This window comes from Kogia breviceps, chromosome 1 (assembly GCF_026419965.1).
Source record: "Kogia breviceps isolate mKogBre1 chromosome 1, mKogBre1 haplotype 1, whole genome shotgun sequence".
In the NCBI taxonomy this organism is placed as follows: domain Eukaryota; kingdom Metazoa; phylum Chordata; class Mammalia; order Artiodactyla; family Physeteridae; genus Kogia; species Kogia breviceps.
The window spans coordinates 83,456,754-83,572,113 of NC_081310.1; the positions used below are offsets into that span (position 1 = coordinate 83,456,754).

At 44.9% G+C, this 115,360-nt stretch overlaps 2 protein-coding genes, 1 long non-coding RNA gene and 1 pseudogene across 11 annotated transcripts; 3 read left to right on the forward strand and 1 right to left on the reverse strand.

Annotated features, from left to right (window-relative positions):
- Positions 1 to 1,280: 1,280 nt before the first annotated feature.
- On the reverse strand, positions 1,281 to 27,922 carry LOC136794047 (uncharacterized). Of its 2 annotated transcripts, none has more exons than XR_010840254.1 (3): positions 27,480 to 27,857; positions 25,319 to 25,424; positions 1,281 to 1,555 (listed from the first exon to the last, which is right to left on the reverse strand). It is a non-coding gene; the product is annotated as an uncharacterized lncRNA (long non-coding RNA). The 2 variants fall into 2 exon arrangements; XR_010840252.1 differs by lacking the exon at positions 1,281 to 1,555 and adding an exon at positions 22,638 to 23,443 and having other exon boundaries at positions 27,480 to 27,922.
- A 183-nt stretch (positions 27,923 to 28,105) lies between these two features.
- Positions 28,106 to 51,165, forward strand: CGN (cingulin). The gene is made up of 21 exons (XM_067031847.1): positions 28,106 to 28,191; positions 33,444 to 34,318; positions 35,047 to 35,147; positions 35,301 to 35,370; positions 35,472 to 35,561; positions 37,030 to 37,157; positions 37,799 to 37,931; positions 38,629 to 38,841; positions 39,280 to 39,428; positions 39,682 to 39,814; positions 42,774 to 42,974; positions 43,323 to 43,529; positions 43,903 to 44,160; positions 45,166 to 45,336; positions 45,846 to 46,007; positions 47,253 to 47,342; positions 47,809 to 47,892; positions 48,003 to 48,121; positions 48,443 to 48,551; positions 48,945 to 49,108; positions 49,423 to 51,165. The coding sequence occupies exons 2-21, from the start codon at positions 33,458 to 33,460 to the stop codon at positions 49,562 to 49,564; spliced, it is 3,585 nt and encodes a 1,194-aa protein (XP_066887948.1). The 5' UTR covers positions 28,106 to 28,191; positions 33,444 to 33,457; the 3' UTR covers positions 49,565 to 51,165.
- A 1,200-nt stretch (positions 51,166 to 52,365) lies between these two features.
- TUFT1 (tuftelin 1) lies at positions 52,366 to 97,650 on the forward strand. 8 transcript variants are annotated; one of them, XM_067036092.1, is made up of 14 exons: positions 52,391 to 52,553; positions 75,133 to 75,207; positions 75,622 to 75,723; positions 78,404 to 78,443; positions 79,242 to 79,328; positions 80,266 to 80,355; positions 82,306 to 82,371; positions 85,698 to 85,811; positions 89,561 to 89,689; positions 90,266 to 90,360; positions 93,262 to 93,367; positions 94,245 to 94,328; positions 95,194 to 95,294; positions 96,075 to 97,650. In XM_067036092.1, the coding sequence occupies exons 3-14, from the start codon at positions 75,638 to 75,640 to the stop codon at positions 96,136 to 96,138; spliced, it is 1,062 nt and encodes a 353-aa protein (XP_066892193.1). In that variant the 5' UTR covers positions 52,391 to 52,553; positions 75,133 to 75,207; positions 75,622 to 75,637; the 3' UTR covers positions 96,139 to 97,650. The 8 variants fall into 8 exon arrangements, with proteins under 8 accessions (XP_066892192.1, XP_066892183.1, XP_066892188.1 ...); XM_067036082.1 differs by lacking the exon at positions 75,133 to 75,207 and having other exon boundaries at positions 52,368 to 52,553; XM_067036098.1 differs by lacking the exon at positions 82,306 to 82,371 and having other exon boundaries at positions 52,382 to 52,553.
- Positions 54,845 to 54,967, forward strand: LOC131747263 (small nucleolar RNA SNORA11; annotated as a pseudogene).
- Positions 97,651 to 115,360: the final 17,710 nt, after the last annotated feature.

A 115,360-nucleotide genomic window follows, 5' to 3' on the forward strand; every position in this document is an offset into this window, starting at 1 on the left:
AATAATCCCATTGTCTAGTGCAGTGGTTTTCAAACATTTTTTGACCATAACACACAGTAAGAAATATATTCTACATCTAGACTTGGTACATGCAAACAGACAGTATTCTCTCATAATACTGGTTTCACGAAAGAATATATATATATTTTAAAATAAATTTATTTATTTTACTTTTGGCTGTGTTGGGTCTTCATTGCTACGCACAGGCTTTCTCTAGTTGCGGTGAGCCGGGCCTACTCTTCCTTGAGGTGCGCGGGCTTCTCACTGTGGTGGCTTCTCTTGTTGTGGAGCTCAGGCTCTAGGCATGTGGGCTTCAGTAGTTGTAGCACGCAGGCTCAGTAGTTGTGGCTCACAGGCTCTAGGCACGCAGGCTCCACCGCATGTGGGATCTTCCTGGACCAGGGCTCAAACTCACGTCCCCTGCATTGGCAGGCAGAGTCTTAACCAGTGTGCCACCAGGGAAGCTCCCATGAAAGAATATTGATCCTTAGTTATGTAATATTTTTCTATTCTTTTATGCCAGCTCCTTCCTTTCTTTTCCTTACTTTCTTCCCTTGTCCCTTCTTCCCCCCTTACTCCCTCCCTAATACTCCTTGCCAAACTGATTTTGCCACTCATAATCTGAAAAATACAGGCCTATTGGGTTTTCCTAATCATTAAACATTTCTGCAGGTGAGTTTACCCTTCCAGAATATGGACAGAATTCAGCCAACTTCCCAGAAGAGCAGTTTCTAGGTTTGACTTTTGTCTCTAGGATTTAAGAAGTCATTCCCAGGGGACCTTGTTTTGTCTATAGCTGAACATAAGGATTTGGGAGGGGGTGGGGAGGAAGGGGACAGATGAGAATCAATAGAAAGAACTGCAAGGTCCGAAGACAAGAACCATTTGTCTAGTGCAATCTATTTTACTATATATTAATTTTTAAAAAACACTCCATCTTAAATATTTAGCATCATCGTGCACCTTTTACAATTAACCCAACAAACCAAGCTCTGGCTTGGAGGCGCATTCATTTTCACGGGAGTGACCTCTTTTTTAAAATCCAGGACGCCCCCCCCTCCCAGCGCCCCAGCCCTTCTCAGGCCTCCAACTTTTCCCTCCAGTTTGGTGGAAGGTTACATTAGAAGAAAATAGTCCCTATAGTGTAGAAACTTTTCAGGGGAAAAGAGGGCGTTTGACGTGTGGGTGGGTGGGCAGCGCCGGCCGGTGCAGCTGGTGCGGCGAACGCCCGGGGCTGGGCGGCACGCGGACGCGGAGGCGCCAGCGGCGGGGGCGGGACGGGGCAGGAGGAACCCGGGGGCGGGGGTGGGAAAAAAGCCCTGAAGTCCAGCAAAGGACAGAGGCGGCCTGCGCTCCTTTGCTGCGCACCCGCCGCCCGGGAGGGGGCGCCGGCTGCCGGGGAGTTGAGGATGGGGCCTTGGTCTCCCGAACCCTAGAGTCGGCTTGGGTTGTCAAGAACCGTCTTTTTTATTCATCATTTCTTTTTGTCATGATGCTCTCTTGGCCTCAGACTGCGTGAAGGGAGCCATATTAAGAGTGCAGAAGAAGAGGTGACCTGGAGGAAAAATTAAAATGCGATATAAAAAAAGTTTTTCTTCCTTTCTCTCTCAAATTAATTTAGATGTAAATTACATTTTGAAAGGTCCCAAGATCAGTCTCCAAGGCTGTGTCCTCTGCCCTCACCAGATACATAGAATAAGATTTTGATGTGATAGTAATTTTGCCAGTGGAGGCCGACTCCCCAAACCATCACCCTGGTAAGTAATGAACAATTTCCATGGGTTATGACTTTGAGGTTTTGTTTTACTTCATTCTAATAGATGTCCCGTCTAAAAGTGGGTAAGATTATACCTAACTCAGCCCAGGTTTAATTCGGATTATTTTTGAAAACTCTTGATGGGTAGGTAATTTACCTAGTTTCTCCTTATTCAGATTTAGGAAATTTTGCTTTATTGCTACATGCATTTTAAGTGTCTTTTGCCATGCTGTTCTTAGTGTGGGTAGAAGTCTCTCTCTTTCCCGGTTGGTACTGTCAACAAACATTCGAGGAGTGCTTAGCTCAGAATACTGTTGGGTATTACAGATTAAACAGTCTGACATACCTGTCAATTTCATCAGAAGCAGCATTTATGTATACATATAGTCTGTACCATGCTATATACTAGAAATCTTTGTGAAATGTAAACTCCTCATATGTAGAGACCCTGTTTTATTCTGCAGTGAAATCGAGTTGATCTCCTTGCAGTGTTGTGTATTTTAAAGGATCTAGGTAGGATTTAGTAGGGACTATTAAATGATAGCCATTAGTATTATTTACCTTGATATCCTCCAAAGTGCTTTGCTCATGGCAAACACTCAATAAATATTGGTTGAATGAATGAACATGGCATGTTCCTTACTATGCACATAGGGAAAATACCAGGATGGGGACTCTGTAGCACAATGACTTCATTTCACCGATGAAGCTTAGTATGGAGGTGTCTATCCTACAGCCCTTTTACCAGATGCAGGCTCTCTTGACCTTGGAATGTGGGTCACTTAAAATTTTCGGGGGAAAAAAAGTGTACTTACTTAACTAGTAGGCCCTAACCTCTTGTCAATATGGAGCTTGAGAAGTTTGCTTAAATATGGAAAAGCTAAGCTTACTTGACACAAATCAGGGGGAAAAAAAGGTTTCTACATGTTATTCAAGTTATTCATGTCAAAAGTGATTAGTGGGCCCCAGCTTCCATTACATCATACATTAGGAGAGTGTGGGCTGGGAGCTCTGCAAGTCACATGATTCGATGGAGGAATTAAGACTGAATTTTCTTTTGTGTTTCTGCCCTTAGCCATATTCAGTGGTAAGCATGTTTGGAAAAGGTTAAAGCAGAACATGGAGATCTAGTTTATTTTAATGCTGTCAGACTGCTAAGCAGTGGAAACTTGTTGAAGAGATTTACCAAGCTGTTTCCTTAGATTAAAGACTTTAGTGAATTAATTAAAAGGGTTCTGAGAGATACAACATGCCAGACCCCTACTGGCTCATAAAATTGTTCTTTCTGATTGATGTGACGTGACAGCTGAGCAGAGTGCATGTAAAGCTGCAGGAGAATAAAACAAGAGTAGTGCTGATGTGTTCAAAGACATGTAAGAGTTCCACTTGAACTGTCTGTGACCACGGAGTCAGCTGGAAACCGTGCTTATTTCCTTTGGCTCAAGCACCTGAGCTCAATAGCAGCACAGATTTGGCAAGGTGCTGAACTATTGGGTGAAAATGAAGTCACAGCTTCAGAAGAGCTTCACAGATTGTGATGTGAAGGTATTATGTTTCATGTTTTAGTCATTGCTTTTAGAATGCATGCTTGAAGATGGTCCTCAATTATGGAGCCATGTCTGCGTCACTTGGTTTCCCGAGCGACTGACTGAGCTGAAAGTGAACTACGTTTTTAAGGAGACAGATATCCAAGACAAGTAGATGAATTGCAGAAGTATTCTAAAATTTTTAGCCAAATTCTAGGCAATGTTGTGTCTAACTGGTTTAGAAAATACATTCTTTTTTAGCCAACAGTGTCAACAATATCAACCAACACTGAAGCTGAGAGCCGTCACCGTTAATACATACCTGCAGTCAGAATTTGAATGTGCCTTGGCCAAATACATTTATTCATTCAACGCATATTTATTAAGTGCTAGGCCTTGGAGATACCTCAGTTCTTATATTGTCTAATAATGTTGTTCAATAGGAATATAATGTGAGCCACATATGTAATTTAAAATTTTCTAGTAGCCATATTAAGACATTTAAGAGAAACCAATGAAATTAATTTTAATAAGAAATTTTGTTTCCACCAAATATAGCTAAACTATAATTTTAATATGTAATTAATATAGGAGTTATTGGGCTTCCCTGGTGGCGCAGTGGTTGAGAGCCTGCCTGCCGATGCAGGGGACACGGGTTCGTGCCCCGGTCCGGGAAGATCCCACGTGCCGCGGAGCGGCTGGGCCCGTGAGCCATGGCTGCTGAGCCTGCGTGTCCGGAGCCTGTGCTTCGCAACGGGAGAGGCCACAACAGTGAGAGGCCCGCATATCACACACACAAAAAAATATAGGAGTTATTAATACAATATTTTACATTCTTTATTTTGAATTGTTGTTCTAATTCAGTGTGTATTTTATGCTTAGAGCACATCTCACATTGCACTAGACACATTTCAGCTGCTCAAATGCCACTAGTGATTACCATATTGGGCAGCGCAGGTCTAGAGGGAAATACAGATGAGTAAAAACGTAATTTCAATAAGATGTAATAAAGGCAATGATGAGAGAAGTATAAGGTACAACGAGAACATATAAAAGGGCTTAGTTCCCTGCTTCCCTGGTGGCGCAGTCGTTGAGAGTCCGCCTGCCGATGCAGGGGACACGGGTTCGTGCCCCGGTCTGGGAAGATCCCACATGCCGCGGAGCGGTTGGGCCCGTGAGCCGTGGCCGCTGACCTGCGCGTCCGGAGCCTGTGCTCCGCAATGGGAGAGGCCACAACAGTGAGAGGCCCGCGTACCGGGGGGGAAAGGGGCTTAGTTCCTTCAGTTCTTCTGCCTAAAAATCCCATACTTCTCTCTACTTCTCTGCGTTCTTCCTGCCACCACTCTAATCAAAGCCAGCATCATCTCTCTCCTGGACTTTCATTAACAGCATCCAAAATTGTCTACCTGCATCCATCCACCCATGGCCCTCTCTGCAGCTAGAGTGATCTTTTAAAAATGCACATCTGATCATATCACTCCCCTGATTCAAACCTTAACTAGATGATGAATTGAGCAAATGTGAAATGATGGACGTAAAGCACCTGGCACAAGATTTCTGCTCACTAAGTTTACTTCTCTCCACATCTCCCTTCACTTTCTTGTTTCTGCCTTCCTCTTCCTTCTCTGGCTCTGGAAAAAGCATCTGCCTCTCACCCCCTCCTTCCTCTTATCACCCCTTATCAGTCTCTTATCATCTGAATTTTTTTTTTCTTGCTTGCTTTCCCCTTTCTTCTTTCTTGTCTCTCCTTCATGCTTTAGTTTATTATAATATAGAATTTAAATAGGTTTAAAATTTTGTGCTATAGGGAGTTCCCTGGTGACCTAGTGGTTAGGATTCTGGGCTTTCACTGTCATGGCCTGTGTTCAATCCCTGGTGTTGGAACTGAGATCCCATTCCATAAGCTGCACAGAGCAGCCGACAAAAATAAACAAAAAGTTATGTACTTCTGTGGTTCAAGTTCTTCATTTTAAAAGTCAGAAAAGCTTGACCTTGTATCAGGATTTAAATTAAAATGCTTTTTACTTCAGCATGGTCTTCAGTTAACTCTTCTTATAGAGAGCTTCTATAGAAAAATACATAGTATCTTCTTTTGGGAGGAAAACAATCCCCTTTCATGTTTTGTAGAGGAGAAAATGGTGCAGCTGTTTACACAGCATCCTCCTCTAGTGATGTGAAACAAGTCAGAAGAACCCGGGTACCTGCCTGTAGCTGTGCCTGCCTTAGGTGAATCGCTGCTGCCGCTTGGCAGTAGGGCAGTGAGGCAAGTTAATTATTCAGTGTCAGTGGAAGGAAATAAATAAATGAATTACCTAATTAAATAAACCTTCAGGGTGCTGAAAGCTGGCAGTTTCCTGAACTGAACACTTTCTTTGGAGGATCAGTTCTCCTGTTTGAAGGAACAGCCAACCCAGGCATATGGGCTCTTCCCTTGTACTTCTGAGAAAGTGGATTTACGACCGTCTGTGTACTCATCTTTCTGTTTATGTCTCTGACATAGACAATTCTGTCAGTTGCCAACACTCTTTCTACCTCCACTGAGAACAAGGAGAGATCCTGCAACTGCAGAAGGAAGAAAGGAAGTTATCATTCAAGAAGGACTTCCTGCTGTCAAGGCATAATCAAAACCAACACAAAACAAGTGAGGGAGTATCTTAGCCTATAAAAGATGTTTCTGTTATAGAAAAGACCGACCCCCTCCCCCACCCCCACCCCCCCCGCGGCATCCAAGGCCTGGCCTGAGGGAGTCCCTGCTCCCGGAAAGGCTTGGGCATTCAGGTCAGAATCAGCAAGCATTTGTTGCATAGATAGATACTACATAATACAAGGCAGCTCCATGTACATCTTTCTCCTACACCATTTTAATATTTTAATCTAAGAGAAGCCCTTCAGCTTTTTCCCAAATGGAATTTTATCCTGAAATGAGATCCTGCAGCATGAGGACCAACTACAGAAATACTTTAGTATTAAGGGACCTCCACAACCTGAAACGTTTTTCCTAACTTTGACCACTGTTCCATGTGCTTCCAGAGGCTGTACCACATTCTATCCTAACAGCTTGTTCTTAACCTCCCACTACAAAGATTTACTGAGAATTTCTTTCTGAACAGAATTACTCTCATGAAAGAAATAGTAGAAGCATGTTGTACTTGTTAGGGTAAGTGCTATAACAGATCCAAGTAAGGAAAATGGCTCACATACAGTAGTTTATTTTTTGCTTCTAGGCTGGCAGAGCAGCCCTCCTCCATGCAGCCGTTTAGGAACCCAGGTTAATGAGGGCCTGCAGAAGGCATGGAGGAGACACATGGGAGGTTTTATGGGCCTTGAAGGAGGGTTCATCCCCCTAAATGGGCTCCACTGATGGGTGTCAGTTTGCAAACAGTTTGTTACTGATGCCTGACAAGATAAGTATGGAAATGGAGAGTAAGCCTTTAGAAAATTTTATAGCAATTTTGATAGAGTAATTTTATGTCTGCTGAATTTAATAAAAAATTGGGGCTTAATTTATATCTTCATTTTTTAATTTCATTTTTCCATTAACTTATTGCTAGTATATTTTGTCAAAAGTTCTGGTCCACAATGGATTAGAAAGAAAAAAAAATCTTGTCTTTTTTGCCACATATGTTATGAGAAGCACTAGTGTACATTCCTTCCCTCCATGTACCTTCTGCTAGAACTTAGTGTCATGGTCATGTCTAACCGTAGTGGAGGTTGGGAACGTGGTCTGTCTGTATGCAAAGGGAAAAGGGGAGAAGGCAGATGTTGGTGAGCACTAGAAGACTCTGGCACATGCAGCTCACACACCTGGAAACACAACTTTAAGTTTGAAATGGAGAGAGAGGACTGAGCCCCCAGGATGAGGGTGAGCTATGGGGAATGTATCCATCCTACTTTCGTCCAGGCTGGAGACCACTGACGGCTATTGGCATAAGTTACAATTTAGAAGGGTTTGGCTGCTAAGGTCAGAAGGAAAAATGTTGTCTTTATTTGCTATGCTCATTTCTCTCACACTTGAACTTTTCTTTCCATTCTCCTTGCCATGCCTTACTTAGTTCGTTATTTCTTAAACTATCGAAATAGCCTCCTAACAGAGGCCCCTATATCTATCTTTACCCACCTCAGCCCCATCTAACATGTGAGTGTCACTGTGTTATGCTTCAGTAGTTTCCCTGTCACTCACAAGCCTGAGTTAACTTTTGTCATAAAAATCCCATGAGGGCATTCACATTCCAGTCCCTTCCTACCTCTTAGGCCTCATCTCCTGGCACTGTGCTCTGGGCATTCTGTGCCCAGCCTTACAGACTTCCTGTATTCCTGGCACACTCCATGCACTAACATGCCTCCTTGCCTTGGACGTGCAGCCTCCCTGGGCCCACTCCCACCTGTCCTTCAGCTCTCAGTTTAATGTTACTTCATCTGTGAAACCTTCCTTGATTCTAATTAATCATGGTGATGCACCCCTTCCTTCAGGAAAATCATAATTGTTTGGTAAAGAATAGTTATCGCTCTAAAAAATGTATTTCTCCCCGCCTTAGACTATAAGCTAAATGAGGCCCAAGAACATGTGTTCTCATTTATGTATCTCAAGTGCCTCCTATGGTTTCTGATAGAGTTGGTACTCAGTGAAGATTGTCAAGTGAATGAATGAATGGTTTTCGACCAATTCAAGGATGAACCTTTGGACCATATAATCTCTTTCTTGTCTGCCCTCTGTCTAAGAATAAAGGGTTTGAGGAAGATAGGACTAGAAGTTGACACAAAAACAGAAGAAACGAAAGTTAGAAAGACTGTCAAATGAGAGGACTCTGAAATGTCGGTATCTTGGACTGGATGTGACATCTCAATGCCTAGAGAGAGGAGACTGCTAGTTGCCTACTCAGTACCCAATATTTCATCCTTCCTTACTAACAGAGCCCTTATGTTATTGAAAGTGGCAATGGGCCTAGCTGAGAAATGACATCTCTTAGACCGCTGTCGCTAGGAGGAGCCGTGAGATGTGATGGAATTTCTTGGAAAAGACCTTTAAAGGTGGCTGACTTCACTGAGAGGTCTCCCTTTCTACCTTTGCCTCAGCCTCATTTCTGCTGCTTAGAATATGGATGTGGTATCTGCAGCTGCAAATCTTGCTACCAGGAGGCAACCTTGAGGATGGAAGCCGTGAGCTAAGGAGAGCAGAACAGAAATGTAGAAGCAGCCTGAGTCCCTAATAGGATGGAGCCACCCTACCTGGCCTGTCTTGCCTATTTTGTATAAATTTATTTATTTATGTATTTTTGGCCGCGTTGGGTCTTTGTTGCTGTGCACAGGCTTTCTCCAGTTGCAGTGAGCGGGGGCTACTCTTCCTTGCAGTGCGTGGGCTTCTCATTGCGGTGGCTCCTCTTGTTGCAGAGCACAGGCTCTAGGTATGTGGTCTTCAGTAGTTGTGGCTTGCGGGCTCTAGAGTGCAGGCTCAGTAGCTGTGGCGCATGGGCTTAGTTGCTCCACGGCATGTGGGATACTCTCGGACCAGGGCTCGAACCCGTGTCCCCTGCATTGGCAGGCGGACTCTTAACCACTGCGCCACCAGGGAAGCCCCAGGGCCCACTCTTAGCCATTACCATATTAACAATAACATAATCGCATTCAGAGACCTGACTGTTGTTCAGAAAGCTTCGGTAACTTGTTTAAGGTGACACAGTAAGTGGTAGAGCCAAGATTAAGACCTGGGCCCGCGTGAATCTTAAAACTTTGTATTTCTGGGAATTCCCTGGCAGTTCAGTGGTTAGGACTCCACGCTTTCACTGCCGGGGTTCGATCCCTGGTCGGAGAATTAAGATCCCGCAAGTCGCACGGTGAGGCCGGAAAAACAAACAGACAAACAAAAACAAAACAAAAACCCAAACTGTACATTTCCCCATGCATTTTGGAAGGACCCAGTGTGGGTAGACTACAGGGTGAAGGGGCGAGATACCAGATGGATAAATGAAATCCTGCCTTTTACTCTCCTGTAACCCTGAGTCTTACCCATGGAGCCGACATCCATCTCGCCCTCTTGTGGCCACATGACCCACTGCTCTTGGCAAGCAGTGAATAGGACGTCCCACCGGGAGGTCTCAAGTCAGCAAAGGGCTTAGCTCAGCCGACCCATGGGAGAAAGATGGGGTATTCAAGGAGGAGGAAGGCAGCTACCAGGTTCAAGGGAACCATGAACTTCCCAGTACCAAGTCCATCTCCAGAGGTAGGAGTGTCAGCCTCCCATAAAAATGAGGCCCAGAAAACTCTAGGCAGTTGATAAGACTTTCTTAAGCATGATATGGGGCTCTCAAGAGAAGAAATGGAAGATATAGTCCCCTCCCTCAAGGAACTCATCATATAATTTATCCATTTGCGCAATCAGCAGACAGAATTTTATATGGTTAAGAGCAAGACTCTAGAGTCTGACTGTCTGGGTGTTGAATTCTGCCTCTGCTACTTACTGTGTGACCTTGAGCAACTTACTTAACTTCTCTGTGCTCTGGTTTCCACACTTAAAACAAGGGTGATAATACCACCTACTTCATAAGATCATCATGAAGATTAAATGAAGTAATACTTGTAAAGTAATTAGAATAGTGTCTGGCATATAGTAAATGCTTAAGAGACTTATAGATAACCTATAAATGAAACACTCCTTTTGTGGTTTAACTCCATAAAAATTCAGAAATGGGAAAAGTCATAGGAGAAAAGAAATTAAGAAGGGTTTCACTAAAATAGTGAAACCAAATAATGGACAGGATTTGGGAAGATGCAGAAGTGTGGCCCGGATCCAGGCAAAAATATGGAGGCAGAAACTGGCATGGTCAGGGTTACACATGAGGTGGGGAGTGAGAAGGCATGCCAGACAGTAGACAGGGTAGGTGCTTGCAAGCCTCTGATCAGAGCATTTTCAACTGATAAATTCATAACCTTGTGTGCGTTTCTGTTTAAAGACAACTTATTTAACATCTATTGTTGATTCATTAACATTGAACTCATGACAAACAGCACTCTAAATCATGCCTGAAAGAAGCTTATCTAACACCTCTGTAGGGCACATCCCAGCCTTCTTGCATGTGGGAAGCACTTCAGCACTGCAGTTGGGGGCCATTGTAAACAGCGAAATCACCAAAAAGCATACACACAAAAGCAAAAAACATGACACTAAACAGACCATGAATAGGACACTTGTTTACAGGATGAGAGCTGAAACGAGGTAGAGCGTTGCCCTGTTGGACCTCAGTTGGTAATGTCACTATCACATGACTCAAATTTTGTGCTGCTCTGAACACATCTGTGAATGACCATGAAAGCCTTATGATTACTGATTGGGGGGTTACAGATAAATTTTAGCAAATAGGCAAAATTGACAAATATGGAAACTGTAAATCATGAGGATGAACCATACATAGAGGACCAGCTTCTTGGTCATGTGACCTGTCCAGTCACACAGAGACTACGTTCAGAAGGGCCCCAGGCTTGGTTTAATGCTTTGCTGTTGTTACTGTCCTGAAATTCCTAACTTTTTTAAAAATTGAAGTACAGTTGATTTACAATATTGTGTTAGTTTCAGATGTACAGTGAAGTGATTCAGTTATATATATATATATTTTAAGATTATTTTCCATTACAGGTTATTACAAGATATCAAATATAGTTCCCTGTGCTATACAGTAAACCCTTGTTGCTTGTTGCTTATCTATTTCATATATAGTAGTATGTATCTGTTAATGCCATACCTTCCCCCCAATCCCTCGAAATTCTTAACTTTTGAACAAGGGACTGCACGTCATTTTCATTTTGCACTAGGCTACAAATTATGTATCTGGTCCTGTATATATGTTTGTGTATGCATATTTTATTTCATAAATGAGATATTATAAATACTCTTTTTCTTTCTTATATTTTCCTTTTTTAAAAACTCAGTGTTATATCTTTGGAGATATTTTCATATTGACATATAGAAGTCTAGTTTTCCTCCTTTTAACATCCATAGTATAGGTATATCATGATTTATTTTCCAAGTCTCCTACTGCTGGACATTACTTTGTTTATGAATTTTTAGAAATTATACTGAAAAGACCATCCTCGTTATACATACACAAACGCTTTGGCATATCTTTAAATTATATTCATATACTATACTAGCAGTAGAATTGCTGCTACATCAAAGGATATTTGTATTTCAAATAATGATCATTATTGCCTTGTTGCTCTCTAAAAAGTTTGTACTGATTTTCACTCATACCAAGAAAGTTTGAGAATGCTTATTCTCAAATACAGCTTGACGACTCCATAAGTTTCCAAACTTAAAAAAACTTTGCCAGATCAGCAAAAAAGGTATTTTGTAGTTGTTTTAATTTGCGTGTATTTAATCATGTGTGAAGTTGAACATTTTTTCTGTATGTTTATTTATTAATCATTTTTTCTCTGTTTTTGAATTTTCTGTTGCTATCCTTTGTTCATTTTCCTATTAGGCTGTCTTTAGTACTTCTTCATATAAAATGAAAGAAATTAACCCTTTGCTTATTATGTGAATTATAAATATTATCCCTGACTTATGAGTCTTTTGATTTTATTTGCAGCATTGTTTATTCCCAATACAGGAACAAAGCTTTTCATGTTATACACTGAAACTACTAGATGAGAGATACTTTAAATTTCAATCAGGGAATTCCCTGGTGGTCCAGTGGTTAGGACTCGGCGCTTTCATTGCAGGGACCTGGTTCAATCCCTGGAATGGGAACTAAGATCATGCAAGCTGTGCAGTGTGGCCAAAAAAAAAAAAATTAAATCAGTATTACTTCATGATAGCTTAGCTATAAAGGGCCTGGGAGAGGAAGACATCAAAGATAACACCAGTGTTTCTAGGTTTGGGGAATAATAATAGTGTCCATACCAGGCTCCTCCAGCAGGAATCCTCCCAGTGATAGGTCTTCCCGGTGAGCTTAGGGAGCCAAAGTTTCAAAATCAAAAATTCATTAGAGTTTACTACTTTTATTTTATTTTATTTTTGCAGTACGCGGGCCTCTCATTGTTGTGGCCCCTCCTGTTGCGGAGCACAGGCTCCGGATGCGCAGGCTCAGCGGCCATGGCTCACGGGCCTAGCCGCTCCACAGCATGTGGGATCTTCCTGGACCGGGGCACGTACCCGTGTTCCCTGCATCGGCAGGCGGACTCCCAACCACTGCGCCACCAGAGAAGCCCAATGCTTTTATTTATTTTTATTTATTTATTTATTTATTTATTGCTTTTATTTTTTAATAAATGATTTAGGAATAATTTTAGATTCACAGAATAGTTGCAAAGATAGTAAACAGAGAGGGTTCTCAGATACCCTACACCCAGTTTTCCCTACTATATATTAAAATATTACATTAACACGGTATATTTATCACAATTAATAAGCCAATATTGCCACATTATTATTAACTAAAGTCCATACTTCCTTCAGATTTCCTTAGTTTTTAGTCTCATAACCTTTTTCTATTCCAGCATACCATATAATATTTATTAGTAATGTCTTTTTAGCCTCCTCTTGACTGTGACAATTGAGTTTCCTGCTTTTTGTCATTATCATTCCACGTCAGTTCACTAATGGGAGCAAAACCCTGTCTGAACTAGCCATGCCCAGGATACAGAATCAGCAAATAGCTGACTCTAGATCCCTATCCCCACTCTCCTCCTGCTTCCAATCCCCCTTTTCTGAGTCTCTCAGGCACCCTCCACTTCCCCTACATTCACTCCAGTGCCCTGCACATTCCTTCTGTGCCCTCTGACTTAACCTCTGACAACCTAGCAATGGTTAAGTCTTCCTTTGAAATCAAAGGCTGTTTTCTACCTTCTTTGCCAAAGGTAGGGATTAACCCCCACATAGTCCCATAAATTTGCCTTATTTGTTTAGTTATATAATTATTTGTTTGTTTGTTTATCCCCTCAATCAGAGTAGCTGGCTGGTTTTCTTAGTAGCTAGTCTCTGGTACAATTCTAAGAAAGGAGGTGCTCCTGATATTGGAGAGAATGAGGACTACGATTAGTAGAGGCAGGGAAGTTGGGAAGGAGAGCTGGGGTACTGGGGAACTTAGTGCACCTGGTTTGTATGTGTCCTAAGTAAAGGTGAGTTGCACAAGTGCAGAAGTCCTGGAAAAATTTAGAAATACAGATTTCATACACTAATGAGAGGTCAGTGTTTAAAATGAAGCTTGGAGAGATGTCTGCTTTTGGAGGTGGCAGTAGAAAGCATGAGAGTGAGGGAGAAGAGTAGGGGGCAGAGGAAAGAACCTTGTCCATAGTTAGGAAACAGGGGAAGAAGTTCCCATGAAGGAGGCAGGGGAGGGGCTGGAGCTATGGAAGACCATGGACAGAGCAGTGGTGTAGGAACCCAAGGAGAAAAGAGTGTGGAAAACCAGAAAGCAGAGGAAGAAGAGCGACTCAGTATAGGGAGGACTGAGAAAAGGTCTTCAGTTTCTCAGCTCACGTGCAGAGGAGGGACGAGAGGACTCGGAACCCTCGTATGATAAACTGCTTGACTCAGATGTAGTAAATAGAAAGGAAAGAAATAGGAGAACAGCTTCAAGTTGCAAAAGGATGAGGATAAGTTTCTCTTATACATTTTCAGGGCGTAAGGAAAGTAACTCAGGGGGGGAATTATTGAAGATGATAAAGAGGAAAGGGAGATTGGTGGAAGTAAGATTCTAGCTTTTCGTTTCCCTGCTTCATTTAGGATGAAGCTCATGAAGCCAGGGATTTCTGTCTGTTTTGACTTCTGTTATATTCCAGGAGCCTAGAACAGTGTCTGGTACCTGGTAGGTAGTCAATAAATATTGCTGAATAGTGGAGAGGAACAGGAATTATTAAGTCTAGACACTAAGAGGAGAGGCTGGTTTTAGAATGAAGGATAAATAAATATCTCTTCCTCTGAGATCATAGGGAAAACTGAGGAGCCAGAGGGGGAGAAGGAACTCATGCCTGAAGCCCTAGGCTGAATAATAAGGTACCTAGTGAAGGTGGACTGCAGGAAGGCGCGTCTGGCAGGGAACTGAGGGCAAAAATCCCCTCCTGCTCCCATGCAGGGCAGCCAAGAGCTGGCCTGGGACACCAGCTGGGCACTTTTCCCAGCCCTTGCATTCCAGCTGAGTCCCATACACAATGAAGAAATGGAGCTGACAGTGCAGTGACATGATTTAGGTTAATGAACTACTGATCATCTGCCAAGTGGGTGGGAAGTTGTTTTTCTGTCTGCCCACTTTTATAGAAAACATTTTTTTATGAATGATTCATGTCTCATTACTCAGAGGACAAATTTGTGAGCTGGTAACAAGAGGTTAAAACCCAGAGAGAACATAGCTACCCCACCCCATCCCATTCCCCCCAATTTCTGGTGGATGGGTATACTCACCCTCTTGATTTGGGTGATGATTTCACAGATGTATACATATATATATATATATATATATATATATATATACACACATATATATACATATATGTGTGTGTGTGTCAAAACTATCAAATTATATATTTACGTGTGTGCAGTTCACTCTATGTCAATTATACCTCAATCAAGCTGTTTAGAAAAAGGAAAAAAGAATCTTAAATGTAAATTTTTTTTGATCACAGAGTTTGGAATATATATATATGTACACACACACACACACACACATATATATACATATATGATTATATATATATTTTTATATATATTTATATTTTTTAAATTGCACATATAAATTTATCTAATTTATCTTTACAATCAAAGAAAAAGTCATTTTGAAATAAAATAATTATTTGGGGGGAAAACAAAGGTCAACCCAGGGAGACGAGATACAAAGAGGGTCACTGTTAAGATTTCCAGCCACATCCCAGGATAAACTAGCCACTCCCTCTCCTCGGGTGAAAACTGAAGAGGAAAAAGTCTTTGGTTAGCTGGGGTGAGAATGTTGTGTTCCTTTTATAAACTTTTTATAATTCTTTATTTAGCTCTCCTTGAGGCCATGCTTTCCTTGTAACCTTCCATCTATAGAAAACCCTCCCTTTCACAGCCTGGAGAGAAAGATGGCTTTTTCCTAGGGAAGCCAGTTGCTCTGCCATTCTGCTGGTGCCAAGGGTCCCATTTCTTCGTCCTCCTGATACACTACAGAACTTGAGAGGCACCAGTACAACTTACCAAATAGATAGATCTGGGACCTGGTTTCCCTGCCCCAGGACTCAGTGGTGAACCAAATCCTAGCTGAGGCCAGTTTACTTTAAACTTTTCTGAAGAGGTTTTGAAAATCATCTCCAAAGGAATTAAATTTAACTGGGTAAGGACTGAAATTACTCCCACTTTGGGCTCTGCCATCACATTGCAGCCTTAGGGCTTTTATGCCGGACAATATGCATGAAACAGTGCTGGGTGCTGTTCTTAATCCTAAAGAGACAGGGTTGGTTCTTGATCTTGACTTGAAATTCAGAAAGCCTAGAGAATAAAATCCCTGGGGTGGGGGGTCACAAATCCATATTTACTTTGTGAGTTGGAACTGGTCTGCTTAATAAAGCTTATTCATAAGTGAGGATGGTAAAAGTCAACATACTTCCTGAACTAACAGGCCCCAAATTCACCAAAAATATCCAAAGGACTCCAAGGGGAACAGAGCCAAGTGTGCTAGTAATTGCCTTATAATCCTTCAGGCTTTAGCTCCAAAGCCAGTTCCTCAGAGGGAGTTCTCTTGGTCGACCACTCTCCAAACCTTGTCACCATCATGATGCCCTTTTAAAATTGACTTCAGGGGACTTCCCTGGTGGTGCAGTGGTTAAGAATCTGCCTGCCAATGCAGGGGACACAGGTTCGATCTCTGGTCTGGGAAGATCCCACATGCCATGGAGCAACTAAGCCCATGTGCCACAACTACTGAGCCTGTGCTCTCGAGCCTGTGCCACAACTACTGAGCCTGTGTGCCATAACTACTGAAGCCCACGTACTCTAGGGCCCGTGTGCCACGACTACTGAGCCCGCATGCTGCAACTACTGAAGCCCGTGCACCTAAAGCCTGTGCTCTGCAACAAGAGAAGCCCCTGCTCGCCGCAACTAGAGAAAGCCCGCACACAGCAACGAAGACCCAACACAGCCAAATATAAATAAATAAAATAAATAAATTTGACTTCATAGCACTTATTAGCATTTTATCAATTAACTTACCTGTTTATTTTCTGTGTCTCTTACACTGGAAGAGAATCTCCATGGGAGCAGGGATCTCACCCCCTGTGTTCATCACTGTATTACCACATAATGCAGAATAATGGCTTCTCCAAAACGGCCACCTCCTAATTCTAGGAACTCCTGAATATGTTACCTCATGTCATAAAAGGGACTTTGCAGATTTGATTAAGTTAAGGATGGGGACTTAAAAGTGGGGAGAGTAGCCTGGATTATCCAGGTGGGCCCAATGTAATCACGAGGGTCTTTATAAGAGGGAAGGAGGATCAGTGTCAGAGAAGGAGACATGACAACCGCAACAGCAGTCAGAAAGTGGGAGAGAGATTGGAAGATGCTGTGCTGCTGGCTTTGAAGATGGAGGAAGGGGCCATGAGCCAAGGAATGTAGACAGCTTCTAGAAGCTGGAAAAGACAGGGGAATAGAGTCTCTCCTAGCCTCTAGAAGGAACGCAGCCCTGTGACAACTTGATTTTAGGATTTCTGATCTCCAGAACTGTAAGGTGATAAATTTGTGCTGTTTTAAGCCACTAAATTTGTGCTAATTTGTTACAGCAGCGTTGAAAACTAATACAAATGGTACCTGATGCATAGCAGATGCTCAACAAACATTTATTGATTGACCAACTTCCTTATATCTGAGACCCCAGCCTACAATAAAAACAATACTTTGCAACTTCATAGTGTTGTACAATAGCAAAATGAGATCATAATCCTAATCTCATTTTGTTTTCACAATTATTATCCTTATATTACAGACAAGGAAATTAAACCTCAGTTGTCAATTTCCCATAGAGGCAGAAAGTAGATTCAGAACCAATATCCTTATTTTCTCCTTATTTTTGTGTAATGTATAAACAATGTTAACAGTAAAGGACAGGTAAAAAATAATTTCATTCACAATCCTTTTACTCTAATAGATCAACTAGTTTTATTTTTCTGTGTCTTCTTCCAGGTCTCATCTATGTAAACGTAAAAAATCTTTGTAATTATAGTATGTGTTACATATATATCTAGTTTTCATTTTTATGGTTAATATTATTTTACTGCCTGGGTGTGTTGGTTTGGGTCTTTTGGGAAACAGCTGCTGAGACAAAGTTAACAATATAAGAAGTTTATTGGGGGTAACACCTGTAAAAGATAGAGAGGAAGCAGGATTGGGCGTGGAGAGCCCCAAGTCATGATGCAGCTCTGACAGTCTCAGCCAGCCCAACACGGAGATCTGGGATAAAGATCGCCAGTTAGAGGAGTCTCATGGAGCAGAAATGGCCAGTCCTGGTACCCACATCAGGCTCAGTCATTGGCTGGGGGCTGTCTGGGGAGAGTATGGTCTCAACTGGAATATAATAGTGAATCCTGAAGGTGTTGCAACTAGAAGCTGTGAGATCACTGCATTCTGGTAGGTGAACAGAAATACTTTTCTGAAGGGGATCCAAGTGGGGCACCTCCACAGCTGCTACAGTCCATACCTTGTGTCACGTGGATTCACTTCTCCATACATATTGAGTAAGTGTTCCCTGAACCTCTTGTCAGGAGAAACTCAGTTGAGGGAGGTTAGTGGAATAATGTACAGCTCCATTGCTGCAGTTGGTCTCAGGGCTGCAACTGGTGCTCATTGTTTCCTTCCTCCATTCTAAATCCCCTTTGCCCTCAGCCTTCACTTCTACTGGCCTCAGTGGCTTATCCAGTGGTGCAGCCCAAACACTAATTCCTGAGCGGTCTGAGGTAACTTCTCAGGTCAGGTTGCTACACTTGTCCATTCATGGTCACAACTAGGCAAGGGAGTACCAAGAGGTGCCCAGGTGGGTCACCACACACATTCCTCCCTGCCCCAGTTGGGTAACTGAAGGAAGTCTACCTCTTCCCTGATCAGAGCCAATGACCCCTGACAACATGGTAATTTCTTGCCTGCTGCTCTCTGTATACAAGGAGTCCAAAGTGCCCAGGTGGCAGCCACTGCATGAAAATCAATGTTAACCCTTGTGGAAAGAATATATCCCTTTGGGGATTAGAACTTCAAACCCTGCAGAGCCCAGAGTTGCAGGAACAGGAAGCACAAAGTCCCCAGTGGGTCACTGAGAATGATGGTAAGTGTGTACTATTGTCTGAATGCTTGTGTCCCTCCAAAATTCATATGTTGAAATCCTAATGCCCAATATGATGGTGTTAGGAGGTGGAGCCTTTGTGAGGTGATTAGGTCCTCAGAGAGAGCCCTCATGAATGGTATTAGTGTCCTTATTAAAGAGGTCCAAGAGAGACCCCCTTCCTGCTTCTGCCATGTGAGGACACATTGAAAAGACATCTAAGAACCAGGAAGCCCTTACCAAATACCAAGATGCTGTACTTCCCAGCCTCCAGAACCATGAGAAATAAATGTTTGTTGTTTATTAGCTACCTGATATGTGGCATTTTGTTGTAACAGCACAAGCTAAGACTGCGGGGCTACTCCTTTCTTCCTCCAGGCCCCACTCAGAGCTGGTACTTTTTTTCTGTCACCTAGTATGTGGGCCAGAGCAGTATTCCTAGTGTGGAAAGTATTGCCTTCACAAGCTGAAGAGGCCTCCCAGGTCTGTGATCCTTTCTTTGTGATAAGGGATGGAAGATGAAGTAGTTTGTCTTTTACTTTGGAAGGGATGTCCTGGCATGTCTCTTAAACACTGGACTCTTAAGAATTTTACTGATGTAACAAAGACTTTACTGATGTAAGACTTTACTGATGTAAGAATTTCTGGGTGCCCAGGTCTGCAGCAGGGAGAGGGAGAAGGAGGGGCAGGGGGCAGGCACTGGAAGGTGCTTCCCACAAAAGTGTTTGTTGAAGCCTTTTGCTAAATCATGCATCCTGTTCAAAATGGAGAAAAATTGTTTTAAAAACTCGACCTTGGGACTTCCCTCGTGGTCCAGTGTTTAAGAATCCGCCTTCCAATGCAGGGGACGCGTGTTCAATCCCAGGTTGGGGAACTAAGATGCCACGTGCCACAGCACAACTAAGCCCGTGCACCGCAACTACTGAGCCCATGCACACTGGAGCCTGCACGCCATAACTAAAGAGAAGCCCACGTGCCAATGAAGACTCTGCACTGTAATGAAAGATCCTGTATGCTGAAACTACGACCCAAAGCAGGTAAAAACAAAACAAATAAATAAAAATTTAAAAAAAACAACAACTCCACCTTAAGGGGCTTCCTTAAAAGAGAAGATTCCAGGACTTCCCTGGTGGTGCAGTGGTTAAGAATCCGCCTGCCAATGCAGGGGACACGGGGTTTAATCCCTGGTCTGGGAAGATCCCACATGCCATGGAGCATCTAAGCCCGTGCGCCACAACTACAGAGCCTGCACTCTAGAGCCCGCAAGCCACAACTACTGTGCCACAACTACTCAAGCCCATGTGCCTAGAGCCCATGCTCCGCAACAAGAGAAGCCACTGCAATGAGAAGCCCATGCACCGCAACGAAGACTAGCCCCTGCTCGATGCAACTAAAGAAAGCCCGCGCACAGCAATGAAGACCCAATGCGGCCAAAAATAAATTAAATAAATAAATAAATAAATAAAAAGAGAGAGAAGATTCCAATCCTTTTTGTAGACAATGTAATACACTCTTGGTTGATATGCAGACAGAAGTTTCTAAAAGACAAATTGACTTCGGTAATTGCTCTAAAAAAATCTTTACAGCAAGCAAACAGATTTTGGATCTAACTATTCTTTTGAGTTCACATCTGAGACCTGCCTAAATTTAAAATAAATGATATGTTTTCTGTGTGAAAAAAAAAAAAAAAAGAATTTCTGTAGGGATTATCTTCCACACTCTGGAGTCTGTGTGTCTAACCTAGGCTTTTAGTGTGCTAGCTCCTCTTGCTCATCCTGACTGATCAGCATGATGTCATCAATGTAACGGACCAGAGGGATGTTGTGCAGGATGTCCACATAGTCCAGGTTGCTTCTGACTAGGTAGGGTGGATCCACTGGAAGCTGGACTTTAGTCAGGACTCTACTTATCACCTGACTCTCACAGGCTCCCACTCCAACAGAGGGGTGAGAATGACACTTTGGGTCTCCAGGTGTCAATGTCAACTTAGATTCTATGTCCAACAGTCCTCAAAATGCCTGGGTGTTCTCTCCGATATCTACAGTTACTTGAGGAAATAGTCCTAAGTCCCTTTTTGGAAAGACTGGGGAATCACTACAGTATACACTTACTGTGGTGTTGCCAGTCTTGGAGGCATGGCCACGTCTTAATCAATGAATTCTTGGTCTGGAAACTGACTGAGGTTGTGGAACTAGACAAGGGACAATGATTTTTTACTGGGACCTCCATCCTGAGGTTTCTGCTCATCTATTTTTGCTTTCTTTTGATATATTCAGCAATACCCTTGTTTTGACTGCCCATCTATTTTGCCCCTAGGGATGCCATGTTCTATTACTCATCTACACAACTCTTTGTGTCAAGCTCCTGGGCTGTCGTTCTGACCTTGTCAGTCATTAGGATCATTAATAACCCCCAGGCTTCTGGCAGTTAAATGCTGCCACTTGGCCTCTATCGCTGTTGCTATAGAAGAGCCAAACTGTGACAGCATCTCCTCTTGTTAGCTCTGGCTTGCAGAAGAAAGCCAACACTGAGCTTCTTAGTAATGCTGGTGCTCCTCTTACCAGCACATTCCTGATGGCACTGGTAAATGGGGTTGTTCTAGACCTTCCATGGAACATCCTTTCGTAGGGTTTCTGGCCTCTTATAATTGACTCTAGCATGGCCACTTCACTGAGCTACTTAATCCTTTCTCCCTCCCAACTGCTGTGGCAATTCAGGCAATTGAACTTCACTCAGCAAAAGTTATCACATCCTCCAGGTTTCTAGGAGCCACACAGGCAGGTCCTCACAAGGAAGTTAAATTCTATTCCAGGGGAGGGGGTCCCAGTCAATAAACTCTTCCTTATCCACTCTTGTATTTCAGCCCCTTGATTAATCATCACCAAAAACCCAATCCCAGGGGCTTCCCTGGTGGCGCAGTGGTTAAGAATCCGCCTACCAATGCAGGGGACACGGGATCGAGCCCTGGTCCGGGAAAATCCCACATGCCGCAGAGCAACTAAGCCTGTGCGCCACAATTACTGAGCCTGTGCTCTAGAGCCCACATACCACAACTACTGAAGCCCACGCACCTAGAGCCCGTGCTCTGCAACAAGAGAAGCCACTGCAATGAGAAGCCTGCGCGCTGCAACAGAGTAGCCCCCGCTCGCCGCAACTAGAGAAAGCCCAAGCGCAGCAAGGAGGACCCAACGAGGCAAAAAAAAAAAAAAACTCAATCCCATAGATACTCTCCAACTCTTACCAGTTCATATTGGTCAGTTCTTGCAGCTACTCTGGGGTATGTCCTTTTCTTCCCTATCAAGACCAGCATGTTCTTACTGGACTATGCTGTCATTTAACCCTAATTAAGATCCTGGCAGTCAGGAGAGGAGGTGGAGGCAAATTCTGAGGGGGAGAGCCCTCTGCAGTGTCTTCACACATGGAGGGAGTGCTAGCTCCTAACAGGAACGGGTGGGCCCCCTTTTACGGCTCTGAGGTGCTCAGAAGAGTGTAGGGAGCCAAAATCTTTGGGAGCACCACCTAGATACCTCCATTCCATGTGTCAGGGTCCTGGGTTTTCCTAACTAGGATCCTGACCTTGATTACAGATCTGCCTCCTGGAACTCTCAAGTCTTGAGTTTGGTCTTCAGCTTTTTTTCCCCTCTCCCATTGCTATAGATAAGGGCCTCTTTGTAACCCTTCAAAGAGGGTCTCTGGCCTTCACAGTCAATTTTCAATGTTTGGTAACTGCTGTTAGCTTTTCATTATTGAGTCCTCTTGGCAGGACTCAATGCAACTTAATAACAGTCAGCCAATTCCATTGTCCTTGTATTCGCTGCTATTCCTCCACCTACCACATATGTCCGAATTGTTGCACCATAGGAATATTTTCCCACTTCACCATCAGTGAAAGTTTTAGCAAATGCGCCACCATCTTGTCCCAGTGACTATCTGTACCCCACATACTATCCAGGAGGGGTTCTTATTGCCAGCCAGGCGGTGAGTAATGCAGTTCCCAAACCCCATCTTACTGCCAGCTTTCTCAGACCACTCCTGGAACCAACTGAGTCAGTTCAGGTGGTCTGGCAAGCAGATGCTGAGACAAAATTAGGAGTGCAAGAGATTTATTGGGTAGTAATGCCTATGAAAGATCAAGGGGAAGGAAGCAGGAATGGGTAAGTAAAGCGTTTGGATAGTTATACAAAATTGAGCAAGGAGAATCTCAAGTCATGATGCAGACAGATCCTCCCAAGTTGCAGTTGACCCAGTGAAAAGTTCCAGAGCAAACAGCGTCCTCTAGAGGAGTCCAACAGTGGGCAGAAATGGCCAAGCCCTAATGTCCACATGGTGCCTAGTCATAGGCTGATAGCTGCTCAGTGAGAGTGGGGCCTCAGCTTTAACACTGTAACAAATCCCAAAGGTGATGTAGCTGGAGGCTGACAGCTAACAGCACTCTGGCAGTTGAATGGTAGTGTCTTTTTTTTTTAAAAATTAATTTATTTATTTTTTGCTGTGTTGGGTCTTTGCAGCTGCCCACGGGCTTTCCCTAGTTGCAGTGAGCGGGGGCTACTCTTTGTTGCGGTGTTCAGGCTTCTCATTGCAGTGGCTTCTCTTGTTGTGGAGCACGGGCTCTAGGCTCGTGGGCTTCTAGTTGTGGCACGCGGGCTCAGTAGTTGTGGTGCACAGGCTTAGTTTCTCCGTGGCGTGTGGGATCTTCCTGGACCAGGGCTCGAACCCGTGTCCCCTGCACTGGCAGGCAGATTCTCAACCACTGAGCCACCAGGGAAGTCCCCAGAGTTCTTCTTAAAGGGAGAGCTGAGCTACATATCTCTGTGGCTGCCAAATCAGGTATTTTGTCTTCGAGTCCAGTGCTGTGTCCATATATCATCTTGCCTCTATATTTGAGACATGAACTTTGAGAAACAGTCAGATAAAGAACCTAAGTAAATCAGAGTGGGACTCTGCTGAAATTCTTTGCCACAATGGACTGTGAGAGAATGTGGGGCTTCGGGAATGTGTGCATAGGTTTAAGCTGCCTAGCTTCTGCTTCCTTCACCGATGAGGAAAGGAAAGCGGGGTGTGAGGTACAATCACCTCTTGTTTGGCTGTGTGGAGGAAAGCTGGCTGTTTCCTCAGAATGGCAATTTACCAACTCGGAAAAAGAAATTATGCAGAAGGAAACTGTTCCTTTTAATTACCATTGGAATTGGAAGTATGTAGCCTTCTTGCTCTTTTTACCTTTTAAATAATACTCATATTTTGAATATATGCTGGAGACTGAACATGATGGAATTTAGTTGCTCAGAGCATTAGAGGTGGGGCAGCTGGGACCTATCAAAGGGTTAAATGCGGGTATGGGGTCACCTGAGGAGCTGGGAGAGGACTCTTTCCTTTGTCAGGAGTGACTCTGATTAGGCTGAAAATGTTGCTTGGAATTCTTTGTCCCAGTTATCTTGTGTCAGATATGGTTACACTTACTCATGTTTCTAACTGATAATAAAGAGGAGCTGGAAGACAGAACATGACTTCCGTCCCTAAAGAAGCCAAAGGAAACAATATAATTATGGAATCTGCAATCATCTTTTTTTAAAAAAAAATTTTAGTTTTGGCCACCTTGCGCGGCTTGTGGGATCTTCGTTCCCTGACCAGGAATCGAACTCAGGCCCTCGGCAGTGAAAATGCAGAGTCCTAACCACTAGACTGTCAGGGAATTCCCATATCTCCTTAATTTCTCAGAAGAAACTGAGTTCCAGAGATTTTAGGAAACTTGGCTAGGATTACAGCTTTCTCAGAAGTAAAATTAGAATATAGGTCTCTTGACTCCTGACTCAGTGCTCTACCTCAGTGATGTTCACTCATAAAGTCTCTTGTGGAAAGAGTGGAGGACGTGGGTCAGAAAAAACAAAAGATCATTTGGGGACTTGGAGATCCTGAACCCAAAGAGTGGAAGAGTGTATCAAGCAAGTATATAACGTGACCATTTCTTATAATCTTCCCTAACAACACCCATAATAGAAATTTTACTCAACCGGGAAAAGCCCCAAGCATTAGTATAATTACAGGTTGTTACTGCTGTTAAAGAGCAGAGTATTTGTAATGGAATTTTTAAAGAAATGGTGAGTAATGTGCTAAAAGGACATCAGGGTGACTGGTCCCTTTCTTTTCCCTCCCCTGGTCACTACTCTAGTGTAGGGTTTGCCACCTCAATCAAGCCCTGCCATTGCATTTATCATCCCAACCTAAATTAACCTTCTGAAGTACTGCCACTTTCTTGTTCAAAAACCTTCAATAGCTCTCTATGACCTACCAATAAAGTCCACATTCCTTATCCTGATATTCAAGGCCTTGTAAAATTTATCCCAGAATCTACCTTTCCAGTCTATTTCTCAATACTCACCTGTCCCTGTGCTCAGCCTGTAGGATCTCCTTCCAGTTCCAAAATAAACATTGTGCTTTCCTGCCCCAAGGGCCTTCCCCCCACCTCTCCCCTTCACCTACCTGTTTTTTCAAGGTCCACATTAGATACCACCCCATTCTAGTTGGAAGGAAGACTTTTCAGTACTATTTCATTTGTGCCATTCATTTGGCACTTTTCATATCTTTCTTTAGGCTCATAGGTAATTCCAACAGCTTCAAAACTTGTTTACACAGTCTCCGGCCATCAGAATCACTCTTCTTTTTGGCAGGTCCATCTATCTGGTGAACTAAAGTTACCTGACTCAACTTCCTCAACTCCCCACTCCTTCATACCTGGTCTTCCAATTTAAGTTCTAGAACAAAAAATTTACCTTTTCTTCTATGTCCAGGCTTTGAGTGATCTCTCTCTCTCTTTTACTTCTCGAATCTTGCTCACTCTTCTTGCTTATCCTCAAAATACAACCAAGTCTCTCTTTCCTGAAAACAAAACAAAACCAACATAAAACTTCCCCTTTCTTTAACCCTGTTTTTCTTTAAGTCAAGGTACCTTTTCTCCTCTTTTCTTGATATACTTCTGTTACTGCGGTTTGACCTAAGGATCTGCCACTGCTGAAACTGACATCTGGAAGATCAACCATAACTTCTAAATGCCAAATTCCAGTCTCTTCTACTTGAACACGTCCCTCCTATGGACTTTTTCATCTACCTCTCTGACTACTCCATCACTGTTTTTTGTTTTTCTCCCTCTGTCCCATACTTCTCAAGGTTTGTTCTTTGGTCCTCTTTAGAAACTTTCACTTCTGTGGGGATGATTCTTAGATCTGTCTCTAGCCCTAGCTTCTCTTCTACGCCTCATTTCCAGTTGTTTGCTAGACTTGTGTGTGTGTGTGTCCGTGTCCCACCTACTTCTCCAAGATGGCAAGTTCCAAAGTTAATTTATTTTATTCTTCCTCTTCCAGGTTATCCCCAGATCTCTTCTGTCTCCTGTCGTTTCAATCTCAGCCAGTGGCATCACCCCCTTTCAGTTATTTGTTTATCTTTAATTACTCTTCCTGTGTAGCTTCCTGCTGCTCCATTTAGGAACTGGCCACAGAATAATAGGTGATCTCTGAGACGATTTCAGTAGAGTTTTTAGTAGTAGTGGTGATAGTCTTGGAGAACTCAGGAAAGAACTGAGGAAAGAATTGCAGAATAAGAATTTGGCTCCAAATTCACTGATTTCATGAAGCCGTCTCCAATTTACTTAGAACATTCTCTCCTATACCATTTCACAAAAGTAAAATTACTCTCTTGAGTACGTATCAATGTAATTCATTTCTTCTTTCTGGATACTATATTTCACTCTAATTTTCTACCTTTGCTATATTTATAAACTGGTCAATTTTGCTAAATTGTAACATTTCTTAAGGAGACAGACCACAAACTCTGGAAAAGGCATTAGTGTCATCTTTGCTATCTGTGCCTGATGATAGTGTGTCTCTCAGATTGAGTACTTCCTTGAGGAACAGATGATGATGACTGCGACATGATGACATGATGACAGAACCCTCCTGTTTTTTTCTTGTAATCTGTTTGCCACTCTTTGTATTTACTACAAATACACGAAATATCCTAATTATTGAGGTGTTAACTTAGGAGAGTTTAGTTGTTTCCACTTTTCCAATATTTGGGTCAATTAAACAATCTCACATTTCAAAAAAAAAAAAAAATCTCTTAAAAAACCACCCCAGTGGTCTGGAGATAACGTAGTCCTGGAGAGACATTACCTTTTCTGATCCCCTCCCCCCACAACCGCACTCCACCGCCCACTGTTCCTCCCTGAGGCATGGGCCGGTTTGATGGCTCAGATCCCTACAGAAAGCTTCCCTAGGAATGCAGAGACTTTGTGTCCCAGCCTAGGAACTGGGAGGTGGACTTTAATCTCCAGGACCTACATCTAGCCTTCGAAGTTTGGGGGGAGGGGAAGGAAATGAGCTCCCGAGAAAGCACTAGACTGTCAGCAGCATGTAAGAGTCCTCTTCAACCCCAAATAGGTACATAATAAATATTTGTTGAATAAATGTGAATATCAGAACCCAACAACGTAAACTAAGTCAATCTCTTTTTTACATACCTCAACAATTAAAATCTAGGAAGTCAGCTTTACCGCTGTTTACACCTAGTAGATTAGAGGAGTGCCTGCAGTTTGCTTAACACCCCTGACTTTACTCTTCAGGACACTGGGATCAATTTCCCCACTTCTTGAAAGGCTAAACCCTAAAATGGATTTACAATCTGGGGTTGAGACCTCCTTCTGTTTAGAGTGAGAGTCATTCCCGTTCCCTGTAAACTCACCCCACCCCTTCCCATTCATTCACTGAACAAATATTTATTAAGCGCCTAACATATGCCGATCCTTTTGCAGGCGTTTGGGATATAAACCAGAGAAAAAAACAATAGATCTTTGCCCTGGTAGAACTTAGCGTAGGGCGAGAGACAAACGACGACTATGAATTTTAGATTAAATTATATGATTTGGAAAGTGATACATACTACCGAGAAAAAGGTGGCAGGCTGAATGATTTGTGGAGGCCAGGAGCCAGGGGAGGAGAATCCAAGATTGGGATCCAGCTCAGGCTGGGGAAAAGGGAGACGGAGCTGAAGTGGAGGAGGTGCTGACGTCGGGGGACCGGGAAGATATTTTCCGCAGAATGCGACGCAAGAGTATTCTGGCTTATGCGGAGGTAGGTGAAGAGCAGAAAGGAGTCTGGACAGAGATTCCCGTCGAGAACCCGGCAGGCGGGAGACTTCTGCAGCTGAAGAGAGAAGATGCTCTGGCTGGAGGATCCTGGTCCAGGGGACGGGCGGGGGCCGCTCAAAGTCGACCAACCACTACGTCCCCAAAATGGCCTCCCGATGCCCCTCGCAGCCCCACCCCCGCCCCCGCACTCCACCGCTCGCCGGCCCACGTGACCCGGCCGGCCTCTCCCGCCCACCCCGGCTGGCGACCCCAGGTCCGGGTCCCTGCAGCGGTGGCCCCGCCCCTCTCGGGAAACGGACCAACCGAGGAAGGGTAAGGCGGGGCGGGTGGTGACGGCCAATGGAGGTGGAGCTCCGGAGGGGAGTAACAGGTTGGTGGGAGGGGGAGAAAGAAGGAGGGAGCGCCGAGAGACAGAGGGGGAGGGCCCGGGAGCCGCGCGTGCATCTCTCCCCGAGCCCGAGCCCGAGCCCGAGCCCGAGCCCGGGAGCGCCGAGCCCGGCTGGGGTGAGTGAACCGGGCGGGCGCAAGGGCACCTGAGAGGCAGGCGAGCCCTCAGGTGTACCCCTGAGGGGCGGGAGTCCAGGCGATCAGAGATACCCAGGGCACAGGTGCTGAGTTGGCGAGAGGAGGAGGGGAGGTCAAGTTAGGGTGGGAGTACTGATTAAGAGCTGGCTCCTCCTCGAAAATGCCACACCCAGGTGCCTGGGAAGGTGCCAGGTGAGGGGCAACCTGAGGCTAAGGCTATTCCCAGGGCATGGAAGCGTTTCAGGGCCAATATATCTCTGGAGGTCAGACTCCAGTCCCCAGGGCAGAGTTTCTCTTGGAGACCGGAATGGTGGGGGGGAAGGAGTCAGTCTCAGTTGGGCAAAGGGAACTGCTGCCTGAGGTTCAGACACGGAAGGGAGAGAGCGTGGAAAGGTGCTGTTTCCCTGAGGTCCTTTACCCGACTGCCATTCTGAGCCAGTGCTGATACCTCCCTCTGGCTTTGAGGTGGCTCTGAAGTGTGGAATCTTTCTCTAACCATTCATCTATAGGGCAAGACAGGTGCAATTAATAGACACTGAGAGGTAGAGCGAGAGGGCACCCCCATCTCTTTGCTAGGTGTGAAACTAAGTCTTTCAGTTTTTGTCCTCCTTTGCTTTCTTGCCAGGGAGAATGTTTCCTTCTTCCTCTTGAGAGAGTGCTCTACAAGAGAGGGATTTGAGTAAGCCTAGATCCCTAGGCCTACAAAATGTGTAGAAATACTTCTTTCTAATGAGGCCTCTTTCTGGGGGCTAATGTCAAGCCCTCCTCCCAGGCATACATACTTCTGTGGTTCTAGATGGGGCCATTGGGTGAGGTTTGGGAGCCTAACCAATTTCTCTGATGCCTCTCAGAAATTCCCCATTATTCCCTGAAACCCTACCAGGCATCCCTGACAGCTGGACCATGGTGGCTGTCAGACTAGCCATAGGCACTGGTGCAGGAAATAAGCAGGACTCCTAAGGAGACCACAGGACTAGGAGATTCAGCACCTCTAATCTCCAAGCTGGATGAGAGGTGCACATCAGGGCTGAGTCAAAATTTCTGAGGCAGATTTCCTTGCCTTAGGCAGGTGAGGGAACCAGAGCCAACCTTAGCTTGGCCCCTTTGATGCCCTGCCTGAGGAGAGTTGTTGTAATTGGGAAATAATTAGCAACTGCTATGTTGTTGGCACATGCCTCTCTACCTCTTTTTTCATCCTGGATATTCGGAAATGGGGGGCTGGCTCTAGGGGACTGCTAATCCAGAGATTTGCCTGACCCTAAGAGGATTCTGGCTTCCTAGAACCCTTCCTGCTTTCCCCAGGCTGACCTGCATGCCATCACCCATGTGGGAGGTGAGGAGGGGGTAGGGCTGCTGCTTCTCTTCACGCCAGGGAAGGGGAGAACTGAGGGCCAGGGAGGTGGCCCAGGTTAAGTGTGGGATCTGGAATGCAACCTTGGGAACTTTAGGGGGAGGGGTAGAGGGAGACAAGGTCTTCTGTTACACACTGGCCTGTCAGTCACCAGGCACACTGTGTATCTGTTCCTGTCTGTTCCCTCCCCACCTTTTGCCTCTTCCTTCAGAGCCTTGGCCTTGGCATCTAAGCTGGACGGAGTCCCTGCCCATGGTTTTGCCCCTCTGCCTCCTCTGTGGTGTGGAATTTCTCTGGTCTGCTTCACAAGCTGCCAGTGGAGTCTCCCCGGCCCTCCCCTTTCCCTTGCCTCTCAAACCAGTCCAGCCAGTTTGCAGGGGCCCAGTTCCTCATTGTGTTTTTTTCCCCACTGGCCAAGCAGCTCTGGTCTGGTGCTCAGGTTTGACTTTTCCAGTGGACTGAGCCAGGAGTATACATGGGGTGTTCTTTTTGGATCCTCGGGCAACCTTATCTTGCTAACTTTTTATGAGAAAATAGGAGCCAAAAGGGCAAGGTCATTGAACTGTCCTTTTCTGTTTTCACCATTTGCTTTCCTTGTTTCCTCCGAGGGGAGTATAATCTCTGTACCTCTAGTTCACCCATTTTCTGCATCTGCCAATTATATAGCATCTAGCATATTGCCAGGCCCTATGTATACCAGTTCTTCCTGGGCACACCTGGAGCCACCCCACCCCCACTTCCTGCCAGGAGTCCAGAGACCCTGTCACTCCTAGTTGGAAGCCAGACGCTTATGGTTGGGCCAGAGGTTATGGAATTGGGGCAGGGCAGGCTAATGATTAACTCAGGGAGAAGTGGCTGCCTGATACAAGTGCCATGTTCTCTCTCTCCTTACAGGCAGGAACGACAGAGGCAGAAAGATGAAGCTGAATTAACTTGTGGCCTAGTCTCTTCCCAGAGTACAGTTGGTGGGAAAAGCAGGGTCAGACATCTGGTGAGAGGAAAGGCTCTGGGCTCCCTGTTGCCTGGCACTAGATCACTATTTACCTGCCTCTGGGGCTTACGAAAGGCCTTGGAGCTGCCTTGCTCCCCTGGCCCCGCCCCGCTGTCCTCTGTAACTGAAGGCGGATAGGTTTCGGGTTTTCCATGTTGAATCATTTAGAGCCCTGCTTTCTGACCCACCCCAAAGATCCCTTTAGCCTTCCTGGCCCTTGACCCACATGTCCTGGGACTGAATGGGGTTGAGGTTAGGGAGTCACTGGGACCTAGGGGTACACTTGGTGCCGCCTCTGAGCAGCTTGGTGCTCTTGGGCAGGCAAGGGCTATGCACTCTCTGGAACTAGGCTGGGAACTCCTTGACCTGGATCTGAAAGATCAATAGATGTACTGTCAGGGTAGAGCTGCATCATGAATATATCATGTGACTTCTAGGCACATCTGGTTCCAAAATTATGACTGAATAGGACAGGGAGTCCAGGCCAGGAAGAGGTCCTGTTACTAGGACAAACAAGAAATGGCTGTGCGGGATCCTTGGGAAATCTCCCCACTGCTGTGTTGAGTCTGCCTTGGTTTGGGATACAAATTTTAATAGATATGTATTGACATCTACCATCTGCCAGGCCCTGGGGACACAGGAGTCAGCTGAGAGCAATGTTTTTTTTCCCTCCAGGAGCTTATAATCTAGTGGAGGAGACAGATAGGAAACAAATCATCAGTCTGATAAATATATAAATAAACTGAGGCACACTCACTGAAGGCCAACTATAGAGTGTATAATGTGAATCTGATCTAGTTTGTGGGAAGGAATGGTCAAGGAAGGCTTCTCTAGGAAGTGACATCCTTCTGTAAACCAGGTGAAGCCAGGGAGGTCCTGTTGGAAGGAGCAGCATGTGTGCAGGATAACATTTGTTGTCAGCTTTGTGACAGGCTTATGCTGCTAGGTGTGCCATGTTTAATATCTTGACATTTTCCCTCTTTTTATTGAAGTAGAACCTAAGTAAATAAAGTGCAAAAATCTTAAGTGTATAACGATACATTTTTACAGTTGTGTATACCCACATAATTGTTACTATCTAATTTTCACAGGTAATTATCTCATGAGGTATTATTATACCCATTTTACAGATGAGGAAACAGGCTGGGAAAAGTTGTGATTTGCCCAAGGTTATATACATCAAGTGAAGGTCAGAAGCTGGGATTCCAAGCCAGATCCTGACTGTAGTCCAGTGCCTTTTCTGTTGGATGAGTGGCTTGGAGAACTTACCCCTTTGCCTTGTAGCTTCTTTTCTGATCCCATTTCTTACTCGAATTCCAACATAGGGCCCTGCCAACTAAAAATATTGCTTTCTGGGGTATCTGAGTCAGTGGTTGGTTAAAGTCCTCCCCAGTGTCTGCATAGTGGAAGGATCGGGTCCTTGGGTTCATGGGTGGGCCTTAAGGACCTCTTGAGATTCTGTGGTAAAAGTTTGGGTGGGCTGTCTCCTGGGGGAAGGGTGCATTGCTTTCATTATTTTCTCAGACACCAAAAAAGGTGAAGAACCATTGCTGATAAGGAGTTCCTCCCCCCTGTATCTTCCTCTGTAAGGGAGGGGTTGGGAATGCTACTAGGAATGCTCTTCCTCCAATTCCTTTCTCACCTGGAGCTCTGCCCCTCCCTTCCCCACCCCTCCTGGGTTCCTGAGCTTCCTGGTACTTCTACAATCCCTGAAAGGGGCCTTGCCAAGTTTCCTTGGCCCAGAGCTCCACTGGGAGGTTGAGCAGGGTATGTTTGTGTCTCTGGCACATCAGAGGCTCCTCCTCCAGTTTGGTGCTAGGCCCTGGTGGAGGTTAGCAGAAGGGGTGGGAAAGCTGGATTTTTATTTGCTTAGAGGAGAACCTCTCCCCCCAAGTTCCTGGAGCCAGAGCAATAAGCAATACCTGAAACACATTCCATTTGCTGACTCTGAGCTTAGGCAATGTAGACCCAGGGAGCTGGCCTGTAGGTGGTCTTGGCTCTGGCCCTCAGATGGGACAAGTCTGCCTGTCCTGGGGCCTGATAATCTTTTTTTTTTTTTTTGGCTGCACCATGCAGCTTGTGGGATCTCAGTTCCCTGACCAGGGATGGAATCCAGGCCTCAGCAGTGAGAGCACCAAGTTCCAACCACTGGACAGCCAGGGGACTAACTCCTGGACTGGTACTCTTAAATGTTACTTAAATGTTTTCTTGAATAGGTAGTACATGGTTCCAGATTCAAAAGGGACAAAAAGGTATATAATAGAAAGCCAGTCATTCTCCCATCCCTGTCCCCAGCCCTCAGTTCCCCCAACCCTGATGCATCACTGCTATTAGTTTCTTTGAGTATCCTCCCAGAAATGAGATGACATATCTTGGGGTCTTCTGTATTTGAAATGAGCTCTGGGATTGGAGGCCCCTATTCTCCATTGGGTTGGAGGTGTCTGCAGGTGGAGCTTGGGTTCTGCCTTCCCTGGGGGTGGGAGAAGCACATGGTAGTGCTATATGTGTACGTGTGAAGATCAAGGAAAATCTTTAAACTCTTGACAAAACCAAGCTCCCCAGGACTGTATTAGAGGAAATGGATTCTTCTGGGTCAGTGGGTCTCAGAATGTGGAATCTGGACCAGCGGCATCAGCATCAGCTGGGAACTTGTTAGAACTGTAGATCCTCAGTTTGGGGCTACCTACTGAATCTGATACTCTGGGGGCAGAGGGTCCAGCGGTCTGTTTTAACTGGTCCTTCAGGTGATTCTGCTGCTCAGATAAAGTATGAGAACCACTATTTTGTGTAGAAGGGATTGGCAGGGCAGTCAGCCTCACAAAAGCTGGGCAAGTGGAGGTTTCTGGGTTTCTGCTTCTAGTCTCTCAGCTTAAACTCTTCATCTTCTAGGACCCCTCCTACCCATGGAGCAGGTGTCCACCATGGCCGAGCCCCGGGGCCCTGTAGACCATGGAGTCCAGATTCGCTTCATCACGGAGCCAGTGTGTGATGCAGAGATGGGCACCCTACGTCGTGGTGGACGACGCCCAGCTAAGGATGCAAGAGCCAATACCTACGGGGTTGCCGTGCGTGTGCAGGGCATCGCTGGGCAGCCCTTTGTGGTGCTCAACAGTGGAGAGAAAGGCAGCGACTCCTTTGGAGTCCAGATCAAGGGGGCCAACAACCGAGGGGCCCCAGGAGCTCTGAGCTCTGACTCGGAACTTCCCGAGAGCCCCTACTCTCAGGCCAAGGAGTTTCCTGCCCCCTCGCAGGGAAGCACATCTGATGAGGAGCCCGGGGCCCACTGGAATGGAAGGCTACTGCGCTCCCAGTCCCAGGCCTCACTGGCAGGCCCTGCCCCTATGGGTCCAAGCAACAGGAGCACCAGCCTGCTGGAGCTAACCCCCCAGGGAGCTTACCCGGGCAGCACCATTGACACTGCCCCCCTGTCTTCGGTGGACTCCCTCATCAACAAGTTTGACAGTCACCATGGGGGCCAGGCCCGGGGCCGGACTGGCCGCCGCACGCGGATGCTGCCCCCTGAACAGCGCAAGCGGAGCCAGAGCCTGGACAACCGGCTCCCACGGGACACCGTTGAGGAACGGGAGCGCTGGTCCCCCAACCACTGGACCCCTAGCACAAAGCATGACCAGCACACGGGCAGCTTGAAACAGTCAGCCCAGAGCTGTCTTGGTGGTTTTAGCCGTTCCCGTCAGACCCAGGACTGGGTCCTTCAGGGTTTTGAGGAGCTACGGGGGAGAGCACAGGACCCTCCCATGCTACAGGTCAGACCTCACCCCTCTGTGGCTTCCAAGCCCTGGCCCCTTCTCATCAGCCCCGACCTACTTGGGTCTCCATGTTGATTCCTATGATTTTTGTCCTCTACTTTATCCATCTACTTAATAGATGGTATTCACATGTACAAGACACTTCCATGGGCAAAATTCTAAAGGAAGTGGAAGTAACTATGAAATCACCATTCACAAGCATGGAGAGTTACTTGTCATTGCCCAACCATTAACTGTGCCTCAGTCACCAGCATTTGCTAGGTCTGCAGTGAATGTGAGGCAGGCTTGGAGGATATGAGTGGCTCCCTGGTGCTCTTGCCAAAACTCCCCACTTTGTCTCCCACTCAGGAATGCGAGTGAGTGGGGGAGTGACTTTACTCTGAGACAAAGTTAAGCCCATTCTAAAAGTAAATCATTCACAAATTCTAGTACATTAACTGCCGTCAGTGACAAATAACCTGTGACACAGCTCACGCTGGTCGAGATCTGTTTGTCGAGCAAACTCTGGTTTGCAGCAATAGTGAGAGGTGTGCCCTGCTTGGACCCCTTCCTAGCCTGTTGCTCCGGCCTCAGAGGTGTTGCCTCTTTACCCCACTTCAGGCTTGTTCATCGCGCTTGAAGGGCCTCGTCTCCCAGCTGCCACTTCTCTTCCATCTGAACCCCACACACGCTTCTGGCGTAATCTTTGTAGTCTTCTTAGTGCTCTGGGTTTACTTTCTTTGTAGTTCAAATCAACCCCAGACCTTCTCCGAGACCAGCAGGAGGCAGTCCCACCAGGCAGTGTGGACCACGTGAAGGCCACCATCTACGGCGTCCTGAGAGAGGGGTGAGTGGGGACCCTCCCAAAAGCAGCGTCACACACCTCCCTTCTTTTCCTTCTAGCTTTGTTCCCCATCTTCCCTGCTCTTAACCCTTCCTTCCCTCCTCTCTGCTACCCCTTTCCTCCCCTAACCTTTGCATCTGTCCTTTTATCCTCCAGAAGCTCAGAAAGTGAAACCTCTGTGAGGAGGAAGGTCAGTTTGGTGCTGGAGCAGATGCAGCCTCTGGTGGTGAGTGGCCTTCTCAAGGTGGGGCAGGGGGCAGGGTTAGGGCCTTGTGGGCCTTGGGATCTGGATGTGGTCTCGCTTCCTTCCCCCCGTGTCTCTGGCAGATGGCTTCTTCTGGTTCCACGAAGGCAGGGCAGGGTGAACTCACCCAAAAAGTGGAGGAGCTACAGAAAAAGCTGGATGAAGAAGTGAAGGTGAGGAGAGGTTAGAGGTGCAGGAGGGATGAAGGGCCACAGGGGGAAAGAACCTTGACCTGGGCTGGCCCTTCCAAGCAATGGAATGAGCGTGTGTCCTGTGAGACAAGAGTATGTGCTAGTCCCAGGAAGGACTACTGGGGTTCTCTGGAGCTTAGAGAGGAGGAGCACATTCATCAGGGGTCTAACTACTTTTCATTCCATTTCCTTTGGAAGTTCCTGTCCTAGTTCTAACACTCACTGTGGCTGTATAAATCTTGAGTAAATTATTTACCTCAGTTCTTGGCATCATCATGGTAATGATGGCAGTAATAGTAGCTGTCATTTATTGAGTTTAATTTTTATAGTAGGTACTATCCCGAGTAATATGTAATAATTCCAGTGACCCTGTAAAATAGGCATCCTTGACCCTTGTATGATGAGAAAGTTGAAGATCAGAAAGATTAAGTGAATTGCACAAGGTGGTAAGTTGTAGAGGAGGACTGTTAAAATTCAGGTGAGTCTCACGCTGAAGCCTACGTACTCCTCTTTTTTTATACTGCTTCCACCTGTCACAGTATTGCCTTGTATATAGGTGGTGCTCAGTAAGTGTTAGATTGTAACTCCCCTTGTTTCCTGAAAAGCAGTGTCATGTACTGGTTGAGCGGTGGGCTGTGGAGTCAAACTGAATTCAAATCCTGGTACTCTTACTTGTTGGCTATGTAACTGACCTTGGGCAAATTCTTTAACTGTTCTAAGCCTATGTTTCCTTAACTGTAATGTGAGGATAATAATTGTGCTGTGTTAGTTATCTCTTGCTATGTAACAAATTACCTCGAAACAAACATCACCCAGTATCTGAGTGCCCAGGATCTGGGAGCCACTTAACTGGGTAGTTGTGGCTCAGGGTCTGTGATGAGCTTCCAGTCAAGGTATTGGCTGGGGCTGTAGTCATTAGAAGACTTGACAGGTGTTGGAGGATTTACTTCTAAAATGGCTTACTCAATGGTTGTTAGTTGGAGGTCTCAGTTCCTTGCTATGTGGACCTCTTCATAGTGCTGCTTGAGTGTCCTCACAATATGGTAGCTACCTTCCCCCAGAGTGAGTGATCCAAGAGAGGAGGTAAGGAGGAAGCTGCAATGCCTTTTTATGACCTAGTCTCAGAAGCTACACATCACTTCCCCTTTTTTCTATTTGTTAGAAGAGACAGCCTGTATTCAAGGGGAGCCTATATTAAGTCCAGCCTATACCCAAGGAGAGAGGCTTCACCTTTTGAAAGAAATGTCAAATAATTTGTGGACATATTTTAAACCATTACAAGTACCAAGGCTTGTTATGAGGATTAAATGCAGATAATATACATAAGGTCCCTAGTACAGTGCCTGTCACATAGTGAGTGTCAATAGATGTTAGGTATTCCCATTATTTTTGGTCCATCTGAGAGGCTTTCCCTACTCTCCACCTGTTTTACTCTCTTTTCCCCTGCCAGAAACGGCAGAAACTAGAGCCATCCCGTGTTGTGCTGGAGCGGCAGCTGGTGGAGAAGGCAGAAGAGTGCAGCCAACTGCAGGAGCTGCTGGAGAGGAGGAATGGGGAAGCCCAGCAGAACACCAAGGAGTGAGCGTAGCTGATGGCGCTCACAGGGCTTCATGAGGGCCTCAGCCAGAGTTAGAGGCTCCCCCAGGGCTGGGGGAGACAGGGATATCTCCAGAAGCTGAAAGGGGCAGACAGAGAAGGTTAAAGACAGGACCTTTCTCTTTACCTTCTCTATTAGTAATGCTAATAGCACATGACTTAGGTTCCCTGGATTTGCCGCTGTGCATCAGGTTCTTTATCTGTAAAATGGGATTAATAATGGTACCTACCTCACAGGATTGTTGTGAGGATTTAATCATTCATGTAGCAGAAGTTTTTGCAATGAGTACTGTGTAGTAGGCACTGATCTAGATTCCTGGGGTTCATCAGTGAACCATAAAGATGAAGTATAGCTTCTAATGAGGGGGCACAGACAGTAAACAATTAACATATTCTATAAGTAAACGTATTACATATGAGAAGGTGGTAAGTAGAATAGGTTAAAGCAGATCAGGAGGGCTGGGTTGTAGGGGGGCAGGTTGCAATATTAAACAAAGTAGTCAGGGGAGGCCTTGTTAAGATTTGAACAAAGACTTGAAGGAGGTTTATAGGAACTAATATAAGTGTTTAGAAAACGGCCTTACACATAGTGCTCAATAATGTTGTCTATAATTAATTATTAGGCTCCAGAACATGAAGCTCCTCCTGGACCAGGGTGAAAGGGTACGGCATGGGCTGGAGACGCAGGTGATGGAGCTGCAGGACAAGCTGAAACAGGCCCAGTGTCCTGAGCCTGCTAAAGAGGTGCTAATAAAGGTAGGGAGTAGGATTGGGGTACCTTAGCCTCTGCTTCCTTTCAGCTAGAGCATCCTCAAGTCTGCTCATCTGCAGTTTCCCTAAAGTATGGGGAGTAGGTAGCTGATTACAGGTATCCCTTAGGGTGCTTTCAGGCCGACTCAATGGCGGCGTGGCACTAGAGCCCAGAATGGTAGATTTCCTTTTTTTAAATAAATTTATTTATTATTTTTGGCTGTGTTGGGTCTTTGTTGCTGCACGCGGGCTTTCTCTAGTTGTGGTGAGCAGGGGCTACTCTTCGTTGCAGAGGGCGGGCTTCTCATTGCAGTGGTTTCTCTTGTTGCAGAGCACGGGCTCTAGGCGCGCGGGCTTCAGTAGTTGTGGCACGTGGGCTTAGTAGTTGTGGCTCGCAGGCTCTAGAGCGCAGGCCCAATAGTTGTGGCGCACAGGCTTAGTTGCTCTGTAGCATGTGGGATCTTCCCAGACCAGGGCTCAAACCCGTGTCCCCTGCACTGGCAGGCAGATTCTTAACCACTGTGCCACCAGGAAAGTCCGATTTTCTTTATCCTAACGGGGCATCTTAGAGAGCAGAGAGCACCTGGTACCATCCCTAACAGATAGGAGGTGCTCAGTAAATATTTTTGATTGACTGGATGAATGAATGGACAGGTGGATCCTAATGTGGTCACCTCTGTACTTCCACCTTCACTTTCCCCAGGACCTGGTAGAGACCCGGGAGCTTCTGGAAGAGGTCTTAGAGGGGAAGCAGCGGGTAGAGGAGCATCTGAGGCTGCGGGAGCGGGAGCTGACAGCACTGAAGGGTGCCCTGAAGGAGGAGGTGGCCTCCCGTGACCAGGAGGTAGAGCATGTGCGGCAGCAGTACCAGCGGGACGCAGAGCAGCTTCGCCGGAGCATGCAGGATGCAGCCCAGGCACGCGACAAGAGCAGGGCTGGGAAAAGAGAGCACCCCCAGGGAAGGGGGCTGCCTTGAGGTCTTGGTATTTGGGGATTTTTTCATGGTCATAACCGGAACTCCCCCTGAAAGACACATGTGAGATGTAATGAAAACCTTGCTCAGGAAACCTACAAGGGCAGAGGGAAGGAGTGCAGGCCAGAAGTCCCATGAGGATGTGTGACGGAAGTCCCATGGGGAAATAACCGGGGGAGGCTTCCTGTAGATGACAAATGGGCAGACTGTGTCTTGGGACGGGGGCCTTCTGCTAGCATTGCACCAGGTACCCCGGGTGTCAGGGTGTGCAGTGGGCATGATGCCTCTGGACTTGAGCCTCCCCTTCCACACACTCACACTTTGGTTTGGAGTGAGCTCTTCCCTCCGAGCCTCCTGGCCCCTTACTCTCCCCTTCCCTAGGATTATGCAGCATTGGAGGCCGAGAGGCAGAAGATGTCAGCCCTCGTGCGGGAGCTGCAGAGGGAATTGGAGGAGACCTCAGAGGAGACAGGGCATTGGCAGAGCATGTTTCAGAAGAACAAGGAGGAGCTTAGAGCCACCAAGCAAGAGTAAGGACACTGCCCCACAGGATGCTTATCCGTGATGCTTATATCCCCCCTCTTTTCTGCCAGTGCTGTGTTCCTTCCTTTCCCATTTCTCAAACTGCCCTTCTCCATCCCCACCTCCCGCCCTCCTGAGGGTGGGTGCCCAGTGTACTGCCTCCAGGGAGGTGGTTTTCATTGTCATCGTCCTGCTCACCTCTCCCAGGCAGGTGGCTTCACCCTGTTCCCATTCCCTTTTATTTCACCTTTCTGGGCTCAGACTCCTGCAGCTGCGGATGGAGAAGGAAGAGATGGAAGAGGAACTTGGGGAGAAGATAGAGGTCTTGCAGAGGGAATTAGGGCAGGCCCAGGCTGGTGCTGGAGATATTCGCCAGGTGGAGGAGCTCAAGAAGGTACTTGGGAGTTGGGGGGCAATAGGGCAGGTCGGGGTGATGGGCATCTGCCTCAGCTGTCCACGAGGGCCTCCACACTTGTGTGGCTGTCTCCCGTGTGCTTGGTTTTCAGGCTTCATCCTGCCTGCTCAGCCTTATCTCTTCCCAGCACACACTCTAGCAGGACTGGTCTCCTCATTCAGTATAGAAGTTTATAATGGAAAGGGCTCTCGGTGGCCAGGTTGGGTTATAGCCAGAGGCTGCTGGCTGCCTCCCAAGAGACCTCATGGGTCGCAGCATTGAGGTGGATTTGTGAAACTCCAGGGTCACTTTTGCAAGCTTGGAAACCTAATTTGGTCAGCATAGCAAGAGTTGCTCTGTCTCTCAGAGGGGACTCATTAACTACACTTATGAAACAAACATTTACAGTTAGAATGCCAGTTTATTAACTTACAATGAGTAGTGTTGTCACATGGACTGGAACACTTGCAGTGGCATGGCCAGCTGACCTACCTGGGAAGCCAAATTGTAATTTGAAGGCTCCTTAGAGAGTACAGAATCTAGACAGGTAGCTAAATGTTTTATCATGCATGGATATTTTATGAATAATAAGGTCATAAAATTGAACACATAAATATTTCTTCATATTCCTGGTATCAGTTTATGAAGGACAAGAAAGCAATGAATTATTTCAGATGATTTGAAAATTAGAAAGTATTTTCATTAATTATAGAGAACTGGCATTTGTGGCCTCCTGAGAATCCTTCTGGGTTTATGTTCTTTCATTTGCTATGCTGGATATGTAGTAGGTGCTCAGTTAACAAGTATTAATTAATCAGTTCCTGTTTATCATGCTTTTACTACAAGACTACCTAATTGTAATCAAGGTAATCATATATATATATATATATATATTTTAAATTTATTTATTTATTTTTGGCTGTGTTGGGTCTTTGTTCTGTGCGTGGGCTTTCTCCAGTTGCGGCGAGTAGGGGGCAACTCTTCATCACGGTGCGCGGGCCTCTCACTGTCGCAGCCTCTCCCGTTGCGGAGCACAGGCTCCAGACGCACAGGCTCAGTAGTTGTGGCTCACGGGCCTAGCTGCTCCGCGGCATGTGGGATCTTCCCGGACTGGGGCACGAACCTGTGTGCCCTGCACTGGCAAGCGGATTCTTAACCACTGCACCACCAGGGAAGCCCAAATCATATTTTTAAATGAGTAAAGAAATATAGCTCTGAATGATGATTTTTCCAAATAAATAAAAGCCTGAGCTTATGCAAAATATTTGGTGGAGAAAAAGATAATAAATGTTAACCAAACATACTTTGGTGGTTGTGAAAACAAAAGTACTCCTAATTTTTACTATACTGTTTTTAAGTTAACAAATATCAAGGATAGTCTGAAGTCTGTTAACTGTATTAGCTGACATAGTGAACTTGGACATTCCTCTGGACAATCTCAGTTGACTTATTATGCTGGGTAAAGCAAAAAAGCAAAAAAGTAATAACTGGTGTTTCATTTATTTCATATATTAAGCTAATTTTATTAAGTATTTAATCAATCAATAAGATATACATTAGGAAAATAGACTAACCCAGTCCACTGTAGACCATACACTGTGCTATTTTTCTTTTCCTTTTTATTATTTAAAAAATTTTTTAAAATTTTATTTATTTTTGGCTGCATCACACCTCATGTGGGATCCTAGTTTCCCGACCAGGGATTGAACCCTCACCCCCTGTGGTGGAAGCATGGAGTCCCAACTGCTGGACCGCCAGGGAAGTCCCCGCTTTTTCTTTGTAATTAGTATGTTAGTGTCTTACACTGAAGACTCACTATATACATATAACCTTTCAGCCTAATTATACTTTCTGAATTTCAGAAGTAGCTAATAGATAAAGAATTAGAATGAGAAATCTTTTTTTTTTGTGTGTGTGTGGTACGCAGGCCTCTCACTGTTGTGGTCTCTCCCGTTGCGGAGCACAGGCTCTGGACATGCAGGCTCAGCGGCCATGGCTCATGGGCCCAGCCACTCCACGGCATGTGGGAATCTTCCCGGACCAGGGCACGAACCCGTGTCCCCTGCATTGGCAGGCGGACTCTCAACCACTGCGCCACCAGGGAAGCCCGAGAAATCATATTTTGATTTTTTAAAAAAGAAATCAGAGCAGCACCAATGTTTATTGTGTCACATATTTTGGTTTTCAACATTAAAAAAAAATAGCCAATCCTGTTTTATGCATACCCTCATCTGTTCTCACTCCATGTAATTTTTTTTTAATGGAGATTTAGTTCACATACCATAAAATTCACCCTTTTAAAGTATACAATTTAGTGGGGTTTTGTATACTCACAGAGTTGTACAACCAACACCATCACCACTATCTAATTATAGAACATTTTCATCACCCCAAAAAAGAACCCCGTATCCATTAGCAGTCACCCCGCTCCTGGCAGCCACTAATCTACTTTCTCTCTCTATGGATTTGCCTATTCTGGACATTTCATATAATTGGACTCCTATAATATGTGACCTTTCATGTCTGGCTTCTTTCACCTAGCATAATGTTTTTCAAGGTTTATCCATGTTGTAGCAAGTATTAGTACTTCATTACTTTTTATGGTTGAATAATATTCCACTACATGGATATACCACATTTTTTATCTGTTTATCAATTGATGGACATTTGGGTCATTTCTGTATTTAGCTGTAATGAATAATGTTGCTATGAACATTCACTTACAAGTTTTTTGTGAACATATATTTATACAGTTCTCTTGGGTATATGCCCAGGAGTGGAATTGCTGGGTCATATGGTAACTTTATGGTTAACTTTTTGAGACATTGCCAAATTGTTTTCCAAAGTGGCCATACCATTTCACATTCTTACCAGCAATGTATGAGAGTTTCAGTTTCTCCACTTTTTATTATCCCAGGCTGGCTCTCTCTGCCCTGTCACCATTTCCCTTCCCTTCTAGGAGCTGCGCCAGACACAGGACGAACTTAAGGAGGTGCAAGCAGAGCAGCAGAGGCAGGAGGTGACTAGGCGACACCGGGAGCGGGAGTTGGAGAAGCAGCTGAGGGTAGAGGCTGAACGAGGCCGGGGGCTGGAACAGCAGAACCTCCAGCTACAAAAGACCCTCCAGCAACTGAGACAAGACTGTGAAGAGGCTTCCAAGGCAAGGGGAGTGGGCACAGGGCTTAGGAGGTGGAGGCTGAGGGGTCTGGAGGGCTGAGGAGCCAGAGGGCGTGGAAAATTACCTATCATGGGTATGTATAGACCAAATACCTTGGTCCTAGGTGTGTGGTTAAAAGTAGCCAGGATGTGGCAGGGGGAGGTTGGGCTGTACCTGGTGACACCCATTGCATCTCTGTAGGGGTGGGATTCTAAGGGAAGCCTCTGGCTGGTGGCACTACCCCTCTACACACCTGGGTTCGTGTGAGCTCTCTTTGGGGTGGCTTTCCTGGGAGTCGCCAATGACCTTGAGCCCTGGGGTCTGAGCCACCTCTCCCTGAACCGGCCTCAGGCTCAGATGGCAGCAGAGGCAGAAGTGGCAGTGCTGGGGCAGCGTCGGACAGCAGTGGAAACGACGCTTCGGGAGACCCAGGAGGAAAATGATGAATTCCGACGGCGCATCCTGGGTCTGGAGCAGCAGCTGAAGGAGGCACGAGGCTTGGCGGAGGGTGGGGAAGTGGCGGAGGCTCAGCTTCGGGACAAAGTGCAGCGGTTAGAGGTCAGTGCTTTTGCTGACATTGTTGGCTTCCTCCTGGCCCTGTCTCCTCTCATCCCTGGCCAAATACTCAGCCATCACTTTGATTCTGCCTGTAGCGTGCTTCTGTTTGCCTCCCTAGTCCTCTGTTAACCTCGGATTTATTTCCTGGAGTGTGCTTGAGTGTGAATGTCTCAGCCTTTGCACTGGTATTTTTGTCCATTTCCCACTCTTTGCATGTTCTCTGATCTTTGCTGGTTCCTCTGAGCCTGTTTTCATCGCCCACCTTTTTCGTAAACACCTCTCCCTTCTCCCTCCCACCTACTCACCTCCAAATGGCTTGAGCCCAAGCTTTGCATCTTCTCAGTCCAACGTCCGTCACCTTCCCCACTCCCAGGCAGAGAAACAGCGGCTAGAGGAGGCCCTGAACACAGCTCAGGAAGAGGAGGGGAGCCTGGCAGCAGCCAAGCGGGCACTGGAGGCACGGCTGGAAGAGGCCCAGCGGGGGCTGGCCCGCCTGGGACAGGAGCAGCAGGCTCTGAACCGGGCCCTGGAGGAGGAGGGGAAGCAGCGGGAGGCGCTCCGGCGCAGCAAGGCTGAGCTGCAGGAGCAGAAGCGCTTGCTGGACAGAACTGTGGACCGGCTGAACAAGGAGGTGGGGCACGGGCTGGCCTGGCCTCACCAAGAGGCTCAACTTATACAGATGCTTGCCTGGGGGCAGACAGGGGAGGGAGTGGGGTCACAGCATGTGGTGTTTGCTTCCCTCAAGTTCATTGTTGGGGAGGCCAAGTCTACATCTGCAGAGTGGCATCCTTCCTATTTCCCCTCAGTGTTCTTGACCTCCCCCTACATCCCATTCCTTTATGATCTTGATTCTTGGAGAATGTCTCCTGGAGTTCCTCTTAGAAGTCTGTAAGACCTAAACATAAGAATCTTTGTTGGTAGAGTTTTATATTTAGGGGAAGGAAAAAGGCCTATAATCCCTCCTTAGACGTCTATAAGGCCTAAAAACAGGAATTTTCATTGGTAGAATTTTATATTTGGGGGAGGGAAGGAGAAGAAAAGGAGATAAATTGCTTTTTTTCAGGTAAGGTTCTCCTCCTAATCGCTTATTTATAAAACCGGAGCAAGCACCTTATATATTTCATCAATTCTAAAATGTACTTTTTATCGTCTCTGAAATTGATTTGTGTCTTATAATTGACAGTATGTTATAGTTCAACTGGCAAATTTTTCTTTTTCTTGGTAATAATCATTGGTATCTTGGGTTTGCTGAAATATGGTCATTTAAGGTTTACTTTGTATCAGGCACTACTGTAAGTACTTTACATAATTAATTAACATAATTCTCACAACAACCTTGTGATGTAGGTGCACTGTTATTATCCCATTTTACAGATGGGGAACTGAGACCCAGAGAGGGTAAATGACTTGCCTGTGGTCACACAGCTAATAAGTGGTAGAGCCAGGATTTGAACCCCGGAAGTCTATATATTACTCCCAGCCATACTAGGGACCTAGGTCCAGGAAAGAGCAAGAGAGGGCTACTTTGGCAGGAAGGAGGCTCTGGGAGAGTCTTGGGAGTCTGGGCCCAGAGAAGGGAGAGACGCATCCGTTAAAGAGATGCGGTGCTGAAAAATCTCTTTTCTCTGTGTCTCAGCTGGAGCAGATTGGGCATGACTCTAAGCAAGCCCTGCAGCAGCTCCAGGCCCAGCTGGAGGATTACAAGGAAAAGGCCCGACGGGAGGTGGCAGATGCCCAGCGCCAGGCCAAGGAGTGGGCCAGTGAGGCTGAGAAGACCGCTGGAGGGCTAAGCCGGCTTCAGGATGAGGTAGGAGCCTAAATGGCAGGAGTCCCAACGTCCTTGGTTTGAAGGTCATTACCTCTTAACCTGTGACCAAGGGATCCTGGGACCTGGGTTTAGGTCTAATCACTTCGGTGGGGGAGGGTGGGGGGAGTTGTCCACTGTAGGCAGAGACAGTAGAGGATGCGCTGTCTCCACAGCAGTGATTTTCAAACTCTGCTGCACATTAGGGTCACCAGGGGAGATTTTAAAGATCTCAACACCCAAGATGCCTCCTGTACACTTAAATCATAAACCCTGGGGCTTGGATCCAGGATCAGTAGTCTAAAAACTCCTCAGGTGATTTAAACTTGTCTAGAGAATTTTAAGACGATAAGGAATATGGGCTAAAAATCAAGTCTTTTTATCATCACCATGCTCTGGCAATTCTAAAGAATGTCAGAGTTGAAGAATTTTCCCCCGCGGGGTGGACTGCTCCCACCCTTCAACCCCCATCTTACTTTATCTGAGCTGCTGCATTTTTCTCTTCTGACCAGACTCAGAGGCTGCGGCAGGGCCTGCAGGCATCCCAGGCTGAGCGGGACTCTGCCCGGCTGGACAAAGAGCTGCTGGTCCAGCGACTGCAGGGGCTGGAGCAAGAGGCAGAGAACAAAAAACGCTCCCAGGATGACAGGAGCCGTCAGCTCAAGGGCCTTGAGGTGAGGACAGTGAGGGGGTGATGGGTGGTGGGTAGGATGGGGAAGATGAGGGTGTCTGGATCCTGGCACAGGTGGGACTTCTGTGGGGAAAAGAGCCAGGACACTCCAGCCTCTGGGACAGGAAACTGGCAGCCGACAGCTGATGGGTTTTGTTTGACTGCAGTGTTGTAAACAACTTTGAATTAATTGCCACTGTTTAGAAATTTATAGATGTCACATAAAATTTTGGATTTCTGGCTTTTTTTATACATTTGGAAAATATAATAACACTGGGCTTTGAGACCTGAGTTGTCCGCATGGCAACAGTTGGCTGGAGCTGAGCAGTGGCTTCTCCCCTTTAGAGTCAACAGTGGTCTTCAGTTTGCTATATTTGGCAATAACGACAACAACAGTAATAAGAGCAGCAGCAGCAAACACATATTGTGCTGTGTGCCAGGTACTTAAGAATTATTTAATCCTGAGAATAACCATATGGCATGAGTAGGCTTGTTTTCCCCATTTTATAGATGAGGAAAACTGAGACACAGAGAGGCTAAGCAACTTGTCCGTGGCCCCTTTGCTAGGAAGCTGTCAATCTGATTTTTTTTTTTTTTTTTTTTTTTTTTTTTTGCGGTACGTGGGCCTCTCACTGCCGTGGCCTCTCCCGCTGCGGAGCGCAGGCTCCGGACACGCAGGCTCAGTGGCCACGGCTCACAGGCCCAGCCGCTCCGCGGCATGTGGGATCTTCCCGGACCGGGGCACGAACCCGTGTCCCCTGCATCGGCAGGCGGACTCCCAACCACTGCGCCACCAGGGAAGCCCCTGTCAATCTGATTTTTAAATGCAGGCAGTCTTGTCTTAGCCTCTACATGGTACTGCCTGACTCGAATTTGCTTCCCCAATCTGTACCCTGATGCTTCAGTTTCTGACTGTCTTTATCTCAGCCTTGGCCTGGGCACTTGGGTTTCTCTCTATTTTCCCATTTGGGAAATAGGGCTGCACCAGTGAGAAATAGATTCTGGGGTTTGTCATCCTGCCAAGGCGCCAAGGTCAGAGAGGGCCACCCCTTCCCCTTGATGCCTCACTTGGGCAGCAGAGGGCGCTAGCTCCGTGGTGGCTCTGGGCAGGGGCAGGGACCAATGGGTTCTGGGATGTGGGAGAGAGAAGAACCTGTAGAGGCTGGTGTCTGAGAGGCTCCTGATCAGAGTTTGGCATTCTCGTGTCCAGCATTTGGGGCAGAATTAACCTGTTGGCCCTCTGCCACAGGAAAAAGTCTCACGGCTGGAGGTGGAGTTAGATGAGGAGAGGAGCACTGTGGAGCTGCTGACGGATAGAATGAATCGTGGTCGGGACCAGGTAACCCCTCCTTATGCCTTATCCGTGTCTACCCCAACGACAGAACCTCTTGGCCCTTTCAAAAACAACTCTACCTTCCCATCTTTCATATATGGAGTTCTGGCTGCACAATCGGTGCGTGGCCGGCTCTACTGCAGGGTCTCATCTGCTTTCGGGAGGGGTTGGCGGGTTTCCTCAGGTGGAAAGAAGCCAGAGTTTGAATGGAGGAAGGAATCCTGGTGGCCTGGGCTGTGGATCTGAGTCTGGGCTGCTTCCATTCAGAAGGGACGTTAGTTCCTGGTGAGACTGAGGAGGCCCTGTTTAAATTCTGTGGCCGCTCCCATCTGAGTAGACTGTGATTTCTTAGTTGCCTGGGAATTTGGGGGATTCAGAGAGCACCCTCCAGCTACTCTGCCCCACTTGGTTCAACTTGCTGGTTCATCGTTAGTCCTCCCTAAGTCTGGTTCCTCTGGCCCATCCCCACTAGGTGGACCAGCTGAGGACAGAGCTCATGCAGGAGAGGTCTGCTCGGCAGGACCTGGAGTGTGACAAAATCTCCTTGGAGAGACAGGTGAGGGGGAGGGGAGGAGTCTTAGGGATAGGCCTCAGGAGGTGGGTAAAATGACTGTGGAAGCAATTGCAGGTTGAGTGCTAACCAAGGAGGCTTCTTGTCCCTCTCAGAACAAGGACTTGAAGAGCCGGCTGGCCAGCTCAGAAGGCTTCCAGAAGCCCAGCGCTAGCCTCTCTCAGCTTGAGTCCCAGAATCGGGAGTTGCAGGAGCGGCTGCAGGCTGAAGAGAGGTGACATGAGCCCATCCTCTCTCTCTCCCTCTGGGCTTTTCTGCTCTGGTGTCCCTCCATCTTCTGCTTCAGACATGGCCAACCTGGCTTGATCTTTTGGGAGACCTCTTCTCTTGATAGGGAGAAGAGAGAGTTGCAGAAAATCTGAAATGTGAATGGCCTCCACCTACCTCGTTCTTTGGATCTGCCCTGGATCCTCCCCAGTCTAATGGTTGGGCTCATGGCTGAGCCCTTGGAGTTCTTGGAGGCAGTATGGGGCCAAGTAGGAGTTTCTTTAGAAATGACAACAGCCATAGACATCCCCCTACCCCACCCTTTTAGGGAGAAGACAGTTCTGCAGTCCACCAACCGAAAACTGGAGCGGAGAGTTAAAGAGCTGTCCATCCAGATTGATGATGAACGACAGCATGTGAATGACCAGAAAGACCAGGTAAGGATGACAGCTAGGGCCAGGCAACCATATGGCAAGTATATACTATGCATTTGCTTGAAGGCCAAGAGAGGTCCCATCTCATAGGTCTTCTAAACTTAGACTTTCTTTCTATAAGGTCAGAGAGACTATAGAGTTGAAAGGACTAGATTAGAGCAGTCATAGTAAGCATGGGTATCGAGTACTTATGATGTGCTAGGCTCTGTTTCTAAGTGATGTATTAACTTATTTAATCCCCAAGACAAACCCTAAGAGGTTAGGGTACTTGCCCATGGTCTCAACATTTTCCTAGGGGCAACTGTATATACCTTGTCAAGATTGCTGCAGGGGAGGATCCCAGGCCATGGTAGCAGCAGCTCCTTTTCTAATGTGGGGACTTGGTATCCTGCCTAGTTAAGCCTGAGGGTGAAGGCTTTGAAGCGGCAGGTGGATGAAGCCGAAGAGGAAATTGAGCGACTGGATGGCCTGAGGAAGAAGGCCCAGCGTGAGCTGGAGGAACAGCATGAGGTCAATGAACAGCTCCAGGCCCGGATCAAAGTCCTGGAGAAGGACTCCTGGTACAGGCTCCTCTTCTGCCCCGTTCCATCGGGATAGCCGAGCAATAAGGGAATGGGCTCTCCTGAACTGGATGGGGAGGAGGATCTCTAAGAAGGGACTTCACAGGCACTCATTCCTGGATGAAAGCCAGTATGATTGTCTTTTAGTACCTCAGCCCCCATCCTGTACCCCATCTCCCCATATCTCTAATTAGTGGGGGAATCTTGTGAGTAGCTTTAGGCGTTAGGAGAACTGGGAGTTTCCTTAGCATGAAAAGGGAGGCTGTTTAAATCTTTCTGTCTCCTTCCCTGACCAGTATTCCTCTTTGACTCAGGCGCAAAGCTTCCCGCTCAGCTGCTGAGTCAACTCTCCAACACGAAGGGCTAAGCTCAGATGAGGAATTTGACAGTGTCTACGATCCTTCCTCCATCGCCTCACTGCTTACGGAGAGCAACCTGCAGACTAGCTCCTGTTAGCTCGTGGTCCACAAGGACCCATGAACCACACCTGAGGCCTATCCTGGCCAGTCCTGCTCTGCTCTGCCCAGCCTCAGATTCCTCATCCCTGTGGGGGACCCAGTCATTCAGACCTAAGACAGGGAGGGGTGTGAGTGAAGGCGATAAAAAAGGCATCAGCACTAAGCCGGTAGACACATTTTCCCTTTCCTGTGGAGGAGTGGGCATTTTAGGCCAACTGAGCCCCCTCCTTAAGTGCCGACCCCCTCCTCTGCTCCCTCACAGCAGTAGGTTGGTCAGCATATAGGCTGAGGGGGATTGAGCAGGATAGGAAGGGATAGAAATTGCCATGTATAATAAGCTTTATTTCTTTAGCCCTTAACCCCAGGCTCAGGGAAATACCCTATGTGATTCTGCCCCCTTGACTCTTGCAACTCATTCATTTCCTTCCCATTCTGGCGCAGGGTAAGGGGAACATTATGGGTAATGGACATGCTGGCGTGGCTCTACCCACTTCTCAGAGGCTCTTCTTTGCACAGTCATGGGGCCCATGTGGTAGTCCCCACCTGTCTCCATTCCTGTTTTTTTTTTTTTTTTTTTGCGGTACGTGGGCCTCTCACTGCTGCGGCCTCTCCCGTTGCGGAGCACAGGCTCCGGACGCGCAGGCTCAGCGGCCATGGCTCACGGGCCCAGCCGCTCCGCGGCACGTGGGATCTTCCCGGACCGGGGCACGAACCCGTGTCCCCTGCATCGGTAGGCGGACCCCCAACCACTGCGCCACCAGGGAAGCCCTCCATTCCTGTATTTTTTGTCTTCCCCAGGCCAGGATCCAAGGGATCCTTTCTCCTCCTCTTCCCATCTTTACCGTTTCTATGTTCCTTCTTTCTTCTCAGTGCCTTAGCTGGGGTGAGGAGATAAGGATGCTCTTCTTGCCTTTTATTACCTGCACATTCATACCTCTCCAAGGACCACCCTTTCCCCAACCGGGCCCTTCTGCCTTCCCTGCTGCCCCAATGACTGGTCGAGAGACCTACCGGCTTCCTTGCCTATGAGGCCCTGTGAGAGGGACTTTGGGAGGGCCGTGATAAGGTGGCGGGGCTGCTTCTGCTCAGGGGTTCCATCTTTCCTCCTCTCCCTCTGGGACTATGGATGTGCTTATAAGATGGTTGCACCTGGAACCCTGACAACTATCTACACAAGTTTGAAAAGCAAAGGTTTTGGTCTCCGGGGCCTTAACTTGTGGTTTCTCTGATCAGATGTGCCCAAACTCAGTAGGGAACCGAGGGACCCTCATTATCTCAGGAGCTTGGACCTGATACAGAGGGGCTAGAGGCTGACTCTTGGTAGAAATGGGAAGAGGCAATGGTGGACTTATTCCTCCTTTGGGATTTGGGGAGAGCCACGTTCTGGTGGGAGGAGGTAAGGGAGATGATTCACCTCTCTTATTTTCTAAGCAGACTCTGTAAGAAGCCTAGAGGAGGGAGAAGCCTGTTCTCACCAATGACTTGTAATTTCATGATTTTAAAAAATTTCCTTTATTCTGCAAATCATATATTATCTCCCAATCCAATCCAGCATTGAATTTATTTTAAATTAAATATTAAAATTATATATCTATACTGAAATCCTTGACTTGTCTTCTCATTCTTTTTCCTGACTTATTTGGAGGTCTAAATTTTACAAAGAAACCATTTTACTGTACTGCTTAGAGGGTGAAGCTGGGGTTTTCTTCACCTCACTTTTAGAGGCCTTTTACAACAGATCAGATGGAACTTAAGGAGCTGAGATGTGTTTATAGCAGCTCCATTCTTTTCCTGAGGAAACTTTTGGGAATAGCAAGGCCAGGAAATGCCTTCTTTGAGAGTTAAAGGAGACAGACCAGAAATGGGTTTTATTCCTTTGGGGCATAGGGATAGCCCAAGCATGCACCTCCCAGGCACAAAGATACCCATCCATTCTTACCAGGCATGGGACCCAGTCCCTACATGGGAGGTGGGGAAGTTTCTGTCATCTCTGCCCTTGTGTTGCCTTGAAGAGGGAGCTAGCTGTTCACCAGAGCCTATTGCCATATTTAGGGGTTCTGCCCACTCAAGAGTGGGTCAGACCTCTTCTTGTCTGGTATCCATGTGGACCATAGCCCAGTGGAGACGCCACCTGCTGAGGGCAGTTGGGCTGGAAGAGGCTCCAAGGTCCTGCTTGGCCATCCTCTATTCTTGGCCCTTAAGATGCTAACCAGGGCTTAGAGAGCAAATGCCACTGGAGAAGTTGAGGTTCATCCCTTCTCAAGAATGCAAATTCCTTTTAAGGCAGTGTGTCCCACCTCTCCCATCCATATTAGGGCAGCTTTGGTATAATAGCTTCTGCAAAACAAGCCCCACCCAGAGCCAAGCTAGCTTTGCCTTTGGCCTGGGCTTCCTGCCAGGGAAGGGCACCTGCCAAACTGGCTTAGGCCAGTCTATGTGAGTTGGTCTTGGGAGCCTGTACAGTGGAGGAAATGTTTGCTCAGCTCCACAAAGCCTACAGGCTGGCCTATGTGTAGGGAGAGGAGAATGTATGGAAGCTTTTTCTGAACTCCTCATCCTCTAGGGGCAGGCAGGGTGATTCTGTCTTACCAATACTGGTCTTGGAGTTGAAAGGAGAGGGCAAGACTAATGTTTGAGGTACAACCATACATAACGCTAGGCAAAACTTCAGTTAAGCAGATAAGCAGCTCCCAAGCCCCACCTTTAGGTAAATCTGAGAGAGCGCAGACGGGCGTGCCCTGAAACGTCTAGGCCACGCCCACTTCATCCCTTTGCTCGCTCGTTGGCGAACGGCGTCCTGGGGGCGTGTCCTATCGTGCCTCCGCCCGTGACGCGCCTCTACAAGGGAAGGTTCGGCGCGCGCCAGTCTAGGAGAATCCGGAGCGCAGGGCCCAGGGTTGGGGTCCCAGGTGCGACCCCAGCGGAAGATGAACGGGACGCGTAGCTGGTGTACATTGGTGGATGTGCACCCGGAGGGGCAGACCGCGGTAAGAAAAAGTGTCCGCACCGCCTCCCTCGCTCGGTATTCTCGGTTTCTAATTTCGCCCTTCCAATGCCCAGCTAGGAGTTCGCTGACATCACCTGGTGCAGCTCTCGGTGCGGTCAGCTCCTCGCGGCACTTCTCTTTTTCTGCCGCTTCGCGGCGGGCGGTGGAATCCTGGGGAGTTGCGGGATGAAGACTGTTTTGAGGCTCGAGGACAAGGGGCGTCCCTGTCCTTTGGGAGGACACTGCGGCTCCTGCCCGGAACTGAGCGCGGGTCTCCGGGTGCGCGCTGCTCAGGCGTCCTGTGCGCTGCTAGATTGCGTCGTAGGAGAATGAGCTCCAGGGACGGGATCCCTGTGCGCTTTTGGACTTTGGTTCCCAACGAGGGGGATTAGGCTTTTCTGTGGGTCCTGGTGACCTCAGGGGCCCTTTAAAGAACTTCCTGGGGCTTTGGGTGAGCAGTAGCAAGACAAAGGGTAGAGATTGAAATCCTGGGGCTTCGACTGGAGGGTGGGGGCGGTAGAACTCCCGGTACGCTGAGATTGGCCAGGGACTCTTACCTTTCGCTAGGGGGGGATAGGGCTGTCTGCTTGAGGGTCACCTCTCTGCTGAAAGAGGATTTCTCTTCTTTCCCCCATGGAGGGTCTCCTGCTCCCCTCCCCCCATCGGCCAACCGATAGCTTCCTGAGACGTGTTGTTGGTTTTGCCTTCAAGCCCGGGGCAAGTGGATGGAGGGGATGCCAGAACCTGGGCTGAGAAGGGGAGGGAAGTGACTTACACGAGAGCTTCTGGACGGAGTGAGAGTGGGAGAGGAGTGAGTGCTCACCCGTCTGCTCCAGTGCTAACCGATCTGCCGAGCTCCCCTCACTTCCTTGGCTCCCAGTACCTAGTCTCCTCCCCACCCCAGCAGACCGTATGATTCTTCCTCTCCAGAGGCAGAGGAGGGTAACTTGTGGCTGAGTGTTTCTAGGTCTGCTGGGGAACTTAACCCAGAATGGGTGTGTATTATTTCATCAATTTCCAAGCTATTGTGTGTGGGGGGAGAGTGAAATGAGAGACAAGGTGATGGGGCGTTTGTATGCCTCCCTTTCCCCCACTCCACTCCGATTCTGATTCCCTTCCCCTCTTCCTCTCTCAGCATGCCCTTGAGATAGAGTTAACCCATGTGCACCTGAATTATGGCTCTTCAAAGAATATTTGTTGAATAGTTTATCATTTCAAGTTTAGGGTATAGATGATCACTTAATTCTGTTCACAGTCCCCTCTCTGTTTCTGCCCAGGCTGTGAGAGTTTCTACCACATTACAATTCAGGTCTTGCTACTGCCCAACCCCAGTACCTCCATTCCTCATCTTCAGTAGATGGAAAAGATCCATCCTCTATTGTGTCAGCCCCAAGTCCTACTCCATGAGCTTGCTCACTGTTTGGAGATGGTTGAGGCAGGGAACGGGGTATGAGGAAAATAAAGGTGAAGGGTGTTTGGGCTTCTTTTTGCTTGCTGTAGAAAAGAGATCCAGAAGTCTTATGTCTAAGGCATTGGCAGTGTTGAGAATGAATTGACACTCTCTTCCATCCCTTGATGTTTTGCTGCTTGTCTGGTGGGGGAAAATAGTGGATTGAAAAATAGCAAGGAATTCAGACAATCTCCAGCCATAGATTAGTTTGAAGCTTATCAGAGACCTCTAGAATGAGGGGGAGACAGAAATTCCCTTTATTCCTTCTTTCTAGGCTGGGCTTGAGAGTTATTTGACTTCAAAGGTGGGAATGACATAACTATCGCTGAGGTCTGGTGTTAGAGACATTCCTGAGCTCTTAAGGAAGGGGAGGAGATCGTAAACAATCCATCAGTCAGGGGACAAGCTTTTTCCTTGGATTCCTCTCTTCTGAGCCATCCTGCAGATAGAATTTATGGCTCTGGACAGTCTCCAGGAACCTCTTGTATATTCACACCATTGAAGGAGTTTTCAGTGCATGTGTAAAGTGAGAGAGTGAATAAATAAACGAACAGATGTTTCTTCTGGTGTCTGCAGGGTAGACAGTTTAACTGTCTGGTGTGTCCTTGTGAATATCAGGACCCTGGGACTGTGTTGGTATTTCTCCACCAGCCAGACCATATGCCTCAGTGCACTACACATGGACATGGAAATATGGCTAATGCATTCTCTGGGTTGCTTTTATTGTTGGAGGCAGATGTGGCAGGTGCAGGGAGCCAGTGTTTTTTTTTTCAAACTGCTGATCATAATCACATAGTCACTGAGATCAACTTAGTGGGTCAGAACCAGCGTTAAAAAAGAAATAGATGTGCTCAGAGCAGGAAGCCGGAAGAAATGGTTCCTCTGTTTACAGCACACCCAACAGGAATCATTGTAACAAGGGGCACAAAACTTGTGGCCTTCCTATGAACAAATACCCTACAGGTGTCCCCCTGTACCTCCACTGGGCAGGACCAGTGGGACAGGGCTCAATATTAGATGAAAAGTTGCAGTATTAGAAGAGTTTGCCTTTTAGATCCTGTCTAGTCCATGCATGGGTGGGCCATGAGTGGTCTTATAGGCATAAAGGCTTTGAACTCTCTTTTCAGAAAGAAAGAAAGAGATTCCAACTATATGCCATTCTGGAAAAGGTAAAACTATGGAGATAGTAAAAAGATCAGCGGATGCCAGGAGTCTGGGGGGAGAGGGGAGATGAATACACAGAGTACAGAAGTTTTTTAGGGCAGTGAAAATGCTTTGTATTATATTATAATGATGGATATATATCATTATACCTTTGTCCAAACCCATAGAACGTGCAGCACCATTCACTTCATTAGAGTGAACCCTAAGGTGATCTGTGGATGTTGGGTGATTACGATGTATCAATGTATGTTCATCTTTGGTTAAAAAGTACCATTCTGGTGAATGATATTGATAATGGCTATGCATGTGTGTGGGGAGGTATATGAGAAATTTCTGTACCTTTCTGCTAATTTTGTTGTAAACCTAAAACTGCTCTAAAAGCAATAAAGTCTTTAAAAAAAGAAATATAATTAACACTCTCAGAGTGTTAAGGTAGACATTTTGGCAAAACTTTTGTTTCAGTTATATCTGTGTATACATATTATGTATGTGTGTGTCTGTGTTTATTTGATTGTGATGTAAAATGTATTTTTTAGGTCAAAAAAGTTTGCAAACCACTGTAGTAAGTTACACTGGCAAATAAAAGCACAGATTAACCAAATTTTAAAAACTCATTTTTTTTAAACATTCCCATTAAGTTCCCTTATTATAAGCAACAGAGAGTGGCTCCAGCTAACTTAAGCAAAAGAGGAATTTATTAGACGGAAATGGGCAACTCAGAGGATTTAAGGGAGAGCTTAAAAAGTCCGAACCAAGGGAGTCCTGGGGCCTGGGTAAGTGGAAGGTACTAATGGAGGGTTTCTACTTCTGGGAGAAGTGTTTCCAGCTGTTTTAGGTCTTTTTGCCATTCTGCTCAAGATTCCAAGAAGGTGTCACTGGCCCCTTCCCCCGCTTGGCCAGGGCATGTTGGGGTTCCTTGATTGACAGGCCCACCAGATTGCCCAGTGAAGGAGGGAGATTCTCCAAAGCCAAACCCAAGTGCTGATATCAGTGGAGGAGTATGGAAACTGTGGCAAGAGCAACAGTAGACTTTGATTTGCATGATCTTTGATTTTCTTTCTTTTTCCTTTTTAATCATTTTTTATCAAAGGAATATATGTGTATGATTTTAAAAAGATCTATTAATATCAAAAGGCCTTTAAAAGAAAATTGTAAGCAGTTCCCTGCCCAAGGCCTGCCCCATGGAAGTTACCACTTTTAACTCTTTTAGCTCTTTCTAGTGTTTACTGCCATGTTTCTAAATAGTATGCTTATGATTTATCAGTTTTAGACATCATTGACTTCCTATTGTAGGAATTATAGGAAGGTTTATACTCCCACAACGTACATGCTCCCCTTTCTTTCTCTCATCTTCCCAAAGAAATTATATCACAATTTTTTTATATCATTATTATAGTATAATTGCTTTACAATGCTTTGTTAGTTTCTGCTTTAGAACAAAGTGAATCAGCTATACATATACATATATCCCCATATCTCCTCCCTCTTGAGCCTCCCTCGCACCAACCCCTCTAGGTGGTCACAAAGCACCAAGCTGATCTCTCTGTGCTATGCGGCTGCTTCCCACTAGCTATTTGTTTTACATTTGGTATTGTATATACGTCAATGCTACTCTCTCACTTCGTCCCAGCTTCCCTTTTCCCCCTGTGTCCTCAAGTCCGTTCTCTATGTCTGCATCTTTATTATTTCCCTGCCACAAGGTTCATCAATACTGTTTTTTTAGATTTCGTATATGCATGTTAGCATACGGTATTTTTCTCTTTCTGACTTACTTTACTCTGTATGGACTCTAGGTCCATCCATCTCGTTACAAATAACTCAGTTTTATTCCGTTTTATGGCTGAGTAATATTCCATTGTATATATGTGCCACATCTTCTTTATCCATTCATCTGTCAATGGACATTTAGGTTGCTTCCATGTCCTGGCTATTGTAAATAGTGCTGCAATGAACACCGGGGTACATGTATCTTTTTGAATACAGTTTTCTCAGGGCATATGCCCAGTAGTGTGATTGCTGGGTAGCTCTGTTTTTAGTTTTTTAAGGAACCTCCATACTGTTCTCCATAGTGGCTGTAGCAATTTACATTCCCACCCACAGTGCAGGAGGGTTCCCTTTTCTCCATACCGTCTCCAGCATTTATCATTTGTAAATTTTTTTTTTTTTTTTTTTGCGGTATGCGGACCTCTCACTGTTGTGGCCTCTCCCGTTGCGGAGCACAGGCTCCGGACGCGCAGGCCCAGCGGCCATGGCTCACGGGCTTAGCTGCTCCGCGGCATGTGGGATCTTCCCGGACCAGGGCATGAACCCGCGTCTCCTGCATCGGCAGGTGGACTCTCAACCACTGCGCCACCAGGGAAGCCCTGTAAATTTTTTGATGATGGCTATTCTGACCGGTGTGAGGTGATACCTCTTTGTGGTTTTGATTTGCATTTCTCTAATGATTAGTGATGTTGACCATCTTTTCATGTTGGTAATCTGTATGTCTACTTTGGAGAAATGTCTGTTTAGGTCTTCTGCCCATTTTCGGTATATCACAATTTTTGACTAAACTCTGATTCTATTAATAACATTGTGGTTAAGAGCCTGGTTGTGGGAATCTGACCCAGTGGACTAGAGTCAGGGCTTCAGTGTTTGCTTTGCCCAAGATCACTTTGGTAAATTACTTTATCTCTTCAGTCTCAGTTTTCTCCTCCTTAAAATGGGGATAATAATTGCACCCTTCTCATAAGGTTGTTGTGAAGAATGCATATGAAACATTAAGCACAATGCCTGGCACATGGTAGGTGCTCAGATGTTAGTTGTTATTTTCTGTTACTTACTGGCTAGAGTGTTTTATCTTGCCCCAGTCAAGGGATGGAGAAAGAGTCTGGGAACTCTGTGGTCTGGTCAAGGTTTTCTCCTTCTCATTATGTTGATCTTTGCTCTTACATGTTCCTTTCCCCTTTCCTCTGCCAGTGGAGGGTCTTGAGGATTAGAAGGGACCTATTGGTAGACCCAGAGTGAAGACCTGCATAACCTTCGCTAGTCCCAACTCAGCTAGGACTGTCTTAGAGTGATAGTCAGGGTTCATATTTTAGCGTCCCACTCTGGGCTCCTTTCCTCCTCCTCCTTTTTCTGAAATCATGGCCAAGGCAGCTGGTATCACACGATGCACTGGACTCTGATAAAGTGATTCCCTTTAAGTATCCTATCAGTGTTACCCTTCCTTAGAATATTTGCTCTCCCCTCCCCTACCCGCCACCAGTCCTCTCTACTTTTTTTATGTTGGTCAGTCTAGGCCAGAGAGGTTCTCTCAATGCCTGAGTGGATTTGAAATTTTATATCAGTTGCAGTCTGAACCTTTGTCTTTACCCTAGAATAGGTGTCATTCCTTTAGGACCTCAGAAGCTGCCTTAGTTACATGCCCAGTCTTTCCTGAGCCCCTCTTTTTTTTTTTTAAACTAAAGCTGTAATTCACTGAAGGCTTTCTATGGGCCTCATTTTCTTTTTATAACAGCTTTATTGAGATATAATTCACATACTGTACATATCACCCATTTAAAGTATACAGTTCATTGGTTTTTAGTATATTCACAGTAGTATATTCATCAGCACAACTTTTAGAACACTTTCATCACCCCATAAAGAAATCCTGACCCATTAGCAGTCACTCCCCATTTTCTTCCAACACCCCCCCAATCCCACCAGTCTACTTTCTTTCTCTATGATTTGCTTATTCTAGATATTTTATCTAAAGGTAATCATATAACATGTGATACTTTGTGACTGGCTTCCTTCAATTAGCATGTTTTAAGGTTGATCCATGTTGTAACATGAATCAGTATTTCATTCCTTCTTTTGGATGAATAATATTCCATTGTATGGATATATTATGACATGTTCATCATGAATAAATGTTAGTGGACTTTGGGGTTCTTTCTTCTTTTTTAAAAAAAATTTTTATTGGAGTATAGTTGATTTACAATGTTGTGTTAGTTTCAGGTGTACAGGAAAGTGAATCAGTTATACGTATATGTATATCCACTCGTTTTAGATTCTTTTCCCATGTAGCCCATTACAGAGTATTGAGTTGAGTTCCCTGTGCTAGACAGTAGGTCCTTATTAGTGGGTTGTTTCTTCTTTTTGTCTATTGTGAATAATGCTGCTATGAACATTTGTTTACAAGTTTTTATGTGGACTTACATTTTATTTTCTCTTGGAAAGAAATACCTAGGATTGGAATTACTGGGTGATAATATTTGCATTTTAAAAGGGGATTCATCTGGAGTCATTGATGCTTACTCCAAAGGAATGAGTGAATTCTAAAACGGTGGAAGCCCTGGCTGTGACACCTGGGTGGGGAAGAAACTCCTGGGCAGAGGAACCATTCAAGTTTGGTGACTGCCTGTTCCTTCCACTCATGAGACCTGCCTCAAGCTCAGCCCATAAATTCCTCCTCACCCCATTCCATCTCCCCCATCCATTGTCAAGTTCTCACCTTCAGGAGCACTACAGCTGATGTCTCCAAGCCTGGCAGGAATTTGGGGAATCCTGGGCTCTGTGGGAGGATCGGGGTGAGGAGGCTTACCCAGTCACGAGGCTTTGGGCGCCAAAGTTTGCCCATATTTCTCCCGGGTGGGAGTAGTGGGGTGGTGTGTGCACGCAGATGGTTTTGGTTCTACACACACGTGCTCAGAGCATGTGGGACAGGCTTCCTCGCCTGCTGGTAATTGTGGTATGTGCCTCTTTGGGTCACGATGCAGAGTCTTGTGAAACACCTTTGTCTCCTAGGGGTGGGGAGGTTTAGTTGAGGGAACAGGTATGCGCCAGGGAGGCTGTTGGCCCAGATTTAAGCCTAGCCAGCAGGGGCAGGAAGAGAAGAAAATACAGGGGAAAGAAGAGGAAATGGTCTTCTAGGGCCTGGAGGCAAAGAAGCAAAAATCACAAAGCAAGGTAATCAGAGACTAGAGAGGGGAGAGAGGGTGCTGGGGAACTGGGAATTCCAGGCTGGCTGGGCACTAGGTGGGTTTCGTGAAGGGAGATTGGCTGAGCAAAAGGGTGTCTTCCTCAGAGTGGAGAGTTCAGGAGCCTACCTCCCTCTATGTACACACTCTCACTTCCAGGCCCTGGTGTTTCCCTGTGCTAGGGATCCAGGGAATGAGAAGGGCTGCCCCATTTAGGGTGCCACCCTAAATCCCTTTTTCTCATTTCACCTCCCAGTCACCCTGGTCAGCCCTCTGCATAGAGCTTGTCCAGCCCATGCCTGCGGGCGGGTAGCCAGACAACAATCGAATACCTGTTCTGTTGGTTAATCTGTGGGAGGAGCAGGAATGATTCTTTGTGCCATCCCAAACAAAGGGCCATCTCTGACCTAGAGAGCCCTGCAAAAGGCAGGACCAAGGGTACCTGAGATCTGTGAGCTGAGTGGGTTAGGAGTCTCAGCCAAGAGAGGGTCATCCCCGAACCACTGCATATGGCCTCTTTGACTTTAATGGGGCTTTCCTCATCCTGACCTCTTGGGAACCTTTGTTTCAAGGTGCTGGCTATTCCCATTTCTCAGAAGGGGAAAATTGATGTGGCTGCTGCTGTAGCAGCTTGAGAGACCATGTACGTTCCCAGTGGGAACAGGGAACAGGACTGAGGGACAAAATGGTGGAGGAGTGGGTTATAGGGAGAGGATAAATTAAGGATGCTGGTTTCCAGTTCACGGGCAGTCTTCCACTTCCCTTACTTCCTTCTCGGAGTCCCTTGATCCTCACCTGCCATCCAGTCCTCATGGCCCTCATCGCAGCCTGGGGAGTGGGAGCTGGGGAAACCTATTTTCCCATAGATCTTTCCCCTATTCACATGAGCCAGTGATGTGAGAACCTCTGGGGCCTGCCTGATATATCTCCATATCGCTCCTCCTTAGCGTCTTGATCTCTAAGCCCTCAGCTATGTGTTTACCCCCTCCCCGCTCTGAGGAGTGAGTCACAGCTGGAGATTTGTTTGAACAGAGTGGAGAGGCTTCCTATAATTTGGAGGTGGCTGGGCTTCTCCCCAAGAATGTTTATGAGGTTAGAGACTGCTTACCTTGTGATTAGCTCTGTTCCTTTTTCCTTAGAGAAGATGGCTCCCCTTCCTATCTTGCCGTTCAGAGAGTACCCAGTGGGGACAACCCTGCTAGACATCTTGGGGTGTTCCTAAAGCTCCCTGGAGCCTGCTCGCAGTCTTGGGGTCACTCCAGCCCCAGAAAACAACCGATGGCACCAAGCAGAGAGGGGCCTGGGTTTTCCTTCTTGGCTGTGGTTTGGGGTTGTGGGGTGAAGTCTGTGGCCTTACAGACTGGATCCTCTGGTTCTAGAGGATGAGGTGCCAGAGAGAACCCTAGATTTATTCACAGGCTTCTTTTAGACAGTTTGTCTCACCTACTCTCCTCCCTTGCAGTCTTTCCAGAGCTCCTTGGGAAAGTTAATGCTGCCTTACTTTTGTGAAGTGATTTATGGTTTGCAAAGCACTTTCACACTGTTCCTACACATCTACCTACCCTGCCTAAAGTGTAGGCAAGGTAGGTATTATTACCCCCATTTTGTAGATGGAAAATTACCCAGAGAAATAAAATGATTTGCTCAAGGATTAGTGGGGGTCGGACTCAGATCCCACCTCTAAGTTTAGTACTTTTTCTTTCCTTCTCTTTATTTTACATATTTTATTATAGGAATGTCACACAAATACATTTTTGTTGCAGAAGTTTAAAACACTATAAAAGTATATGGACTGAAAGTCCCTTGACTCCCTTGACTTTCTCTAGCTTAGTGTATATGAATTCAGTGCTTTTCTGTTGTGCTTACTTTCAAGAAATGCCAATGTGGCATGGTTGGTAGGAGCACAGACTCTGGAGCCACAGGGCCTGGGTTTGAATCCTGGCTTTGCTCCTTACTAGTTATATGACCTTGGGCAAGATGCTTAACTTCTGTGCCTCAGTTTTCTTGTCTATAAAATGGGAACTTATACATACCATATAGTTGTGTTGTGAGGATTAAATGAGTTAATACATGTAAAGCATTTAGAACAGCGCCCAGTAGGGCTCAGCATGTAGTAACTGATTTATTTAGGAACCGGCAGTTACCAATACTATTAACATAGGTATGTACTTAAATAAATAAGAAGTCATATTTTATGAGTGAATTTGTGACTTGCTTTTTTTTCACTTAATATGTTTTGGAGGCCTTTTCCTGTCAACTTATAGAGGTTTATTTATTAGCAGTGTAGTATTTCATGGTGTGGATGTTACCATACTTGACTCACACACTCACTTACTCAAGAATATTTATGCTGTTTCCACGTCTTTAACTATTGTAAAGAGTATTGCAGTCAACAGTTTTACACACATATCTTTGGGCAAATATGCATGGATTTTCATAGGCCATATTTGTAAAAGTGGAATTACTCAAAGGGTTTATAAAATATGCAAACTCTTTATTAATATCGCCAAATTAGTTTCTAAAAATACTTTTATAATCTTCAACGATATACATGGGAGATTAGTCTTTTTCCCTGCATCCTCACCAACCCTAGGTATTATCAGTATCTTTAAAATTTGCCAGTCACTTGATCTAAAAATGATATTTCTCGGACTTCCCTGGTGGTCCAGTGGTTAAGAATTTGCCTTTCAATACAGGGAACCGGGGTTCGATCCCTGGTCAGGGAACTAAGATCCCACATGCTGCGGGGCAACTAAGCCGGTGCGCCACAACTACTGAGCCTGCACGCCACAATTAGAGAGCCTGAGCACTGCAGCTATTGAGCCCGCATGCTCTAGCGCCCTTGCGTGGCAACAAAGAGCCCGCATGCTGCAACGAAGATCCCGTGTGCTGCAACTATGACCCGATGCAGCCAAATAAATAAATATTTTTAAAAATAAAAATAAAAATGATATTTCTGTAGGATTCACATGAAGTAACTCACTCACTTTACTGAACAGCAAGAAAGGATTCTTGTGTATATGGGAAGTTTTTGGTTTTTGGTTTTTTTTTTTTTTGGCCACACCGTGTGGCCTGTGGGGTCTTAGTTCCCTGATGACCAGGGATCGAACCGTGCCATGTGCCCTGCAGTGGAAGTACGGAGTCTTAACCACAGGACCACTAGGGAAGTCCCTATACGGGAAGTTTTAAAGCATAGCAATAAAATGGTCCTGGTGTACTGAACAACCAGGTTAAGAAACAGAACATTACTAATACTTTTGAAGCCCCCTGGTGTCCTTTCTGGATCATAACCCCTCTGCTTCCTCCACAGAATTTGTGAATTTTGTGTTTATTTTCTTGCTTTTTATTATACTTTTACTACATGCTCAAGTAATATATTGCTTAGTTTGACATGTTTTGAACTTTGTATACATGGTATCATCTATATTCTACTGCTTACATTTTTGCATAACATTAATTTTGAGATTCCTCATGTCAAAGCATGTAGCTGTAGTTCATTGTACTAATATGCCAGATTGTATTCATCCATTTACTTGTCAGTGCATCATTTGGGTTGTTTCCAGTGTTTTGCCATTGCAAGCAGTGCTGCTGTGAGCATACTTCTATGTGTCTTATCTTACACTTTTAAAATCAGAATTTAATGAAATTCCCCCCAAATGATAACTCATTATTATTTTAATTTGCATTTCCTTGATTAATGGTAAGGTTGAGCATCTTTCATATATTTATTAGCCACTTATATTTCTTCTTATGGTTGCCTTTCTTGGTCTTTGCTCATTTTTCTTTTTTTTTCTTGTTTTCCCCTTTTCATGTCTGCTTTTTTCCAGTATTCCATACCGCTTCTCTAAACTGAGGAGTCTAATAGTCTCAAAAGAAAGAGAATTGGGAAAATCCCAGACCACATTACCTGAAATTCACACAACACATATGCTTTGATATGCCCGCTGTAAGCAAGGCACTGTACTAAATAAGCCATCGAGGTCTTCAGGGAGCTTATGATTTTATTGGGGAGATGAATGAATAAGTAGTTATGAAGGAAGGGGGCCAGTGTTATAGTGTAGGATATGTAGGGTGCAGTGGTTGCAGGAACAGGCTCTGACTAAGGAGTGCTAGGGTAGGACCCTTAGAGCTGAGCCTTCAAGGCTGACTGGGAATTCTCCAGGGAGGCAAGGGAGGGAAGCATATCCCTGGAGGAGAAAACGACATGTACACTTGTGGGAAGGTGGGAGTGTGTATTGCTTTAGAAAACTCATCAACAGAAATAGAAATTTGGATTTGGATGCCTTCCTGCAATTGGATCAGGAATGTTTGGGATAGCTAATGTAGGGTACAGGTGGGGTACTGGTGGGAGTCATTATGTGATATATACTGTGATAGGTCTGATCATATGGGGACTTTAATGCTACAATAAGGCATTTTAAATTTTTTTGTTTGCTTTTTAAAAAAAAGCATACATTTATGTATATTAAACAATAACATACATACATAAAAGTGCATATATCATATATGTACAGTCAAGTAATTTTCACAAACTGGATGCAATTCTTTAACCATCACCCAGATCAAGAAGCAGATCATTACCAGTACCACAGAAGCCCCCTCTTGTCCCCTTCTAGTCATTACCTACCCTCCACCCTCAAGGGTAACCACTGTCCTGACTTCTGAAGCATATATTAGTTTTGCTTGCTTTTATACTTTTTATATAAGTGGAATCATATAGTATACTTTTGTATATGACTTCTGTTGCTTAACATTTCTGTAAAGTTCATCCATGTTGCATGTACATTAGTTCATTCTTTTTCATTGTTGTACAGTGTTCTGTTGTATGACTATATCACAGTTTATCCATTCTACTCCAAAAACATTTGGGTAATTTCTAGCTTTTGGCTATTATGAAAAATGCTACTATGAACATTCTAGTATATGTTTTTTATGGGGAAAGTATGTATGCATTTCTGTTGAGTAGATAAACAGGTGTGGAATTGCTGTGTTATAAGGTATGCATGTGTTCATCTTTGGTAGATACTTCCGAAGTGATTGTGATAAGGAGCAAACCCACCATCCGTTCTGATCGTTCCACAGCCCCTGAAACTTGGTATTTTTTTTTTCATTTTAGTCATTCTGATGACTAAGGTATCGCCTTATGGTTTTAGTTTCTAGTTCTTTGATGACGATGACTAATAAGGTGGAACCCTTTTCATATGTTTGTTGGACATTTGGATATCCTCTTATGTGATGTATCTATTGACGTCTTTTGCCCATTTTTCTGTTGGGCACCACTCTCTCTCCCTTTCATGTTCCCTCCCTCCCCACTTTCTTTCTTTTTTTTTGCGGTACGCGGGCCTCTCACTGTTGTGGCCTCTCCCGTGACAGAGCGCAGGCTCAGCGGCCATGGCTCATGGGCCCAGCCGCTCCGCGGCACGTGGGATCTTCCCAGACCGGGGCACGAACCTGCGTCCCCTGCATCGGCAGGCGAACTCTCAACCACTGCGCCACCAGGGAAGCCCTCTTTCTTTCTTTAATTATACTTTCTATTTTGAAATGATTTTAGATTTACAGAAAAGTTGTAAAGATAATACTCATATGCTCTTCACCCAATTTCCCCCAATGTTAACATCTTAATAACCATGGTGCATTTGTCATAACTAAGACATTAGTGTTGATACAATACTATTAACTAAATTATAGACTTTATTTGGATTTCACCAGCTTTTCCACTAATGTCCTTTTTCTGATCCAGGATTCAGTCCAGGGTACCACATTGTTTTTTTGTCTTTTTGTTTTGTAGGAATTCTTAATATATTCTGAGTATCCTTTGTCAGATAGTCATAGAGTGACTATCTTGTACTCTGTGGGTTGTCATACTCTCTTAGTGGTGTCTTTTGATGAACAAAATTTCAAAATTTTAATATAGTCCAATGTATCCGTTTTTTATGGGGAGGATTTTTTTGTGCTGTGGTTAAGAAAAATTTTGCCTTTCCAAGGCCATAAAGGTGTTCTATAAAACCTTTATTGTTCTGCTTTTCACATTTACATCTACAATCCACTTGGAATTAATGTTTGTATATAGTGTGAAGTAGGAGTTAATATGCATCTTTTTCCAGGACAAGGCATATTACTTTAACCTATAAGCGTATGGAATATGCTTATGGAAAATATTTTAAAGAGGAGAGTTATGTCAAATTTGAGGAACTGGCATTTTTTATGTCTATGTGTATTAGTCACTGTGTTCTCACTTAAATGTTCTACTATCCATCTTACCAACTACTAAACTAAGGCTGAGGGAGAATAAAATTAATAAACACAACAAATAAAAGCTGGAGCCAGTGCTTGAGCCAAGGTCTAACTGTTACAAATGCTATTCTTTTTCTGCAAAGAAGAGAGAAAATCAAGTTGGGCTTGAGGAGTAATGGACCAGGCAGTAAATCTGGTGGTGATCTAAGTACTGCTATGTATCATGTCATTCTATCACAATAAAATATATTTTCTAAAATAAAAAAATAAATATATAAAAAATAAAATGCAAAAAGTTGATAAGAACCTATACTGGGGTGGGGGCGTAGGCTGAATAAATTAGTCTGATCTATTCGTGGAATACTAGTAGCCATTAAAAGAAAATTTTGAAGAATATTTATTTATTTATTTTTAAAATGTTTATTATTTGGTTGTGCTGGGTCTTAGTTGTGGCAGGCGGGCTCCTTAGTTGTGGCATGTGGACTCCTTAGTTGTGGCCCAAGGGCTCCTTAGTTGTGGTGCGTGGGCTCCTTAGTTGTAGCATGCAAACACTTACTTGCGGCATACATTTGGGATCTAGTTCCCTGATGAGGGATTGAACCCAGGCCCCCTGGGTTCAATGCAGGCCCCCTGCATTGGGAGTGTGGAATCTTAACCACTGCACCACCAGGGAAGTCCCTGAAGAATGTTTAGTGTGATGGAAATTAATGATGAAATATTAAAACGGGGAAAAAAGCAAGTATATAACTGTATATAGTAGTATGCCTTTCAAAAATATGCATAGAAAAATTATAAGGAATACACTAACATTTTAATAGTGGCTATTTTGGAGTAGTAGGATTATAATTATTTTTTTATTTTATTTTATTTTTTTATTTTTTTATTTTTTTGCGGTATGCGGGCCTCTCACTGTTGTGGCCTCTCCCGTTGCGGAGCACAGGCTCCGGACGCGCAGGCTCAGCGGCCATGGCTCACGGGCCCAGCTGCTCCGCGGCATGTGGGATCTTCCTGGACCGGGGCACGAACCCGTATCCCCTGCATCGGCAGGCGGATTCTCAACCACTGCGCCACCAGAGAAGCCCTATAATTATTTTTTTAAATAAATGTATGTATTTGTTTAATTAAGTTATTTTTTGCTACATCGAGTTCGTTGCTGTGCGCAGGCTTTCTCTAGTTGCGGCAAGCGGGGGCTACTCTTTGTTGCGGTGCATGGGCTCTAGTGCATGGGTTTCAGTAGCTGTGGCTCGCGGGCTCAGTAGTTGTGGCTCGCAGGGTCTAGGGCTCAGGCTCAGTAGTTGTGGTGCATGGGCTTAATTGCTCCACAGCCTGTGGCATCTTCCTGGACCAGGGATTGAACCCATGTCCCCTGTATTGGCAGGTGGATTCTTAACCACTGTGCCACCAGGGAAGTCCAGGATTATAATTATTTTCATTATATTCTTTAATTTTTATCTCTGGAAGTATTACTTTTTTTAAAAAAAAGACCAGTTGTCGATTCGCATGCAGTTATAAGAAATAATAGAGATCTCTGTACCCTTTACTTAGCATTCCTCAGTGGTAACATCTTGCAAAACCATAGTGCACTGTCACAATCAGGATAGTGACATAAATACAGTCAAGGGACAGAATATTTCCATCACCACAAAGATACTTCAGGTTGCCCTTTTAGAGTCACACCCACTTTCTTCCCATCTCCATCTTCTCCTTAAGTCCTGGCAACACCTAATCTGTTCTCCATTTGTATAATTTTGTAATTTCAAGACTATTATCAATACATAAATGGAATCGTATAGTATGTAACCTTTTGTGATTGACTTCTTTCATTTAGCATAATTCTTTGGAAATTGTTGTTGCATGCATCAATAATTTGTTCCTTTTTATTGCTGAATGGTAAGCATTCCATAGTATTGCTGTACCACAGTTTGTTTAACCATTCACCTACTGAAGGGCATCTGGGTTGTTTCTAGTTTTGGGGTATTACAAATAAAGCTTCTACAAACATTAGTGTGCAAGTTTTTGTGTGAACATAAGTCTTCATTTCTTTTGGATAAATGCCCAGGAGTATAATTGCTGGGTCATATGGTAGTTGTATGTTTAGTTTTTAAAGAAATTGCAAACTATTTTTCAGAGTGGCTGTGTCACTTCATATTTCCACAAGCAATGTGTGAGTGATCCAGTTTCTCTGCATTCTTGCCAGCATTTGGTGTATTTTTTGTTTTAATCATTCTGATAGGTGTGTAGTGGTATCTCACTGTGGGTTTAAGTTGCATTTCCCTAATGACTAATGATGCTGAACATTTTATATATGCTTATTTGCCCTCTCTATATCTTCTTCAGTGATATATCTTTTCATGTCTTTTACCCATGTTCTAACAAAATGTTAGAGAACAAAATCTCTGTATTCATGAGAGATGTTGGTTTGTAGTCCGTTTATTTGTTTTTTTCTTTTTAAAATTGTCTTTGTCTGGTCTTGATGCCACACAGTAAGAATAGATTCATGAAATGAATTTGGAGGTGTTCCCTCCTCTTATCTTCTGGATGCGATTATGTAGAAATAGAATTGGTGTTAATTTTTTAAATATTTGGTAGAATTCTCGGTGGAGCCATCTGGGCCTGGATAGTTCTTGAGAATATTTTTTTTGGCCTCACCACACGCTTGTGAGATCTCAGTTCCCCCACCAGGGATTGAACCCGGGCCACGGCAGTGAAAGCCTGGAATCCTAACCCCTAGGTCACCAGGGAACTCCCGAGAAGTTTTAAATTATGACTTATTTATTATTAACTTAAATTTATTATTTAAAAAATAAGTTTTAAAAATTTCCTTAATCGTTATAAGGCTATTCATATTACCTATGTCATATTACATGAGCTGTGGTAGTTTGTATTTTTTGAAGAATTGATTCATTTTGTCTAAATTGTCAAATTTATGTTCATAGAGTTTTTCATAGTATTACCTTATAATTTAATACCTGCAGGGTCTGTAGAAATATCCTGTTTCATTCCTGATATTGGTATTTATGTCTCTCTCTTTTATTCTTTGTCAGTCTTGCTAGAGGTTATGATTTGCATCGATCTTTTCAAAGAACTGCTCTTTGTTTCATTGGTTTTTCTCTATTGTTGTTCTGTGTTAAATTTTATTTATTCATGCTCTTATCTTTATTAATTCCTTCCTCCTGCTTGCTTTGAGTTTGGTTCTTTTTCTAAATTCTTGTAGTGAGAGCTTAAATTATCTGATATTAATACAGCACTCCTGCATTCCTTTGATTAATATTTGCATGACATATCTTTTCCCATTCTTTTACTTCAACCAGCCTATGTTTTTATATTTAAAGTATGTTTCTTATAGACAGCATATAATGAGTCATGTTTTTCTTTAATCCATTCTGCCAATCTGTTTTTTATTTTTATTTTATATATTTATTTATTTTGTCCATGGCCATGTGGCTTGCGGGATCTTAGTTCCCCAACCAGGGATTGAATCCGGGCCCCCTGCAGTAGAAATGTGGAGTCCTAAACACTGGACTGCCAGGGAATTCCCGCCAATCTGTTTTTTAATTGGTGTATTTAGACCATGAAAATTTAGTGTAATTATTGGTATGGTAAGTCTGCTATTTTATTTTTGTTTGTTCTCTCTGTTCTTCATTTCTCTGTTTTCTTTTCCCTGCCTTTCTGTGGGTCACTTGAACACTTTCTAGGATTCAATTTTGATTCATTTATAGTGTTTCTTAGTATTATTTCTTTGTATAGACTTTGTAGTGATTGCTCTAGTATTACCAGTTTAAGTGAGGTATAGAAACCTTGCCTTCCTTTACATTCCTTTACCCTCTGCCATTTATAATTAATTTAAATATTTCCTGTGTATGCATTTAGAATAACATCAGACGGGGTTATAATTTTTAGCTTCAATCATCAAACATAATTTAGAAAACTCAAGGAGAGAGGGAAAGCCTATTGTATTAACCCACGTTTTTGCTATCCATGTTGTTTCTGTCTTCCTAATGTTCCAATATTCCTTTTTTATTGTTTCCTTTCTGTTTAGAGAACTTTCAAAGCCATTCTTTTAGTGTAGGTCTACTGGTAAGAAATTCTCTTAATTTTCCTTTACCTGAGAATGTCTTGATTTCCCCCTCATTCCTGATGAATATTTTTCCTGGGATAAAATTGATGGAGAGGTTTTTTTTTCCCCAGCACTTGAAAAATAGTGTCCCATTTTCTTCTGGCCTTCATGGTTTCTGATGAGAAATCTGTTGTTATTCAAAGTGTTTTCTCCCGGTGTCATTTTTCTCTGGCTGCTTTCAAGATTTTTTCTTTGTCTTTAGTTATCAAAAGTTTAATAACAATATATCTTGGCATGAATTTTGGGTTTATCATGTTTGCTGAGCTCCTTGAATCTGCAGATTCGTCTTTTGCCAAATTTGGGACGCTTCAGCCATTATTTCCTTGAGTACTTCTTCAACTTGCTCTCTTTCTTGTCTCCAACTGGGATTCTGATGACGTGAACAGAGGAGATGACCTCTCAGGGCCCAAATCCAGCCTAGTTGTCTGTGCTCTTCCAGTTAGAATACCATGGTTGAACCCAGGCCACAGCAGTGAAAGCACCAAATCCTAAACACTAGACCACTGGGGAACTCCTGAGATTGTGTTTTAATCAGAATGCATGCCTGTTTCCTGGGGAAAAGGAGTCGGCAGCCACTCTGGCTATTTTGAAATTATTTTTTCTTCTTCTTTTGTAATGTTCTCTTGACCTAGATGTCATGGAACGCTCACTATGCATTCAGAAAATACTTACCTTTGTTAGGGGCTGTGGCAGACAGCTGCCCACAAGGAGTTAACAGTTAGAAGGGGTAATTCCTCATGGATCACAAATAAGTGAGAGGCATGTGTCACCGGAGACCCTGTGATACAGAGGGAGCTCAGGGAAGGGAGTATGTGTTTCCCACAGGATGTAGGGAAGTGTCATGGAAGATGTGGCAATTGAATGCAAGCTCTTGAGGGACTTGCAGATGCTCCTGGTGAAAATGGGAGGAAAGAACATTTTTTTTAACATCTTTATTGGAGTATAATTGCTTTACAGTGGTGTGTTAGTTTCTGCTTTATAACAAAGTGAATCAGCTATACATATACATATATCCCCATATCTCCTCCCTCTTGTGTTTCCCTCCCACCCCTCTAGGTGGTCACAAAGCACTGAGCTGATCTCTCCCTGTGCTATGTGGCTGCTTCCCACTGGCTATCTATTTTACATTTAGTAGTGTATATATAAGTCCATGCCACTCTCTCACTTCATCCCAGCTTACCCTTCCCCCCCCCGTGTCCTCAAGTCCATTCTCTACATCTACATCTTTATTCCTGTCCTTCCCCTAGGTTCTTCATAACCATTTTTTTTTAGATTCCATATATACGTGTTAGCATACGGTATTTGTTTTTCTCTTTCTGACTTACTTCAATCTGTATGACAGACTCTTGCTCCATCCACCTCACTACAAATAGCTCAATTTAATTTCTCTTTATGTCTGAGCAATATTCCATTGTATATATGTGCCACATCTTCTTTGTCCATTCATCTGTCGATGGACACTTAGGTTGCTTCCATGGCCTAGCTATTGTAAATAGAGCTGCAGTGAACATTGTGGTACATGACTCTTTTTGAATTATGGTTTTCTCAGGGTATACGCCCAGTAGTGGGATTGCTGGGTCATATGGCAGTTCTATTTTTTGTTTTTTAAGGAACCTCCATACTGTTCTCCATAATGGCTGTATCAATTTACATTCCCACCAACACAGCAAGAGTGTTCCCTTTTCTCCACACTCTCTCCAGCATTTATTGTTTGTAGATTTTTTGATGATGGCCATTCTGACTGGTGTGAGGTGATATCTCATTGTGGTTTTGATTTGCATTTCTCTAATGATTAGTGATGTTGAGCATTCTTTCATGTGTTTGTTGGCAATCTGTATATCTTCTTTGGAGAAATCTCTGTTTAGGTCTCCTGCCCATTTTTGGTTGGGTTGTTTGTTTTTTTGATATTGAGCTGCATGAGCTGCTTGTAAATTTTGGAGATTAATCCTTTGTCATTTGTTTCATTTGCAAATATTTTCTCCCATTCTGAGGGCTGTCTTTTCGTCTTGCTTATGATTTCCTTTGCTGTGCAAAAGCTTTTAATTTTCATTAGGTGTCATTTGTTTATTTTTGTTTTTATTTCCACTTCTCTTGGAGGTGGGTCAAAAAGGATCTTGCTGTGATTTATGTCATAGAGTGTTCTGCCTGTGTTTTCCTCTAAGAGTTTTATAGTGTCTGGCCTTACATTTAGGTCTTTAATCCATTTTGAGTTTTTTTTAATTATTATTATTATTTTATTTATTTATTTGCGGCATGCGGGCCTCTCACTGTTGTGGCCTCTCCCGTTGTGGAGCACAGGCTCCGGATGCGCAGGCCCAGCGGCCATGGCTCACGGGCTTAGTCGCTCCACGGCATGTGGGATCTTCCCAGACCGGGGCACGAACCCGTGTCTCCTGCATCGGCAGGCAGACTCTCAACCACCATGCCACCAGGGAAGCCCCTTGAGTTTATTTTTGAGTATGGTGTTAGGAAATGTTCTAACTTCATTCTTTTTTTTTTTTTTTTTTTTTTTTTGGCGGTACGCAGGCCTCTCACTGTTGTGGCCTCTCCGGTTGTGGAGCACAGGCTCCGGACACGCAGGCTCAGTGACCATGGCTCACGGGCCCAGCTGCTCCACGGCATGTGGGATCTACCCGGACCGGGGCATGAACCCGAGTCCCCTGCATTGTCAGGTGGACTCTCAACCACTGCGCCACCAGGGAAGCCCTCTAACTTCATTCTTTTACATGTAGCTGTCCAGTTTTCCCAACACCACTTATTTAAGAGGCTGTCTTTTCTCCATTGTATGTTCTTGCCTCCTTTATCAAAAATAAGGTGACCATATGTGCATGCATTTATTTCTGGGCTTTCTATCCTGTTCCATTGATCTATATTTCTGTTTTTGTGCCAGTACCATACCATATTGATTACTGTAGCTTTGTAGTATAGTCTGAAGTCAGGGAGCCTGATTCTTCCAGCTCCGTTTTTCTTTCTCAAGATTCCTTTGGCTATTCGGGGTCTTTTGTTTTTCCATACAACTTGTGAAATTTTTTGTTCTAGTTCTGTGAAAAATGCCAGTGGTAGTTTGATAGGGATTGCATTGAATCTGTAGATTGCTTTGGTTAGTATAGTCATTGGAAAGAACATTTAAGGCAAAGGAAATGATGAGAGCAAAGTTACAGAAGTGGGAAGGCATGGGACGTATTGGACCCAGGGCAATAAAGAGCAGTAGCAGGAGATGTGAGTTGACTCAGACTATAGAGAGCCTTAAATGCCACACTAAGGGTCTGGCTTTTATTTGGTAGGAATTAAGTGTTTTTGTGAAACTAGCTACATTGCCAGGATTGGGAAGGCTTAAGGGCCATGTGGAAGTGTCTTCCATTTTTCTTAAACTTGCGTTCATTCCAAGAAGTGGGAGGAGGCTAATATTTGAGTACCTCCCTCTTATGTGGCAGAGAACAACCTCCATACATTTTCAGTTAATCTTCAACCAAAAAGCCCTCAGTTGGATGGTATTCCCATTTTATAGCGAGAACACTGAGAGTTAAGTATCTGACTACAGAGACTGATTACTTCTCCACCAATTCACTCTTTCTTGTGCAGGAAGGACTATTGCCTACCCAGAAAAGCTTCTCCCAACTCTCTGGGCAGAGTCCATTCTTTCTTCTTTCTTTCTTCCCAGAAGACATTTGGAAGGTTAGGAGGGTTCCTTAAAATGTGTTAAGAGTAAGATGGCATTTATACTTCTGGACCTTATGGCAGGGTATGACCAGATGACCTCAAGGTCACTTTAATCTTGGCTAGTTCAGCACCCATCTTCCCATCGTTGGATGGGAGAGGCATATACTCCTCTTTTATGCTGCCATAATATCAAGGCTGGAAGGAGCCTTAGAGATACTTAGTCCAACCCTTATTTTTCCAGTGAGATCCAGAGGCCCAAGTAGCTAAGCCTCTTGTCCACCTGTACACATGACATGGGTTATTGGCAGTATTTGGTCCACTCTGCCTTGCTGATTCTGTCTCAATGTTATTATCTCTGCAAATCTCCAGCCCCCCACTTTTCCCTCTTATTGCATGCTTTCCCCCTCGGGTTTTCTATCTTCCTCACAATGTGTTTTTTAAAACTTCTTTGAGTTATGAAAGAACATCTGCTTTTCCCTTTGAAGTTAGGCTGATCTATTGTATTGCCTGCTTTCATTTGGATAATTTCTGTGTGGCTCATAGAAACAGGGGTTTGGGTTCATGTACCTTCCTATGGTTTGGTTCAGGAAGGATATCTTAGTCTTATAAACTGTATCAATAACTACCTGGTTGGCTGTCAGGTGCAGAAATTCTGGATTGGGGATGACCAATCCAGGGATGCCATCTTCAGGGTTGGGGAAAGGAGAGTGCATGCAATGTGCTTCCTGTAATCCAAGGACCAGGGTAGCCCCTCTGGAACCACACAGAGCAGTGTGCTGTGTAGTCTCTGTGCATTGTAAAGAGCACCGTCAAAGTCCCCGGAGACATCCTTATCACCTAAGAGCGAACTGATCTTGGGCAAGCTTATGTTACCTCCCCGGACCTCAGCTTTTCTTGTCTGTGAAATGGTGATAATAAAGCCCACTCCACAGGGCTGGCAAGAGTGCATGTGTACTGGTAGTAGACTATAAAGGTAAGAGGTTATTATTGCTGTCATTGTCATTATTAGGGCAGCGTGGACATTCTCAGGCTGACTCTCCAGGGTGAACTGACAGGAGATGAACTTGAACGCATAGCCCAGAAGGTATTGAGGTTTCTGGTGGGGTGAGGCCTCCTCCCCTCCACCAGTTCTCCTTCCTTGCTGCTGACCCCTCGTCCCAGTGCTGGCTGGAGCCATCTCTTCTGCTGCCCGGGAGCATCTCCTTTCAGACACACCCAGCTGACCTCAGCATTGTGCACTGCTTTAGGGGATGGAGAGACCCCCCATTAAAATTAAAACTAACCTGCAATTTCAACTAATTTTCCCCATTCTGTGTTCTTGCTGCTGCTGTGTTTGTCCTGTGGCTTCTGGTAGAGGTTCTGAAATGAATTTTTGGAGGGGAAAATTGGACTAACCTTTCAAGTCTTTTGAGGAGCAGTTCTTCTGCATTTTTTGAGGGGCAGAAGTTCTGTGCTTGTCGTATGGTTTCTGAGCCACTTTTCTCTCTCTCTCTTGTAGGCCGGCAGGAAGACCTATGCCATGGTGTCTGGCCACTCAACTGGTCATTCTCTGGCCTCAGAACTGGTGGAGTCCAACGATGGACATGAAGAGATCATTAAGGTAAGCTTAGTTCACCTCCACTGTTTCTCCCTCCTCTCTTCTCCCTATAGACATGGGAGAGGGAATGGCTGACTTCATCAAAGGGACCTTGTGGTTTGACTAGGAAGAACCAGACCTGCGATGCTAGCTCCTGGCCATCTTCTGGAAAGATCTTAATTAACACCAGGAGACCACAGTCAGTCTGTAGTGACTTTGGTCCTACCCGGCCCCGGGCATGGGGATGGATGGGATGACCTTTCTAGCTGCTTATCCACTGTCCATGTTTAGCTGCTGGAAGTTGTGGAGACCGGTGGGAAGTGTGTTTATGGAACTTATTTTTAAAAATTAAAACAATTTTTGTTATTTCTTTTTTGAAAACAGCTCTTTGAGATGTAATTCACATACCATACAATTGACTTGGTTCAAGTGTACAGTTCAGTGGTTTTTAGTATGTTCACAGAGTTGCGCAACCACCACCACTACTAATTTCACAACATTTTCAGTCACTCCTTCTAGCTTCTGGCAATCACCAATCTACCTTCTGTCTCTGTGGATTTGCCCCTTCTAGACATCTCATATAAATGGAATCACACAACATGTGGCCTTTTGTATCTGGCTTCTTTCACTTAGCACAGTATTTTCAGGGTTCAGCCACGTTGTAACATACATCAGTACTCACTGCTTTTATATTCCCTTGAATGAATATACCACATTTTGTTACCCATTCATCAACTGATGGACATTTGGGTTGTTTCCACTATCTTTTATGAATAATGCTGCTCTGAATATTCATGTACAGGTTTTTGGGTGAACGTATGTTTTCAGTTCTCTTAGTATATACCTAGCAGTAGTGAAATTGCTAGCTCATATGGTAATTCTATATTTATATTTAATCTTTTGAGAAACTACCAGACTTTTTCCCAAAGCATCTGCTCCATTTTATATTCCCATCAGTGAGGTATGAGGGTTCCCGTTTCTGTACATCCTCATTAACACTTGTTATTGTCCATCTTTTTGATTATAGCCATCCTAGTGGATGTGAAGTGGTATCTTGTGGTTTTAATTTGCATTTCCCTGATGACATCTTTTCTTATGCTTATTGCCCATTTGTATATCTTATTTGGAGAAATATTTATGCAAATCCTTTGCTCATTTAAAAATTCAATTGTGTTTTAATTGTTAAGATTTAAGGGCTCTTTTATATATTCTGGATAATAGACCCTTATCAGATATATGATTTTGAAAAAAATCTTTAATTTTTTCCCATTCTGTGCGTTTTTCTTCTTTTTTTACTTTTTCTTTCTTCTTTTTTTTTTAAAAAAATATTTATTTATTTATTTGGTTGTACCAGGTCTTAGCTGTGGCAGGCAGACTCCTTAGTAGTGTCTCACCGGCTCCTTAGTTGTGCCATGCAAACTTTTAGTTGCGGCATGCCTGTGGGATGTAGTTCCCTGACCAGGCTCCCTGCATTGGGAGCGCGGAGTTTTAACCACTGCACCACCAGGGCAGTCCCCTGCTTGCCCCACCTTTAATGGTAGTTTATAACATCTTTGTATCCATAAATGGGTGCATAGTGTTCTAGTATACACATACTATAATTTCTTTAATCCTCCATTATTGGATATTTTGTCTATTTCCATTTTTTTGCAACCATAAACAATATTTTGTCAAGCATATATGTTACTAATTTGTGAATGTGCTTGATAATACAAGTGATAAAGAAATACTTTCTCAACTGTTAAAGATTCAAGCATGATATACAGAGAAAAATGTGTAAATCCCCTTTTACAACCCCCTTTCCATGAATTTGCATATATGTACATGAGTATTTATGCTAGTTTAGCTAAATTTATTTCATTAGGATGAATTTCCAGAAATAGATTTGATAGGTTAAAGAGTAAATATAGTTTAAAATTTTTTTTTATTTATTTAACTTATTTATTTTTGGTTGAGTTGGGTCTCAGTTGCTGCACGAGCTTTCTCTAGTTGTGGTAAGAAGGGGCTACTCTTCATTGCAGGGCACGGGCTTCTCATTGCAGTGGCTTCTCTTGTTGCGGAGCACGGGCTCTAGGCATATGGGCTTCAGTAGTTATGGCATGGAGGCTCAGTAGTGTGGCTCACGGGCTCTAGAGTACAGGCTCAGTAGTTGTGGTGCATGGGCTTAGTTGCTCCATGGCACGTGGGATCTTCCCAGACCAGGGATTGAACCCGTGTCCCCTGTATTGGCAGGCGGATTCTCAACCACTGCGTCACCAGGGAAGCCCCCAAAGAATAAATATAGTTTTAAGTCTTCTGATCGGAATTACCAAATTACCACCCAGAAAGGTAGTGACAGTTTTTTTTTTTTTTTTTTTTTTTTGGTACATGGTTGTGGCCTCTACAGTTGAGGAGCACAGCCTCTGGACGCACAGGCTCAGCAGCCATGACTCACGGGCCCAGCCGCTCTGCGGCATGTGGGATCCTCCCTTACCGGGGCACTAACCCGTGTCCCCTGCATCGGCAGGCGGACTCTCAACCACTCTCAACCACTACCTGGGGAAGCCCAGGTAGTCACAATTTACCCTTCCACCAGCAGTGTATGAGGCTGCCTATGTGGAGTTAATTTAACTGGAGATTTCTTTTTATTGAAGTATAGTTGATTTACAATGTTGTGTTAGTTTCAGGTGTACAGCAAAGTGATTCACATTCTTTTTCCTTATAGGTTATTACAAAGTATTGAGTATAGTTCCCTGTGCTATACAGTAGGTCCTTGTTGGTTATTTATTTATTTATTTTGTCTGTGTTGGGTCTTTGTTGCTGTGTGCAAGCTTTTCTGTAGCTGCGGTGAGCAGGGGCTACTCCTCGTTCTGGTGTGCGGGCTTCTCACTGCGGTGGCTTCTCTTGTTGTGGAGCACGGGCTCTAGGCATGCAGGCCTCAGTAGTTGCTGCACGTGGGCTCAGCAGTTGCGGCTCGCAGGCTCTAGAGTGCAGGCTCAGCAGTTGTGGCACACAGGCTTAGTTGCTCCGTGTCATGTGGGATCTTCCCCAACCAGGGGTTGAACTCATGTCCCCTGCATTGGCAGGAGAATTCCTAACCACTGAGCCACCAGGGAAGTCCTCTATTTTATATAGTAGTATATATATGTTAATCCCAACCTCCTAATTTATCCCTCCCCCTACTTCCACTTTGCTAACTATAACTTTGTTTTCTGTCTATGGGTCTATTTCTGTTTTGTATATAAGTTCATTTGTATCATTTTATTTTTCTAAATTCCACATATAATCAGTATCATATGATATGTGTCTTTCTTTGTCTGGCTTACTTCACTTAGTAAAATAATCTCTAGGTCCATCCATGTTGCTGCAAATGACATTATTTCATTCTTTCTTATGGCTGAGTAATAGTCTATTGTGTGTGTGTGTGTGTGTGTGTGTGTGTGTGTGTGTGTGTATGTGTATATATATATACACCACATCTTCTTTATCCATTCATCTGTCAGTGGACATTTAGGCTGCTTCCATTGGAGGTCTCTTAATTAGTGTTGTTTTCCTTATTTCAGGTGTACTTGAAGGGGAAGTCCGGAGACAAGATGATCCATGAAAAGAATATTAACCAGCTGAAGAGTGAGGTCCAGTATATCCAGGAGGTGGGCACCCCTTCCCTTTGTGGAAATGACCTAGGTCATTTCTCTGAACCTCATATTTTTTTGGCTCCCTTCTTTTGTAGGTTATCATTCTCTCCCTTCTGCTCCCTTCGTATCTCCAAAGCACCATGCCCCTTCATGTGTAAATATCATTTCTGATCCTTCCATTAATCAACCAATCCATTAATCAACAGATACTTATCAAGCACCATGCACCTAGCACTGTCCCCCCAGTCATCCTACCTAAATTTGCCAGCCTTGCTTCCTTACTTTTCTTTTTTTTTAAACATATTTTAAAATTTATCTTTTATTTATTTTTTTGGCTATATAGGGTCTTAGTTGCGACACACAGGACCCTCGTTGTGGCATGCGGGATCTTTCGTTGTGGCGCGTGGGCTCCTCTCTAGTTGTGGCCTTCAGGTTTTCTCTTCTCTAGTTGTGGCGCATGGGCTCCAGAGCATGTGGGCTCTGCAGTTTGCAGTACGCAGGCTCTCCAGTTGAGGCGCACAGGCCCTGCAGCATGTGGGATCCTAGTTCCCCAACAAGGGATCAAACTTGTGTCCCCTGCATTGGAAGGTGGATTCTTTACCACTGGACCACTGGGGAAGTCCCCTCCCCACTTTTCTTAACCCTCACTCTGGCTCATGTTTCTCCTTGACACTTGTCACCATGACATATTACATGTTTTACTTATTTGTCTTTTGGGTTGTGTGTCTCCACAACTAAAATGTTAGATACACCAGGGCACGGTTTTTATTATTTTGTTGCTTGTGTAGGAGGGGCTGGGTTGCAGCCCCACTTGACTAGAATCTCTCCTTTCCCAACCAGTATTTAGAACAGTACCTGACTCATAGGAGTATGGGTTGTGGATAGGCACAAAGATGGGTGAGTTGGTGTGCTCTCTTTCCCAAAGCTAAAGCTTCTTGCCCTCTCCTCCCAGGCCAGGAACTGCCTGCAGAAGCTCCGGGAGGATATAAGTAGGAAGCTTGACAGAAATCCAGGAGATTCTCTCCATCAACAGGAGATACAGGTAATAGGAAATGGTCCATGGTTGGGTCCCCACTGAGGAGGTGGGGTTGTGCCATGTACCAGTCACCCAGTGGGAGCCGAATCTAATGCTGCTGCCAGGAAAGGCGAGAATACAAATGATGCTGGCTTCTCTGAGCACTCAAAACCTTGTTAGGGCTCTCCAGCAGATGGACACTTGTATTCACACTAATCAGCCTACATACAAGCACACCTGTTCCTAAAACATGTGCAAAAATTGAATTTATATCAATAAAATTATTAAGTTAATGGCAGGCCATCTTATATATAAGGATTCTGTGATCAATCTTCTTGTAATACAAAGACTTATAAAGAGACAGTTAACCTATAAATCCAAACTTCTCATAAGCTGATCTTGCTTAATTTGGTAATGCTTGTGGTGTAAATTGGAAGTCTTGGTCCTTGTCTATTATTACTGTCTGTGTCTACAGCTATCTCTACCCTGGGACAGGAAGCTCCTCCAGGTTATGGTTCACTCCCTGACCCTTGTCTCTGTGTCCCCACACCTCAGCCCAGGGTCTGGGATGCATAAGGTCATCAGTAAATGTTTGTTAGACCAAACTGATAGGAGAATCCCTCTTGGGATGGATGATCCTGGGATCCTGTTTTTCAGTTCTTCAAAAATTTGAGGATAGAAATGTCCCCAGGAGAGCAGAACTCTCTTCCATGACTTCACCCTTAACTTCCCTTAGATTCCGAGCTGTGTCTCCTTCATTTGCTTTTGGTTTGGTTGTGGTGGTCCTTCTCCAGTAGGTCCTGTCCTCGTTCTCCTAAAGGGAAGAGTGACCTAGCAGCTAGTGCCAGCAAAATTACCCTTTGTCTTGGGCATGTGCTAGGCCTGTGTGGTAGATTCTCCCTAATTCATTTTGCTTTGGCTGGAGGTAAGACTTTCACTGCCTGAGCTCACATCTGGCTGGTGAGAGATGCTTTGTCTGGTGACTGAAGAACCTAACGTGTTCAGAGCCCAGAAGTCCAGGCACCTTGTTTACACAAAAGGACAGTCGTATGATGACTAATCAGGCTTTGCATTGGAAAGAACTGCAGCAAATGCCGCTTCCCCTTTTGATTTATGTTTTGTCAGACCTTGTCAGGATCCCCGAGGGGCAAAGGAAACTCTTTGTTTATGGCAGACAGCTGCTTGTATTTCCTGGGCTGCAAGGAATGGGCCTGCACATTTTCCAGTCTGCTGAAAGATTTTAGCCTGGGGTTTCTTTCCTCCTCCCAACAAGGCTAGATAGAGTATTCCCTCTCAAGGCTGCACATGTTTCTCCACTCCCTCTTTTCTCCGTTTTCCCACAGAGCACTAGATGTCTTTTCTCCCTTCCTTCCTTCCTTTCCCCCTTCCTTCTTTCCTTCCTTCCTTCCTTCCTTCCTTCCTTCCTTCCTTCCTTCCTTCCTTCTTTTTCTTCTTCCTCTTCCTCCCCCTTCTCTCTCTCTCTCTCTCCTCTTTCTGTCTTTCTATCTAAGATTTGAACTCTTAGAAGAATAATGTTTCAAAAATGTATGACACTGCTTATATGTGGAATCTAAAAAAAAATGATACAAATGAACTTATATACAAAACAGAAATAGATCCACAGACATAGAAAACAAACTATGGTTACCAAAGAGGAAAGCAGGGAGAAGGAATAAATTAGGAGTTCAGGATGAAAATATACACACTAGTATATATAAAATAGATAACAAGCAAGGACCTACTATATAACACTGGGAACTATAATCAATATTTTTTTAATAATCTATAAGGGAAAAGAAACTGAAAAAGAATATGTATATATATATGTATAACTGAATCACTTTGCTGTACACCTGAAACTAACACAAGATTGTAAATCAACTATACTTCAATTAAAAAAAAAAACAAGGAGAACAATGTTTCAAAGTTGATTGCTTGGGACTGTTTTCACTACCAATTTTATGTTTCTTTGAATAGGTGGTGACAGAAAAGCCAAATGGCTTTAGTCAAGGTCCCCTGACCCCACATAGCAGCCTACCTGAGGTAGGTAACAGGGAAAATAGTGGTAACTACTGCTTGGCCAAGAGGCAGGAAATAATCCTTCCTGATCTTTTTGTTTATTGCTTTCTCTCTCTCACTAAATATGAGAGTAATATTTACTTGCTGTAAAAATTCAAACAAAGGAGAAATGTATAAAGTGGAAATTTTCCTTTCCCAATCCCACTCCTTGTAAGTATTCAAGATTAACAGATTGAAGTGGGTGGGTCCTTTTATTTATTTATTTATTTATGTATTTATGTATTTATGTATTTATGTATTTATGTATTTATTTATTTATTTATTTTGCCTTGCTGCCTGGCTTGTGGGGTCTTAGTTCCCTGGCCAGGGATCGGATCCACACCCTTGGCAGTGAAAGCACAGAGTCCTAACTGGACCGCCAGGGAATTCCCATGGGTGGGTCCTTTTAGAGCAGTGCTTCTCAGCCTTCATTGCCCATTAGGATGGCCTTGGGAGCTTTAAAGGATGCAATATCTGCATGCCATCCCTAGAGACTGTAATTTAACTGGTCTGAAGTGTGGCCTACGCATCAGGACTTTTAAAAGCTCTTCATGTGATTGTAATATTTAGCCTATTAGTTCTATTAGTTCTAATATTCTAGTCTAAAGTTCTAGAGTGTTTTTCTATACACAGACAACCATATTTAAAAGCCATATGTGTATGTGTGTGTATATACTAATATATACACATGTACCATATATACATACATGGATAAATGTATGTATATAATATGCACATACTTTTCACAATTGCAGTCATGATAAATACATTATTTCTTGCTTGCTTTTTAATTTTTTTAATCTGAAAGGTATATATAACCTTCTTTCCATATTTGTATGTGTAACTCTGTCTCATTCTTTTGAATAATGACAAAGTATTTCCTTCCATAGGTGTACTTTCTTTCCCCCCCCAACTTTATTGAAGTATAATTGACAAATAAACATGGCTGTACTTTTTTTTTTTTTTTTTTTTTGTGATATGCGGGCCTCTCACTGTTGTGGCCTCTCCCGTTGTGGAGCACAGGCTCTGGACGCGCAGGCTCAGCGGCCATGGCTCAGGGGTCTAGCTGCTCCGCGGCATGTGGATCTTCCCGGACCGGGGCACGAAGCCATGTCCCCTGCATCGGCCGGCGGATTCTCAACCACTGTGCCACCAGGGAAGCCCTGTACTTTTTAAAAAAATGATATTTGTTATTATATTTTTTGTGATTACATAATAATATAAGACACACATACTGTAGAAAATTAGGGAAATTCAGAAACACAGCAAAGTTGAAAGAAGAAAAAAAATATCAATTGTAATCTACCCAGAGAAAAACCAGTTTGGTGAGATTTCCTTTGTTTTTCCTTCAGTGCAAATATATATTTATGATATTGAGATTAGACTGTATATAGCATTTCTTTGCTTGGACAGGTATATTTTTGGATTAGGTTTGTTTGGCTCTCAAGTGCAGAGCTGAATCAGACCTTCCCATCAGTTCAGGGCTCATTATCATCATTGGTCCCATAAAGGCCTCTCACTGCTTTCACTTTTTTTTTTTTTTGTCTCCCCCACCAAAAGGTACTCACTCTAACATATTCAATATATGATTTAAGTATGCCTATTAAATACGTTTTTAAAAATTAATTTATTTGTTTTTATTTTTGGCTGTGTTGGGTCTTCGTTGCTGCATGCGGGCTTTCTCTAGTTGCGGCGAGCAGGGGCTACTCTTCGTTGCAGTGCATGGGCTTCTCACTGCAGTGGCTTCTCTTGTTGTGGAGCATGGGCTCTAGGCGCGCAGGCTCAGTAGTTGTGGCGCACGGGCTTAGTTGCTCTGTGGCATGTGGGATCTTCCTGGGCCAGGGCTTGAACCCGTGTCCCCTGCATTGGCAGGCGGATTCTTAACCACTCTGCCACCAGGGAAGCCCGTTTTTAATTTTCATAATAGTGGACTTGTGCTGTATTTCTGTTTTTTCCTTTTTTATCCAACACCATGTTTTTTTTTTCTTTTTCTTTTTTGTAACAACACCATGTTTTTAGGCTCAATCTATGTTGCTGCGTTAAAATCTGGTTTGTTGTCTCTAGCTCCTGCATGTAAAGTTTTATAACTCTCTTTTTTTCTCTTCATACTGTATCATTAAAATTTTCCATGTCATCAGAGAGTCTTATGAGAACGCCATTTGAAAGAAACACATAACAGTTGTGCTCCAGGAGGAGCCTTTTCAAACATTCTCACCTGCCCAGCAGCGTAGGCACAGACATAGGGGAACTGACCAGATAACTTACTGACGGCTGGATTTGGAATGTTGTGATTCTAGCCCCTTACTTTAGATGTGCAGTTTGGATGTTTCCCTTCCCCGAATCACCATATTTGTCAAATATGCTGTTGGCAACAAGTTATAATAACACCTCGCACTATCTGTTCAGCCTTTCTTCTCACAAGCTTCAAGCCCTACCGGATATTATCTTAGTTTTGAGGCAGGCTGTAAGGCAGGACGTGGTAAGGAATCTTCTCCCTGCTTCCCAGATAGCGAAACAAGGCCCACAGGACTCAGGGAATAACACAGCCACCCAGGGACCCTGTCCCCTCCTCCCAGCTGAGCTCTGTGCTCTGGTTTGAAGGTGCTGCTACTTCCTGCTGTGCAAGACTGGGAGGGACTTTTCTGTCAGACTCAAGGGAGCTGGTAACTGAAGTGCAGCAGAGATGAGGGCGAGAGCATACATGCCAGTTTGGGTGTGCCTGGTGGAGAGACTCACAGTAACCTCAGTGAGACACCTTTTCCTCCATCGAATCAGATTCCTGGACCTATTGGATGCTTTTGCCTTAAGCTGCCCATCTGTCAGTAACCCTTTATCTGCTGATCTTTGTGCTAAGTGCAGAGAACCACAAAAGACGTGTCTTTGGGACATGCCCCTCATGATGAGTGTGGCACAGTCCCTGCCCTTGGGGAACTGTAGTCCAAAGTGAAACATGGTCCCTGCTCTCAGAGAGCTCTAGTCTGGTGGAAGCAGGACAGACACATGAGAACGGCATAAACATACCTGCTCATTAATCAGTTGATACATGTATAAGAATTACTACAGTGTGTCCTAAAATAATCAGGTGATTGGAAGCTAGTTGAGTTCTTTAGGGTATGAGAGTGTTTTCATATGAATAACTCAGAACTCTTTGGTGCCTATGACTGACTAACTCTCCCCTTGTGTGATGTGAATTCTTTTGTGAGGGTGGTCTGAGCAAGATGGTCCAAACAAGTGTGCGTTGTCAGGGGGACTTTCTCTTACCAAATCACAAACATAGTAACTTCACCTTCCCTTCCCTCCTTTGGCTGCAGGTGGACACCTATATAGATGAAGATGTCAAGAGCTTGAGGAGGACTGTGCAGGACTTGCTTGTCAAGCTGCAGGAGGCTGAACGGCAGCACCAGTCAGACCGTGTGGATTTTGAGGTGAGATTTGGGATCTGGGGAGAAGGGTGCCCTAAGGGTTGGGCCACTGGATACAGGTGCAGATGAAGTCTTCCTGGCTGGAGTGCCATCAACTGGAAAGGCTAGGCTCTGCGGCCTGGAGCACTTCCTGTCTGCTTTACCCTTTCCTGGATATTTATCGTTTTTGTTGTCTAAAGCTAGCTCTTGAGTCTCTGCTCAACTGGAGCTGAGTGGTGATGCTGGTCTGGGAGAGCAGGTACTTCAGAAGTCCTTTCTATAAGGACTGCTGGGCTCTAGGCACCATGCAGGCAAGGATTGTTGCTGTCAAGTTCACCACTGCATCCCCAGTGTCTGGGACAATAGCTGGCATCAGGTGTGTGCCTCTTAAGTGTGGACAGGATGAGTGGATGAATTGGTGTGGTCTTAGGAAGAACTGTGCCCATGGAGTCAGGGGACTTTAGATCAAGACTTGGTTGTATGTACAACACAGAGCTCTGTTATCTTTTTTTAAAAATTGAAGTATAGTTGATTTACAGTGTTTTTAGGTGTACAGCAAAGTGATTCCATTATATACACACATATATATATTCTTCTTCAGATTCTTTTCCATTATAGGTTATTTCAAGGTATTGAATATAGTTCTCTGGGCTATACAGTAGGTCCTTGCTGTTTATCTCCAGTATATATAGTAGTAGTATCGGTTAATCCCAAATTCCCAATTTATCCTTACTCCTGCCCAGAGCTCTGTGATCTTGAGTGAGTATCTCAATTATTGTTATAAAAGTAATACTAGGTTAATGTAGAAGATTTAAAAAAAATACAAAAATCTCTATATAGAGAAAGCCCCCCACTATTAAAAGGTTCTGACGTCTTCCATGCATTCCAGACAATTCTTTGGGTATAAGATGAGGTACACTGGGCAAACAGAGTAGTTTTCCTAGCTGCTCTATGTGAGAGTGTCCATCTGTTATCTGCTATTGTTCACCCACACGTAAAGTACTTTTTAGGTCAGAAATATGTAATCATAGGATCCTGCCCTGCCCAGGCTTGCCAGGGTCTGCTGGAAAGAGGAATCCCAGCCTGAACTCTTCTGTTTCATGGACTAAGAGAGAGAATTTTTTTTTTAGGCCACGCCACGCGGCTTGCGGGACCTTAGTTCCCTGACCAGGGATTGAACCCAGGCCCCCAGCAGTGGAGGCGTGGAGTACTAACCACTGGACCGCCAGGGAATTCCCTAAGAGAGGGAATTTTGAGAGGTGTATTGAGGGTGAGGATGAAGGGCAGTGAGAGTGATCAACTGCCTCAAGAGTAGTCGAAGTCTTACCTGAGTGAGTAGTTTAACCTCCCTAACCATCAGTTTCAACTTTTGTAAAAAGGGGTCATGAAATACACCTCACAGGTTTGATGTATGGATTGAATGAGGTAATACATGTAAGTATATTTATTACTCAAAAGAGTTTTAGAAATAAAAAATATCCTATGTTTTTCTTAGTGATCAGTTTAACACGTGGGTTTTCCTATCCTAAATAACTTGGGCTTAGGGTAATACTAAGATTAGTTTGTCTCAGAACAGAGTAGCTGTGCAGTAAAGGAGTTTGTTGTATCTATTTCAGATTCCACAATTTGTATAATTTGGTTGACAGTGAATTGGTTCAATGACCAGCTTTACCTTCTTGGAGTAGAACAGGAGGAAGGGGAGCTCGAGGCTGTAGCACTGACCAGACTGTGAATTTTAGAAAGAAATTTCTACATTGAGAGACACTGTGAAGTACTGGTTGGTTTTGGCAGCATACAGGGGGCTCAAAGCTTGAGCAAAAGTGTCCTGAGTAAAAGCCCAAGGCTAGAAGACCCCTGACAGCTGTTAACCACACACCCATTTCTTACAGGGGGCTGCCCTTTAACCCCAAGGCATGCAGCACCCACCTGCGATAGGAGATGCTCCTTGGGTTTCTCCCACTGTTGGGGTAGGCCACCACACCCTCTTAAGATTAAGAGGTTCCCTTAGGGCAGAGCTGGCTGGAGCTATGGGACTGATGTGGCAGAGGAGTGTGTTTTTTTTCCTTTGTGATCCTACAGCTGGGTGTGAGGATCATCTGTGGCCATTAATGCTGTACTCCGAGCACACATCAACCTGGGTGCAATGTTTGTGTACAGAAATGAGAGACCTTATTTTTACATTCCCGCCCATGGGGCTGGCCTGTTCCAGGCCAATACGAGACATTTGAAGGCTTTTCTCTGTCTCTCCTGGTGAATTAGACTTTCTGGTCTCCTTTCTGAATATGCGGGGTAGGAAGGGCAAGGTTGTCAATTACCATGAGGAAAACCTCATGGTTTCCCGTTCTACTGGCTCCTGGCTGTTAGGAGGGATCTGCCGTGAGTTTGCTCTGGACAGAGCTGTGTGCAGCATGGACACATCCCATCACACATCACCCTGTGCTTTGATTTCTCCTCCTTGATTCTGACTTGGGAGGAGCCAGACAGACTGGTTGCTGGTGTTCTGTTTTACCAGGTCTGGTTAGGCTTTCCGGAGGCTTCATGGATTCTTTTTTAGTAACTGACTGGGGAGTCAATATGGGGTATCTGGGAAGCATTGAAATGGATGATGAAGTAACCGGGTTCTGTTATTCATTGGCTGTGTAACCTTGAATAGGTCAGTTGATCTTTAGTTGTGAAAGGAGAGGGTTGGACTAGATGACCATCAATTCCATTCATGATATTATGGAGCGGTGGCTCTGTGCTCAGTGTTGTGCTGAGCTCTGGAAAGGTAACGGTGCCCAAGGTCTCTGCCATCATGAAGTTGATGGTCTCCTGGGGGGTGTACACAAGTGACCGGGCAAAATCTGCTCAGTGCTATAAGAGGGAAGGCTGTGTGTCTTCTGTGGACACACAAGGAAGGGCTCCTCACCCGAGCTCAGAGCTCCCTAGAAGAAGGGGTGTCTAAGCTGAGACCTGAAGGATGACTGGAGTTGACAAAATGCACGTGGGAGGAAAGGAGGCAAATTCTTACTTTTTCACTACAAATTCTGCTTCTCTCCTTTCCAAATTGGCTTATCATCTTTGACAAAGAGCAAATTCTTCCTGGTGCTAGTAGCCCTTCCGGGTGCCATTTTGACCTTTACAGTATGGCTGGAAGTGAGGACAAGGAGGAGTGGGAGACAGAAGGAAGGACATGGAGATCTCCTGCCCTGGATTTTTTTGCGCTTGCACGAGGAGGAAAGCTGAAACACTGGGTTAAGCTTGGGTGGCACTGGAGGGCTGGTGGGGATGTTGACGAAGTCAACCATCTGGAAAGCAGTGCTTGTGGGTTCCAGGTGTCACTCTAAAGTAGAGCTTGATCAACTATGTGACAATGAACCCTGCAAGTGGAGTTAATCTGCTAGTCTCCTGAGTGGCCCTGGAGCAGTGAGTGGGAGACAGCAGTGTGCTCATCAGGCTTGCTTCCCTCCTCACATCACTGCACCCAGCTCCCTGGGTTTTTTTTATTTTTAATATTTATTTATTTATTTGGCTGTGCTGGGTCTTAGTTGTGGCGTGTGGGATCTTTAGTTGTGGCACGTGGGATCTTTAGTTGCGGCATGGGGACGCCTAGTTGCAGCATGTGGGATCTAGTGCCCTGACCAGGGATTGAACCCGGGCCCCCTGCATTGGGGGCGCGGAGTCTTAGCCACTGGACCACCAGGGCAGTCCCCCTCTGGGTTTTTTTTTTTCCTAAGGTTTTTATCCATGTTTGTCCCTCTGCATGCTTAACGCATCCCCATCCTGTGTCACAGGTCACACTCAGTCGGTACCAGAGAGAAGCAGAACAGAATCAGGTGGCCCTTCAGAGAGCAGAGAACAGAGTCGGGCAGAAGGAGGCGGAAGTCGGGGAGCTGCAGAGATGCTTTCTAGGAATGGAGACGGTAACTGTTGGAGTCTTGTTCTCCAGACTCCTGGGCCGGAAGGCGCCTGGGATTGACTGAGGTGGTCGCAGGGACTGTCCTTCTCTGAGCAGCTCCAGAAAAGCACATTTCATAGCTTCCTCCAGCAAATACCTTCGAGGACCTTTCAGCCCTTAAGGAACGGGAAGCTCTTTCTCAGTCTAACTTAGCCCTTGACAAATAGAGTTGAACCCATTTCCATTTCAGGCGGGTTCTTGAATAGCTGCCCTTTGGCCTTTGAAGATGGTTCTTCAGGAGCCACTCAGCCTGGTTTCTCGGGGACTGGTAGCCATAGTTGGCAGGGGGGCCTGGGTAGTGCAGGGCCAGACTCTCCCTCTGGGCAGCTGGGTGAGGCTGAGAAGTTTCTATGTGCTGGGGTGGGAAGGGTTATCGTGGAGAGGGGAGAGTGCCCCATCAAAGCAGCTTGGGCTGCTGCTCTTTGGCAGCTGTCCCAGGCCCAGCGGGGGCTGACTGCCAGCCCTAGTGCCCATCTCACCCCAAACACAGGAACTGTCGCCATCTCCTCATCTTAGATTTTCTTCACTTTGGCACATCCAGGAGCATCAGGCCTTACTGGCGAAGGTCAGGGAAGGGGAGACAGCTCTGGAGGAACTTCGGAGCAAGAAGGTTGACTGCCGAGCAGAACAAGAAAAGTAAGGACTCTGGTTCACCGTGAGGTTGGGGTGCAGGGAGGGGAGGGCACAGACCTGGGGAAGAGGAGCTGGTGTTGATCTCAGATCTTCCAGGTCTTTTTTTTTTCCTGTACGCGGACCTCTCGCTTTTGTGGCCTGTCCCGTTTTAGAGCACAGGCTCCAGACACGCAGGCTCAGTGGCCATGGCTCACGGGCCCAGCCGCTCCGCGGCATGTGGGATCTTCCCTGACCGGGGCACGAACGCGTATCCCCTGCATCGGCAGGCGGACTCTCAACCGCTGCGCCACCAGGGAAGCCCAGATCTTCCAGCTTTGACTCACCGTGTGTCTGCTCAGTGTGGGGCCCTGCCCAGGGAGATACTGTTGGGGAGGCTGCCATCTCCAAGGAGCTCATTTTCCAGGGAGTAATAACCTGAAGAAAGGGCTTCTACAGGGTCAAGCAGGAGCTGGTAAAGTGTCTGCTGTTGTGGCACATCATTCCTTGGTTGTCACACTGGATGTGGAAGTGGTATTATTACACCACAGCTTACCCCCCCCCAACCCCTAAGCAAAAACCAACTGTAAACTATCTGAGGGTAAAATTGAATACTTTCCTCACAAGTCGTGCTGATGAAAATACAATGAGCAGCTTCGTGGAGAGATACTGAACTTCTTTCATCTGAACCATCTCAGAAACTGAGACCCACCTGTCAGCAGTGGCATCTAGGGGATCTCTGAGATCCTTTCTACTCCAGGGTTAGAGGATTTTGTGAATTCCCTCTGATCAGAGGGGATCAGAGGCCCCAGACCAGTGAAACCTACAGGGCAAAGATTGAGCCATTCTTGGACCTTCACGAATTTAGAAATTTTTTCCACTGTTGGCAAGTAATATAGAAGATCTCAGATGGTAAATCAAATTTTTTAAAACAAATTTATTTATTTTATTTATTTATTTTTGGCTGCAGTGGGTCTTCGTTGCTGCATGCTGGCTTTCTCTAGTTGCGGCGAGCGGGGGCTACTTGTCATTGCAGTGCGTGGGCTTCTCACTGTGGTGGCTTCTCTTGTGGCGGAGCATGGTCTCCAGGTTTACAGGCTTCAGTAGTTATGGCAGACAGGCTCAGTAGTTGCAGTTCACAGGCTCTAGAGTGCGGGCTTAGTAGTTGTGGCGCACAGGCTTAGTTGCTCTGTGGCATATGGGATCTTCCTGGACCAGGGATCGAACCCGTGTCGCCTGCATTGGCAGGTGGATTCTTAACCACTGTGCCACCAGGGAAGTCCCGGTAAATCAAATTTAACATTAGTATATTGGTCTGGACTTTATTGTATAAGTTGGACCTTTCTGAGTTCAACAGACATTACCTGAAGGGCCTTCTAAGGAATTCCAAGATAAACAGACACAATTCTTGCCTTCTTGGACCCCTCAGTCTGCTGGGGGTCCTTTTCTCTCCTTTGGGATATCCTTGATCTAGGCCTGCCTGGCATGAAAAATGCAGACATTGTATTGTAGCCTTCTTTCAGACTTCACAGCAGAATTGCTTTATTTTTAAAAAAAAAATTTTTATTTTTGTATACATTTATTTATTTATTTTGGGCTGCATTGTGTCTTCGTTGCTGTGCACAGGCTTTCTCTAGTTGCGGCGAGTGGGGGCTACTCTTCGTTGTGGCACACGGGCTTCTCATTGTGGTGGCTTCTCTTGTTGCGGAGCACGGGCTCTAGGTGCACGGGCTTCATTAGTTGAGGCACACGGGCTCAGTAGTTGTGGCTCACAGGCTCTAGAGCGCAAGCTCAGTAGTTGTGGCGTGCAGGCTCAGTAGTTGTGGCGCACGGGCTCAGTAGTTGTGGCGTAGAGGCTTAGTTGCTCCGTGGCATGTGGGATCGTCCTGGACCAGGGCTCGAACCCGTGTCCCCTGCATTGGCAGGTGGATTCTTAACCACTGCGCCACAGGGAAGCCCCACAATTGCTTTAAATTACTCAGCACTCCCTTCTCAATGGTGGAGGTGCTCATGGGCAAGAGACTGAGTGGAAGGAGCAGGAGAAACACAAAAGACCAGATAATCCAAAACCGAGACTTGGGGATGGCAAGTGACAGCTGTGCATCATAAATGCTGATTTTCTAAATAAAAGGAGACTGAGTAATAGGGCACTGGAGAGCTGAGGGTGACAACTTAGAATGTTTGAAGCTTAGGAAGGATGAGTTTGGAGGCTCAGATTGCACTGTCCCCCACGCTGAGCACTGCCCATCTTCTAGCAGTGGGCGCTTGTCTGTTTCCTCAGGCAGACCCAGAGAGTAATGGGTACCAGCAATTCTTCAGCACTCTGAACTCCTGGACACTCTCCCCAGCCGCCTGACCTTTGGAGATCTTGGCCCAGTTTGCTTAGAAGAGGAGAAGGAAACAGCAGTGTCTGGGAATCAGGAGACTTAGAAACAGACTTGTGTGAAGAGGATTTAAGGGTCCTCAAATCTTATCTCTCTCTTGATTTAAAATCCCTGCCAAAGCTTGATGGTCTAGGGTATCATAATCCCAGCTTGTACTTGAATCTTTCCAGGAAGGAGGAGTACATTACACTCAAGGCAGTCCACTTTCTGACAACTTTAATACTGAAAAAGTCTTTCCCGTGTTAATATAAGAACTCCTTCCTTGAAACATCTACCTGTTGGCTCTAGTTTTACCCGTAGAACTATCCAGAATGACTTATCTTTCCGAGCCTCAGTTCCCTTATTTGGACTAGATGATCTCTAGTGATGCTTCTGATGTATTGTTCTAAGGTGTCCCACCACCTCCTCCTTACAGCAGACCACTGAGGAATCAGGCAGAGGGAATCGTGCCTGATCGAAACCCCCTGAGCCCAAGGCCCTTACTGTGACTGGGTGGAGAATGTATCTTTTCCCCTTGCCTCAGCCTTCTGGTCTTAATCCCCAGAGCTGCTAACCTCGAAAAGGAAGTGGCTGGGTTGCGGGAGAAGATCCACCACTTGGATGACATGCTTAAGAGCCAGCAGCGGAAAGTCCGGCAAATGATAGAGCAGGTAAGCAGGGTTAGATCTTACCCTGCTCTGGGTTACCCCCTCTGGAAGTTTCCACATTGTCTAGCCCTGTTTTCCTGTCAAGTCTACACCTTTATTGATTTATTCTCTTGGGTATCTTGGCTTATATTCATTAAGTGTCCCATAGAACATTTATGGCAACCGATTACTAGGTTAGGGTGATTGGGATTTGCTTTTCTCCCATCTTTCCCCTACTTTTTTGGTTATTTGCCTTGTGCTTTCCCATGGGAGAAGAAGGAAGAGGTTATTCTCTCCCACACTTTGAAGAGTGCTGGTAAATGAGTAATTAAGTTGCAATAAACTCACTTATCTGTGTGTAGATTTTCAGCCTTTGCACCTCATGCACATTTTCTGCCTTCCCTTGCCTGAGCTAGGGTAGCACACTCAGAATATGCCACTTTGTAGAATTGTTTTGAGAATTTAAGATACCCTAATTGGGAGGGCATAGTTGCTGCATGTCAGCTCCATGAGGGCTAGGATTTTTCTGTCTCGTTCACTGCTGTTGCCCATTCTCTAGAACAGGGCCTGTCATATGGTAAGCACTCACTAAATATCTCTTGAACCAATACCTAATTTGTATTTCCCAAAGTCAAATGGAATGGGTTTTGAATCATCCATTACTTTGGATTATCAGAGTGGTGTTCCCCTCAAACCCCTGCCCCCACACCTGGGGTAATCAAGAGTTTAACACTGACTGAAACAAGGCTTTTATAGAAAAGCTAAGCCAGTCACGTGAGAGTTGCAAAACTCTGCCCTTTTTCTCTGCTGGCTCCCCTGGCAGTGCAGTGGGGGGCAAAGTGCGATGAGTATGTAATGAGGCATTTCAGAATGAGCTCCAGTGTCTGCCACATCTTTGCAGCTCCAGAATTCAAAAGCTGTGATACAGTCAAAGGACGCTGCCATCCAGGAGCTCAAGGAGAAAATTGCCTACCTGGAAGCCGAGGTGTGTGTTCTGGGCAGCCCTGGGAAGGAAGCAGACTCCTGAAGAAAAAACTGGACATAGGGAGGGAGAGATTCTGGAGGGGGGTCTCGATCCTGTCTAGCTGCTGCTCGGAAGTGAGTAGCTGGGGTGGTTGACTGATCTTCAGTTCCGCTGAGTGAACATTTTCTAAGACTCTTCAGGTAGTTAAGACCTGTCCCCACTCTGAAAGGATATATCCTCATGGTGCAAGTCCTGTGCCACATAGCAGCATGGAGGCCGGCCCTTCATTCTGACTGTATGGGCTTGGCAGAGGAGCTGACAGTGGAGCTGAGCTTTGAAGGAGGATGCATTCTATAGGTGGAGTCTTCTCCTTGACTAAGGCGATGGGCTCGATTAGCTAATGAGTTCTTGGTCTGATTTCTACCATACCTCAGGGCCCTTCCTGTCCATTGACTGACTACCTGAGATTGCTTTGCAGCCATTGTGTGAGGGTCCCAGCTAGTGGGGGAGATAAAAAGAAATGGGAGACAGAGTTGTTTATCTCCAGGGAGATTGCAGTCTAGATTTATAGATAAAATACATTTTAAAAATACGTAAGAATACTTTATAGAAAAGCATATGGACAAACATAAGTAAATATCTCAGCAGACTATAGGAAATTATATGCAAGAAATGTATAGAGAGGATTTACAGGAGATGATCAGTGCTGCACAGTTATTGAGAGAATACACCTTCAGGGAAGGAGGGAGAGGGCATCCTGGTGGCACACAAGGTAGGGGTGGGGGTGACAGCAGCGCACAGAGGTGGAGACCAGAATGAGCTGGTTAAATGTGGCATGGGGCAAACCAGAGGAAGCCCAATTCTAATCTCATAACTTGTGTTACAGAATTTAGAGATGCACGACCGGATGGAACACCTGATAGAGAAACAAATCAGTAATGGCAACTTCAGCACCCAGAACCGGATCAAGACTGAGAACCTGGGCAGGTGAGTGGGCATGCATGGAGTGGGCCCCAGGTAGAAAGTGAAGGAAAAAGGGACAGAGCCATGGGAAGGAGACCTTTAGTGCCAAGGCCAGGATGAGGCTCTTCTAAATCCAGCTCCATTCTCTCAGTCTCGAATCTGACCCATTCTCCACCTGAACCACTTTCTAACCAGGTTAGAGTAGAGCCTGATATCAGAACCCCAAAGAGGCCCATGAACAATGCTAGAGGCGCCTGAACCCCCTGAAGTTGTATGCAAAAATTGTGAATGTGTAGTAAGGGCATAGTTCCAGGGAGAGGGCCTTTTGTTTCCAAGAGATTCACAAAAAGGTCCAAGACTGAAAAAAAAAATCAAGAATCACAGCCAGGGCTTCCCTGGTGGCGCAGTGGTTGAGAGTCCGCCTGCCGATGCAGGGGACACGGATTCGTGTCCCGGTCCGGGAGGATCCCACATGCCGCGGAGTGGCTAGGCCCGTGAGCCATGGCCATGGAGCCTGCGCGTCCAGAGCCTGTGCTCCGCAACGGGAGAGGCCACAACAGTGAGAGGCCCGCAATCACAGCCATACCTACTCCTAAGGTGTTCAGCTGCGCCTTCTCTTTTCCCCACCTCTGCCACCAGACAAAAGTACCAGTCCCCTAATCTCTTAGCACTGACACTTACTATTTCAAGGCATTAGAACCAAGAGATCAGTGGGCAGGGTAGAATCCAGAGGCAAAGTGGAGGGGCGGCTCTGTGAAGGGTTGGCAACAACAGGGCACTCAGCATTTCCGACTTTCTTTTCAGCATTAGGATCGCCAAGCCCCCCAGCCCAAAGCCCATGCCTCTCATCCGAGTGGTGGAAACATGAGCTGAAGGAGACAAGATGCTGCTGTTGCTGGTGCCTCTGGCCTGAGGAGCAGCCCACCGCCCCTGGAGGCTGCCGGCCCTGACTTTGACTTCCCAACTGCTCCCTTCATGGTTCCGAACGCCCATCCTTTACTCTGGGCGGATGGGCGATGAGTTCCCCCTTTGGACACTGCAGCCTCTGGAGGCCAGCGATATCCTGCCCACAGGACCCAGGACAGTAGCCTTATTCCCATAGTTACTATTTTTCTCTGTAGCAGAGCCTCCCTTCTGTTGTAGACTGGAGTTTGTAGCCCGGGCCGGTTATTCTGCCCCAGAAGCCAGGCCCCCCGCAGGTCAGGAGAGGTGACAAGATCTACCTCAGCCCTAGAGGCTGGAGGCACAGATGTCAGCAGTGCTTGAAGAGTGTCCTGGGGGCATGAAGTTCCTTCCTTAAACACAGCGCAGTTTCTTAGCAACAAACTGTTTGTTTTTCTAATTGCTCCACCCTCAGCCCATGCTGACCGGGCCTCCTGCAGACAGACAATGGGGCTACCTGTCATGGCCTGTGAACCTCAACTTTGGACAGCCTTGTCTTTTGGGGAGGGGGAATGTCCTTCAGGGAGTAGCTCTTAGCAGAAAGGTTCTGTGAGGCCACAGACAGTTACGGGCGACTTCTGTCTGCTGTGAAGACTCCCAGAATCTCTTAGGGTTTCCCCCTAAGTTGTGGTGCAAGATACACCTCATTCTTCTCGACTAAGACCCTAAAAACTGTTTTCACTGGGTTACATCAGTTGCAGCGAAGAAACTCTCATATGGTATTTATTTTGCTAAGTTATTGGTGTTTTTGCTTACATCTCACAACTGATTAAGTACCAGAGTTCAGAGTTCTACAGCCTTCCCTTGGTGTTTGGATTTGCTCGACAGAGGGAAAAGAGTGTTCCCAGTGGACTTGTCGATTTCAGAATGATGTCATAGTCTTTTTCTCTCTTTCCTGCTGCTTTTCCCTTCCTCCTCCAAACCTCAGGAAGGCAAGTATTGACATATTTGCCCTGAAGCATCGGGGTCTGAGTGTCTGTTGTTCCAGGGAAGAGAGCAGTCAGGAGGGATTGAATTCTTCCCTTAACCCCTCTGTACCCCTCTTGCTCCACAGTCAGTTTGTTATGCTGGCTCTGAGTGAACCTGCCACTCATGGAGTTTCTTTAGGGCTCTTCCTGCAGCCTTAAGGAGGAGATAAGCATCAGAATGTTGTACCCTAGGACACAGAAAAATGAAAAATAAACATTAAGTCTTTAGGTTCTACTTGGCTCAAAACCAGAAGCCTTAAGTCTGTGGTTTCTTTGCATCAGGGCTGAGCTCCCATGCTGGCTTTGTCCATCGTGTTCTGGTGTTCTGGTGTTCTTCACGCCATTCCCATTTGTGAAACGAGGGAGTTGGACCAGATAATCTCCATAGGCCCTTCCAGTTCTGATATTCTTTCCTGCGGCATGTTCTTTGTGGGGTGAATTTAATAAATTATGTTAATGTGTCTCTTTGAGCTCCTGGCCTGGTTTCTTTTCACTTTTCAGGGAGGATGAAAGAGCATAATTTTAATGCCTCTTGCAGATGGGTACCCTGCTGTCCACATCTGGGAGGTATGGAGACATCCCCAACACAATGATATGGGGACTTTGTGGCATTCAGAGGAGTTAGCATATCTCTGTTAAACAGCTCAGCTCCATGGTCTGAGTCCCCATTGCAGGAGGTAGCCCCTAACTTGAGCTCTGACCCTGTCTGGGGTGGTGACCTTGTGGGATCCCTAAGGTTGGCCACTGCGTGTCTTCCTCAGTTGGAAAAGATCTGCTCACAGACAGAGGTCCTGTGATTACTTAGAGATTTACCAATCAGCACTGGAGGGAGATGACTAACTCCATGTGCTTCGCAGAAATGAAAAGTACTCTGGAGATGCTGACTGCAGCTGTTTGAGGCTTTAGTTTTTGGCTATCTCTAGGCATCATTCAATTAATCCACTGATCATCTTTTTCTTTCTGCCAAAAAATGTAGTTGACTGCAGGGCCCAACGCGGACATAGCTAAATTTACACGAATCTTCCCTGGACCAAAGAAACTAGAAATGGAACCCCCGTCATCCCTGGCCGCATTTCCTCTCTAGTCCCCTTTCTCCTTCAATCAAAAGAATGTAAATTTTCCTCTTGTGACTTTTCTTACCCTGTCTGCTTCTCAGCTAATTCACATCCAGGCTTCAGGATGTACTGGAAACCTTCCATTCCAGACCTGGGTTTGTCTTCTGACAGCCTGGGTTCTCTTCCTTCTCTGAAGTCTTGCTTGGCCTGGGTGTATCTAGACTGTGCTTGTTCTCCGGAATATTAAGAGGGTGGAAGCAGGGTGCGGTTGCCTGAGGTGCCAAGGTGACTTGCATGGCTGGAAGGAGACAGGAGCGAGTGAGCCACCGCACAGGAGAGGGAGGCTCTGGGATGGGTCTCAAGGATGTGGTGGGAGAGCAGAGCTTCGATTTGGAGATAATGAGGTGGTCTGGAAACGTTCTGGAGATTAGAACTAGAGCTCTAACGGCAGTTCCCTGGCGGTCCAGTGGTTAGGACTCTGCGCTTTCACTGCCTTGGGTCCAGGTTCGATCCCTGGTCAGGGAACTAAAAGCCCACAAGCCACGTGGCACGGCAAAAAAAAAAAAAAAAAAAAAAAAAGAACTAGAGCTCTAAGAGATTCCTGGGACCAAAAAGTGCCCCTGGTGTATATTTCCCCAAGTTTAGTTGTACCACTGCTGAAAGGAACAGGGGCTAAGAAGGGTCTGTGGGAAGAAAAAGTAGTTGAGGGAAAGGTAACTTTCCTGGCAACTGGCAACTTTTCCATTAGAGATGGAGAATGGGGACTGGAGGAGAGCGAAGCAGAGCCCAGAGCCTGAGAAAGGGCGTGGTGAGAAACTGCTCCTGACTTCAGCAGCCTGTTTATTGCCTGCGTTATGTCATTTGTAAGTCAACTCCTCTGTGCTCCTTGAATATGTTGCAGAGGGAAGATTGAGTGTGACTCCCTGGGACCTTTGCCATGACGGCCTGTTTATTTGAGCTGGGTGTTGAGAGCTGCCCGGACACGCAGCCATCATCAGCAGGCTGCTATAAACCCGGAGCATCACCCCAACATGGGAAAAGCTTGCAGGAGCACTCCTTGCCCCTGTCCTCCCACCTCTTCATTTGTCCCCTCCCTGAGTAGAAAAAAGCCTGACAGGGACATGGTATTTCAACCAAATGGTACATTGGACCTTTTTTTTTTTTTCAGTTTTTTATTTTATTATTTTTTTAACTTTTTTGAAAAAATATCTTTATTGGAGTATAATTGCTTTACAATGTTGTGTTAGTTTCTGCTGTACAACAAAGCGAATCAGCTATATGTATACATATATCCCCATATCTCTTCCCTCTTGCATCTCCCTCCCACCCTCCCTATCCCACCCCTCTAGGTGGTCACAAAGCACCGAGCTGATCTCCCTGTGCTATGCGGATGCTTCCCACTAGCTATCCATTTTACATTTGGTAGTGTATATATGTCAGTGCTACTCTCTCACTTCCTCTTTTTTAAAACTAAGTATCTAAAGCCAAAAATTGATTGGCTTATTTTCAACTCTATTTAAAAAAATTTTGTATTATGAAACGTTCCAAGATGTACTCTGTAAAGATGCTTTGACATGATATGGCTTAAAGCAACTTAATTTGACTGAGGAGGGTAATATCCCTTGGGGTAGAAAAGCAAATTTCTGTCTTTAATCAGCTCTTCAATGTGTGTTGCTGGTTTTTGTGGGGCCTCTGCTAATCCCGTGGGCTCCCTCATTCCTCATTGCCAAGCGTTGCGGAGCTCTGGCCTGAGTTTGTTCAGGCTCTGACCCAACAGCAGATGTTAGCCTAGGGCCCTTGGCCTCTTTTCCATGCTTCGATTTAGGACTCTCACTTCGCAAGGAGAAAGTGTTTCCTATCTTCCCTGTCCCAGTTCTAAGCCCCATGGCCTTGAAACTCAAAGTTGGAGACCTAAATATTCTCTAGCCCCTCTTTCTCCAAGGAAAATCCTTATCTAGCCTGAGGCTAAAGGAGATGTGTTTTTAAAAGGTGAGAAATTTCTAACTCTGTGTGCTCTGTGGGTTGGCAGTGAGACCTACTTTGAACTCTAAAATGTGTGTGGCCTTTCTTCTGGAATCTGTCTTCCTCTGGAGCCCTCTGGGACATGGGATTGAGGGTAGATGGTGGTAGGATAATTAATTTCCTGACGGGGTATTTGGTCGCCAGGTCTTAGACCACAGGATCTCACAAGCTGAGGAGAAGGAAGTCATTTGTCCTCTTGACTTAATCTGTCAATTCAGGGGGGGTATTCTAGGCCAAACTCGCATATGTCTGCAGGAGTTTGAGGACACTTATATCTGTTTTACATCTATTTCTATGTGTTTGTGTTTGAACTGGCCTGCTATGTAAAACATATGATTGTGGGGGAAAATTGGAAAAACACTGATGTTTAGTAAAAACTCAGTTTTTCACCTGTATGTCTCCTTTACTACATACACAGAACACTTCACTTCTGGTCACCAAGTATGTGGGTTTTTTTCCCCCTATAACAGGCAATTCTCTGCAACACCAGCTGGGTGTCCTACAATTTAACTCAATTCTGACACCATCCACCTGGAGATAAGGTTAAGGGCTCAGTCACAAGAGACTGTCCCTCCCCAACCTCAGATGCCAACTGCAAGTAGCAGGTCCCTAGCTGGACTTTTGTCTGACTTGCCTGCAAACTAGAGGTTCCCACAGCCCCCTCCTTGGGTTCGATTAATTTGCTAGAGAGGCTCGCAGAACTCAGGGGAATCACCTACTTACCTTTACCAGTTTATTAAAGGATATAATAAAGGATGCAGATGAACAGCCAGATGAAGAGATCCATAGGGCGAGGACTGGGAGGGTCCCGAGTTCAGGAGGTTCAGTCTCAGTGAAGTTGGAGTGCATCACCTTCCCAGTATAAGGATGTGCTCACCCACCTGGAAGCTCTCCGAACCCCATACTGTTGGGATTTTATGGAGTCTTCCTCATGCAGGCATGATCAATTGTGAACTTCGTTTCTAGCCCCTCTCCCCTCTCTGGGTAAGTGGGGGACAGGGCTGAGAATTCCAAGCTTCTAATCATGGCTTGGTCTTTCTGTGATCAGCCCCCATCCAGGAGCCCGGCCGGAGTCCCCTCATTAGAATAAAAGATGATCCTAGTGCATTTATCACTTAGGAGTTGACAAGGATGTTAGGAACCCTGTGCCAGGAACCCAGGGCACAGAACAATACATATGTTTTCTATTATCTCACCACTAGTCTGTAGATCTGTCTCCTTGGATATATTGTAATCTCAGGGTCAGGAGGACCAAAATTGACTTCCTTCGAAACTACCTTCCCTTTTCAACTCACATACTTCCTCTTAGTAGAGAGAATCACTTTCTTCAGTGATTTAGAGCCATCTTTGACTCTTTGCATTTCTTTATTCCTTATATCTAGTTTGTCAATATGTCCTAATGTTTCCTCTTTTGAGATATCTCCCAGACTTGCCCCTTCCCAAGTTCGTATCCTCATCTTAGCCCATCTCTTTAAGCCTGGATTACCACAGAAGCCAGTCCTCACTGGTACCCCACCTCTAGCCTAACCTGCCCCAAATCCACCCACCTCACCACTGTCATTTGAATTTCTCCCAGATACATTTTCATCCTATCAGCGGGGTTATTTAGCCAGGACAAAAGAAGGCTGATGGAAACATGATAGCAGTCTCCAAGAGATGAAAATTTGTCCTGTAGAAGGAGGTGCAGTTTCACTCCACCTAGCTCCAGAGGGCAGAACTCAGACTTGTGGGTGGTACCTGCAGGTAGATGGCTAAGAAACAAAAGGACAATCAGAGTGTCAGTTGGACTGTCTTGAGAAGTTAGCACGTTTCCCTACATATGCCAGTAATATCCCAGTTAGAAAAGAATCTAAAATAACAAATACAAAATACCTAGAAATAAACTTTATTTGAAATGTCAGTGATCTATGTGAAGAAAATGACCACATTTTGTTGAAAAATATGGGAAACTTAATGAAAAACTTTCCTGGATGGCAAAGTTTAAAATCGTAAAGATGTCAGTTCTTCCTTAATTTATTTTTAGACTTCGTGTACTTACAGTGAAAATTCCAAGAGTTCTTTTAGAATTGGATATATATTATTGAAAATATTATTTTAAAATTTTTGGGCTTCCCTGGTGGCGCAGTGATTGAGAGTCCGCCTGACAATGCAGGGGACGCGGGTTCGTGCCCGGGTCCGGGAAGATCCCACATGCTGCGGAGCGGCTGGGCCCGTGAGCCATGGCCGCTGGGCCTGTGCGTCCGGAGCCTGTGCTCTGCAACTGGAGAGGCCACAACAGTGACAGGCCCGCGTACCGCAAAAAAAAAAAAAAAAAAAAAATTATAAATATAATTATATATTATTTTCAATATTCATATAATTATTTTAAAAATTCATCTGGAAAAATAAACAAGGGAGATGGCAAAGAAAATTTTGAAGACAGAGCTTAATTGGAGGATTATTAGCCTTGGTGGATAGTGAAATATTACATAGCTAGGCAGAAATAGACTCAGTTTTATATAAGCATTAAAAAAAGGATAAAAGAAGCATTGCAACTCAGTGGGGGATAAGGCGTTTGAACAGTTGGTTAAGAATTTAGAAAAAAAAGAAAAAAAGAATTCTAACCTTAAACAGTACACCTGAATAAATTCTAGGTAAATGAAAGAAATTAAATACTACAACTTAACTGTAGAAAAACAAGAAGAAAATACAAATGAATATCAACTCTGAGAGGAGATCCATTTAGAATTTTAGTATTAAAGGTCATGAAGGTATATGTCAATTATATCCCAATAAAAAATAAAAATAAAGGTCATGAAGGAAAATATTTTAGTTCATAAAAATGTAAACTTTCTAAATTGAAAAACTAAAGAAGGCCAAAAAATGAGGAATTATTAGTGGCAAATATGATGAAGAGGCAGCATTTTTGTTGATAAGCTCATATTGATAAAAGTACTAAGATCCTTCTAGATCACTGGTCAGGATAAGAATGGATAGTTCATACAAGAGTTCATATTCTTTTTTCTGCACATGTTTATTAGGCTCCTACTCTGTGCCTTGGACTGAGGATTCGGGTGGGTTTACGACAGTGAGCAAGACAAGCTCAGTCCTGCCATTGGAGCCCTTATGTTCGGTGGGATAATGTGGGTTGCATATCAGAGAAAATGCAGCTCCGATTGGCTTAAGCAATAATGGAGCAGTCTGACTGGCTCAGGTGACTAAAAAGTCCAGAGATGCTTTAGGCTCAAGTGAGCCTTCATAGACTAATTTGAGGTCTCACCAAAGACCCAGTTTTGTTCCATTACTTCTCTCTGCACAAGAGATCTGTGGCTCTTATAATAGCGTAAAATGGGAAACATGTGTCCAACAAAAGAGAAATGGATAAGTACATGCAGATGCAACCACTCTAGAATATTATGCATTCACTACAAATGGCCTTTATGAAGACTATGTCACATCAGGGAACTGTGCTTAGAATGTTAAGTGAAAAAAAGCAGGGCACAAAATTTTATGGACACATTACAGCTTAGCAAAAGAAAAAAAAAAAGTTTCTAAAAAAAGGCTAGAAATAAATAACACCTAACTGCTAACCATGTTAGTGTTAAGGCAGGATTTATTTTTCTGTTGGTTTTTGTTAACTTTATTCTTCATTTTCCAAATTTTCTATAGTGTTCACTCTTCTCTCTCCAGCAGGGTTGTGTTCCCACACTGCCTTCTGTTCATGCCGGAATCATTCCTCTCTTTGTACCTTTGCTGGTGTTATTTCTTTCACCTGGAATGCCTTCCTCTTTTGCCCTATTAATTCATCAAATATTTTTTGATAATTGATACAGGCGTATAGTGCAGCTTATGGAATGTAATGTACATGAAAACACTTTGTAAACTGCTTTACAGATGTTCGTTGTTATTGTTAGGAGAAAAAAAAAAGATGAGGAGGATAAGGAAGAGAAAAAACTATTATTTGTACAATAATGTGCCAGGTGCTAGGGGAGGCCAGGATGGAAAAATAACAGGGTTGCAGTCCTCCAGAAGTTCAGAATCTTGTCAGGTGAGTAGAAGAAAAAAATACCACCATGTGGAATAGAAATCAATAGAAATGAAATGAATAGAAATAGATAATGGAACATGTGAAATGCAAATGTGAGAGAGGCAGACAGTGATATAAGAGGAAACAGAGAAGGGTGGGGAGGATGTGGAGCTAGAACCAGGCCCTGAGGGATTTGGGCAGGTAGGTTCAAAGAGAAAGGACATAAAGAAAGCTTGTGTTGGGAAAAATTGCAGAGTTGGGTGGGCAGGGGTGGGGGGCAATGATGAGCCCAGCTGAAGATCCTGCTGGAAAGTGGTAGGAGGTTAGCGGGAGGGGGAGATAAGTAGGGTGGGCCTTGCCACGGGTCTCTGCTGGAGTTTTTAAAAACTAGTATGGAAGTCCCAGGTGGGTGGTGGGCAGGGTTCTTCCTTGCCTGTCTTGTTCAATACTGAATATCTTAGTACATAGAAGAGTGGTGCCTGGAACACAGTAGATGCTCAATAAATATTAGTTGAAGGGAAGTTGGAATGAATGCATCATAGGAGTGACATCATAAAATAGGAAGGCTAATCCAAAAGAGGTGGATGACATGGACTGAAAAGGTAAAGGCTGACAGCAAAGAGACAAGTTAATAGATTGTTAGGGTACTTCCAGGCAGGAAATAATGAGGGACTGAACTGGGATTATGGCCGCTGGACTTGAAAGTACAGGACTGGTGTGAGAGTCATTTGGAAAGAACCGATAGGCCTTGGTGACTAACCAACCAGATCTACAGAGATGGAGAGAAAACAATCAAAGAAAACATCAAAGAAAGTTAATCATGCATCAAGACTTGACCTGAGTACCTCTTCCAGGAAGTCTTCCCAGAATTCTCAAGCCTGTGCTGTGTGTTCCCTTTCTGAAATCAATTAACATAAATAATCTGTATTGCCCTGTATTAGGATGTAATAATTATGACATTATAATTCAGACTTTGCATATGTTTGTTTCCACAACCAGATTGCAAGCTTTGAAAGGTCAGGGAAATATCTTATCCCCACAGTGCCTGGCCCTGGTACTGCCACAAAGTAGATGCTCAGTAAGTCCTCACTGATTTAGAAGAAACCTGTATTCTCTGTGCTGAAGAGGACACTTACCTCTGTTTCTTGTTTTGAATTATTTTCATCTTCTCTCTTAATTGGTCCCAGGTAGTATGGCAGAGGCCGATCTGGAGTATTAGTATCCTCCCCATGTAAGAGTCAAATGTCAACTATTAGCATTGTCTGCAGCAATAAAGAATTTTATTTATTCCTTCATTCATTTGTCAGTCATTCAACAGTAGGGAAATAATGTAGCATAGAGCTTAGGAGTCCATGAGCTTTGGATCTTGCTTCTAATCTTAGATCTGTCATTCACTGGGCCATGCCGGTTTGGAAAAGTTATTTAATCTCTCTGTTTTAATTTCCTCATCCATAAAATCAAGACAATAAGGTCTACCTAATAAGAACATTTACTGAGTGCTTACTGCCATTTAATTCCCATTTTACAGATGAGGAAATTGAGACACAGAGAAAGGATGCACAGGTAGGAAGTGTGGAACCAGGAGTTGGTCATAGAAAATCTTGTCCCAGAGTCCTTGTGAAATGGGAGGGAAGGGGGCAGGGCACAGCCTTTGAAAGAACGACATAGCCCGAGGACATGACATAAACTGATTTGAACCAAATGGGCCCAAGATGGCAGACCATTTGACTTCCACTAGACCTTGAGCCTCAATATATACTCACTGTAACACATCAGCAAGCTAAATTACACACCCCTAGGCACCATGACAGTTCCAAGGCTGACCATAAAGATCAAAAAGTGGGTGGTGGCCCAATTCCTGGAAATCCCCACCCCTTCCTGAAATAGCTGGAATACTCCTCCCATTCATTAGCCTATGAAATTACCCACCCTGATAAAAACTGACAAACCCATACCCTGATGCCTTTCTCACCTTCTGAGGTGGCCCACACTCTCTCCGTGGAATGTGTTTCTCTCTAAATAAGTCCACTTCTTACCTATCACTTTGTCTCTCACTGAATTCTTTCTGTGATGAGACGTCAAGAACCTGAGCTTCATTAAGTCCTGTGATCTCAGTTGGAAGACTGTGGGTTTTGGCCGCGTTTGAGTCCCGGCCGCATGGGTTTGAGTCCCAGTCAGGGTTTTGGCCAAGTTCAAGTCCCAGCACGTGGGTTCAAGTTCCAATCTGAGGTGCATGGTTTCACTTGTGCTTAATGGTGTGCTGTATAACTTCACAGGTGTGGCGATCGTCAATATAAAACCATATCTAATTATCATATGTAATGTGTCTGGCAGTGTCAGCAGACACTGAATATGCTAATTATTGTTAATAAATCTTTTTGAGCATCTTATATGTCAGTGGTATAGGGTTGGGCTTTGGGGATATTAAGAGGAAAAGACTGCCCTCAAGTTACTCTGAGTCTTAATAACACCACCAGATATTTGTGTGCCAAGAGGCAAACAGACAATCATAAACTATCAGTGCTAAAGCAAACTTTAGAAAACATCCAATCCAACTCCCTCATTTTCCAGGGGAGAAAACTGAGGCCCAAAAGTGGGAGTGTGGTATGAGTAACTAAAGGTTGAAGCTTGGACAAAAATCCTGATCTCCTACAATGGAGTGGTGTGTCCTTGGCATAAGAAAGTGTTCAAAAAAGACAGAGAGATGGTCCTTATCCAAGACCTGTGTGCAATTACAAAGCGGCTTTCCTTGGGAAGCAGAAAATGGGAGAAATGGTCACTGACGGATGGAGAGAAGCCCACCAGATCCTCCGGGCTCAGCTGGCTCACCTGGTCTGCAACTTTTTAGCATTCTCTGTTTTCCTAAATTTCAACTGGCAATTTCCTTTTGCTTTCCTGTCTTATCATGAGGGTGGGTGTTCCATCCCTGCTCAGTTCTCTAACTAGGGTGTGTCCTTAGCTAAATGACCACATCTCTCTTATCCTCAGGCTCCTTCTCCACCAAAAAACAACCACCACCACCAAAAAAAGGGGGTTCGGCCAGGGTTCGGCCAGGGTTCCTTCCAGTTCTAAAATCACATGGGTCCTGGGACTTCCCTGGCGGTCCAGTGGTTAAGACTCTGCTTCCAATGCAGGGGGTGCGGGTTTGATCCTTGGTTGGGGAACTAAGATCCCACATGCCGGTGCTGGGGGGTTGAGGGGGGCACAGCAATGTTTCAGAGCACATTTCATCAGCCAGCGAACCTGAAAACAAGAGTTTCTTTGTTTGCCAAGCGGAGGTGCTTGCCACAAGAGGGCAGCAGGGTCTTGAGCACCTGGACAGGTGCCTACTGTGGGCCCCACAGGAAGACAAGCAGGCTCTCTCCTCTCACCGTGCGTAGGCCCCCGGAGTTTTCCTGCTGTAAATCCCAAACTCACTTATTTAGCGAACGGCAGCCAGCCAGACTGGAGTGAGACAAGGGAGCAGTTTTGCAAATTAAGTCTAGCAACCAGAAATATGAAAGACCAGGCCTAAAAAGAAATTGGATTCTAGAACAGTAAATACTTTATGAAAAATTGAAAACGTATCCCTGTCCTAGTTTAAGTTGCCTATGGCTCACATCATCAGAGGCCGAGCTTTGAGAAGAGCTGGGAGTATTTTACAGACCAGTAAACATTTTAGCAGGCTGAAAGGTTTAAAGCTCATTTGGAAGGCTTGTGTGTTAGACCAGCATTTCTCAGAGTTCCTTGAGAAATTTCAGTTCATTTTGCTCATGTTTAATAAGCTCTTAAGAAAGAATTCGTTCTGGAAGTTTCCAGAAAGCTCAGCCAGACCATCACTTAATTAATTAATTAATTAATTAAGGATAGGATGAAAATTATCATGTGTTTACTGAATGAAGAGCACTGGCCTTGGCACCTGAAGGGTCTGAAAGGATGGAGAGGAAGCTCAGTGAGGGTGCAAAGGAGGGCTGGGTGCTGCCTTGGCTTATCCTCTTCAGAGTTCCACTCAGCAGTAATCACATTTCAGATCATCACAACAGCCCAAAGATTCCACATGGCCTGCCCAAGGGCCTTTCAAATATATAAAAGAACTTTGTTCCTTGAGAAGACAGTTCCCATTAGATTATAATCTTGCAAAATACCTAGAACACCCACAGAACAGGATATATAAGGACATGAGCTTTATATAGGAAGATAACATTGCTTATTCACCAGCAATAGAGCTAGAGCTTTGTTTTTGTTCCCCTCTCCCAGGGCCAAGGAGGAGTCATGGCTGGGATTAAGCTGCCCCCACTGCCTTACTCAACCAGCCTCATTTCTTTTTTTTTTTTTTTTTTTTTTTTGTGGTACGTGGGCCTCTCACTGTTGTGGTCTCTCCCGTTGCGGAGCACAGGCTCCGGACGCACAGGCTCAGTGGCCATGGCTCACAGGCCCAGCCGCTCTGCGGCATGTGGGATCTAACCTGTGTCCCCTGCATTGCCAGGTGGACTCTCAACCACTGCGCCACCAGGGAAGCCCTCAACCAGCCTCATTTCTGAGCCTCTGCTACCTTGCCAGTTGTTTCCAAAACAGAAGGACTTGTCTTTTCTCACCTCTCTGCCTTTGCATATGCTATTCCCTCTGCCTGGAAATCTTTTCCCTGCCTTATCTTTCCAGCAAGCTTGTACTCATTCTTCCAAACCCCACTCAATGATACTGGTGAAATCTTCCATGACTCCCCAGAGAATCCCCAGACAGCTAATTATCCTTCATCTGTGCTGCCAGAGCAGCTGGTATAAAACTTATCACATTGTACAGTAATTGTTTTCATGTCTATTTCTCCTCTCAGACCTGAGAATTCCTAAAGGGCAGGGGCTGATGATTTATCCCTGTATCCTCAGTCCTATATTGCCTGGCACACTGTGCATACTCAGTCAATGCTGGCTGAATGGAAATGGATTCTCTTTCCTGTAACCAGCAGGGTGTTTTGCAAGGTGACTGACCAGGATCACTGAACAAAAGACAGTCATTGCTGAAGGGAACCATGGGGCACTTGCCTAGTATCAGGAGCTAAATACATATAACTGATTGCTAACATTCAATTGCACTGGAGGGCACACATCACTCAAAACTTGATGGAGGCCGTTTGTCTAGAATCCATTTTATTTACAGCAGAAGATTATGTGTAAGGAGACACCTTCTGATAGTGTGACTAAGCTCTGGGACATGAATTTAAGGGAGTGGTGAGTGTTCCATGTTGAAAGTCTTTATAATCTATGATATGTTTTGGAAAAGACTGTCCAGAGTGAGTAGGTTAAATATGAGTAGATGATGGGAATTCCCTGGCGGTCCAGTGCTTAGGACCCTGTGCTTCCACTGCAGGGGGCATGGGTTCGATCCCTGGTCGGGGGAACTAAGACCCTGCATGCTGCATGGCACAGCCAAAAACCAAAAACAAACAAACAAACAAATAAATATGAATAGAAGACCTCTGTTTTCAAGTTTATGTAATAGAATGGCACAGCTCTGGGCTCTGGACCTGGGGGCAGGGGCTTTGGTAGCTGCAGCGGAAATAACCTGGTCCTCTATGAATGGGTGTTTGGGTTGGATACATAGCTGCTATTTCTCTACACAGAAGATTTGCCTCATTTGCAGACATCTGAGGGATCAGTAAATATTAGTACATATGTGTTGTCAGTAAATAGAGTTTGCGAGAGCTGCCAACACCCCCCGATGCTTTGTGCTTGTGCTTCTCTCTGGCTCCGAGTCTTCCTCTCTGCTTTCTTGTCCCAAAGCCTCTGGGCATGGATGTGGGGAGAGACAGCTGTACTGAAAAAGGACCAGAAGACAAAGGAAGGAAGGGGAAGGTAACCTTCAAGGGGAAAGTAAGTGGGTATCGTCGTTGATTCCATTCTGGGCAGGGGATTCCCTTGGAGGGCATTTTTCGGAGATGGAATTGCTTGATCTTCACCTCGGTCAAAATAACAATGAATATGAGGAAAGAGGAGAGAATGGCACATGATCTGGACAGAAGTGATAGCTGAGGCTGGGAAATGATTACCACCCACAAAACAAAATAGGTAAAAGTTCAACATTATGTTTATTAGAACCATGAATTTATATTGTACATTTTTTCAAGTTTAGCACAATTTCTTTGCTCTGTGTCTTAAATAACTTCACTATTTTATTAATTTTTTGTGTGTGATAGAATATACACAACATAGAACTTACCATTTTAACCCTTGTTAAGTGCACCTTTCCGTGGCATTAAGTACATTCACGTTGTTGTGCGACCGTCACCTCCATCCGCCTCCAGAACTTTTTCACCTTCCTTGACTGAAACTCTATACCCGTTAAACACTAACTCCCCAGTTCCTCCCCCATTAAGCCCCTGGAAACTACCATTCTTTCTGTCTGCATGAATTTGATTACTCTAGGAACCTCACTGTTTTGTAATTAAACTCTTTTCATTAGAGTGTCCTACAAAATCTTATTTCTAAAAGTATCTCTACATATAGATGAAGTAGGTATCATCATGCCTAGTTTGTAGTTGGAGAAACCAAGCTGAAGAGTTCAGTGCATCAGATACAAGTGGCTGCTTCTCCAAATCTATTCTGCCCTGTTCCCGTTCCCTCTCACCCTTCTTTCTTTTGGCAAATCCCAAATTTTGTTGGTATTCGCAGGCAAGCTATGCACACAGGGAAGGGGCTACTCTTAGCCCCAGGAGTATGTCTTGATGCATTCGAGTCAATCACAGAAATTTCAGTTCCTTTGCCAATGATTGGTATAGGGATTAGTAGGTGATACACTTTTGGCCTATGAGACATGAGAGAAAGCTGATGCAAGGATTCTAAAAAGGGTTTCTTTGCTTTGACAAATACACACTTCCTATTTTCTGCTTCTCAGTATGGTGGCCACATGTGTGAGTGATGCCTGGAGCTCAGCAGCCATTTTGTCACCATGAAAAGAGTTAGCCACATCACCCAGATAATACACTGAAGATGGCAGAGGGGAAGATGGAAAGAATCTGGATCCTTTATCATGTGAATGAGCTTCTGAATTAACCAACTCTGGAACTCCCCGCTTTTAGTCTTGCTATTTATGTGAGATCATAAATTTCCTTATTATTTAAACCACTTTTGCATTTTCTGTACTTGCAGCCAAAAGTGTACTATTGATAAATGACTTGTTAAGGATTAAAAGCTAAACAGGAACCAATGCAGAGGACCCAAGTCTCACATGCTTTTCCACTGGATGATCCTATTGACTCAGCATTGGTCTTTTTGTTATAAGCTAGCCCAACCTATTGTATTATTTCTGAACTGTTGGCTCTGGGAAGCAATTTCTAGGAAAAGGGACCCCTGGAAAATTGAGTTTGATTTTGAGAAAAGAAAGGGGAGGGGAGACGTTGAAGAAAATGAAGAGAGACACAAATAATAGAGCGACAATTGCCTAGGGAGTTGCAACTGGAAGGATGGTAAAAAATGATATTTGGGAATAGCCCTGTGAAACATGCCAGTCAGGTGTGGTGAGACGGAATGGGAGAAAAAAGCCAGCCAGTATGGCTATAAGAGCCAGGGAGCTTTTTTCTCCGATGGGAAACCCAGCAAATCTCAGAGAGTTGTTGTGTGACAAAGTAGAAGACAAGGGCATCATATGAAGATGACCAGGTAAAGGGCTGTGAAATACTGCAACTACAGAGTACTGACAGGAGACTAACATAATTATAATTACACATGAAGCTGACATCAACGCTCACTTACGTTAAACCTGTGGCAGATCATACTAGCTATTCTTCAGAGCCTACACAGCAAACTTTCTTTTAGACATGTGAGCTGGGCATGTGATCCTGGTTTGGACAATCACAGTGCTTCATCCTCCAGGCAACTTCAATTAGTCCAGGTGGTAGGCACATTACTCAAGGAATGGCCAAAGTCCTTGCTTAGGAAATTAGATACAGACACTGCGAAAAACAAGGTGTTTTTTCCTAATAGACAGAGAGAAACAGAGATGAGCAAAAATGAAAGGCAGAAGAAAAAGAGGGAGATGACCTTGAGTTCTCTGCATCAGACCTTAAGGCCTAGGTTCCTATAGCATTTGCTTTAAATCTATGAGCTATCCCAGTGTGGCAGATTATGTTTTCCAGAAATGGCCACCATGATATATCCCATCCCATATACTCTAATTACACTGCAACATCGATACTCCTTCCATGGAGTGGTGGTGTCTATATCCCCTCCCCTTGCACCTGGACAGACCTTTATGACCAGTTGGACCAAAAATGTATGGTAGAAGTGCTGCTATGTGACTTCTGACACTGAGTCATAAAAATGCCATACACTATTGCTTTATTCTCTTGGGACATGTGATTTTGGAAACCAGGCACCATGCTTGAAGAAGCCAGTAGCCACATGAAGAGACCATGTGTAGGAGTCATGCCAACAGCCTTAGATGAGGTCCCAGCAGACAGCCAGCCTCAACCACCAGAAATGAGACATTTCCAGATGAACCCAGCCATCGAGTCACCCCTAGCCTTTGTCTTCCCAACGGAGGCTCCAGGCATCAAGCAGGGGCAGAGACAAGTCATCTCTATGTATCCTATCTGAATTCCTGACCCACAGAGTCCAATAGAATAATAAATTGATGGTTTTAAACCACTAAGCTTTGGGATGGTTTGTTACACAGCTACAATTAAGGAAATACCCGGTGTTCTCCTTAGCTATGTGAACCAATAAATTCTCTTTTTTGCTTAAGCTAATTTGAATTGAGTTTGTTACTTGCAACTAAAGGAATCTTGACTCATAAACCCTCTAGTCTCTAGGTCTTATCCACTCTAGCAAATCAGTTAATTCAGTTTACCAAAAAAGTGATTTTTCATGTGGTCTTCACAGAAAAAAGTACAGAAAGGTAGTGAAAATGAAAGAAGAGTCAGAATTAGTGCAAAGGCCTAAAAAAAGGGCCCTCTTTTTGTTTTCTTCAACTCATGACTCCCTGGGAAATGGAATGCCTTATTTCCTCATTCATGCCATTTAATTTTTCTACTTAGGGTTGGGTGTTGGCCACTGATGTGCTGAGTGACTTTTGAAAATCATTGTACCTTGCTGGATCTACTTCCTTTTTCAAAGGGTGATAGTGGAGGGAGCTATTCCTTTACCAGCAAAATGAGGGAATAGGGCTAGATGTGATATTAATTAGTATTTTTTAATTGGATTATAATTGTTTTACAATGTTGTGTTAGTTTCCACTGTACAACAAAGTGAATCAGCTCTGTGTATACATATATCCTCTCCCTCCTTATTAGTACTCTTAATAATAGCTCTGTGCTAAGTATTAATATTATGTTAGGTGTTTCCCACATATTCTCATTTGGTCCCCACCATGTCCCTATGCAGCAGGTATTATTAGCCACTTTATGGTCCTTTCCTGGACTAACATTCCATCAGCCTTTGTTGAGCTTCTTCTCTTGTGCCTCTCACTCTGATACACTCTGAGAGCATGACAAGTCACATGTAACAAGTTCCTTGTTTTCAAGAAGCTATGTTCAGATTGGAAAGGTAAAGCTAAACTAAGTATTAAATTGATCTAAACTGAGTAGCACTGACCATAGATGCAACAGGAGTTATATTTGTTATCTATTGTCTGTAACAGATTACCACAAATTTAGCAGCTTAAAACAATACACATTTATTATCTCACAACTTTTGTGGTCCAGGAGTCAGGGTTCAGCTTTGCTGGGTCCTCTGCAGGGTCTCACAAGCCTGCAATCAAGGCACTGGCTGGGCTATGTTCCCTAGTGGAGCCAAGAATCCTCCTCCAAGTTCACGAGGTTGTTGGCAGAATTTCTTGCAGGCTTAGGACTGAGGACCCTATTTTCTCGCTGTCCACTCGGGGCAACTCTCAGTTCCTAGAAGCTCCTGCAGTTCCCTGTCATGGGCCTTCTCCACCAGCAGTTCACAACATGGCAGCGTTCTTCGTTAGGGCCAGCAAGAGACTCTCACCCCAGTCAGCTAAGAAGGAATGTTATATAATGTACCTGTAACCATGGGAGTGACGCATCATCATCTTCACTATATTCTATTGCCTAGAAGCAAGTCACGGGTCCTGCCCACACTTAAGGGGAGGGTATTACACAAGCGTGTGACTCACTGAAGGGGAGATGGGGCCACTGGAAGGTGTATTTGTTACAGGGATTTAAAAAAGAGAGAGGGGACTTCCCTGGTGGCACAGTGGTTAAGAATCTGCCTGACAATGCAGGGGACATGGGTTCGATCACCGGTCTGGGAAGATCCCACATGCCGTGGAGCAACTAAGCCTGTGCACCACAACTACTGAGCCTGCACTCTAGAGCCCGTGAGCCACAACTACTGAGCCTGCGTGCCACAACTACTGAAGCCTGTGCACCTAGAGCCTCTGCTCTGCAACAAGAGAAGCCACCGCAATAAGAAGGCCGCACACCACAACGAAGAGTAGTTCCCGCTCGCCACAACTAGAGAAAGCCTGTGCACAGCAATGAAGACTCAACACGGCCAAAAATTAAAAAAAAAAAAAAGTGCTTAGAATAGTGTTTGGCACATAGTTACGTTGAGAGACACAGTCCTTCATGGGTCTTTCATGCTTCTACCCATCTTCCTGGGTATGACAAGAATGCAAAGCCCTGACGGATTTTTACCAGGGTCATTTCTCAGGGTTATGTTTACAGTGAGCAGCTGTGAGTAATGAAGTAAGCTCTCCCTCCAGGGCAAAGAACAGGTTTGCTTACTGCTTCCTACAAAACAGCAGGTTCCCCAGCTGTGGTGTAAGCCCACCAGGTGCACAGCATTCATCTGAGCCCTTCATGTCATCCTTGTGGCCCTTGGCGGGGCAAGAGGAATTGGCACAAAGGGGCTGAAGCTCAAGTTGCTCCCAATGTCGTGAGTAAAAGTCCTTTGTCTCTGACCCAGGAATTTTGTGTCTTTTATCAGCATCCATGAAACAGTAACAGACTAATTTATTAGCCTGCCAGTAGAGTAAAATCAAATACCAGACTTGAGCGGTTAAGTGCTTAAGTAAGCTATTTTTCATTATTTTTGCTCTTGCTCTTCTTACTTGCCTTTGCCAGGCATTCTGCACAATATCTGCAAGTTTGTGTTTGGGTAG

Excerpts from the sequence above, each read along its gene's own strand:
- CGN (XM_067031847.1), top strand. The coding sequence starts at position 33,458 with ATGGAGCAGGTGTCCACCATGGCCGAGCCCCGGGGCCCTGTAGACCAT. Across the intron at positions 44,161-45,165 it reads TGGACCGGCTGAACAAGGAG|CTGGAGCAGATTGGGCATGA; the intron begins GTGGGGCACGGG and ends TCTGTGTCTCAG. Across the intron at positions 47,893-48,002 it reads AAATCTCCTTGGAGAGACAG|AACAAGGACTTGAAGAGCCG; the intron begins GTGAGGGGGAGG and ends TGTCCCTCTCAG.
- TUFT1 (XM_059080742.2), top strand. The coding sequence starts at position 52,494 with ATGAACGGGACGCGTAGCTGGTGTACATTGGTGGATGTGCACCCGGAG. Across the intron at positions 79,329-80,265 it reads AGGTCCAGTATATCCAGGAG|GCCAGGAACTGCCTGCAGAA; the intron begins GTGGGCACCCCT and ends CTCTCCTCCCAG. Across the intron at positions 82,372-85,697 it reads CACATAGCAGCCTACCTGAG|GTGGACACCTATATAGATGA; the intron begins GTAGGTAACAGG and ends CTTTGGCTGCAG.